Below are 106,500 nucleotides of genomic sequence, written 5' to 3' on the forward strand. Positions count from 1 at the left end.
ATCACCAAAGAAAGTCAGGACTGGAACTCAAGCAGGTCAGGAAGCAGGAGCTGATGCAGAGGCCATGGAGGGATGTCACTTACTGGCTTGTTCCCCCTGGCTTGCTCAGCCTGCTTTCTTATAGAACCCAGGTCTACCAGTCCAGGGATGGCACCACCCACAATGGGCTGGGCCCATCCCCTTTGATCACTAGTTGAGAAAATGTCTTACAGTTAGATCTCATGGAGGCATTTCCTCAAGGGAGGTTTTTTTTCCGTGATAGCTCCAGATTCTGTCAAGTTGACATAAAACCAGCCAGTACAGCCTGTCTTCCCTGTCTGTCATGAAGGTACTGACGATATTCAATGGTCACCTACTTACTCCATGAATGGAACAGTGCCACACAAGGTCTTTTGCAGACCGACTGAAAGACAGAAGGAGACATTCTGTGTAGACATGGGTGATTCCTTTTGCTCTGAAAACTGGCACGTTCAGCTTTCTCTTGGCCATCAGCCATAGGAAGCATTGTTGCTTGGGATGTCTTAGGGAACTTTGCTTTCTCTCTCCACCTCTCTGTAGCACCACAGTGCTTATCGATTCCAGCCAGGTTAAAATATCTTTCTTTGATGTCTATATGAAGACAAATGGGGGCATATTCCCTAGATGGCTTTTGATCCTTCGCTAAAAGTCCTTGTCATAGCTAGATAAGAGTGCAAAGGTACAGGCAGGTAATGGTCTTAGAAAAAGGGGGTGGGGGCAGAATTCATTCCTTCTGTAACCATTGACGGCCACCTGGGTGTTTGGAAGAGTGCTCAGGAAGAGGGGGTGGGATCCTACCTAAGGGAGGGTTCATAATCAAGCAAAACAAACAAACACCCAGGAAAGCACCATGACGAGAGCGCAGGTGTTGTTGAACACACGGGCAGGCGAAGGAAACAAGGCTGTCAGTGGTGTCTGAAGCCAGTAAGCGAGATGTCAATGGACAACTTTATAATAGATGTTTCTGTTCTAGTCATCTGAGCCCCTATCAGTCCTAATGTATCAAAAAACATCAAACAACCTGGGGTCATGTGGCCCTGTTCTACTCACAGAGTAAGTTTGCCCTCCTGTGATGGGGGCAGGAATAGGAACATGCAGAAGAAAGTTACAAAACCTAAAAGGATTGAATCTAGTTTTATCATAGGAAGGGGAAGACGAAGGAATGACATCACAAGGAAACAAAGTCAAAAAGAGGGAGATTCTGTAGCACAAAGAGCCTGCTTTCAAGAGATGAATCAAAGCACTAGCAATACCGAAACTCCCGAAGATAAGAAGTAGAGGATGTTAAACATGAGTGGATTGGACTGCCAAGCCAGTTAAGGGTACGGTGTAGATCAGGCTTAGATTTGTCTTCAGACAGACCTGCTGTAAGAAAGATGTATAGGGACAATTGCCAAACTTGCACACAAACAGGATTTTAGATGTATTATCATCTTCTTGTGAATTACTAAAGACTCCTTATTTTAGATAGGAGAGAAAGATACCATACAGAAAATGGCATGATGTTTGGTTTAAGTAAAGTATTCTAGACGTTATCCAGAACTAAGTGGAAGGAAAAACATTAACTATGGGAGGCAGATCTTTCTTATCATTAAATAAATTGGCATACAGAGTGATCCTGTTTACTCTAAGGCTTTGGCACAGAGGGATGTCTGCAGAAACCTAGTGTCAATAATGTAGATTATTGCAAATGGGGTCTTCCTGAGGGGAAAGGAGAACCACACATGATCTAAGATCTTGTGTTAGAAGGCCAGCAACATTGTCACCTCCTGGATTTCATTTTTTTCTTTCTGCATTTTAATAAGTGCAAAAATCTTAGCCCCACATCAGACCCACTAAATCTCAAATTGTATGTTAACAAAACTTTTGGTAATTCACGTGCTCATGAAAGTTTGAGAAACACTACCACAGTCATGTAGGTGTGTTAATAAAGCTGCCTCATTTTCTACTGAAATCTCCCAGTGATCAAATGTAAGATTTCATGCCGGGTCCCCCGAGAGCAGAGCTTCGAGAATTAATCTACGGTAACACCTACACCACCTCCCTTCCTAATGGCCGCTCTACCATCCATTCCTGGACCCCAGCCACGCAACATCCTCCCTGCCATGCTTCCTAATTGGTAATCTGCCACCCATGACCTTGGCCAGATGGTGTACTGCCTTGGGACCCTTGGCCTCATCAGCTGATTCACACTCAGGCAGAACCATGTTACAAAGAGGGGTTAGTGCCTGGAGCATCCATAGAGATGGATGTCCCCCCAAAGATTGTGGCATGCAATTAAAGGGAAAGAACTCTATTAAGAATTTTCACGAGAGGCCAAGGCCCTCTATAGATAGGGGTCACTAGTCCTACCATTAATCTAGTCTTGCTTTGTCTTCCAAATAGAAAATACTTTACATATGAAGAACTATGAGGGTGGGTAAAGGGGCAGCTGCCCAGCGCTTTAGGTCCATTCATATGAGTGGAAGCTTCTGCTTTGCTCTGTCTTCCTATGGCAGAAAGGAAGAAAGGTGTACCTCCATGAATGCCATCCTCCCTTTCGAGCAGAACCAATTTGGGAGCAGCCTCTGGGCCCTCCTCATGATTAACTTTTGTTCATGCATGCGGCTGTAATGAATATTGATTTTGATGATGGCTCTGAGTGAGTCTGAGAAATTTCACACTTAATGTCTCAGTCAAGATGAGACAGGTGGTATCCCTTCGGCTTTCAGGGAGCTGGCGACCACACCGCAGCCTCTTTGGTGGACCGTCCCAGGAGAAAGCGGTTCCATATTCCTCTGCATTTGCCGCCAGCCGCTTGAGAATCCAAAGGGTGGAGCTGAGGAGTCCGGGCCGGAATGGGGCCGTGGTTTCCAGGATGTGCTCTGGGGTCAAATTGCTTGTGTTCATAATTTTTCCAGTCGTGTAGTTTCCGCTGAAATCACCCACTGCGTGCCTAAGTTTTTTTGTACGGAGAGTGAGCGGTAGCTGTGGCAGTAACATATAAAGCACTCAGTATAGCTGGCTGGCACACAGTGGGTGCCCTAATGTCATGGAGCATGGCCTGTCCAGAGAGATACTGTGCTCTGGCACTAATCCTCCAGACAATTGAGTGCCTTGTAATTCAGCTCGGAGGCCACACAGGATAAGGGCAAAGTTCTCTGAGGCTGACTGGGATCCCACAGCCATAACCCCTAACCCCTCTTACTTCCAACACTCGGGACTGTGGTGTTCCCAGGATTTCTGTACTTAAAATCAAGGCAACATTTTGGTTCCATCATTTACTAGAGCAGTTTAAAGAATTCGCTGAAAATGCTAAGCAAATAAAGTCTTGTCATGTTAAATAAAAATTAGAGCTTGCCACCATTTCAGACTGAGCCTCTGCACTAGGCCACCCACAGAGCAGATGAAAAATCACAATGGAGTCACTGATGTTAAAGTTCCATGCTGTGGTTTAGCTGTTTAACTGACCGTTGGGGGATATTAGGGGAAGATGGTAAACAACCAGTTTCAACCAGTGTGATTCTGAAGCTCCCCTTGCTGTAGACTTAGTACAAAATATAACCTAGGCAGACCTGGTGATGCTGGCAAGTAATACTAGCACTTAAAGGGAAGCCAGGAGGATTTTGAATTTAAGACCAACCTGGGTTGTGTACCAAGATCCTACCTCAAAACCAAAACCAATGCCAAATAACACACACACACACACACACACACACACACACACACACAGGTTGACATTTTTGCCTTGGTCTCCTTGCTTACATGGGAAATAATTAAGAGCTGATGATTTTCCTTAGATTCTCTTCCCTACAGCTCTTCTTTGTGTGTGAAATCAACCTCTTTAAGTTGGCCCTGTGAAGTGTTGTTTGGTTCTGAAATTAAAAGTAAAGTCTATTAGATTTCTAAATTGCTGTACATTGGTTCTTTGACAATGACAAAGAGTTTCAATTCCCAAACAGCCAAATGGAAGAATACGGCTCCAGAGAACTCATGGTCCCTCTATCTCCTGGGAGGCGGGGCTGTCAATCTCCAGGTACTTCATTTCCAGCTTCCGGAGTTCTTACCCAGGCTTCATTACATAGCTGTGATTGACTAACTCGTTGGCCATGGGGTTAAATTCCATTTCTGGCACCCCAGTTCTCCTCAGAGGTGAGGATGTAGGGTTGAAAAGTTTTGTGCCTCTGGCTTATTCTTTCCTCCCTTGAAGTCATCTACAATTCCATCTCAAGCCATCTCATTAGAATAAACTTGGGAGTGATCTTAGGATATCAGGCTTTTATGGAAACAAAAGGCACTACTAACTACTTGGAAAAGTCCATGTGGTTTTACAATCTGTGCTGGTGTGGGGGTAAGGGTAAGGTACTGGAAAGATTGTTTAGCAGTTACAGACGTTCAGAGTTCAGTTCTCAGTGCCCACACAGAACCACTCACAACTATCTGTGATCTCTGCAGGTAGTGTACTCACATGTACAAAGCCACAACACACACACACACACACACACATACACACACACACACACGTCTCAGTCAGGGTTTCTATTGCTGTGATAAAACACCATGACCAAGAGCAACTTGGAATGGACACAGTTTATTCTGCTGACACTTTCACATGACAGTCTGTTATCAAAGAGAGTCAGGGCAGGAACTTAAAGCAGGAACTTGGGAGGCAGAAACTGGAGCAGAGGCCATGGAGGCATGCTGCTTTCTCTCCATGGCTCCCTCAATCAGCTTTCTTATCTACCTCAGGATCACCAGCCCAGGGATAGCCCCACCCACAATGGGCTGGGTTGTCCCACATCAATCATTTTAATTAAGAAAATGCCCCACAGGCCAATCTGAATGGACATTTTCTCAATTGAGGTTCCTTTTCTCAAATGACTTCAGCTTGTGTTAAATTGACAGAAAGCTAACCAACACACACACACACACACACACACACACACAGAGAGAGAGAGAGAGAGAGAGAGAGAGAGAGAGAGAGAGAGAGAAGAGAGAAAGAGAGAAAGAGAGAGAGAGAGATATCATAAAACAAAACAAATCAGCTTCTGCCAAGTACCAGGGGCAAAGAGCTGTTGCCTTATTCTTGACAAATATTTCACGCCTTTATTTTGAGTCGGGTCCCATCTCAGGCAGCGGAGATGTAAGAGAAAAATTATCTTTTCACTGGTTTTCTTTAAACTCTCATTCCAGGAGGAGCCCAGCTTCACTCCCAGGAGATCTGCCATGAGATAACTCCCACTGGGTTATACCCAATCACATTTCCCCACAGCTGGCCATTTTTTATAGATCCTAAGATAAAAATAGAGTTTTCCTGGGCCTGTTGGTCTTCAGTTTGAAGTCTCGTTTTGTAAAACTGTGAGCCAAGACATTTGCTACACTTTCTGTTAACCTGCCTTCTGTGACAGCTGTGTTGGCCCTTCTGGCTTTGTGAGGAGGCGGCGGCGAGCCCCTCGGTGTGCAGTGCTATCTTTAGAGTTCAGCTGTTCTTGAGTCTGACTGCTCTCCACACCTCACACACACCTCACCCTCGGCGAGGCAGTGTGTGACACTTTTGTTTAACAATGAGGGTTCATGGAAAACTAATTCTGTGAGCTCACAAATTCCTTTTGTAGCCGAGAATTCAGGAACGCATCTCTTTTGGAAAGCCAGTGAATTGGAATTCCCACTTTCCTTCAGGGACAAAGGAGGGCAGCAGAGCGGGCAGATCAATTCAGCTCTGGGTGATTATGCTGGGATCACATCCCCTGTGCACCAGCAGGGTGTGGTTCTCATTCTGGGCCAACACAACCTGGGTACCTGGGGAATAAGAGCGCATTTTAAAATTAGCCCATGCAAAAACAAATAATGAGGGAAGAAAATGAGGAGTTCAAAAACAAAAACAAAAACAACTGGTGATGTCATTCAGTGGTAAAGCTTTACCTGTGCAAGACCCTGGGCTTGTTCTCAATTCAGACACACACACACACACACACACACACACACACACACATACACAAGAGGGAAACAAGGAGACACAGAGATAGAAACTGAGAGACAGAGAGACAGAAAGAGGCAGAGCAATAGAAACTGAGAAACAGAGATAGAGGCAGAGATAGATAGACGACAGAGGCAGAGAGACACAGACAGAGCTAGAGAGACAATGAGAGAAAGACAGAGACAGAGAATGTGGAAGCAGATGTGGAAGGCCTTTTGTTAGTCCCCTCTGTGACTGGCCCATCTCTGCTTTTCCTTGTGTGCATGATTGATTGCTGACAAGACAATGAACTTGACCTTTTCTGAGAAAGCATTCTACCAAGACGGTCTAGCTGTGCTTTACTGAATTTCCAAAATTCCTTTGTCAGTTCTGAGTTCTCCCCTTTTCAGAGACCACACAGTCCCTGTTTCCCGAGCTGTCTTGCTGCATTAGCTGCTGATGGCTCCTCTTCCAGGGTCACGAATGTATTTCCTTTACAAAGCGTCCTTGGTTGATGCCAGTTCCTAGGAGATGCAATACTAATCCTCCTTTAAAACTTGGATTAGTGTTGAGTGTAGGAGCGCTTGCCTGCATGCGTACATCTGTGTGCCACATTTGGGCCTGGTGACTGCAGAGGCAGAAGAAGCTTTCAGGTCCTTAAGAGTGAAAGTCAGAGGTTTGTTAACTGCTACATAGGTGCTGGGTATGAAACCCCAGTCCCTGGAAGAGCAGCCAGTGCTCTTAACCTCTGAGCCATCTCTCCAGCCTCATGACAACGTTTCTTCACTCTTTAAAGAGTATCTAAAACTCTTCTCAAAAATAAGTTCTTCCCTTTCCTAAATATGTAGAAACCTGTCTTAGTGTTTCACTGCTGTGAACAGACACCATGACCAAGGCAACTCTTATAAGGACAACATTTAATTGGGACAGGCTTATAGGTTCAGAGGTTCAGTCCATTGTCATCAAGGCAGGAGTGTGGCAGTGGCCAGGCAGGCGTGGTGCAGGAAGAGCTGAGAGTTCTACATCTTCATCTGAAGGCTGCTAGCAGAATACTTCCAGACAGCTAGGGTGAGGATCTTAAAGCCCATGCCCACAGTGACACATGTACTCCAACAGAGCCACACCTTCTAACAGTGCCACTTTCTGGGCTAAGCACATACAAACCATCACTAAACCTAAATAGCTTAACTTCACAACAATCTCCATTCAGGAGTCTCTTGTCCTAAGAGTGCAGCCATCAGTGTTAACTCTAGAGAAAACGGAATCTGTTATACACTTTCCAAGAAAGAGAAAAAGACAACTCTGCAGGTATATGACCGTGACACAGCTGTGGGGACAACCAATGTCAGACCGAAAAACAGACAAACAGAAAAGATGCCAGATGATTACTTTCCATCTTGGTGAGAGGACCTAGTGGGAACCTCAGTGAACTTCTCCGGGAAGCCGTTCTGGTTCTGGCCATCCGGGGTCCTGGCAGCCCTTTTGCAGCATTGACTGGAAGAAACACTTTCTTGTCCCCTGGAAAAACTGCAGTGATTTCTGAGACTCTGCTTAGCAAGTAAAGGAAGGGCTTCCTTCAGCTCCCTGTTGTTGCAGCGTGAGTCAGCTGCATTTGAATTTTGTGCAAAGTAAGTGAAATTAGCCTTGTACAGCAGCCCACACAGGTGGGTTACTCTGTACATTTCATTACAAAATGCTTTTTTCTTACCCTTTTTATATGTTCTTTTTCCAATCTAGACTTATAAATGTAGTCATTGGAAGGGGAAAAAAAAAAACCTAAGCCTTTGGGCCTAATGTAGGGTTTTTTTTATTTTGTTTTGTTTTGTTTTTAATTTGAATTTTTTTAAAAAATTAAAAAATGACATTGTCCTGACTTCTTTTGTCTGAATAAAAGCTTAGGCTCTGGGTAAAAGGGCTGCATGTGCTGAAATGTTGCCCAAGGATATATGTTATTATTCCTCCCCCCTTGACCAGCAGGGTCTCCCTCTCTTTCCCTTTCAGCCCTTTGTTTGAACAGATGGGGTTGGGGAAGCTGGGGAAAGAAAGGCATTCTGTCCTCATTAACTCTCCCCATACACAAACACAACCTGGGCTTCGGGGACTCAGAAAAGGGACAGCTCCCACTCCATTGCCATTGAGACCCCAAGTAGGAGATACAAAGAAAGCCCTGCTGAGGACAGACATCACCATATTAATGCAACTGCTAACCAGAGAGACTGCATTTATGGATGGTTTTAGAAATCCACTCAAAACAAAACAAAATAAAACAAACAAACAAAAGAAACCCACCCATGTCTCTACCTAACACCGGACACAGGCAATCACTGTTTGAAGACAATACAGCAATCTGAAACATGCACTTTACTTCCATGCATTCCATTCTTTCATTGTGTGCAGTGATCTCTTTGGAGTGTAGTAATGGATGTGTGGAGACCGATAACGGTCCTCTATGAAGTACTGGTTATCTCATTCCGTATGCAATAGAGTTGAAAACCTCAGAGATGAAGAACCGGAGTAGTGCAAACTCTTTCATGTCTACATTACAATGTGACGTAGTAAAAATTATGATTAAAGTTTTCTGTGTGAATGATCTTGCCTATTGGGGTATTCCTGACCAAGGAAACAAAGCCATAAAAAAATTAAAAATATGATCTAAATTGCAAAAATCCTTTTGCAATCCTTCTGAAAGTCTAAGAATTCCCTGATGTTTTGAAGAAAAGAGTAAGGTTTCAGAGAATGAAGTGAGATTGTCTGTCCTGGTGAGTTAAGTCACAAGCAGGCTCTCTTCCCTCCAGTTTCTGGGTTCCAGAGTTGTTGGTCTTCTTGATTTTCTGTCTCTGCTTGTTCTCCCTACTGGGAGGAGAGCACTTGGGGGTGGGGGATGCTTCTCATGGCCTGGGGCACATGAGCTTCTAATATCACAAGCCTGTCTTCAGGAAAGCAAGGAGGAAGAGAGCCCTGCCCAGGAAAGATGCATTTATGCTTCTAGTACCTTCTAACATCAGAACACATGCTGAGAAATGAGGTGTTTTCCAGGGTTTCAGAACAGTGAAAAACACCCCCTTCCTAATACACCCAAAATGAACTGCTTGGCCTCTTTTTATTTTAGTTTTAAAATTGTATGTTTCTGTGTATTTATTTATTTGTTTGTTTATTATTTCATATGTGTGTGTGAAAGAGACAGAATATGTCTGTGTGCATGCATGCATGTGTATGTGGCAGAGGAAGTGTGCATGCCAATGTGTATATATCTTTGTGCATGTGTGTGTTTGAGAAAGGCTGGGAGTCTGTGTGTTTATGTGTGTGTGTGAGATCGAAAGAGAGAAGGAGTGTATATGTCTGTGTATCTGTGTGTCTATGTGCATACACGTGTGCACAAGTGTGTGTGTGCTTGCATGTGAGTGCATGTGTGTGTGTGTGTGTGTGTGTGTGTGTGTGTGTGTGTGTGTGTGTGTATACATGCACTAAACAAAGCTGGACATGAGAGCCCAGCTTTCTGGAGCAGCATCTCTCTACTCTAGAAGTTCCAGAGACAGCTCTGGCTGTCAGACTTGTACAGCAGGCATTTTACTCTCTGAGACATCTCTCTGGCTTTGCCTGGCCTCTTTATTGTTGGGTCTTCAAACAGGATTGGGATATATGTCTCAAATGACAAAGCTTTTCCAGAGGATAATCAATCCTTTGGAGTTGCATCAAACATATCTAGGTGTTTTCTTTATTATTCAGGTCAGGTTACTTTACTGACATAATAAGTCCCCAGCTTGACTTTGTGATCAAAAGGAGACGGAGGACAATCTTTACCCTTTGCCAGCAATTGTTAAACCATGAACTCAAGGCTCCAAGTGGCCTGTTAGAAATGAAATGGTCAGCTTCCCAGATGACCTCAAGTAGTGTTGCTACTCAGTGCAAGCTGCGCAGGCTTTACCTGTATTGCTTTCTGCTGGGGGAAAAAAAAAAAAAGACGTAGATTCGGACTTCTGCTCGGCAGACTGGGAGCAGGCTCATGACACTTTCCGATTAGCCAGCTGAGGGCAGACTATAAATTGGACAAACAACTGCATGGAAGAAAGGCCAGTGATTAAGAGGCAGCTCATCTCAAGGGGAGGCGTCTGGCAGGGTACAGCAGGGTCAGAGTGGGACCTGGTCCTGTTTAATACTTTTATCACCTATCTGACGGGGGAAGGGAAGGCACGTAAAGACGACTCTGCAGATGGCTACCCACTGTAGAGGAGCTGCAGATGGGGAGGAGCAGAAAGGGGATTATAAGGTTCCACAGCTAGGAAGGGTGGCTAGAAAGGCCTGAAAGCCCAGGGGTGGAGACTCCCACAGAGATCAATGCCTTCAGTGTATTAGGGTGAAGTGTTGCAGCAAGGATTTGAAAGTGCCCCTGGTCTTTAGCACAGGCAAACTCTGGGGTCTGCTTGCTAGGAGATATGTATTGTATTAGGTGTTTGGATAGCAAGGGACTGTCTTTGTCTATTTTTGTACCTGGGAGTGTGAGACCGTATTGGCTGGATTTTTGTCAATTTGACCAGACCTAAACATTTCTGGGAATCTTAACCTAGGGAGACGCCTCCATCAGATAGGTCTGTAGGCAAGTGTGTGGGAGCTTTCTCCTCGTTTAATGTCTGTGAGAGGATGTAACCCATTGTGGTAGTTTTACTCATAGATACGTGGCCCCACATGATGTAAGATAGCAGGCTGAACAAGCTAAGGTGAGCAAGTTAGCAAGAACTGCTCCAGAGCCTTTATTTCTGCCTCTAGGTTTATTGTCCCTTGAGTCCCATTTTTGACTTCTCTCAATGGTGGAGCTAAGCTGAGAGCTGTAAGTTGAAACCCTCTCCTTCTCAAGTTGTGTTTGGCTACTATGGTGCTTTAACGCAGTAATGGAAACCCTAAGACACTGTCATCATTAGACCACTGAATATTGCTGTTAAAACACAAGGAATGGGGCTGGAAAGATGGTTCAGCAGTTAGAAGCACTTGCTGCTTTTGCAGAGGACCCTAGTTCAGTTCCAAGCACCCATGCTGTGGTTACAACTGTCTGTAACTCTAGTTCCAGGGCATCTGATGCCCTCTTTTGACCTCCTTGTGTACCAGGTGTAAATTTGGTACACATGTATCCATGTAGGCAAAACACTCACACACATAAAAATTTAACTTAAAATTTATCTTAAAAGACAAAGGTGATTTAAGTTATGATTTCTGAGTTCATGAAGGTATTCAGTGAATGGTGGTTGGGAAGATTAGTGAATATTTGGGTCTAGAGGGCCCCTCTGGGGAGATTCTGTCAAACAAGGAACTGGATAAGAACACATGGACATTAGTAGGGGCTGCTTATTAATAGATAAGGTCAAGGTCAGAGCAAAAAAAAAAAGTTCAGTAGCTCAAATGCAATGCTGTCCAAAGAATGGGATCTTATATGTCACAATATGTCTTTTGAGGTCATCTGCCAAACATGGGATTTCTTGATCATGCTTTGTCTTTTATATGTAGTTCTACATACAACTTCATGCATTACATGTCTCTTTAGCATCTTGAATTTTCACCCAGAAGAATGTGCTTTTTTATGAGTCACGGGTCACCTTCGGACACAGACTTGTCTGCACTGCACCAGTCAGTTCTCCTAGCCTGGGCAAAGAGGGAAGTGAGCTGTAGGGAATGGGGGGTAACGGGATCGGAGGAAAGTTCCAGTCTTTCTCTTTGCCAACCAAATTCTTCTCATCTGTCAACTATACCGCCTTTGTGTAATGTCTTCTGGAGCTTACCTGGATCTCTTTTGCAGTATTCTCCTATTGAAAGCACAAGGAAGACTAGAAGGTCTTAGCTCTGGGCTATGGAGATCTGCAAAAGGACATTTGAGACAGCCTTTTGTCTCCAGAGTCTGGCACTCAGGATGGCTTGGTTCCTTCCATGTGTAGTTTGCTCAAGTCCTCTCCGAAGGAACTGTGACTCAGCAGCCTGCTCTTTCTAGGACTTCAGATTCCCAATGTTCCATATCTGACTACCACTGCCCTGCACTGAAAGAGTTTCTTCTTTATCTGTTCGCCTAAAAGAGGTTTTCAGCGACACATTAGACTCCCCTGTGCTCATTGCCCCATGCAACTCCCCACTCATAACTCAGGATCCTGTCCCTCAAACAACAGATTGTTCCTTAAATGGTTTGATCTGCTGTAAAGCAGACTACTCACCAAGATCCACCCATTTGCTGTCGGCGTTCTCTTTAGTTACCATACGATAATGACAAAAGTCACAGCTGTCTCCTCATGTTGCTTTAGAGGAAGTAGACACACCCCAGTGTCCATGGCAGCATAGCAGGAGATAGCCCAGAACTGCCACCTGTAACCTCAAGAGTCCCCCTTAGTCTTTTAAGGACCTTAGCTTAGGTAAAGCCAGATTGTTGCCAGAGAAGAGAATTTTGAGAGGAGCCAACATGAAGTAGGGTCAGACTTATTGAAAGACATTTTAACACAGCTCTTAAATGCAGGAGTTAGTAGATGTGCTCAGGGAGGAAAGTGAGTGTGATCTTAAGCTTGGGGGTGGGATTATCAAAGGAGAGTCTCGCCTGTCACAGTGATGACTGGATGCAGGATTTTGGTAGCTTTGGCGGTTTCATGGTCCAACCCATGGGTTTCTAAAGGACTCCCCCTGCCTCTACCTCTGTTACCATTTGACTGATGAGATTATAAGGTGGTTCCAAAGGTGCCTTAGATTACAACCAGATAATATAAAACCAGGCACCACTAGGGGGCTAGGATATGTCCTGTTACTGTAAATAGGGTTTCTGGTGGGTTGGAGAGTTAAGGTTTACAGCTTGCAGGAGAGAAAAAAAAAAGCACTGAGTGAACTTTAATACTGTGTTGAAGTTCTTGATTCTTATTAGGACACTGGCTTCAAGCGGACTTTAGGGGCCCCATGGTTTTCTCTGCCTCCCCCCCCCCCCTGCACTACAAGCCCTTCCCCAAGTGTCCGGGCACACAGGGAGAGCTTAGTGGGTGTCTGCACAGCTTTCCTGTTGATGCAGACTTACAGCCACACCCTGATAGCACTTTCTGAAAGGGGTTTTAGAGTACTCTCCTTTGGCAATGTGACTTAAGCTCCAGGGAAAATATCTGTCCCAGAGAAGGGGTGTTTTCCTATAGAAGCCCCATGAGCCTTTTCACCTTCAGACAGTGTTGACACATACAACCCCATTACCTCCCTGTGAACTGGCTCGTTCCATAACATCCCTGGGCCTCCAGTCTCAGCCCAGCCTGTCCTTCCACTCTGCTGACTCCAAGCCTTCACAGGGAGCCTGTGGGCACATGATCACCTGCCATTTTCCCAGCACCCAGGGCGGTTCACTGTTCCCACCTCACTGCATTGGGCTCTGTGCCTCCTTGGCTTATCCCATTGTGCATAATAAAGACACATGGCAGGAACTTCTGTAAAGCCTTTCAAAGTCACCCCCTTCCCACTTGAGTCCCCACTGAGAGAATGCCCCTTTATCTGTCTGTCTCTATTTTGAGAGCTCCTGGCTATAGTGGTACTATCAGTTTGTTGAAGATGTTTTAATTTTTATGTATGTGTATGTGTGTGCACCTATGTGTGGGTATGCACAGGAGCACACAGTGATGAATCTCAGGGGCAGAAGGGTGTGGGATTTCCTGGAGTGAGTTACAGGCAGTTGTGAACTGCCAAACGTGGGTGCTGGGAATCAAACGCAGTCCTCTGCAATAGCAGTGAGAGGTCTTCACTGCTCTGTGATCACTCCAGCACCTGCTTTTGTGTTCTGTTTTTTATTCCCCCCATAATGTCTCCTGTAACCCAGGTTAACTTCAAATTTGCTCTTCCGCTGAGGATGACCTTGAACTTCTGATCTTTCAGTTTCTGCTTTTTGAATGCCAAGATTGTAGACATTCACCACCATGCCTAGCTTGTTACCAAAATTTTTAATTCAAAAGCTTGGGTACCAGCAACCACCACAGACTACACTCGCTGGTCTATCCTTGACTTGTCAATTAAAGAGACGGGCAACAGTAAGAAATAGAGGGGATTTGTTCAATATGGACACTTAGGAAATATGAATTATAGGATCCAGTGTGCCCAAGTCTGCCTTTAGGGGGTTCTCCCGGGGGTTTGGGTTTAAATAGAGGACAGGAGGTGTGTATAATTATGCAGACCTGGTCAAGGTGTGGCCCCACCCATCACCGACCCTCCTGGCTCAGCTCCAGTATTTTAGGTTTTTCAAAGTGGTCAGAAGTTAGACAGCTAAGTTATTAATTGCTGAGGCAGCAGACTTGCCTTCATGGATATGTGGGCCAAGTTTGGTGAAGTGAGAGGGATCCTGAGAGGCTTCATCTTCCTGTTCTTCAAGATGACTCAAGGGGCAAGGTGACAGGGGTTTGGAGACTTAGCTAAGCAGTGCAGTGCTGGCTTAGGATCCCGAGGTCAACTCTGAAAATAAGTAAGTCCTCAGAGGCCAATAGGAAAGGCTAAGGGCATCAGATTATTTCTGTGATGTCAGCCTAAATACAGGTATGAAATGAAGGCAGAGATACCAGGATTCTAGTTGCCCTGTACGCCTGAATGGAGTCAGAGCTTTTTTTTTTTTTTTTTTTTTTTTTTGCAAAAACAGCATCCTCGTGTGTCTGCTCCAAGACATCTGAGTTACCCAAAGTTCCAAACCTAACACTTCTCTCATGGAAGCCCCTCAGAAGTGTCCGCTGAGAGTTCTAGCTAGATTTGTTAAACTCTTGAACAGAGGAGGAGACAGCCTATAGAAATCCAAGGATCCCCTTAAGAAAGGGTAGATCAGAGGTCTGGAAACAGAATCTGGTTTGCGCACTCCACCCCCTGTTGGAGAGAGAAAGAGCCGCAAGCAGGGAACGGGACTTTAATCAGGGAACTTGGGATGCTGGCTGCTTAAGTGAATTGAATGGCAGCTAGCCCAGCCTAGGAGGGGTGCTGGAAGGAGGCTCCGAAGTGTACGTACTGGACCTCCGCTCTGCCTCCTGCACAGTAGGTCCACATCTGTCCTGGGACAGGCACACAGACTGTGTAATCAGGCTCAGCTGGTAATCAGGGAACTGCTGAACAGACGCTAGACTAAATTATCTCCCTGTCCCAGACAAAGTGGCCTTGCAGATGAGGGTTAAAACCAGACATGGTAGAAAAAAACAAAGAAAGAGGTGGCAGCTGCTAAGGAACACCTGGCTGGTGGCCGGCTCCCAACTGTCTGTATTCACCCACAGAGCCTCTGAAGCCAGGATAGGTTACCAAGGGAAGGGGGGGGTGGCTTCAGACCAATGGCATTTGGTGCCAGAATCATTGTTACAGGAGGAATAACCTACACCCACAGTTTCAAGGGAGGAGAGCAGACTCCATTTTCTGCAAATGACCAGCTGGGTAAATGTGCATGACAACAGGCCTTGCTTCCTTTTATTCACTTCAAGATACAGAAGGCAACAGCTTTTCCTCCTCCCCTTTCCCAGGATAAGAGTCCACTTCTATGCCTGCACTTGTGACATTGAGGTCTGAAGAAGGGACTTTGCAAGTGTTGCTAGAAGCCTCCGACTTCATAAACTGTGGGGTCAGGGGTGGAGAGGGGACTTAGGAACTATAGATGTGTGGAAGAGAGGCAGCTCTGATACTTGGAGGGAGACATGTCTGGCCTATTCAGTAAGTGACTGGGCACATGGTGTTGAGCCAAGGTGAGCTGAGCATGCTGATGTCCTCACAAAGCTTCCCGTCATTGGAGGATGGGGCGGGGACCAAAGAACATTGAGCAAATGCTCACACAATGTAAAGCTGCGCCCCTTCAGTACTAGGAAGAAGGGATGGGTGTGTATCTGGAGTGGACTTGATTCTGAAGGAGAAGACAGGTGAGCTAGCCAGTCCTGGAGAGAGGAGAACTGAAGTGTACCAGCTTCTAGCTGCAGGTAATTGGGGCTCCACTATGTGTGAATGTGTGGTTCAGCCCTAGCCACATTACACTGTCTCCCTTAGTTTATAAACTCCGGCTTGAGGCAACTGAATACAGGATTGAAAACAAAAAGCCAGCAATGAAAGATTTCTGAATACACAGTGATCAAAATCAGACTCAAAAGCAGGCTCATCGCGAATCTGGTGTGTCTGATGGTGCGTGCCCCTGTTGCACTGTGACGTGGCTGCAGCCCTGATTCTGAACCAGACTTTCCAATATGCATGCCATTAAGCCACATGAGGCCAGCGCAGTTAGTCTGCCTGAAACAGCTCTGCTCAGATTCCAATCGGCTGTGTGCTACAGATTGTGATCGCTTTGCTTTATGGACAATGTTTTCTGCCCTCCAGGAAACATGATGTAATTATGAGAGCAGACTTTGGGTATTTTCTTACTATGGTTCCTCAGCTTGCAAGTATCCAATGAGGTTATGTTTGGAATGTATTGTGTTAGAGTATTTAATTAAAGAAAACTATTTCAGTTACTGACTTCAGTTTTACTTAAGAAAAATCATTGAGTTTTGGCTTTGGGTTAGGACAGAAATTCCAACAACTTCTGAAATGAGTCTAAACATACTTCTGCCATTTTGTTACTGAATAGTATAAAATAAAATCACAGGTCAACTCTGACAAATGTCGAAGGCGCGCTATGTCTGGCAGTGTCAAAGGTTCATCTAATATTTAATTCTTTAATTTAAAAAGGCACATCTTATCACTATGCAGATAGATATTTGTCTTTATATATGACAAAATTATATGTATGGCGATTGTTTAAAAATATGTCTCTTTATGATTTGTTATCAGTAAATGTTTGATGTATATTCCTATTTTATATACTTGCATAATTTGAGCCATGGAAAAATATCTGAGGCAAAAGGAGATTAAAAGTGTCAAAGCTTAAGGGCCTAATTACACCATAATGTAGTGTTTACATCCAGAAGGTAGGGGCCAGAGGCAGGCTTGCCACATCAGTGGGACTACTGGGTACCATCAGCCACGTGGTAAAGCCAGCTACAGTGGCTGCTGAGTGCTGGGTGACTTGTTTCTTAGAATTATGATAGCAGGTGCTGACAGATTCCGTTGGCACGACACCATGGGATAAGTCCTGCCCACACTGCTCTGGTGCTGACCCAGGTCACTTCTACCTGGTTCTAACTGGCTAGACAGCTCAGTGAAACCCTCTGCTGAAGGAGAAGTTTGCCGTCCTATTCAGGAATAAAAAGCCCAGTGTTCTCGCCATCAATAGTAGGAAGATAGTATGGTGTACTCAGGGTTCGTTAAGCTGTTCTCCACTTGCCATCCCCTTTGCTAACTTTTACTGATAACAGATTCTAAAGACATTTATTTTAAACAATTGGTTGCCGACCATGCAATTTTATCCTTCATTAGGGACGCAAGCAAATTTGCGTGGTGATGAGATGGGTGAGCTTGTTCTTACATAAAGAATGAAATCATGGTTAACATGCTGGAGGACATAGCAGAGTGTGGGTCAGCAGCTGGCGATCCTGGCTCAGCTTGCCTCGGGTCTTTTCCAAGTGTCATGTCTAGGCCTGGCTGCAGGCAACTGTGAGCAAAACTAGCTCCACTCAAGACAGGTCACTGGGCACAAAGTCAAGCCTGACAAATAGAAAATTCTGTTTACATTATGTCCACTAATATTCCATGGAGTCACCCATGGGTCAGGAAGTGAATATTCCACCTTCAGTGGGAAGGGGCCGGAGATGAGTATTTGCTGCACAATAACCCCAATGGTCACACCATCCCTTTGAGCAGCACAGTCTGAGACAGGTATTTGAACTGCCCACCATTTCCCTTTTGTTCTCTCTAAGCTTTCAGTTCAATTCTCCCTGGAAATGTGAGGTTTCCTCAGTTTTACTGTGAAAGATGAAGGGAACACGTTTGTCTACCATTGAGCCGGAGCATTAAGTGGAAGTGAGTGTGTCCGAGTCCCGAGTGGGAGATGAAACCCAGGGAACCATTTTCTAAGAATTCCTGTTGGAGAGCCATATTCCTCAGGGCTTTTCTTTCCAGTGCTCCTCCCGGTTGGCTCTGGGGATGTGTACAGAGTTCAATTTCAGAAGAAATCAGTTTCCTTGAAGTGTGTGTGATGAGTCAGATGACAGTATATGTCAATATGATGTGCAGTCTACCAGGATGACAGCCTGGGTGCCCAGCAGCAGCTGGGTGAGCATCACCAAAGCAGGGAGCATGGGATATCCCTGACTACGCCTTACCTCTCCTGAGGGACATGACTGCAAAAGCCAACAACTCCAAAAACTCAACTTGTGAATTCTAAGGAACCTCTGGCCCAAATGATCTCCCGGATTTCTGTTCAATGTAAGACCCGACCCTCGGTCAGTGGTTCTTACTTTGAGGTACCCCTGAGTAAGACACAGAGACGCAGATCGTTCCAAAAGAAAAAGGCTTATTTTCCTACGTGTAGGGGCCGACCCTCAATCAGTCCCACAAGGCAAGTGACTAGAAGGAGACCTTGAATGGCTATAACAAGTCATTTTTATACTTTTCATGGGTACAGGTTACATCAGCAAGGTTAGAGTTCAAACTTATTGGCTAAGCATATTGACCTTTAAATCTATTGGCTAGCAAGCATCAGTCTATGCATTCTGAGAATTTCCTACTCAAGAATGTTCCTAGGGGTGGAGAGTGGAACCTGGCCTAACCTTGACCTGAGGCAGAAAACTGGTACTTGGCCTAGTCTTGATTTGAGGCAGTGGGTGTTAGGCTGGCGAAAGCCCCTAGGATCCTTCAGTAAGAATCAGCCATCACTTCACTCAAAACCATGTCACCCTCAGAAGAAAGACTGGGTCTATACTTTCCCCGAATCAGGACAACTGGATGCATAAGGCTTGGGTTCATCCCTCTTTGTGTTGTTTTTACACACAAATTCAGATTTGTAGGAGGTGTGGCAGTATAGGTAATATCTGAATATATCTTAAGTTCTGGAACATTGAATTTGGTCACAAATCTTCGGTGGCGTGGGACATGACAAAATGATCTTGCTTGAGAAGATACAAAGAAGAAAGAGAAAAGAAGGAGAGAGGGAGGGAGAGGGGGAAAGAGGGAAGAAGTGAGGGAAGAAAGAAATAAGGGAAGAAGGGAGGGAGAGAATGTAAGAACTTGGTTCACATATTCAACTCCAGGAAGGGAAGAGAGGGCTTGCTTGCCTAGAGGTGCTTGCAACAAGACTTTAATTTCCCTTTCTCTCTCTTTCTACTGAGTGTGGGTCCTACGAAGTCCCCTGAGGTGGCTAGTGTCTGCTCTAGATTGTTGGTCATTAAGAAGCCAAAGAGAGTTTCCTCTGATTTACAACCTCTACTTAAAACATCAAAAAGTTACACAGTGAAAAAGTCATCTTTTATTTTATAAACCACCTTAGCAACATTAACAGCCAATTAATCTTCCTCTCATCTGCTTGCTCATTCATTCATTCATTCATTCATTCATTCATTTTGCAGTCCATGGTAGGCAAGGAGCTTGCCATTGAATTATATCTGCAGCAGTCAACTATTCAGATATTTGTGTGACTCAGTCTTTCAGTTTGTTACATTGATGGATAGTTCTAGGTGAATATAATTCTTCATGAATACAGCTTTTTATAGTGCCTTGAGATCAAGGTAGACAACTCCTTAAGAAAGAATAATTTTAAATTATTCTTAGCCATTCATATTTCCATACAAATCTTAAAACCAACTTGACAGTTTGTATCAAAATGACTCCTGAAATTTTCATCAGCATTAAGTTGAATCTACAGCTTAATTGGTTATTTGTTTATTTTGTGTGTCAGTGTGTGGGTAGGTGTGTGGGCTCCAGTGGAAGTCAGAGAACAACTTGTAGAAGTCTGTTCTCTCTTTCTACCATGAGTGTTCGGGAGCAGAAAAACAAAAACAACTTGAAGTCAATCATGGAGTACAAGTTGAAGCCTTGTGTTCTGTTTGAGACAGCTTTCCCTGGAGATCACCAAACAGCTCATCCAAAGAACCCAGCTGGTACAGACCAAAGCCCACTCTTTTATTTACATTTCAATTCAGTCATTTACTCCAGGTTCCCTTTTGATTATCCCACGAATCTGCATTCTTGACTCCAGCCAGTTGATTCTTAAAAAAAAAAGATAGCAAGCACATTTTTTTTTTTTAACATTGCAAATCAATTAGAGTTTCTGGCAGGTAACTGCTGAGGTTACTTTTTTTTCTATATAGACAATCACATCACCTAAAAACAGGGACAATTTTGTTGTACCTTTAAATTAATATATGGTGTATTTCCTTTTCTTGCCATATCACACCAGAAAAACCTCCAGTATGATGTTCAATAAAAGTAGTGAATGCAGCAGATTCCCTTACACTTACTGTCTGAGAATTGCAATGTAAGAATTAGCAAGTTCTCTTCCTTCTCACCTCTGCCACCTGCTCTACAACCACCACCACATGTGAGGGCATCTGGGAGCTTACTGCCTGGAACATGGCACCTAGCCTTGTGACAAGATGCCAAGTACTGAGACCTTCAGAGGAAGAGGTGACTCCTTCAATACCTTTTCAGTGAGACAGGTGCTGGCTACATGTGCCCAGGGCAGTGTTCATAGATCAGAAACCCACAATCGTTGGTGAAGTTCACACTGGTACCTATTGCCAGCTCGACCACCTTGAATCACAGGCAAGGAAGATGCTGCCAACAACTACCTGTTGGCTCCCACGCCACTGGCTTGCAAAGTTTCTGGCTAGAAGCACTTTTACATTTGTCCCTTTACACATCATCTTCTCTGGTGTCTTTGCTGTTTCTTATTATCAACTCTTTCCAGGGGGTTACTGTTGGCCTTACCTATTTTTTTCTTCCCCTTTCTGTGGTAAGGTTTGTTAAACTGCTTGGGTCTGTGGACTCATGGTTTCAATCAAACCTGGAAATTGTTTAGCCATTTATCTTCTTAAACATTGTATCTGATCTTCCTCTTTCTCTACTCCTTCAGAGACTCTGATTATAATGTCCCAGGCTACTTGATAAATGTCTCATAGACTAACAGCTTGATCTATCTGTCTGTCCTTTCCCTCCCTTCCCTCCATTCCTGTCCCTTTCCCCCACTCTGTCTTTCTTTTTTCTTTCTTTCTCCTCCTTTTCTTCTTTTCCTTTTCTTTCCTTCTTTCTTCTGTCTTCCTTCCTCCTTTCCTCCCCTTTGCCTTCCCTCTCTCCCTTTCTTTCTTTGTCCTTTCTTACTTTTCTATTTTCCCCTTTCTCCTTATTCCCTGTCTCCTCCCACCCTTCCTTTCTTTTTCCATTTTAGACATGTTTTTTATTGTTCTTCTTGTGTATTTTGTTCTCCACCAATGTCAGATCTGCCTTTATTTCCAGGTATTGTATTTGTTGCATTTAGAAGTCCATTTTTCTTTGCTAGTGAGGGCATATTACTTACTACTTCAACATTTAATTTTACTCACTCCAGTAACACCTCCACCAACTCCCCTTCTTAGTTAAGACAATCAACAGTATTTACAGACATGGCCAATGCATTTTAGTCACCTAGCTTTGTCACCTTAGGAAAGTCACTTAACTTGTGAGTTTATAGATTCCCATCTAGAATTGGTAGTGTAAAAACAAGATTAGCTAGCTATGTAGGAATTTGCCGAATTCACAAACAGGTGAAGAAAGTATATGGGACCCATAGTCTCTTTTGCAAGCTCTCCAACCTCACCACTTTGGAAGCTTGCTTTAGTTGTGAGTCAGAAGGAAGATTAGCAGTCCCCTTGCCTTCAGAAGGAGGGGCTGAGGAATGTTTCTGGATACTGTGAACCCAGGCAACACGTTGCAAGATACAGTGGCTATTCTTGGAACTTTGCTGAGATGATGAGTTGGGGATATTAAGAGCCCACAGGTGTCAGAGGCCATGTCCTATGTCCCAGAACACCAGAAAGGCTTGCCTCATGCCTCACTGGATTATGTGCCCACGTGTCCTTATATAGATGGAACTAAACCACAGAACAGTCTCTCCAAGAAGCTTGATCACCTTCTCTCTAGCAGCCTGGCTGTCTATCAAGTATAATAACCAGGGAATTCTCAGACCACGATGGACATTTGCTATCACGGGAAAGCAGAAATAGGAATCGAGGACCACACTAGAGTATAACTCAGGGAAGATGAAAGGAGGAGGCATACCCTCAGAAATAGCTAAGGACAGTGTTCTTCCCAATCTATACTTAACCCACAGCCTATCAGACAAGAAGACAGCGCTATAAAGAGCAAGTGACTACATAACTGGGGTAGAGTTTCAGGCTCCTGCACACGGGTGAAGTGTGCTGCTTATCCAGGCTGTGTGAGCAGCGGGGGGGGGGGGGCAGTCCTGCTACTCAAGTATCTACCAGAAGCCTGGTTGTGTCCACAGCGAATAAGCCTCAGTGGACTATGAGCTGCTTCGGTCTTGCCTAGAACATCTCCAGTGACACTTTGGGACTGGATACTTTCTTCTTTGCCTTGTAAAATGTTTACTGCACCCTCTACATTGAACTACTCCAGTAGCACCTACACCAACTTCCCTCCAGAGTTAAGACCTTCTTACAGACATTGCCAAAGGTCTCCAGGGGAAGCACGAGCAGAATTGTTCCCGACTGAGAAACACTGATAGAGCCTTCTGGTTTTAAATCCAAAAGTGGTAGCATTTGTAGTGATTGCCAGGCCTAGAGCTTGGTGTGAAATGTCGAGAGATCTATAGTTTAAACATTAATTAATTAATGTATGTATGTGTATGTAAATGTATGTCCAATCTTTACACTAATTTGTTTATGTCTGTGAAGCCACAAGGCATTATTTCTATGTCCCCCACCCCACGCACTTAGCAGAGACATACAGTGTGGTTCATTACACATGCTTGAGTCATGCTTGAGTTAGAGTCCCAGCCGCTCAGGCCCCAGCTTCATCTGTTATTTACATGACATTAATCCAAGGAGTCCTGTCTCTGCAGCTCCCAGTCTTGGCCCATAATGTAGATGACAGCAGTCGCTACCTCACCGCACATCTGTCGGACATCCCGCTCATCCATGGATATGGAGGGCACAGCACCACCCTGGCCAATTCCAGCACTTCTCAGCTGAAGTGGGGAGATGAACGTGTTCTAAGTGTGCATGTGAGCAGCACAAAGCTTCCTTCTTCTATTTCAAAAATGAGTACCCCATATAATAACGGAACTGTCCTGCCACCCAAAATAAAAACTGCCAAGCACTTTTAATTTTCTAGGCGCCCATGTGGTCCTTAGGGTTATCCCCTGGGCAGCTCCTGGATCAGGCACCCTGACCACCACTTAGCCACCGCCGACGCTTTGACCATTGCAGAATTTTCATTTATCATTATTCTTGGTATCTCCAGGCTAACCTGTGACTATGACCACTATCATAAAAGACAAGAACTACAGGGAGTGTCAAGGCTGAAGTACAAATTCAGAAGAAGCACACTAACACCGTTAATCTGGGCGAGGACTGGTTTCTAGAGTCTGGTTAATTTTGTTCATCATACTCAAATTCAAATTTGCATATCTAGATCTCTTTAAAATATCTCATTAGAGTTAAGAAATAGTATCATTATTATAATGAGGTTGGCCTTTTGTGTTTTAGGAATGAACAGACAGTTCATATCTACGTTGTTATTTGTCTGAAGTGTTTACGATTAGCACAAAGCCAACCTAGTCCAGCATTGAGATCGCTTTCTGTGACAGTAATTTGGGCTGATGAATTGATAGGATTTAGAATCAACCCAAAGACACGCCTGTAATTGTGTCTATAAAAGACTTTTCAGGGAAGTTTAACTGAGGGGACAAGACCCACCCTGAATTTGGGGGTAGCTATCTTATGAGCTTAGCATAGTTCTAAGCTTTTAGAACTATAAAAAATGCATTTCTGCTGCTTATGAATATCTTATGGACTGAATAAAGAGGAGAAGGTGAGTAGTGCCCCAGCATCCATCTCTCTCTGGTTCCAGACTGAAGATGACATGTTAACTGTTGTCCAAGCTTCTGCCACCACGCCTTCTTCCCTGCCATAAGGCACTCTCAAACTGTTAGCGAAAATACCACACCAGCTGGGAAACCCCATCTGCTCAATCTTATGGAGAAAACTTCTGGCTAACACCACACACACACACACACACACACACACACACACACATACACACACACATGGGGGGGGATACAGACAGAGACACAGAGACACAGAGAGTGGACCTATTATACACTTTTCCTCCCTGAGTAGCTTTTGTCAAGCATGGAGATATAGCAATGAGAAAAGTCACTGACACACTTTTCTACATTCCTGACCTTTTGGCAGTGATGAGTAGTTCAAGGCTGTGGAAGGATTCACCCCAGCAGTATCTGAAGAATTCAGGATGAGACCATTGCCTGGGCTAGAGCTTTTAGAGGCATATGCCTCAGATTTAGTTTATGAGATTGGAGAAGATATTGCTGTAGAGTCTAGGAAGAAAAATCACTAGTTTCTTATAGATGATAGAATTTAATAAAGAGCCCAGAAGTTGTTCACTGTTCAACAAGCAGACAGTCAATTGTATGAGATTAAGACAGCAGAAAGAACAGGGAGGAATGGTTGGTGGTGTTGAGAAGAATCATAGCATAGTGGTTTGGGTGAGCAATGTTCCCTATAGGCTCAGGTATTTGAACATTGATATCCGGTTGGTGGCACTGTTTGGTGAGGCTTAGGAGGAGCAGCCTTGATGTAGGAAGAATGACACTCTTGGTGATCTTTGAGTGTTGATTGTCTTTTTCTTCCTGTTCACTTTCTGCTTCATGCCCACCACTGTGGTTGAGAGGTGAGCTCTCTCAGCTTCCTGTCCCTGACATCATGCCTGCTGCTTGCTGCCTCCCTCTCTGCCACCATGGACTCTTATCCTGTTAGAGCTATAGCCAAATAAGCCCTTCCTCCTGTAAGTTGCCTTGGTCTTGGTGTTTATCATAGCAACAGAAAAGTAACTAAGACACAGCAACCCAAAGCTGCCATCTCCGTTTAATCAGAACTACATCGCACTAGGGTTTTGCTATTTGGTTCTTAACATAATATTATTTAAATATCTCTAGTTTTTATTGTTGCTTAAGAATAGCCCTCAGTACAAACAAACAAACAAATACCCCTAATCTAAACTACTTTAAATAACTGTAACCAGCCAGAATGATGGTATGCTACACTCCTGACCCTCATCAGTGTTGTAAGGTTAGTGGCAAGGTTTTGAGGAGCCAGTTAGGTCTTGAAGGCATCAAGGTATCAATTAGGTATAGCCTTCATGAACCAGATTATTGTTCTTATAAAAGGGGCTGCAGGAAGCTCCCCCAGCCTTTCTATCATGTGTGATGCAAGTAGAAGGCATCTTCTATGAAACATGAGGTAAGACCTCAACAGCTACTAAGTCGGCTGGCACCTTGATTTGGGAACTCTAAGCTTTTAGGACTATGAAAAATGAATTTCTACTGCTTATAAACCATCTTTTTATAGTACTATCTTATAGCTGAGACTGAATTCCTATTTTCTGACACTCCTGCTTTTAGCCCAAATAGAGCAACAGGAACAAATGTGTCTTTCTATTTTTCCCACTCCCACCAAGAAAAACAAACCAACAAACAAACAAACAAAGCACCTGTTACAACACATGTAGAGCACCATCCATCTAGGCTGGGGAGGTGACTTAGAGGAAAAGGGTTACTGGAGCTATTTGACCTGTGACAAAGTTCCTCATCTAAGGACTCTAAGACTTAATATTTCATGAATAAATGCCCAGGCCAAAATCTCTGGCTTGTTTCTTGACGACTCATAACTTAATTACCATTTATTCTATCCTAAGTCCTGCTGTGTGGTTAGTAACTGCTCTTCAGGTTCACACATCTGTGTCTATCAGTGTTTGGGTGAATTCCTCACACCTCTTTCCCAGAATCCTAACTCTCTTCTCTGAATGTCCCATCTTCTAGCCTTGCCTCAGCTCATTGGCCATATGCTTTTTTTTTGGACAGGTGGTACTTCATTCATGCAGAGATTCTCTCTACATAAGAACACTTGCTGCTAAACCCAAGGACATGGCTTTTATCTCCAGGATCCACATAGAGGAAGGAGAGAACAGACTCCAGTAAGCTGGTCTCTGATACCCACATTTTCCTGAAGAGCGTGGGAGTCAGATGACGGGTAGAGTTCCTATGCTGTGATAGAGCAGAGGGTCCTCTTGCAGAGGATCCAGTTCCCAGCACTCATACAGCTCACGAGCATCTGTAACTCCCGTTCCAGGGGATCCAAGGCCTTCTTTTGACTCTCGCCAGGTACCAAGGCAGGCATATATATGGTGGCATAGAGAAACATGTAAGAAAAATACACAAATAAATTAAAAATTAAAAGTCTAAAACATTAATTTAAAAAAGACTATAAGATTGCTACCTGAGACACTCTTGATGATGTGCTGAGGAACCGCCCCAACCCCACCCCCAAACATAGAGTCAAGTACTTGAGCCTATGTGCTTATTTTAAAGGAAATTATTTAAGATAAAGGAAGAATGATCTAACGGGCAGACAGGAGGGGCCATCAAGCAGAGCGCACACAGAGCCAGTCAGGGGCTTAGACTCTTAGAGCTGGAAGCCATAATGCCCAAGGTTAAAAATGCACTTGCTGGTGATAACAACAAATTTGGTGAAGGGAAAAGATCAGGGAACAACCTGGAGACTCAGAAAGAGCACAGCAAAAAAACTGAGTTCCAGCATTCCCTGGCTTACCCAGACAAGGTTTTCCAGCGACAACAGAAAAACAAAAGTACAGTAATAGATAGTAATGGGCAGCAGAGAGGGCTCAGTGGTTAGGGATACCTTCTGCTCTTGCAGTGGACTAGAGTCTAGTTCCCAGCACTCACAGTGCGTGACTCACAAGCACCACCCCTAAGTCAGCTCTAAAAGATGTGATGCTTCTGGCATTCCCAGGCACCTGCACTCCCATGCCCATACCCTACCACAGAATTAAAATACTAAGAATAATAAAAAAGAAATAAATGAAAATCCTGAAAATAAAGAAGCAGAACAGAAATTCAAACAAGTAGCCAAGGCATGTGAAGTGTTGTCAGATGCTAAAACGTGTGACATCTACGACAAATACGGCAAAGAAGGACTAAATGGTGATGGTGGTGGCGGAGGAGGAAGAGGAGGAAGAGAAGGAGGAGGAAGAGGAGGAAGAGAAGGAGGAGGAGGAGGAGGAAGAGGAAGAGAAGGAGGATGAGGACGAGGAAGTCATTTTGACAGTTCATTTGAATTTGGCTTCACATTCCAGAGCCCAGACAATATTCAGGGAGTTTTTTTGGTGAAAAGACCCATTTTTATTTGACTTCTTTGAAGACCAATTTGATGACATCTTCAGAAACCAAAGGGGTCCTCAAGGAAGTAGAAGCCAAGGTGCCAGATCCTTTTTCTCTGCCTTCAGTGGATTTCCATCTTTTGGAGGTGGATTTTTTGCTGTTGATATAGGCTTCACTCCATTCGGGTCACTAGGTCATGGGGGTCTCACTTTACTCTCTGCAACATCATTTGGGGACAGTGGAATGGGCAACTTCAAACTGATACCAACTTCAGCTAAGATTGTTAATGGTAAAAGTCACTGAGAAGAAACTTGTGGAGAACGGCAATGAACAGTAGAAGCTGAAGACGGACAGTTAAAGTCCTTGATGATGAATGGTCAGGAGAACCTGCTGTGCTTGGACCACAAAGTAATTCAATGCATACATTTCACAGAAATGTCAAACCATAAAAGCACCATTTAGGGAATAGCAGAAACTTTTCTTTGGAAGATTCCAAATGAAATCAACTTTCTGTATAACTACTTAATCCACTTAATGCACTTACAAAACAGCTCATTGGAGCCCCTTGTTGTCACAGACTTTTGAGTTTGTTATTGGGACCACACAACAGGACTTTGTCTTTAAAGTTGTAATCTCTGTATGCACTTTGCTTTAAACAGACAAAATGTCATCTAGGTGATCCCTGTGACTCTTGAGTAGTGCTTGGACCAGACTGTTTTCAGAAGCAGCATGGAGCTGCTTCCCAGTGCATTGAAATGTGAGCGAGTAGTGTCAGCCTGTTGAGAAGAACATTGCCAGATGGATCTTCTACAGAAATATCTCAACTTTACTCTCAGTATTTGGTGATGAAAGCTATTACTGCATCAATGGTAATATATTTCTGGTTTAGTAAATGTTAGGGACGTTTCCTAGTTGTGCACGGATGCTAGCAACCTTGAAAGCTTGACTATTGTTAAAATATGTAATGGTAAGCTTAGGTTTAAAAAAAGAGTTGGGAATTTGGGTTTTTGTCACTTACTTTAGAAAAAGAAAGAAAAAGTGAATGTGTTTGGTGCATTCTTTCATGGGAAAGAAAAGTAAAAGTGTCACTAATGAACCTGTAGCACAGGAAGTGAAAGTTCTGCTCTGAGAGGATAGTAATATTATGGCCACTGAAAATATTACAAACCAGTGTAGTTCTAGGACAAATGGGTAAAAGATTAGTGAATAGGATAAAAAAAACTAGAGCTGTAGAAATTTAAGGTTTATCTACCTTCTAAAAATCAGTTTGTTAACTAAGCAAATCAACAAGCTAGACGAAAGACATTTGGAATATCTCAGTAGATTAAAAAAGTATTGGACAAAATTTAATACTTATTTCTGATCGAAAACTCTAGCCATAGGGAGAAGAATGAACTCAAGCTAATGAAAAGCATCTTTTATTAGAACAAAATCTACAGCTATCACTATACTTAACAGAATAGACCGAACTTCTCTAAAGATGAGGACAAAGCTGGGCTGCCTAATGTCCTGTGTCTCCTCGGCATCGACCTGGGGACCCTAGTCAGTGTTAAAACTAAAGATGTCACAAATCTCCCAGAAGGAAACTAGAGGCTCCCTATGTACAAATGTTATGACTATTTATGGACAAAACTCAGTGGAGTCCAAACAGAATTTCTAGAACAAGTGAATTTAGCAAGTTGAGGGAACGTGTAATTGATAACTAAACATCAATTGTATTTCTGTATACTACCAAAAAAATATGGGAATGGAGTTTTTACAAGCGTATTGTTTTAATAGGACTGAAAAATATTAAATACATCTGGATACATGTGACAGGAGAGGAAAGGCTGTACAGTAGAAACCACAAAACATTGCTGAACGTAAAGATGTCTGTGGCCAGCACAACCCCTTCTCATCCTTCTGAGGACTCATTCACTGTGCATATGCTGAGTCTCTGCAAACTCACTGATTTGGCACAAGGCCATCAAAAGATGCAGCAGAAGTCTACTTAGATATTGCCTGGACTCCATGAAACTAGCAACATGTGCAGGACAGTCTGCAGCAAACATGCTTGGGAGAGGTGGGTTGTGAGCCTGTCCTATCAAGGGCCCGGGACTCTGGCCACCCACCTGCTCTTCCCCACTCACTACCCAACATGCTTTCCTGTCTTAACAAACCATCTCTGTTTCTCTTTTTTAAATGGCAAAGAATGATTTTGTTAATAACCACTGTTTGGTCTCATATCCAAAGCTTTTCCAATGTGTTTTTAAGAAGAATTATTTTATGATTATGGGTGTTTTGGTTGAGTGCATGCCTGTAAATCATATACATGTCCTGTCCCTCTGGAGGTCAGAAGAGAGTGTTTGGACCCTTAAACTGTTTCTAGCCATCATGTTGGTGCTGAGAACCCAACCTCTGAAAGAATAAATGCTCTCGACCACGGAACATTTAGCCCCTCAAGTTCTTTTTCTTCTTTTTACCTTTCCTTCCTACCTTCCTTCCTTCCTTCCTTCCTTCCTTCCCTCCCTCCCTCTTTCTTTCTTTCTTTCTTTCTTTCTTTCTTTCTTTCTTTCTTTCTTTCTTTCTTTCTTTCGTCCTTGTTCTTTTTTTTCTTTTGACATGATTTCTCTGGGTATGTAGCCCTGGTTGTCCCAACACTCACTATGCAGACCAGGCTGGCCTCAAATTCAGAGATCCTCCTGCCTGTTCCTCCTGAACACTGGGCTTATAGGCCCACCTTATTCACTGCCACACCCAGCCCCCTCTCTCCAGTTCTTCTAACAAAGAAACAAAAACTAGGCTTTATTGTTTTTAAGTTCATAAGTTAATTTTGAAGTTCACAAGAAAGTGCAAAACAACAAACAAACAAACAAACAAACAAAACCCCCAAAACAGAAAATAAACAAAGCAAAATGCCCCGAAAAAAAAGTTGGGGGCAATTGCACCTGCATTGAAGGCTTTCAAAGCTATGGTTTTAAATCTGCACTATCAACATTTAAGGAGATATATTGATCCAAGCAACAAATAGAGAACCAGGCCTGTGATGCACAGAGCATTGACAAAGGAGCAAACCAGTGCAGTAGAGAAGCTGTCACACCCAGAGGTGGCACAGAGCCTAATGGAGCCACAAGCAAATAATAATAATAAAATCGTGTCGATCTAACAGGGATCACAGGTCCGAGCAGGATGCTCTTAGTAGCTCCGTGTAAGAAAAAGAATTCTCAAATTTCTGCTGCAGGAACAGATTAAAAATGACTGCTTATGTTGACATCACACAATTTTAGTTAGCAATAAAAATAATGAGTGATTAGTGTGTGCAGCCGCATGACTGAATCTCAAAATAATTACATGGAAGAGAAAAAAAATGCCAACCAGAAAAATAAAGAAGACCAAAGTGTGTCCTCCTTTACAGGAAATTGCACCAAATGTGAGCTAGCTTATAGTCACATCACCAAAAGGACAAGGAGAAGAAAGCGGAGGAGGGCAGAGTGTAGAAGTCTCAGCCTGTGGGTGGACGTGCGTAGCCACTGTCTTGACTGTGATGATGGCTTTGTGGATGGAGGCAGGCCACAATGCCTCAAATTCCTTATTTCATTACATTTGTTTACTTATGTGTGTGTTGATGTGTGTGGATTCATGTGTGTCACAGCACCAAGGTGGAGGTCATCTCAACTCGTGGAACTTGGATCTCTTTTTCAACCACTTAAGCTCCAAGGTTTGAACTCAGGTCGTGAAGTTTGGTGGCAGGTGCTTTTATCTGCTGAGCCATCTCCCTTGCCTGTCAAATTTTATACTTTAGTTATTCGAAATTTTCTGTGGTGCCTTAGTTACTTTTCTATTGCTGTGAGGAGGCGTCATGACAGAAGCAAACTATAAAAGAAAGGATTTAACGTGGGGCTTGTTTACAGTTCAAAGGTGAGTCTGTGACCGACACGGGGAAAGAATGGTAGTGGCAGTCAGGCATGTCATTGGAGTAGTGGCTAGGAGCTCATGGCTTATCCATGGGCACCAGGCAGTGGGAGACAGGAGAGAGACAGAGAAAGAGATACAGAGAGACAGAGACAGAGAGAGACAGAAAGAGATACAGAGACAGACAGAGACACAGAGTCAGACAGAGACAGAGGCAGAGAGAGAGAGACAGAGAGACTGAGACTGACATGAGCTTTTGGAACCTCAAATCCTACCCCTAAAGATACTCTTCCTCCAACAATGCCACTTCTCCAATCCTTTCTAAAACAGTTCCGCCTCAGGGGACCTAGCATTCAAACATATGGGGCCCGTTCTAATCCAGACACCACATACAGGATATAATTTTTAAAAGAAAAAAATTCTTTATATCTGATGTGTGTTTGCTTAGCTAATGTGCCATGTAAGCATTTGTTGGCAGAGCCACCTAAACAGAATCAATGATTTGGAAACCAGTAAATTGAAGCTCATCTGTAATCTGTTTGCAGAGATTATGAATGATATGAAAATAAACGTAAGAGGGCTGGACTGGTCAGAAGTCAGAAAACCTCTTGCAGCCAAACCTGATGACCTAAGTTCAACCCTCTTGGTAGAAGGAGGAAACCTAATTCTCAAGTTTTCCTCTGACCTCCACATGTGTTCTGTGGCTCAGGCCACTTACAAATACCACACACACACACACACACACAAATACATACACACGTACACACACATACATATACACACATACATATATACACAAACACACATATATACACGCACATACATACACACACATACATACACACACATACACACATACATACACACATACATACACACACATACACACATACATACACACATACACACATACATATACACACATACATATATACACAAACACACATATATACACGCACATACATACACACACATACATACACACACATACACACATACATACACACACATACACACATACATACACACACATACACACATACATACACACATACACACATACATATACACACATACATATATACACAAACACACATATATACACGCACATACATACACACACATACATACACACACATACACACATACATACACACACATACACACATACATACACACACATACACACATACATACACACATACACACATATACACACATACATATATACACAAACACACACATATATACACACACATACATACACATACATACACACATGCATATACACACAAACACATACACACATACATACACACACATATACACACATACATATACATACCACACACACAGTACATAAAAATTTAAAAAGTAATTATAACAGAGTCTGGAATAATGACTTCATCTAAAACAGTTTGATACTCCTTTCTAAATGTGTTATGCAAGACTAGCTAGCTTGCCAGGCAATGGTGGCACAAACCTTTAACCTCAGCACCCAGGAAGCAGAGGCTGGAGGATCTCTGTGAGTTTTAGGCTGTGGGCAGTGGCCGTGCTGCCAGACAGAAGACCTGGTAATGTCGAGCAGATTCAGGAACCCAGCAATTCTCATAATTGTGAATGGTAGGCATTTAAATCTACTCCCGACCAGGTTCCTGTCCTGGAACATGTGACCATGACACTTCACTGAGAGGACTGTGACGATCAGTCATGTAGGGACAGCACCTGAAGTCCTTTCACATCTCAGACCAAGCCACTAGAAAGCACCTGCCTCTAGATCCAACCCACCCACAAACATTTATAAGGCCCTATGCACACAGAATAAACTGCACGAGTTATTTCACCAAAGATCGTCCGAGAGCGGCTGTCTTATTGAGCTATAACACTCCAGGGAATAGCTTTTTCTCCTTAAGCTGGACCTTGACCCAGACCAACCAGCCAGGTTCATAAGCTTGTGTGCAGCCACTTCCTGCTCAGTGGCCCTGACTTTTTAGTCCACTGCGTCTAGGGGGCCTGCCACCGATGGACTCTGGGGCAGAGGCAGCCACAGAAGAGGCCCGGAAACCTGCCTTGTTCCCGATTGCCCTTGGAGAACTGTAACATCTTGGTCATTCTGTCCATGCCTGAAACCCTGGGAGACCTTTCTCTGCTGCAATGAAAACGGTTCCCTGGCCAGCCACACCCTGGTATGCAAACCTATGTAGGCACCAGGCCAGCCTGGCCTAAAAATCCAAGACAGTCAGGACTACACAAAGAGTCCTAGTCTCACAAAAAAAAAAGGGGGCAGCTTTTCTCTTACATTCCTAAGGAGATATGTAGAGGAAAGTCTAAAAGTCAAGGTGATGTGGCGGTAAGGGGGAGTATCTGGCCAGAGAAACATGCATCTTACTTCCATCCAGAACGGAGACCAAGATGATCATGAATGAACAAGAGCCTGCTCAGCTACTCTGTGCTCCGTTAAACTGGCCGCTTGTGCCTGGACCAGGCAGTGGGGCTAGGTAAAGATGCCCTTATGCTTACGAACAGCTGAGGTTTGGATATGCCAGCCTTTCTCACTGGAGGAGCAGAGCTTCACTGTCCTGCCCTCTGCATCCGTTCCCCGTGACAACTGCAGCACATCCCCACATACGTAATGATTAAGACAGCACATACACATAATCTTAGTTACCAGGTTACTAAAAGTCCAAAACGGCTCACCAGGGTGGGATTCCTTCTGGAGGCTTTGGACGAGCCTTGACTTGCTTTCTGCAGCTCTTAGAGAGGTCTCAGTCCTGTGGTTTCTCATTATCCCAACTCTGTTCCTGTCCTCACATCTTTTCTGTGCTGACCCACCTGACTCTCTTTCATAAAAAAACCCCTCCTAGTGACATGGGCCACCAGGGCTCTTCAACTGGGGTTCAGTCTCCTTATCTCCCCCTTATCTACTCACCCATATCTTCGAAGTCTCTTTGGCCCTATGTAGTGTCTGCCCTGGTTCCCTCTGTTAGACAGTTTCACTTTCCCAAGCCATCAACCCCCTGTGGCTAGCCTGCAGAAACTGCTGTCTCTTAGTCTAATCCCCTTTGCCCTGTAAAATGGTAACTCCAGAGACTTGTAATAATCAACCAGATTTTTAACAGTATCTTCAACCCCAGAATGCCCACACAAAGAACACAAAACTCAATTGATATTGGTACAAGTTGCACACCGAGATTGGACAAACGTGCAAGCCATGAGGAGCAAGCAAGTAAGCAGCACTCTTCCATGGCCTTTGCATCAGTTCCTCCCTCTCGGTTCCTGTCCTGTTTGAGTTCCTGCTCTGACTGACATTAATAATGGACTCCACTAAGGAAGAGTCACTGAAACAAACCCACCCTCCCTAAGTTGTTTTTGGTCATGATGTTCCCGCGCTCTCAACAATGAGAGAGTTTATTTGGTTGAGTATGAAAGACCAGAGTCATGGAGCAGTTTCCATACGGGCAGCCAGTTATAGCCCTGTGGCAATTCTAGGCTTGCGTGAGAACCTCAGAGAAAGCTGGTGGAGGACAGGCAAAAGAGGTTCCCAGCTGGGTTCAAACCCCAGCTCTGCCAGTGCTAGGTCTATGGCCTCGGACAATATACTTGATTTTTCTATCCCTAGGCTTGCCCATCTGTCAACTGAGTGGAGTAAAATTATCAGCTTCATAGAGTTGCTAAAAAGGATAAATTTGCAGTGCTTTTGAAAAGACCAGACACAAAGTAGCTCCACGGTGCTACTTAATATATTGTTACTGAGCTCTGCTCCGGGCCCAGGCTAGTGAAAGCTGGTAACAGATGGTTTCCTGATCCAGTAACCTTCAGGCCTATCTAAGAGGATAGGAACCTCAGTGGGAGGCATGTTTCCAAGGAGAAGTGCCACGTATCAGGAAGTGAATGGCAGCCCAGTCTAGACTGACACCCTCTCCCCAAGGACGTAACATTTGTTAAAAGCAGGGTTCAGATCACGCTAGTGGGGCCTTGGGGCTTGTCAGCCTAACGTTGCTTGCTCTCTCTGTATTAAATTCCATTTGGAAGTTTCCAGATGCTGGGGAACTGGAAAGGCTCCTAAGGGGCAGCTGACATTCAGAGCTCCAAGGAAAGAAAGGTTTCAGGCAGCTACCACACTTGTGCTGGGCTAGTCATGCTGCTCGGGGATCTGGAAACCAGTATCTGCTCTCCCCTAGGCCAGGGCAGAACAGGGGGTTCCAAGGCTTACACAGAGAAAGATGCCATATTCTCTGTGTCCACTGGGTGGAGTATTTAGTCAAAGAAGAGTGCCTGGTGCCTTGGAGGCAGTCACTGTAGGGACTGTTTGCCCCTCAAACAGGGAATGCCTGCCACACTTCCTCAAATCCAGCCCAGCCGGGGAGAGGTCCCAGGCCTGTCCTCTGAGGAACTTAGAACCAATTAGAAAACTTGAGAACCAGAAAGATCTAAAATCTGACTCTATTTTTTCACATGGAAATCTAAGAGCCAAGGATGGGTCAGGAGAGCGGACCTATGGCTCTGCGCATAGGTGCGAACTTTTAAGTGTAGATGAGAGTGTGTGTTTAAAAGAACAACACCATAGAAAAGTAAAGTTGGGGGAGGGGCAGCGGAGACCTTCTGGCCTGCATCTTCCTAGAGCTGGAGAGAGTATGGCCAGTCCCTGGGCTCTCCCTGCCTCTTCTCTGACTTTGGCCTAATCCTTCCCTTCTATACATCATCTCTGATGGTGTCTATTCTGAGTATGGAACTGTCCTTGCAGGAAGGAAGTCTAGAGAGACACCTTGTCCCTCCATCCTTTGGCTACCAGACCACTGAAACAATGGACCTGAAGAAACTGGAATTTTCATGGCAATGAATTGCTAGGGGTTGGGAGCGGGAAGGTGTCTGAGGGGAGACTTGTCTTCCAGGAGGGGCTCACAGCATTCTGACAATGTGTCAGGTCTTTTCTCAGTAGAGACTGGAAACAGACAATAGAGACCAGAGTCAGACAGGGATCTCTCCACCTTGACCAGGACTTAGTCATTCACAGCTCTTGGGAAGCATGAGACAATTCCTGCACCCACTAATTTGCTTCTCTTCTGGTGTGGCCATATTGAATAAATCGCCTTTCTCTGCTTTATACTGTTGTCTCTTTAATTGGCCTATTGAAGACAAGTGACCATACATCATGCTTTCTTCCTCCTCCTCCTCCTCCTCTTCCTCCTCTTCCTCCTCTTCCTCCTCTTCCTCTACTTCTTTGAGAAAGGGTCTTGATGGTCTAGAATTCATCCTATAGACCAGGTTGGTCTTGATGCTGCAATGATTCTCCTGCCTCTGTGTCCCTTAACTTCTTTCTTGCATCAACTAACCAGTGTCTGTCATTTTCCTTTTGTCTTTCTCGACTTTTCTTGAGAGCATATTTCCATGTGACATACTGCATGATGTTCTCCCCACAACCCCCAAGATATGCATCCATGAATCCAGGTTTACAGTGTGTCTACTCCCTACACCCAAAAGGTGGCCAGTAGAAGATGTTCCAGAAAAAAAATCTGTGTAATTGGCCAGTAAAGCAAACGCCATGGCTGTGAGTCCCAGTTTACCCGTGAAGTGGATGATAGTGACGATCCACCCGATTCGTATTCTTGAAATCATCTGGCCACCTTTCAAGACAGAAGAGATGCAGTTGGAGGATTCTAGGTGTGCCCATTCACAGAGATAAGAAATAGAAATCGTCAGAAAGCCACGATTTGTATTACAGTGTGGCAATGAACATATATCTGCATTTGTTTGTTTATCTATTTTTTTTTCCTTGTTCAAAATCAAACAGAAGAAAACTGAAAATTTCCATTGAATGCACACATAACCAACCCTACAGGCTTCATCTGACCCACACAGACCTACTGTGTGCTACAAACCAGTTTGGGCAGTGTCGATGGGAACTGAAAGCTGGTTTGAGGCATGCTGGTTTGAGGCATGCAGGTTGATCTAGACATAGATGCAGCGTCCATGTTTAAAAACTACGTAAGGCTGGTGAAGAATAAAGCCAGAAGATGCACCAGGAAAACAAAGGAGGGAAGGCCGCTACGGTGGGGGTCAGGCAGGAAAATACCCGCTCTTCTCCCTACAGGGTGGACACAGGTTCGCCCTCCCAACTTTTACCCACTAGTGGGTGCCCATGGACCCTCCACACTGTGGGTGTTTCAGAGAATGGGTTTACAGAGCTCCCCACTGACAGGCACTTCTCACTGGAGAAGTCAGACATCAACAGAAGCCAGACTTGAATGATCGATCAATTTAAAAGGACGGCTCCCCCTCTGCCCTTGCAGTCCTGAAGGTTGAGTCTGTAGGAAGCTGGGCAGAAAGGAAAACATTCTAGAGACTCGTTTTTCTCCCAGTCTCTGAAACAATAGGCCCCAAAGACATGGGAACTTACCTAGAAATCTCGGACTAGGAGAAAGGAAGGACAGCAGCCGGAGAGGGAACTTGTCTCCCACGGAAGTCTATGCAGAATTCTAACACTTGCTAGACCACCTTACAGGATGAGCTCAAAGCCCAGACAATGAAAGGCCAGTGATGGGTGGGACCAAACAGGAAGGGCTTCAGTACCCAGCCCCACATGACTTTTCTTGTTTTATCTTTTCAAACACATACACTGTCACCTACACTTAGAGGCCACACCCTCATGGCAAAGGGTGCCCTACTTAGGTGGTGTATCCTTGGCCCCTATTTAAGTTTCAATCCCACTTCAGACCCGGAAGATGGACTTGAAGGGGTTGCTATCTCTTTGTTCTGCTTCCCACTGTATCGACTAAACCTGTTTTCTGCTCCCAACTTTTAATTTGACTCTTTTAATTGGTTTTTTGAGAACAGGTGCTGGATCTAACTTGGGGCACAGATTATGATGCCCGAGTTTGATAGCAGGTGAATATGAAATGCAAAGACCCTGGCATTAAAGGTTTTAAAGAGGTAGGGGGTGGGGGTGGGGAGAAATGGAACAGAAAGGGAAAAAGAGACAGTTATATATTGAAAAAGTAGAGCGACTTCTAAATAAAGGTAACCCAGTGAGATTCAGACAACTGGGAACAGTTCGAAAAGCTGACCTCAAAAAGACTAGACATCCACACCCCACCCCACCCACCTCACCCTACCCCACCACCACCACACCACACTATACCCACCACACCACCCCCACCCTGCCTCCACCCCCCACCTATGTAGTCAGTCTAAGGAAGGAAGAATCTTGCAGGCTTAGCAAGGACTATTGCTCAGGACTCTTCATTTAGACAGCCCCTGGAAGGACAGTGCCCCTGGGAGGACTGGGCTCCGTGGGCGTCATCAGTGCTGGATTCACCAGGGCCCTACTTATCTGCACATAAAACTGAAGGGTGACCAGAAATTTCATAGCAGTAGAGAGCCTCAACAGACAGGGCACTGGGATTAGCCTTCTCCTCCAGCCCGAGGGAAAGGTGCTAGTGACGGGCTTTTTTTGCACAAAGAAGATAAACCTTGGCCAGATCCCTAAGCGCCACTATCTCCTCTGAAGAGCATGCAGACAGAACCATTATCTGACCAGAAGAAAGTACCAAAGAGCCACCTGTGGGGTATACAAAGGAGATCTGAAGGATGAGAAGCCACACGGCCCAGAGCAACGGGTGTGTGTGGGGGGAGGGGGGCTTTGAGAACGATGATCCCCAGACACACCCAAGGCACAGCATCCCACTCAGTCAGCTCATATGCTTAGTGCACAGGAATCAGGCCTACACAGTGGCTGGCTGAGCTCATAGAGAGTGGGCAGGCCAAGCCTCACACACAGTATTAGAAATGGACAAATTATCATAACCCATGTCCCACCTACCCCAGTGAGGAGTCACATAGAACAACTACTGTTTCCGGGGACTTGCTTTGTGCCAGGCTCTTTCCTCTTGTGTGTTCTAAACACCAGGGTTTACCGTCTTCCCCCACGTTAAACGGTGGGCGTCTGGGACTCAGAGAAGCTCCATGGTCCTCCCAAGTCAGCCAGCCACTGAGAAGGCAGAGTGGAGATTGCAACTCTGGTCTGTCCCAGCTTGGAAAAACTGCCTATCGCTCTGTTGCTAATGAAAAAACCAGTATCTTGTCTTAAGAGTTAATGAGGATGTGGGGTGAGAGAGGATGTTGGCAGAGACCCCAAGGATGTTCCTGTGGTGACCTGTAAAACTTCTTTTAAAAGGTGACTTTAAAATGTATCAGCAGCTCTTCTGCAGCCCTCAGCTAGGAGAACTGAAAAGGAAAGTGGGCCGGAAGTGCTCCGAGACCTTTGTATGTTAGTAGGAGAGCGTGTCTCTGTGTCCCTGCCGGGCAAGGACATGTGGACATGGTGCTGCCAGCACTGGCCTTCCAAGAGGACCTAGAAAGGTGTGTGGAGAGTGTGCCTGCCCTGGTGGGACAGTGAGTGCAGCAGAAAGAGGCTGCGTGGTTCTCCTGAGACTGAGCAACGCCATGTCTACCTGGGATTTCTGATGCTCTAAGAGTCCCACGTTCTGATTGGCACCATCACCACCTCTTGCTCTCCCTTCTCACTCACACCCATGGGCTTCCTTCTTTTCTTAGACCTTTGGTGCTTCTTTTATTTCACTCGCATACGGTCCCTCCACTCCCCTCCGGCCCACCGCCCATCCACCGCTGACACGCTGTGTGGACAAATCCCTCAACGGTGTCATATCTGACTCTAAAAAAATTATTATTCATTGCATGATTTATTTTTAGCCCGAAACAACTGCATCCTAAAAATGGAGTTCTTAATGAGACAGAGGCTGGGAGAGCTATGCAAGGTATCTAGGGCTTGGCCTCCCAGCCGCTGCCTGGCTCTTGCTCTGTGCGCATGTGTGCATTAAGCCTCCAGTTTGTTCTGAGCTCACTACTACACAGCTGCGGGACCAAGGAGGTGAGGTCAGCCTCTTTGTTCCCCAACCAAGCTTAGCAACGCCTCCAAGAACCTTCCACTCTGTCTTCCATGATCTCTATTCTGGGGACTGAGAAACAAGACTTTTCCCAAATGAAGAGGATTTACCTGCTCGTGGTGGGGGCTTATCTGCTGTCCTTTAGCAGGGCAGAAGAGGGGCTGAACTTCCCCACGTACGATGGGAAGGACCGAGTGGTCAGCCTTTCTGAGAAGAACTTCAAGCAGATGTTGAAGAGATATGATTTGCTCTGTCTCTACTACCACGAACCTGTGTCTTCAGACAAGGTCGCACAAAAACAGTTCCAACTGAAGGAGATTGTATTGGAGGTAAGTGGGGATGGGGGGGGCAGCATCCACCTGTCCGAGTGAGCATCGGTACCAGTGTGGCATTTAACAGGAATGAGGGAACAAGGGCATGGAGAATATGTGCAGAGTTCCCATGTGTTGTAGTCTCACATAAACAGAACTTTTGTTTTCATTTTCTGCAGAAGTGGACCATGGGGGCAAACTCTTAAGATGGAAGGGAGTCAAGAGGTTGCACATTGACCCTTCTTTATCCAGGGAATGGGACAATCATTGCTCAGGACAAATAGCTGAGGCTCAGCCATGCAGAATCAGTGGGAGGCAGAATGGGAGGCCCAGCAGCCAAGCTCCAAACAATTGATCTTTCTCCACATGTCCTGATTTTTCAGGGGTTCTTGTCCCACCTACCCCTTTTCTAGAATGTTCCAACTATCATTAAAACCACTGGCCTAAAGGAAACTGAGGGATTTCCTGTGAGTCCCTTCAGCGCTAACTCCCCACATTCTTCTCACGCTCTCCCTTGGACCCTGGAGAAGAAACCAGGGTCCTTTGGCCTTGTCTCTGCTCTTGGTCAGAGGGAGAGTAACCATGTCCTTGACCCAGTCAACTTCACAGTGTGGGTGTGTGCTCTTCTGGGCTGTGTACTCATTAACAAACAGGTTTCTATCCCCACAGAAAGTTCTTGATTCGAGTTTTGAGCCCACACTGAAGTAATTTCTTATTTTATCTGTATTACATGAGCTGTTGGTCATCTGGCACTGAGGGTGGGGGCATTTCTAATCCTTTGCAAGCGCCACAGAAAGACTCTCTGCATCTCCTCCTGGACAGCTGAAGGCCACTGACACTTCAAGAATACCCATGCTGCTGAGAGTCTCCCCCAGTCCCCACAGCTGGCACAGCACACAGCTACAGGACAGGGTGATCAGGCTAATCAAATGACGCGATTAGCAAACCCGCCATATAAAAACCAGTGAGATTTAAAGTTTCAAGAAAAATGACTATAATAAAATCCAGCCAACCACCTGAATATATCTAAGTCACATTAAAAGAGGGAAAAAGCGTTTCATAATTTAAAGTACCCCCTAATCAGCGGAGAGTGCTCGTGTTTAAAAATATCTCCACAGCTACCATGTTCTTCCTGGGCTCTATCTACCCTGGGGAGAGGGGAGCAATTTTGTCCCTTCTGTGGGCAGTAGATGGAAGGAAAGTGGGTCCTAAAGCTATTGATATGGGGAAAGCAACTGGCTGAGAGAAGAACATGGCCCGAGCACACCTGCTGCAAAGTCCATGAAATGGACACTTATCTCTGTTGCCAACCACCTTTCTCGGTTACTGAGATCTGTCTTATGAAATATGTAGCTGAAACCATAGAGATTTTATTTGGTAATCGCATCATGGACTCGTTAAACCAGACTCAAAAGGACTCTTCCATGGCCAGGGCACAATGACAACTCTTATTAAATAGTACATGTGCACACGTTACTGCAAGTTGATGTGGGCCCCCTAAGTTTCCTCCTTAGTCAAAATCACCATCTGTGCTAGGTTTTTCTCCTGTACTTCAAACCTGGATTTATAAGGAGGTCTTTCTAGCCCCAGGGCTGTGACTATTCACTGTAGATAGGACAGTACAGTGTCAGCCATGACTCTGGAAAGCTCTAGGGAGCCCAGATTCCTACCCATCTAGTGGCTTAGGAACATAGTTTCCCACGAGTCTTATTGTGTTAATCCTGCTCGACCTAGATCACACAGACATTTATAGCAACTAAACACAGGCTTCACATGCTGATACTACTACTTGGGGGATACTTGGATTTCTTAAGGAACCGATTTCCATTTTCAGACTGTTCTCGTAGTTTAAAAGCCGAGCCTGTCCTATGAAACACCTCACCTTCCCACTTTCAGGTACAAACAGCTGCAGAATACAACTCAAGGACAGGAGTGGGGAGCTCTTAGCTTATCACATGAGGGCCAACATATTCTGTTAAAACCCCACATTCGTGTGGGCCTACATGTATATCTTACCTGTTGCTCTTAGGGAAGCCACAAAAGGCCCAGAAAAAGCCCCACTCGGGACACAGCCTGGAGAGGGGCCTTGGAGTAATAATTACTTCATGCTGTGGATACAGAGAAAAGGAGACACTCAGGTGGCTCACAGGTTCCTCAAAAGGTCACTGTGACAACTGAGGGGCAAGTAGTCATCTGCCCTCATCTCTGAAGATACGTCCCAGGGCCCCCAGTGGAAGCCTGTGTTCAGTTTAAGGCTGTGCATTGCTTATTTCTGGCTATTTGCAAGCAGTGTGGCTCTCAGCTAGCTTAGAGAAAATTGCAAATAAAAGGGGAGGGAGGTTGCTGTGTAAGGTTTTCTGGGCATGCCCAGTAAGAGGAATTTTGTGTGGGTACATGGATGGTTTGACAGGGGAATACTGGGTCATGAAGCAGGAATTTCCCTGTGAAACAATTGGGGGTGGGGCAGAGAGAGGAAGAGTCTGCCACTCTTAAATAGCTTCTGTGAGCTTTCCCTTAAAGTTTATCCTTGGAGTCCTGACTGCTTTAGAATAAGGCTGCTATTATTATTGTTTTCGTTGTTGTTGTTTCTTCTTGGTGAAGTCCCTTCGGGTAACAGCATCCATACAGGCATCAGCAGCATTCAGCAGAGCAGAGTCTGAACTCTGGAGAGAAGGAAGTTTTGATAGGAGAAGACACAGTGAAGCCATGAAAGGCTCAGTAGGAAAAGGACAAGTAAAAGGCGTTTGAGTTTTGCTTTCCATCCAGTCTGACTCCCCAAGCTTTGGGTCAGTGCACACACAGTGCATAGTTCTGCATGGGTGTCCTGTGCATGCTTGTTGAATGGAGGAAATGCTAGAACTCAAAGGGAATCTTAGATTGTTCTGCACAGCTCATTTCAGGGATGCAGCTGTTACTGGAGTTCTTCAATCAGACAGAGCCTTGGCCCTGAGAGCAGTAACAACCTATGCTCAACTCTTACCTGTCATAATTAGTACAATTAAAGAGACAGGTAAACATGGGAAAGAGAAAAGGGAGGCTTATCCAGCATGGCCAGACTAGGGAAAGGAACAAAGGGATTCAGTGACTCCAGAGCTCATCCTTGGGATCCTCGAAGGAGGGTTAGGTTTGAATAGAAGGCGGGAAGTTAAGCAGTCCTGGTCAAGGTGTGGTCTCTCCCATCATCACTGACCGAGATCTAGCCTGTCCAGCAAGAGGGTGTGGGAGTTGTCAGAACCATGTGAAATCTCTTCCAGGACGAGGATCCTCCTCTGGCTGGCACCAGACTTCAGTGGGATTTTTTGTTTTGTTTTTTGGCTTTTTTTTTTTTTGTTTGTGTTTTTGATTTTTTTTTTCTTGACATCCATTCTTGGAAAAATGCCAGGTTTTGGGGTCTTTTGTTTCAGTTGTCTAAGAGTCAAAGGGAAGAACATTCTTGGGTCCTTTCAGAACATCTTCTCTCCCAGGAGAATGAATACATGCCCTTCACTGAAATAGATGGTAAGCTTATTTCCTGGCTGGGTTCTTCATAGCCATGTAGCACAGGCTTCTTTAGAAATTCAAAATACATTAAAAAAAATAAGTAGATGAAGGATGCCATAAAACTTCTTATGGCCAAGAGGGCATGGCCAGGATTCTAACAAGTGTTTCCAACGCTGTCGCTTCGCCCAAACGTGCAATTCCAGTCAGGACTACAGCATCCACAGTGCTTTGTTTCCGGCCTTATTGTACATCACTAAGAAGTTTCGTGTTTGTAAACATGTCAGCATCAGAATAGTGTTTCATTGTATGGCTGTACACGTTTCACAAGGTCTTTTTCCTATTTTATAGGGTCTGGCACAATTTTCAGAGCATTTTTAAAAATTAGTCTGTTTAGATTTTTAAAGTTTTAATGAACATTTTTGGGTTTTGTTTGTTTGTTTTTGATTTTTTTGAGACAGGGTCTCACTTTACAACTCTGGCAGTCCTGGAACTAACTGTGTAGACCAGGCTGGCCCAGAACTCAAAGAGATATGCCTGCTTCTACCACCTGAGTTCTGGAGTTAAAGACGTGTGCTGCCACACCTGGCTTGGAAATTATTTGCCATTCATGTATTTTTTTTCTTCCATAAATGATGTGTCTGTGCCATCTTCCCATTTTCTAAATTAAGGAAGGAGTTGCAGCTTTGTGTGCTGTGTCTTGGGGAGGTCGGAAGGTGAGAAAAACAGTAGACCAACCTACAACTCAGTTGTTAGATGGTAGTCTCGGGGATCTCATGGGCAAATTGATGCTTTAGAACATGAAAATGTTCTATTCATCCTTATTTAGTGCTCTCAGAAGACATAGTAATCTTAGTGTGTCAAAGTGAACATGGGGTGGGGGATGGGTGATAAAAGACCAATGTTTTCCTTATTGTAGGCAGAACTGGTCCATTTGTTTGGGGTGAACTGTGTCCCTTAGGGCTAACAGGCCACCTAGAATTTTGGCACAGACACCAGTTACTTTGGTGCCTTCAAACAGGCTATATCTGAGGCCAAAGATTTGGGGTTTCTCTTTAGTATTCCCTCTGAGAATGCACCTGTACTTACTGCTTATGACGATCACCTTGTGAAAAGCTGTGTTTGCTATCCCATAGTATCTGCAAGGCATCCCTTGAAACAGTAAATGAACATTAAATGGCTCACAGCCTATAACTTTTGGAAATGGCCTATTGTAAAGCAAGAAATCTGTTCTGATAACTGATTTTCCAGCACTACAACATAGGCCACTCTACAACACGGCCTGAATACTACAGTTTGTATGTGGAAACTCTAGCACAATTCCCCACAAGACCTTGTGGGGAAGTGGGAGGCTGGTTCTATGATCCATGGGTGAAAACAGAATTGTGAATCCCAGGGTTCTGCAGCTCTTCGCTGAGTCTCCTAGGTCACTTCACTTAGACTTCAGTATCCCTCACAGTTGAGTTCCCTCAAAGGTATGTGTGTGTTGGTCCCTGTGATGGTTTGTATATGCTCAGCCCAGGGAAAGGCACTATTTGGGGCTGCGGCTTGTTGGAGTAGGTGTGGCCTTGGAGGATGTGTGTCCCTGTGGGCATGGGCTTTAAGATCCTCATCCTAGCTGCCTGGAACCCAGCCTTCTCCTAGCTGCCTTTGGAACAAGAGGTAGGACTCTCAGCTCCTTCAGCCCCATGTCTGCCTGGATGCTGCCTTACTCTTGCCCTGATGACAATGACTGAACCTCTGAACCTGTAAGCCAGCCCAAATTGAATGTTGTCTAAGAGCTGCCTTGGTTATGGTGTCCATAGCAATAAAACCCTACTAAGTCCCCATTTGATCTGTATGCCAGTGGAAAGTCTTTAGCTTAGTGTTACCATAACCCCCTCAAACACAGCAATGGATCTAGCATCACTGATAGGTCTCACATGTTTTGGTGCTTTGAATAAAGACAGCCCCACTCCATGTCTCATATATTTGAATGGTTGGCTCCCAGTTACTGGAACTGTTTGGAAGAATTTAGAAGCATGGCCTTTTTTGGAGGAGGTCCAATATCACTAGGAGTGAGCTTTGAGGTTCAAAAGCCTGTGCCATTCCAGTTCTCCCTCCCTCCCTCCCTCCCTCCCTCCCTCCCTCTCTCTCTCTCTCTCTTTCTTTCATGGTTGTCATCTAGGTATGAAAGCTCTCAGCTACTGCTCCTCTACCATGCCTACCTGGCTGCCTGCTGCCTTGCTTCCGAGGTGATGGCTGCATGCTTTACTCCTCTGGAGTCATAAGCCTTAAGTTAAACACTGTCTTTTGTAAGTTGATTTGGCCCTGGTGTTTTTGTCACAGCAATAGAAACATAGCCAAGCCACATGCATGTGCTCTAAGAACACCATCACCCTTATATGCCCATCCTTGAATGCAATAAGGAAGCCAGAGAGCTTTAACTCTCTCTCTCATTGATTCATTACTCGATCCAGAGCAAAGATTTACTCCCTCACACCACATCTGTAAGATCAACCATATAACCTTAAACACATTGAATTAAAAGAACCAAGTGAAAGCAAACTTGTAAGAATTTTGTGTACTATAGAAGGTGCACAGGAATTGGTGTCTTATTTTGTTATGCTGGTTGCAGAGGGAGAAATTCATCCCTGTGGGATACAGCTGTTTTCACCCAAAATGGACCCTTCATTCTGCCTCTGGAATTTCCAGCATCATCTTAGCCTGTCTCCGTAGTTCTCAGCTAACACCTACGGGGCTTTAAAAATGTTTATATTTCATGCCCCTGTTTTAATTGGGATAGGTAAGGATGTCGAAACATTACACATTGCTTCACATGTATTTCTTTACTTGTGTCTGGGCACACCGTGGAGTGTGAGAAGTCAGAAGACAAAATCTGGGAGTTAGTTCTCTCCTTGGCAGCATGTGCCTTTACATGTCGAGCCCTCTCAGCAGCTCCCTGGGTTTATTTTTTATTCTTAAAAGTAGCTTCTTTTCAAACATTGTTTTTAAGTTTAAAGGCTTATTATATTTATGTGTATATGTGTATGTATGTGTGTATGTTTGTGTATATGTGTGTATTTATGTGTGTGTGTGTGTGTGTGTGTGTGTGTGCCTAAAGAAGCCAAAAGACAGTTTCTGTTCTCTAAGAGCTAGAGTTGTAGTTGATTTTGATCCACACAACGTGGGTACTGGGAAATGAACTTTCTTTCTTAGGAAGAATAGCAAGAGCCTTTAAATGCTCATCCACCTTTCAATTCCCTTAGTGTTTGTTTGTTTTCTTATTTATTGTGTGGGCATGGCCCACATTAGACAGTGAACATGTGGTGGTCATAAGACAAAGTGTGTAAGTGAGTTCTCTCCTACTGTTATATGGACTCCAGGGATAGAACTCAGGTCCTTAGGCTTTGTAGCAAAGGTTTGACACTGTGCTATCTGCCCAGCCAGACACCACAACTTCTGAGCATGCTCAGTCATCCTTATATGTCCGACTGCAAGTGAGGTAAAGAGTTCTCCGCATGATGCTAACGTACAGCCAAGTCTGAGGATTGCCTAAGCCTTGGTACTAAACCCATAGACCCAATGGCACTGCATTTCTCAAGGGTGTGCTGGAAACGGAGGCTTTCACGGCCCATCCTAGAATCAGAATATACATTACATGGGATCCCTAGAAGATCTGTAGGCACACTGAGGTTTGCAAAGCACTGAGCTGGCTCAGAGCAGACTAGAAAGTGTTCTGTGGGGTGAAGCTAAGTTGTCCTTTCATCTCTACCATAAAGTCGTCATCTCACCTGCAGCAGGTGACATGGCCTCTGACGTCTATCAGGTTCCTCTTTTGGAAATGATAAGGAGCAATTTCCTTTAGATCTATGTTTAAGAGTCTCTGTCTTAGTCAGTGTCCCATTGCTGTGAAGACACACCACGGCCATGGCAGCTCTTACAAATGACAGCATGTAGTTGGGGCTGGTTTACAGCCCATCATCATCATGGCAGGAAGCACGAGAGCACGTAGGCAGACATGGTGCTGGAGAAGGAGCCGAGAGTTCTACATACTTATGTGCAGGTAGCAGGAAGAGAGAGACTGGGTTTGGAATAGACTTTCTGGAACCTCAAAGCCCACTTCCAATGACACACTTCCTCCAACAAGGCCACACCTTCTAATCCCTCTCAAGCAATATCATTCCCTGATGACCAATCATTCAAATATGTGAACTTATGGGGGATATTTTTATTCAAACCACCCAGAGTACCTTATCAAAAGAGTCACCTCCCTGCTCATGTATATAAACCACATTCTCCAAGATGCTTCCTCCTCCCCCTTCCTCTCCTTCTCCTCCCCTTCCTCTCCTTCTCCTCCTCCTTCCTTTCCTTCTCTTTCCTCTTCCTCTCCTCCTCCTTCCCCTTCCTCTCCCCCTCCCCCTTCTCCTCTACCCTTCTTATTTTTTTCCACAGTGCGTGGGGTGATATCTTGCACTCAGTGTAGTGCCTTCTATTGAAAGTGAAATCTACAAAGTTCAGAATGTTTTCCTAGTCACCAGCCCCAGCATCTGGATCATGGTCTGACACAGTGGGTATCTGCAATTTTTTTTTTGAACAAATACTGAAGGAAAGGAGAAGGGGAACAGAAGGCATTGAGTATGTTTTTGAGCCAGGCCCCTGGCAGAGGCCTTGCATATACTAGCTTAGGTAATTCAGATATTCCCACATTATATTATAGAGAGGTCAGAGCCCAGTAAAAGCTGCCCAAAGCACAAAGCAATGAAATAGAAATCTAGCATGAAGCAGGGTTCTGCTAGCACATGGAGGCGTGTTCCTTCCACTACCCCCACAGAACAGCCGAATGGGATAGTTTCAGGTTTGTAAGTAGTACAAAGTCTGTGTCTGATACTTTGGACTTTCACCCACACTTAGTGATACTACGCTGTCCTGGTCTCTGTGCGATTCCTTTGTGGTTACTTAGTGTAAATGGGCAAAAGCTTAACTCCCAGCTAGATTTTAATGAATGAATGCTGATGGATGGATGAATGAATGTGTGGAGAAGAGATGGAGAAAAAGAGGGATTTATACACACATGTGTAATTGGAAATATATTTTTTCTTGATTTCTTTTTAAAATTAAATTATTTGTTTGGTGGGTGTATATCATGGTGCATGGGCCAGAGGACAACTTTTGAGCTGTCTCTCCAGCTCGAGCTTTTGGGTTTCTTTCTTTCTTTCTTTCTTTCTTTCTTTCTTTCTTTCTTTCTTTCTTTCTTTCAGTACAAAGTAGAAAGGGAGTTGAATTCATTAGACCCAGGAGCCGTGTGTTCCCCTTTGCTTCCTCCCACTAAAATGTTTTGTTTGTATATTTGTTTGTTTTCCCAAACCTTGGGACTCTCTGTCCAGCATGTATCTGTGCGCATGGGCAGAGGGCCCCGAGCTGTTTAAGGCTGACCCTGAATTCTGAGCCTATTTAGCACTGGCACATGTCCCAGCCGTTGCTCCTCCAAACCCCAGGGCAGAATGAAGTTGCTGGAGTCAAGTTGATCTACAGATGGAATGATGTGGGAATACTGGGCAGAGAAGAGCAATGCATGCAGGACTCGGGGACGATTTCCAATTGCTCCCTGCCCAAAGACAGCCTTCTTCAGTCTCACACCTGCTCCACTCCAAACAAAATCAGATGAGTTCAGGCTTATTTTGGTTTGGCTCTGAGAAAGAATCCTTGCAGAGAGCCTGTGCTATTTATCCTAGGAGACTCCCTCTCCCTCACCACCACCACCCCCAGCTCATGTGACACTCCGGTGCTGTGGGACTAGAGAATGCACCTTTGGTGAGCACTTTATATAGTGTAGGTCATCTTGGGGGAGTATGGACTCAGATGACTATAGTTAAGCCTTCCCTCTATAGAATTAATGAAGAAATAAAGATTTTACAAATGGAGGGCTGGCAAGATTGCTCAGTGGTTAAGGCTGATTACCACATAAGCCTAATAGTCTGAGCTCGAACCCTGGAACCCATGTAGGAGTGAAAGGAGAGAAAGTTGTCCTCTGACCTCTACATACATGATGTGACACATGAACCCCATGGCACACGTGTCCCCACATGCATTTGTGCACATGCTAATAAAAACAAACGGGAACCACTCTGAACTGATCCGCTGTTTAGATATTGGGAATCTCTTTACTGCTCCCATCTCACAAAGCCCTCAGTGACACTCAGGCCTAAGCCAGACACATAAATCCTGCTCTGTTGATCAGAATCACAGTTCATCTCGAAGCTTCTCCATTCAGGAACGCAGTCTTGTGTTCTTGGGGGAAGACACCCCACCACAGTCATACAATTTTAAATGGGGTCATTTCCAGCATCACAGAAATATGGTATGAACTCTTATATAACAAAGCAGTCAAAGAAGGCGGGGCAGGGTCTACTGGGAAAAATGGAAGACCCTTCATCCTCATCACCAGTCCTGCTGTCTTGCAAGTTCTGCCTTGCAGGTTGGCATGACGTGCTGTGTGACCATCAGTCCCAGCACGCACCTAAGATGACTCGCTCTCCCTAGAAAGCCGGTTCAGCCTGACGTGCTGGCATGCTTGAAGAAACCTCAGAAGCTCCCATGGTTTCTAAGCTACATGCAGCAGGCCTGAATTATCCATGCAAGCTGTCTCTGCTTGGACAGCCCCTCAGGAAGGCATCCAGCATGCCATCTTGCGATGTAGTGGGCTGGCAAGACATCGGAGTGTCCAAGGTGCCTGGTTCCAAGAGCTCCCTCCTGCTGCCAGGTACCCAAGCCAGGCAGCCTTTCCTCTCCATCTGCTGTGCGCTGGGCTGCCCCTACCAGGCTCATCTGTCTCAGCCTCACCCTTCCCCACAGCCGTCCCAGCTCAGGGGATCAAGCTATTGGTTGATCCCACCCCACCCCCAATTTACCTGTGAAGCAAATGACTTTGAATCTGTGAGTTAACCGGGTGGCTGTAAGCAGGACAGGATTCTCCAAGACCGGGTGCTTGCTTCGTAAAATATCCCAGTGGTCACAAAATGGCCACTTATAAGGGTAAAACAGATACAAGACACGTGTAAAGTGACTCACACACGTTTGGTACGAGGCTAAAGACTGCTTTTGAATTGGCCTTGGATGTGGCATCCCATGAAATCTCTCTCCACACAAGCTAGCTTTTCATGGTATCTGCTATCATTAGTAGATGCTATCGGAATATTCTAGTCAGAATTTGTTGTTGCTGTTGTTTTGTTCCTTTGATTTTGGAGACAGGGTTTGCATATGTCACTCAGACTGACCTTGAACTTGTGATCCAGACCCATCAGCCTCAGCCTCCTTAGTGCAGGGATCCGGTGAAACTCGACATTTCATAGATTCAGCCAAGCTGGAGCAGACTCCTGCTTTTCAGTGTCCACAGAAGACAGAGTTGAAGTCCTTCGTTTATGTATAGGAGGTCTTTTCACAGGTGGGCGCCTGCTCCTCCACTTTCTCATGAAGGATGATATAAACCAAGAGAAAGTGAATTTAGATAGAAGGCTTCTCTTTCTGCTCCCAGAAAGTCTCTGGACACTGCGTGTGTGTGTGTGTGTGTGTGTGTGTGTGTGTGTGTGTGTGTGTGTGTGTGTGTGCTTTACTGGGAATCAACCCATTGTTTTTCTTATTCCATGAAAGGCTCTTGTTAGTATAAAATGGATAAACACAAGCACTGACCTGCAGGGAAAGCCTCCCTCATTCTGTCATAATGGATATCACCTAAGGCTGTGCAGCGAGAGGCTATGTTCATATGCTAGAAGCTGTGTGGAGCAAAGGTTCTCACCGTATGTGGGCTCAGGGCTCTGCATGGGATCTGGTCAGAAATGTTTGTTCCAGGGTTCCATCCCAGACATGCTGAGTTAGAAGCTCTGGGTGGGCTCCATGAGTTGTGTTAGCATCAGCTGTCCCTGCAAGTGATGCTGATGTGTGCTTGTGGTCAGGGTAAGGCTTAGAATAGAGCTTTCTCTGTAATAGTTTTACAGGGAAGAAGCCTTCAGGAAGCACTTGCATACAAGTTCTGCCAGCAACTGTTGGCTCTTGTTTCCTTTTAGAATAGAAACGTGAAGATCAAGAAAGCTAAAACTTGCTCAGGGGACAGCTGGTCATCAGTAGAGCCAGGGCATGGGCTCAGGGCCCTCTGGTTCCCTCTGCAGAAGTAAGTTGCATTGGAGGAGTGTATAGGTTAAGTCTGGTTCTTCCTCCCAGAAGAAGACTTAGTCTCAAAATATATTTACAAATTCCTTGGCCATATAGTTAGGTTCTTTTCTGACTAGATCATAACTTAAAATAACCCATTTATTCTCATCTGTGCTTTATCACGTGGCTGGGTACCTGTGCTCAGGCACCATGCATCTGTCTGGTCACATCTGCCTAGGCAAATCTCCTAGCCTGGAACAATCCAAGAATCCTTTCTGCCTCCCTGATGTTCCACCTCCTATTTTCTGCCTAAGCTATAGGCCATCAGATTTATTATTGACTGGTGTTACATCCACACAGACACAAGATATTTTCTTTACAGAGGAGAGCTGCGATTCTGGAACAGTATCAGGTCTGGGCTTTTAGTGAAGTTGCTTAAAAACTCTGGACAAGTGGGTTAGCCTCTCTGTTTCCCCATTTCGCCATCTGCAAAGCTTTATCTTGGGAGATTTTCACAATTCTAAAAGATAGTTCACTTAAGGTAGTTGGTGCTGTAGTTGGCATAGTGAACACCGATTTAGGGCTATCTGTCTTTTTTAAACATTAATTATCTGTTCGTATGCATGTGTATACAAGAGAGGGAGAGAGAGGGAGAGAGAGAGAGAGAGAGAGAGAGAGAGAGAGAGAGAGAGAGAGAGAGAGAGAGAGAGAGAGTTTGTGTGCATTCATGTCATGGTACATACATGGAGGCCAGAGGACAATTCTGTGGAGTCATTTGTCCCTTTCTACCATGGGAGTACTGAGGATCAATTCAGGTTGTCCAGTTTAGTGACAAGTGCCTTTGCCTCTGAGCCATTCCACTGTTCCCAGAATTGCTGTTTTGCTGTAGTTGCTTCATGAACTTTCAGCCTGGAGAGGGGACAATGAATACAGCCCAAAGTGCCAACTGAGCAAACCAGTAGCCCCTCTCTCTTCCCCCTCAGCACTTCCAAGAGCTGTCCAACATCAGCCTCACAGGCTTCAGTGCATGCTTGGTTCTCAGAAATAGCTGTCCCCTTCCACAGCCAGCCTCCGTGGTGGACATAATGTGTGCCAACTGCCAGGCTATACATAGCTCGGGCCTTGCTTGAGAGTGGCCAAAAGCGAGAGGAGATTACCGGAGATAAACGTGGGCTCTCGTGTTTCGGGGGACAGGGTTTTAAATAGTTTGGCATGTGGCCAGATGTGCTGGGGAGAACAGCCTTCCCCAGCTGGCAGCTTCCTTGGAAAGGACATCAGTGCGGCCAGTATATTTTTAATGGCTGGCCTGAGAGACATTCAGAGCAGAGATCTGCATAATCCCAGGACTCCTTATTTTGATGTTTGTGGATTCTTGAGACTGCAGAAAATCACAGCAGCCTCCCTCCAAGTCACTCTCTCCAGTGTCTCCACCCTTCATATTCCCCCCAACTAGGAAGGACATTCCTGTTTCTGACAATGAAGACAGTTCATGGGATGTGTCTTCATCTCTGCCCCCGTGTTAGAGCTGATAAATTCTATAAAGGGACTTGGGATGCACACACAGACCTACTGGATGCCCTGTCCTCTGAGGCCCAGGGTCAGGCAGCAGGGGGGACCTGTCCCATCTCACAGCATTGAGCACTGACTTCCTTTCATGGACAAACTTCTGGAACAAGCAAGCCACACCTGCTGCAGCCTGTCCTCACCACCCACTCGACTGTCCTGTTCCCTGCTCTGGCTTCTGTCCCGGCTTTTCTTTACAAGGTCATCCATGACTTTCCAGCCCAGAAGGAAGATCCGATGGGAGTCCTGCCCCTCCTGGACTTTCAGAGATGCCATGCCTTAGTGACTTGGAGTCAGGGTGCCACAATGGTTCTTTCATGCCTCCTTGCCCAGGATGGGTACTTCTTCAGGCACATGCCTCTAACAGGACCCACACTGGCCTACAGCTTTCTCCTGCACCAGCCCCAAGAATGCCCCCTCCTCTAGATCCTTTGTATATCTTGAACTCCTTCTGAGATCATAAATTCACTGCAGCTCTATCTGTTCTGAGAAGCTGGCCCTAGTTCTGGAACATTCTCTTGCTATTACTGTTTGTCATTATTCTGTTTTCTGGGTGGAGAGCCTGACCCTCCTTGTGGCCCCTCTTCTTTGTCCTCTCTCTCCAATCTCTGTCAATAGAAAAGGAAAGGCTTCTGAGTAGGTATCAGCTCACATGACTCAGCACACAGGCAGTTGCTTCTCCATGGTTCCAGCCCTTTGTCCCATGGTTCCCGCTTTCTCCCAGAGCCACCTCTGTGTGAGAGAGACCACAGTATCTGCCAGCCACCTGAATGCCTGCTCCTTCTTCTATCTGGTCTGGGCCCTCAGATCTATCTCCTCTGAACTCAGATCTGCTCACTTCTACTTAGCTCCAAATTATAACTTCCAACCACAATATCCAAAGTCCTTTTTTTCCCTACACATCGTAAACACAGGATTTTATTTTATTTGTTCTTTGAAACAGGTTTTTCTGTGTGGCCTTGGCTGTCCTAGAACTCACTTTGTAGACCAGGCTGGCCTCAAAATCAGATATCCACCTGCCTCTGCCTCCCAAGTGCTGGGGGATTAAAGGCATTTGCCACCATGCCTGGCATTACACAGAACTCTTTTTAGCTTTCTCAAACACAATCTAAGTTAGCTTGTTCAGGTCCAACCCTTGACACACACCTTCAAACCTAAGCTGACACTATTTTTATCCCTTGATGTACACACTCCTTCTGCCTGTCCTGTCCAGTGTCTCACTGGCCTCCACTCTCTCAAGCAATCTCCTTTTTAATTTGTCCATCTACTTAAGGCTGTAATTTGGGGATCAGTCCATCTGCTCTCCTGAGAACTAGATGTAGCCCGGGGAGGAAGGCACACATAGACACGGGGCCTGCAGGAGCAAATGCCAACAGTAGAGAGACAATAATCATAGAAAAGCCAAGGGACAGTTGCAAAAAAAAAAAACTGGGGGCACCCGAATAAGCATTGAATTGGGAGTACGTGTCGGGGGACCCCTTCTGGGGAGCTAACATGTCTGAATACACTACAAAGGTAGCAGAGTTGGCGAATGGTGGGAGGAGTCTTCCAGATGTCCCAAAGGGCACATACCGATGCAAGGAATGTTTTTGTGTTCTTGTGTTACACAAGATACGGAGTGTTCCTGGGGAGGCCAAAGGGGCAGAAGACCATACCATACAGGACTGTGCTGCTATATAGGGATGTTTAGACACACCCAAAGTGTGTGGAACCACACCCACAGCACTCATCATGGCCTGCTGGGCTCTGTATGGTTTTCCACCCCACTCCCCACCCCTGCCCACAAACTCTCTCTTATGAGACTTCATAACTTTGCTCTACTATTTCAGCTGCCCCCCTTCACCCTTACTAACTCATCCTTGGCTAATGATTCTTACTTCTCTTTCCATTCTGATAATCTAGGCCTTGGCATTTGGAGATCAGTAATGACCCAGAACCCTATCCAAGTATCATACTACTAGGAAGGAAGTTTAATATTTATTAAGCACCTACCGCGTGTGAAGAACCATGTCAAGCCCTCATAATGCACTGTCTCAGTTAATCTTCAAAAGAATCCTGTGGCACAGTATTATTGCCTCCTCTGTGCAGTGAAGTCACAGCATAGGCTGGTGACAAAATCAGCAATAAGTCCCATGCTCTTCCTTACTAGGGTCTAGCAAGCATAGGTCACCCGCTCATTTAAACATGGCACACACATGGTCTCATCATTCAGGCAGCAAGAGTGGTATAGACAATCTATAGAATATAACACCTGAAAGAGAAACACATGCCAGAAACATCCATTTATCAGTTTTACATTATTTATTCCTCATGTCATGTATGATATTCTTTACATGGAACTTTGTTAGAAGTCCATTTGGGTTCAAAGAATCAGCAAATGTCTATCCAAATCCTAGTGTTTCTGAGAGAGTGAGCAATGCTTTCATTCTGGAAGCTTCACATAACCAGCCAATGGATGGGCCTAGTCCCAAAGATGGACTCTCAAGGGAGTCTATGGCTAACCCATCAATCTGCCCCCAGAGAAAGGCAGAAAGGGAACAGGAGAAAGCCAGTCGTGTATAGAGTATTCCAGTTTTATGGGCACTTAGGAAGTGTGGAGGTGACCTTTCATCTCACACAGGACTCACAGTATTTGGTGATAATTGCCTCTTGCTTCTCTGGCTTACAAGCTCTTTGAACTCGTGAAGTACTCATACCAGTTCACCCTCGGACCCACGAAGGTGCTGACTGTCTCTGAGGAACTGCACAGAACACATAAGGTGCTTGCCTCTCTCCTTGCTGAGGAAGGGGTATCAGTACAGAAACAGAACACCGCAGGTTAAACACTGGGTGTCCCAGTTCACTCCTGGGGCTGGACCACTAGAATTCTAGAAAGGAGAATGGAGTGGAAGAATGGAGTTGGGGCTGCTGTTGTCATCCAAGTTTGGTAAGGTGTACAGTGACGTGGGGGGTTGGGTGTGATGAAGGAGTGTGGGCTGGAGGAAACCAAGCCATAGGCAAGTGACTTGTTTGCCTACTCTGGCCTCCCCATTCACAACTGGTCCTTAGGGACCCAGTCACATAAAAAGTTAGCTCAGAGGCCCCAAGTCTCCGCCACAGCTACCTTCCCTATTGAGTCTCACCCTTAGGTGTCTGTGACCCTGGCTACCATTGGTTTAAGCTTGTTAGCGGTGCATGCAAGATCTGATAAGCAGGCTTTGGGTCTAGTGAAGTTGGTAATAATTCAGGCGCTGCAGGGATTTCTAGTCAGGATGCTGAAGAGGAGGGTAAACAGGGAGGAGGAAAGTAGATCTCAGGTAATGGGCTTTCTGGCCCATCTATGACAGTTTGTTCTGTCTATTAATCTATGGCATAGGACAGAGATAGGTACTTACTGCTCAAGTATGCAGAAGTTCCATGTAGATAGGAAAGAGTGTGCTTTAAATGCCCAGGAGAGGAACACATTTGTGCTTACCTAAAGTTCTAATTTTTTTTTCACTGTGTGTGTGTATGTGTGTGTGTGTGTGTGTGTGTGTGTGAGAGAGAGAGAGAGAGAGAGAGAGAGAGAGAGAGAGAGAGAGCAAGTGCTTTCAGTGGCCGATGAGTCATCCCAATGGCCTCTCCCTCTTTTTAAAACTATTGTTAATATTCATCTCCTACACTAAATGGAGAGAGATTAAAGCAGCCAACCTGAGTTGGAACAGTGCTGCGTAGCTTTCAGAAGGGACAGCATTAATAACTGTGCTTTCCAGAGCTGAGGTATCACTACCGCTGTGCGGCTGTGCGGTTGAAGAGAAGGTGCATTCCTGAGCCCTACCCCAGCCTTGTCTTCTATGCTCTGGAGAGAAGGAGCAAGAAGCCCCGTTTTCACAGAGCCCCAGGTTATTCTTGTGCATACTGAAGTTTAAGAGCTGCTCTCAGAGAGGCTCATGCTGGAGAAGAGGGACTTTACTGTACTGAGAGCTGGATCTTGTGACTTGGAATGATTGACAGGGGAGCATTCACTCAAGATTTTGATTTCAGTAAATAGGACAGTGTGGCTGGCAATAAAAAAGAGGGTATTTATTAGGAAAACAAAACACAACATGGTCTGATGGATTGCGTGCAATAGCCTATACCCAAGGGGTCTTGCAGAAAGACTGGCTTGGCCACCTCAGGAAAGTGCACGGTGAGTCACACTAGTGGTGATGTTGAGTTGTCAGCCTTCCTAGTTCCAAACAAAATCCAAGGAAAGAGAAAGCTCTGAGACAGGCAGGGTGTCATCTGTTCCCTGCTCCTGGGGTCCACCCCACACACCCAGGCACTCCTGGAGCAGAGCTCAGGTGATATTCTGTTCAGGATCCTTAGTCTTAAAAGGAAGGGGAGTTGTCTGGAGTCAGAGGAAAAGAGAGAAACTAAGAACAAGGAAGCATCGATACACCAAAGCCGACCTTAGGAAGTCTGACTCGGGAGTCGAAGGAAGGAGACACGTTACAACCAGGGAAGACACAGGAATAGAAGAGGGTAGCGCGACTTAGAGAGCCCCCTCAGAGCCAAATAGTTCCAGGTTACTCAGTGGAGATGAGAAACCCCAAAAGGATCATAGAATACACAGAGTCAGACTGCAAAATATGTAACAGAACTGGAAGGACGGAAAGGGAAGAGAGATGTATCAGTAGGACAGATGCAAATAATTAAAACGGGACAAGAATAAACAAAACACCAAGTAAGAAGCAAGGTACTGTCTTCAAAACAGGAGAGCTCTCATTGGTTGAGTTCGGAAGCATAAAGAAATGAAATGTTGGAAGAATGAGAAAGGGATAAAGTTTCTGCATAATTATCTACACAGAAAGTTTACAAGAGTTCCAAAGAAAGATTTCTTAGAAAGAATCAATGAGTTCAAGGTAACAAGCTATAAGATAAACATAAAAATGCAATGATATATTCTGTACAAAAAAAGTACAGGTTCAAAAACTAAAAATATGCTACTAGGTGCAAAAGACTTCCAATATTTAGATGTAAATTTAGCAAAACTTGCACTGGTTCTGCACGCTGAAGTGAGTGTGGTGGTGCGTGCCAACAGTCCCAAGCGCTTGGGAGTCGAGGACAGGAAGATCAGAAGTTAAGGCCAGCCTGGGCTACATGAGACCCTTCGTCAAAAACTAAAACAAGCAAAAAGGTTTATGTGCTCAGAGTAGAGATGCTGTTGGGAAGGTCCTGAAATAAATGGAGAACTATAGCATCTTCCCACATTGACAGACAGCACTCTCAGTACAGACTCTTCAACTTAATAAGAGAGTTAATACAGTTACACCTTACTTACATACATCTATGTGTACATACAACACACCAGAACACAATATAATATAATGATAGCATAATTGTTCAAACCCTAAGAGGATTCCTTTTTGTGTGTAAATAAGATTATTCTGAAGCTTCAGTATAAGAGAAAAATTAGCAGTTAAAGCAACCCACAAAAAGAATTGATTGGAAACACAACTCTTGTTTCACTTCACAGAGGCTACAGCCTAGACTGTATGGTATGTCTATAAAGAAAGACAGACAGACTGGAGACAGTAGAGCACACACACACACACAAACACAGATGTGTCAGCCGAGTCTTGATAAAGGCATGAGCTAAGTGCAGGGGACAGACACCTATCTACAAATGGTGCTGGGGTCAACTAGCACAAAAGGACAAAAGGTGCCCAACCTGTCTCACAGCTTCTCCAGAATTTCATCAAAATGGTCTGTGTTCCATAGAACAAAAAGTAAAGCTGTAAGACTTTTGGAGAAAAGAAAGTACAGTTCAGAATTTCGCACTTGTCCTTAACATTAAAACTCCCATCTATAGCCAGGCACAGTGACACATACCTTTAATCCCAGCATGTAGAAGGCAGCGTCAGAGAGATCTCTGTGAGTTCGAGGACAGCCTGTTACACAGCTACATAATGAGACCCTGTCCCAGGGGAAAAAAAGCAACAATAACAAAATCTCATTTATAATTGAAAAATTGCTAAATTAGACTTTATGGAAATTAAATTCTCCTTTTGTGTGTTGGAGGTGGTGTGCATGTTTTCATGTGTGCATGACTGCTTCAAATGCTCTCTGCATTAGTGTGTGTGTGTGTGTGTGTGTGTGTGTGAGAGAGAGAGAGAGAGAGAGAGAGAGAGAGAGAGAGAGAGAAGGTCTCTTACTGAACCTGGGGTTCAATGACTCACAGACTAGCTACACAGGAACCCTCAGGGATCCACTTGCCTCTGCATCCCCAGAGCTGGGGGTGTAGACACACATCACTATGGCCAACTTTTATTAGGACTCTGGGGATCCAAAAAGGAGAAAATGAGTAGTTAATATGCACGATAAAAACAGGCAAACAACACAAAGAGACATTTCACAGAAGCAGACATACATAAATACAGCACATGTTCAAATAAATGGTCACAAAGCACAAATTAAAACCAGTAGGAAACATTGCTGCACTTCTAGGAGAAATGACTAAAATGTAAAATGATGATGTACCATGGAGTACCAAGGTTATAGGAAACTCACACATATTCATGAGAATGTGCAACAGTCCAGTCTGCCCAGAGAACAGGTTGGAGTTTTCAGTGAGAACTAAGCCTGAAACTCCCACATGAGTCACAATTTATTCTTCTAGTCATTTATTCCCAAGATTAAAACTAACATTAGGGCTGGAGAGATGGCTCAGCGGTTAAGAACACTGACTGGTCTTCCAGAGGTCCTGAGTTCAATTCCCAGCAACCACCAGGTGGCTCACAACCATCTGTAATGGGATCTGATGTCCTCTTCTGGTGTGTCTGAAGACAGCAGCAGTGTGCTCACATACATGTGATACATAAATAAATAAATAAATAAATAAATAAATAAATAAATAAATTTCTTTTTAAAGACTAATGCTTAACTCAAAGTCCCACATAGCAACTCTGTTCAAAAGAGCCAATGGCTGCAAACAACTCAGATATCATTTGGTAGGTGAATGATTAAGCAAACTGTGGTACGTCTACGCCATAGACATCTACACAGCAGTGAAAAGGGGCATACCTGGTGATATAGTCAGCAAGACAACAGACCCTCCAGATGGATCATTATGCGAAGCGTATCTTATCAACATACCTGCTACATGATTCCAAGATTCTGCATTTAGACAACTTCATATGATTGACAGCAGATGGGGGAATTCCTGGTTTCAGGAGCAAAGGTGGCATGGGGTGTAATAGCTCATGGTGGCTGTGACTATGAAGGGCAACAACGGGTCCCTTGTGGTGATGGGCAATGCTCTGTATTTAACTATTGTTGGCACCATCTGCATTGTGACATTGTACCTCAGTTTCACACGTGTGTTAAAGAGATCCCACTTTTGCATTTCCTACAACTGCATATGAGCACAGACCTTTGAAAAGTAGTGTTAGGGCTCAAAGTGTAGCACAATGCTTCAGCTAGTAATGGGCCAGCCTTTGTAAGATCCCAGGGTTAGTCCTCAGACAGCTCACATTTTATGATTTCCCCATTTCTGTCCAGCCTTTTTGTTGAGATGGCAAGATGACAGAGAGATGGCACTCGATGAATTTAGAGACCTCGTTTGTTCATATCTGAGTCTCGGGAAGCTTAGCTGGATGCCAGTCTTACACGTAGTATCATCTTCTATGTTGCTGTCTACTCAGTGTGGTTTTCAGCTGACTCTCCATCCAAGGCTCCGCTGCATCCTCTAGGGTCAGTGGTACCTTCATCCTCAGACACTCCTTATAGATCTTTCTCCCTGTGGGTCATAGGAAGTCTCTGGATGCCAGTGGGCACCTGCATCACAGCAGCTAAGGAGCAGGAAGCTTTCAGTCCTCAGGACTCCTTTAATAGGAGGTGTGTTCATTTGGCAACCACGAAAGATCTCACAGCTTCACATCAGGTTCCCACTAGGTGTTTGAGCTCCCTCAGTTCCTTTCAGATTCTCTGTGCCCCCATTTTATTTTCTAAAATGCAGAAAGGGCTCTCGGCCATGGATGTGTTTTTCCAGGGCTTTCTTCTTGGCCTCTTGGATTCTCAGCACTCTCCCTGTTCATCTGCGGTCAGAGAGGCATGGAACTGACCCTTGTGATGGTGTCTGCCTTCTCTCTTCCCTTAATCTATTCTCCCTACCTATTTGTCTTTTCAGCTTGTGGCCCAGGTCCTGGAACATAAAAACATAGGCTTTGTGATGGTGGATTCAAGGAAAGAGGCCAAACTTGCCAAGAGGCTGGGTAAGTGTGAAATTTTAAATCTGCTAGAAAGAAACAAATCTATCTCATAAAAAGTAAAGTTATATTTATCTTTACACATAGTAAAAGATAGTATATGCACCATTCTGGGTCAAAGTTGAGCTCATTATAAGAAAACCTAGACCTCCATCTAATGGTTTGGCAGGAATCATTTCATTTATCCTTGCAGTAGTATCGGACAGAGAGAACTTGCAGGAGAAACTAATGTGAGGCACTTGAGCCGTACCGACAGCTCCCGGCAGCTAGAAGCCCAGCTTCTCCATCTCAATGCCTCAGTGGCTTCAATGGGCCTGTCTGAGAACATTCCAGCAGCATCCATTTAATGCTGCATTTGCAGAGCCTGTGGAGGTCTCAGCGTTAAGACTGAACCCCAGCTGGGAACCTTCAGCCTGGGTGGATTTAGGTGAGGGATGGTATGAGAGACAATATGCTGGGAGCTGTAATCTCCCATGTCAATATGTCACCACCAAGTGCCCTTTACGATTCCTACTCCATAATCCCAACAAGAAAGGGCACAGGGAACCCCTCTGGTTTCCAAATACCACCCCCCAATGGTGTCTATTTAGGTTTTTTCTGCATGACCAGTGGAGAATGGCTATTAAAAATAGCAGGAGGTTTTGAAACAGTACCTTTGAAGAAAGGTTAATTGAGAGTGGAGTAGTAAACACAAAGAGAAAAAAATCTTAGTGGTGGTTCAGTGGATATTTTCGGGTACATGCAGATGCATGCAGGTGCATTGTCCCAGGTGCATGCAGGTGCATCGTCCCAGGTGCATGCAGGTGCATTGTCCCAGGTGCATGCAGGTGCATGCAGGTGCATGCAGGTGCATTATGCTAGCAAATTAAAAACAACGTTTTCCTATTTTATTTTCTAGGAGACCAGACATTTTTAAAGATAAGATTTACATTACAGAAAACTACTTAAGTTAGACACATTCGTGCCTGTAAAATGGTGACTTACTGGCATTTTTCTCTCCCTTGAGACATAATAAGAATACCTTCTCTGCCCAGAGCACGGAAGTAAAACACATTCAACTCTTCCTGGAGTCAAAACCAATCTAATGAGTTCTGCCTCTTTCCCCAGCAGCTCACTGATTCTTAGCCTCTCCCACGAACCACTACTGTTTTAATGAGTAGCTGCTATTTGGGAGCATCTTTAGTACACTTTAAATAAAAATGCCAGTGTTCTAGAAATATTCAAACTTAGGAAGCATGGGATGAGCAAGAACTCACAAGAGCAGACAGGCCAAGTGCATGGTGGGCTTGCTATGTCTATATACATGTCCTCTCAGCTTGCCTTTGAGGGTGAAGCAGCTGCCCTCCAGATATTGGATCTTAAAGATTTGGTTGTGTTCTGTGAACCCGCCTTTATCCTATACCCTCTTCTTGTTGTCTTACTTTGGCTATGGCTAAAGCTGCAGATGGAGCTCTGACCCTGTCTCATTTGGGACAAACTCCTAAGCAGGACCCTGACTGATGCTTCCTGGAACAAAGATTTTAAGATCAGAAATCACGAGAGTGGAGCATACTCTGTCCAGCGCTGGAATGTGCCAGGGTTTCCTTAGTTGGACGGTCAGGCAGCAGGCAGTGCCCGGGCCTCCTGCTCTTGAGTGTGTTTTGTGACTCATTAGGAGAAAGCATTTCCGAGGTAACAGAGTCTGAAAACAAGTAATCCGAAGAATTAAAGATGGTGGGGAGTTGCCACATCAACCTTGGCTATTAAATATTCAGCTGAAAGGATACCATGTTTCAGAAAGGGTTGGTTCGAGTACACTGCACAGCACTGGGTGCTGGGGCAAAGCGAAGCTGTGGTCTGCCCTCCCAGAACCTGCCGGTGACCTCAGTGAAGAGGTGTGTGACTCAGAGGGGCTGTCTATCTGCATGTCCAGGTTCTGAGCAAGAGGCTGGGATTTGGAGAAGACAACACCCTTACTGTTAGAGATTGTCCTATTAAAGCAAGTACCAGCAAGCAATGGGAGCAGGACGGAGACCTTGCATGAAAACGAGCTTAAAGCCAGAACATGAAGGAGTCACTAAGATGGAGTCGGGGATGGAGGTCACTCTGAGTTTAGAAAAAAGAAAAAAGGGAGTAAAGCCCTGCTCTGTGCCTCTTGCTAGACACATCCTTTCAAATCAGCAAGCGGTTCAGAAGCAAAAAGAGTGTCTCAGAGATGCGGCTCCCTGGTCCAGCCAAGGTGGATGGAGAGGTGGGGCTGGCATTAGCGGATTGAGGGCCTTGAAGCCAGGGCAAGATGACAGGTAGACAGACGGTGATGTTACAGGTATCCACAAGGAGAATGGCAAGGTTCAGCATTTGTGGAAACCTAGGCAGCAATGAAATGGAGGACAGCTTTTGAATTCAGTGCCGATCCTTGTGGGGCTGTGGGCTGTGAAAGGTATCCAGATTCCGGGTCGAGATAGGTCAAAGCCCACCCCACCCCCCACCCCCCCACCCCCGCACCCTAAGGGATGATAGGAAGCTTCCTAATCTCCTAGGAGATCAGGTCCCTCTCAAGTAGCTAAAACCCCCCACAGCCCTCTGTAGAGAGGTCTGAGTCAAGAAGGTCAACGCCTCAAGTCCCTTCTACACAGGTGAGGATGTGACCACAGGTCACAGAGGTTCAAGACAGACCAGTCATGTAGAGGCAGGACCAGGCCCCCAAATATGTAGATGAGATGTTCCCAAGCTCTCAGGCCAAGCCAATAGAAAGTACCAGTTGTCACCCTGACCCATCCCAAAGCTGTATATAAGAATCTTATCCAGAAATGTTAAAGGTGTGGAGTAATCCATCGTCTGAGAGCTTCTGTCATAAGAGCTGAAACACCACCGCTTAGGGAAGAGATCTGCTCTCCTGAAATCACCGCCAGAAGCTCCCCTGCACCCCTCTTCTGCTGGTGGAAATGGAGGTGGGGTAATACCAGCAGGGGAGGCTGCAGAAGCCTTTTCCCATCCTTGCCCGAGCTCTCTCCCCTTCGCCTGAACCCACGCACCTAGACAGGCCAGAGATCTCCGTGGAGGGCTTCCAGCACACAGGCACACAGACCCTGACAGACTGACCTGTCAGTTCCCTGGATCCTGAATCCTGACCTAACCGCCACTCAGAGTCGAAGTTAAGGTTTTTCTGCACCTGCCTGACTTTGGCCCCCTGTTCCTTTCAGGCTTCAGTGAAGAAGGAAGCCTGTATGTTCTGAAGGGTGATCGTACGATTGAGTTTGATGGGGAGTTTGCAGCGGATGTCTTGGTGGAGTTTCTCTTGGATGTAAGTATTAACGGGGGTTTGTGTGCAGCTGTCCCATATAGAAGCAGATACAGCTCTGGTGCAGAACTAGAGGAGCCAGAGAGCCTGGCGTGACCTCAGGCAGTTACTGGGCTTCCCAGACAGTGAGGACATATAAACAGTACTTGGGTTATAGTGGAACCTTTTCTAGAGAGCAGGTCCTTGAGTCACCATAGAAATTGTAGTGTGTGTGTTTGTGTGTGTGTGTGTGTGTGTGTGTGTGTGTGTGTGTGTGTGTGTGTGTGTTAGAAGTGACATGGTATTCTCTTACCAGTTACACCCTGATACCCGCTGATAGTCCCTTGACATTAGTACAGTGACACAGAGAAAGCCCAGAAAAGGCAGCAAAGAGGGGCATGACAGTCACCAGAGATGGAGGTAGGGACCCACAGGTTCAGTCTCCCTGAGTCATCTTCTGAGCCGACAGTGAGCCCATTGGGGTGGAAGGAGAGAGCCAACTCTCGAAAGTTGTTTTCTAACACGCTCCACTCCCCATCAAAGCTTCCAGCCCCCACCCCCATCACTGCCATACACACATGTGCACACACACACACACACACACACACACACACACACACACACACTCCTACACACAAAATAAGCAAATGTTTAAAAACAAACAGACAGAGCTAAGACACACCGCCTGGGTCACTCTAGCACCACCACAAAAATGTCAGTTTCAGTCATGGAGATGCCACATTCTCAAATCCACAAGTTCTAACTGAGGAAAAAAAAAAACATTATAAAATATTTTGGCCACACATAAAGTCACATTCCTGATCATAGCTATGAGGCTAATGGCCTTGGAACCCATTCTCTTCACAGATTAAAAAACCCAATCCTGCCAAGAGTGATGATCATGCTACCCTGGTATTGGGGAGGCTGAGGCAGGAGGATTGTATATGAGAGTCTAGTCTAGGTTCTGTGAGGCAGCCTGGACTCTGTGAAGTGACTCTGTCCCTAAAATAAACAGCAACAATAACACCAAGAACTCACAGCTGACCACGCACATCAGTTCTCCAGCAGACACTAAGGAAGTTGATCTCTCTGCACGCTCAAAAGCCAGTGAGGGCAGAAAGAGACTGCCAAATATAGGGTATGCTTGGCTATCTCATTGACCCCCCCCCCAGAAGTCCTAGGGAATAGTCAAGAGAAAAAACACTGTAGTTGAGGCCAGCTTGGCACTGTTTTAAACTTACGAGATGAGAGAGAGAGAGAGAGAGAGAGAGAGAGAGAGAGAGAGAGAGAGAGAGAGAGAGAGAGAGAGGGAGGGAGAGAGAGAGGGAGAGACAGCTCCTAGAAGCAAGACTCTAAATGCTTTATACAATAAACTGTGTGACTGACCCACAGAAGTAGCAATTCAGAGTTAGGGACAGTGTTTAGACTTGCCTTCAGGTTTCATCTCTGCAAACCACTGATAATTCTGTTCTCAGTGTGTAGTCTGTCTTAGGGTTATTACAGCTGCAATGAAACTTCATGACCAAAAGCAACTTGGGAGAAGAGAGTTGATTTGGTTATATCATAGTTCCTGGATGTAAGGCAGGAACTGAAGCAGGTAGGAACCTGGAAGCAGGAACCAATGGAGGGGTGCTATTTACTGGCTTGCTCCTCATGGCTTGCTCAGTCTGCTTTCATATAGAGCCCAGGACCTCCAGCCCAGGGATGGCATGGGCCACAATGGGCATCCTCTTTCCCCCATCAATCATTAATTAAGGAAATGCTTAATAAGTTTGCTTGCAGCCTGATTTTATGGAGGCTTGTGGTTCCTTCCTCTCAGATAACTATAGCTTGGCCAGGTTGACACAGAACTAGCTAGCATGTGGCCTTTGACTTCAAGGTGGGTGCTGCAAGGTTGGTGATGGGATGAGCCATAGAAGGACCCCACTTATCACACATCCTTATTCATGTCCACGAAGAGAAGATAACCTTCCCCATTGTTTTCTTAAGAATAAAGGATCGTTTGCTCAAGGCCTTTAGCAAACTGAGCCAGAAGAAGGCCACTTTCCCATTCCTGAATCTAGTGTCAAGAGATGCTATGGGATTATGAACTCAACTGATGAAAAAACTGTTTTGTTCCTAAGACACAAGGGAAGACAATGGAGAGCATTAGGCTACTGAGTTTGGGCACATACTGTACATTGATCACTGTGACAAACATCTGGGAGAAACATATTTTTTTAAGAAAAGAGGCTCTTAGTTTTGGAGGTTTCAGCCCAAAGTCTGCTGAATTCATTGCATTGGGTCTGAGAAAAAGCAGAAATCCGGTTGGCAGGGGCACAGGTCTGAGGCTGCTCACCTCCTGCTGACCAGAAAGCAGAAAGAGTGGGAAAGAGAGAGAAACACGCAGAGAGAGAGAGAGAGAGAGAGAGAGAGAGAGAGAGAGAGAGAGAGAGAGAGAGAGAGAGAGAGAGAAGAGGGAGGGAGACAGGGACACAAAGACATGGAGAGACAGAGAGAAACACACAGAGAGAAAGAAACAGAGGGGGGGGTTCTGGGGACCAAATTCAGCCTTTAGGACAGGCACATCCTCATGACCTACTTTCTTCCCTCCTAATTCTCACCACGACCCAACAGCATCTACAGAGTTTAGCTTCATCAGTCATCAGAGGCTTTATGCTCTAACCACACCTCTGCGAGTAAAGCCCAAGGTGTGGACCCAGCCTTCAACACTCGAGTCTTGTGGGAGACACATCATATTCAAAGCACAGGGTATGCTTCTACTTACATGTAGAACCTAAAATAATTGAATGTCTTTTTAAAAGAAACAGAAGATCCAGTTATTTCACTTCTGGGCATATACCACAAACATACAATAAGGACACATGTTCCACCATGTTCATAGCAGCCTTATTTATAATAGCCAGAAGCTGGAAAGAACCCAGATGTCCTTCAGTAAATGAATGGATACAAATATTGTGGTATATTTACACAATGGAGTACTACTGGGCTACTAGAAACAATGACTTTATGAAATTCCTAGGAAAATGAATGTATCTAGAGAATATCATCCTGAGTGAGGTAACCCAGTCACAAAAGAACAGATATAATATGCAGTCACTGATAATTGGATACTAGCACCAGAAAGCTCTGATTACCCCAGAAACAACTCATAGATCATATGAAGCTCAATAAAAGAAAGGCCAAAAGGTGGAAGCCTCAGTCCTTCTTAGAAACAACAACAAGTGTATAGCACCTTGTTATAACAGAGTGAGGTACACCTAGACCTTAAATCATTAATAACACAAGAGCTAATAAGATAGTCTTGTGGCAATTTTTGGTATTTAAAAATCATTATGTTTAATCTATACACACCAAGAAAACTTTGACTATTTCCGTGTTATGCTCTGTTCTACATGTACTTTATGCTTATGGTAACCAGTAAGATTTCAATGCATATTATCAAACCTTTAAAAAAAATCAAGTACTGACAAAAATATTCATATTTGAGGTAATGAGTGTTAATTGGCTTCATCTAATCATTTAACAATTTATTCATAATTCCTAGCACTTTGTGTTCCAGGAATACAAACAGTTATGGGCTGGGGAGATGACCTGGGTTTGAATGTCCAAAACCCACGTAAAAAACCTGCCATGTCTTCTTGTACCTGAAACCCAGCACTAGAAAAAGTTGACAGTCAGTCCTGAGAGATGTCTGGCCAGTAGCCTAGCCAGAAAGGCATCTCCCAGTTCAGTGAGACAGCCTGTCTCTAGGCAAGAGAGTGAGAGAGACACCAATAAGTGCTCTCCATATTTCAACACATGGGTCCCACACACTCACACATGTGCACTACAATCTCTCTTATTCTATCTCTCTTGTACACACATTCTGTGTATGTGTGTGTGTGTGTGTGTGTGTATGTATGTATGTATGCATAGCTATAATTGTCACTTTAAAACTTAAGATATAATCTTAAAAAAATGTAACTGTCAAGAGGAATGGAATAGCCCCCAGGACAACCATCCAAAGGTAAAACCAAGTCTTCCTGGGAGCACTGTAGTAGGCTGGGATGGGTGTTCTCAAGACCTTAATCTTTGTGTCTGCATACACAACCACATATACACAATCACACACACAACCACACACACACATACACACACATATACACAATCACACACACTAGGATAGATACAGACCATGGCCTGACTTCAATGTCTGCCTATCTTTCACAATTTCTGTACGCGTGTCTCTTCCCTCCAGAGTGCTCTGTCTCCCACTGGAGATCTCTCTTAAACGTCTTTGTCTCTTTGTGTGTGTATGATTCCAGCTCATTGAAGACCCAGTGGAGATCGTGAATAACAAGCTGGAAGTCCAAGCCTTTGAGCGCATCGAGGACCAGATCAAGCTCCTTGGCTTTTTCAAGAATGAGGACTCAGAATGTAAGTTGTCTGTCAACACTGGCCTGTGGGTCGGAAGGCTCGCTCTTTACTGGGTGTGCTAGGCTATCCTAGTAGAGAGTATGGCTTTGCTATCTCTTTTGCTGAGAGCAGTAGACACTGGATTTCTTCCAGATGCCTGTGCAAAGGGACATATGTGCAGAAATCATGCAAATAGGCAGAGAGGAGGAAAGACCATTAAGGTTAGGCTGTGTTCTCTAACCCTAAAGCTCTGTGAGTGTGTGTGTGTGTGTGTGTGTGTGTGTGTATGAGTGTATGTGTGTTATTACATGTGCTGGTGTGTATAAGCATGCGTGTGTTATTATGTGTATGTATCCTACCGACTGAATAAATGCCTTCTGCCTTCCTCCACTCTCCCACCTGTCTATCTCCCCATTAGGCTCCTCTGTAAATTGGACACACAGTGACCAGCTCTTATGCTGGCAGTTCCTGTGGTCACCAGCTGGAGAACTTCCCTGTTAGCTGCAGAGGATTAGATGAATTTTGAGTGGGAATGGGCTCAGTAGTTGCTAGAGACTGGACTATAGCTGGTCAAGCTCAGAGCTGGTCAACGGTCTATGCCTATGATGCCACCTGTATTGTGATTCTCTGTGTGTGTACATGTGTGGTATATTTCTATGCATGTGTGCACAGATAAATGTGCATATGCAGGTGTGCATGTGTGTGTTCATGTAGGTATGGGTGCTTGTGTACATTGTGTGTACATGTATGTGTATGTGTATGAGAGAGTGTGTGCTTATGTGATGTGGGTGCAGCAGAGAACAGATATTATTTTTTTTAATTTTTTAAAGAGATATGATATTCAATGAAATTGAAGAAGTCAGTCTACAGAAAAGTAAACATAGGCTCAGAATTGCAGGGTTATAGAACTCTCTTCCCGGAGAGGAAGGCCTGACTCCACATTTCATGCTGTGTAGTAAGCAAGGCATTCTCATATGGGTGTGGTTTCTTCCTTCCGTGACAAATTTGGATACATGTTTGAAACCAGAGTCAAGTACAGGCTTGGTTTAATTAAAATAACCTTCTCAGAGGATCAGGATTTAAACGTAACCCGTTTTTCAGTGTTTGAAACGTTCATACATGTACACAACGGTACTTTGATCATACTCATCCCTCACTGCATCCTGAATTCCTGCATGACCCCCACATTATATCTCATGTTATCAAACTGCCTTCTAAATACTTACATTTACAGATCATGGGGGCACAGTATTTAATCTCATCCTCAGATGCAGAGACAGGTGGATCTCTATGAGTTTGAGGCCAGTCTGGTCTACAGAGTGAGTTCCAGGACAACTCAAGTACTCATAGTGAGACCCTGAGAATAAGACTGTGAGTGTTCAGTGTAGACAGTGTTCAGTGTAGACAGGGCACCTCTATGAGTTTTCGGTGTAGATGAGACATCTCGATCAACCTCTGTCCCCTAGTGCTGGTCTGTGTAGGTCTGTGTGCTGGGGTGCAGCTGGAATCTAGGAGCCAAAGTTGGGGCCACTGAGCAGGAAGTGGCCGCAGGCAAGTGCAAGCACCAGGCTGGTTGGTCTGGGCCGAGGTCCAGCTTAAGGAGAGGAAACTCTCCCCTGGAGTGTCACAGCTCAACAAGACAGCCACTCTCCGATGATCTTTGATGAAATAACTCGTGCAGTTTATTCCTCGTGCATAGGGCCTTATAAACGTTTGTGGGTGGGTTGGGATCTAGAGGCAGGTGCTTTCAAGTGGCTTGGTGGGAGATGTTAGGGATGCCTCATCTGCATATGCAAAGACTTCAAGGTGTCATTATAAACTGATTGTCACAGTCCCCTCAGTAAGGTGTCCTGGTCACATGTTCCAGGACAGGAACCTGGTCAGGAGCAGAGTAAAACACCTGCCATTCTCAATATGAGAGTAGCTGGGTTTCCTGGCTCTGCTGGCCCTTACCAGTTTTCTGTCTGGTGGCAGTCTACTGCCTCATACCCCAGGGCTTGGTAACATGGTGGGAAAGGGGGCAGACAGAAGGTATTAGTTGGAGGATAGAGAGGAGGGCAATGCTGAAAAACTAAACTGCTTTTTAAAAAAAAAGGAAAAGCAAACATAGAAAAACTAGAAAAAAATAAGCAAGCATAAGAAAACTAGGAGCCCTCCTTTGGAGAAGCTTAAAGTACTATATGGGGCAGTGTTTTTCTCTTAATTGTAAACACAGTGTGGTGAGTTTTCCTTCTACTTGGGGGTTCATCTATGCAGAAACTGACTTCAGCAGGTGCAGTTTTAACTTCATGCATTTGGATGAAAGAAGGTGTGTGGGGGTGGGTGGGGGAGTCTATTGTTTTTTTTTTTTTTTTCTTTTTCTTCAGTTTCCCGTATGTCCTGCTTTCTGTCCACAAACCTGTGGTAGAAGAAGGCTCTTCTTCGGTCACTGAACACTCAATTTCAACGCCAACTATTTGTTTAAAATGGTGTTAAATAGCTGTCTAACAGCATTCTTTCCAAGTGTGCAGTTTGCTTCTTGCAAACATTTCTCTCTTCCCTCCTAGATTACAAAGCGTTCCAAGAGGCAGCTGAACACTTCCAGCCTTACATCAAGTTCTTTGCCACCTTTGACAAGGGGGTAAGTACCTATGAAAACCCGATTTAAACACATTCGACAACTCGGACAATCAAGGTTTGAACTCTCCACCATCCTTCTTTGCCTCTTTGTCCAGAAGTGTTAGAAGATGCTGGGAAACTACTTTTGAAAATATGGTCCTTGTCTTCCAGTCCAAAGTCCAAAAGGAAGAGCTAGCTAATGATTCCAATAATCTAAAGTCAAAGAAAGCTTGCCCTAATTGGTTGAGGTTTAGAATTGATAGCAAGGGCTGGAGAGATGACTCAGCAATTAAGAGCACTGACTGTTCTTCCAGAGGTCCTGAGTTCAATTCCCAGTAACCACATGGTGGTTCACAACCATCTGTAATGGGGATCCTTGCCCTTTTCTGGTGTGTCTGAAGACAGGGACAGTGTATGCATATATATGAAATAAATAAATATTTTTATAAAAGAATTGATAGCAAGATGTTGTTAATGATCATCTCTCAAGTACTTACTGTGGGGCAGGACCACCCTCTTGAAGGCCCATCAAAGGGGGCCAAGTGTTCTTAGTGCATAGAGGGAATAATCAAAGCAAGGAGTGACAGGTGCATTCAACTGAGTCACATAGTCAGCGACTGGTAAGACTGGATGTATTCTGGGTCCTGACTGACATGAAAGACACTCTTCTACACAGCTGTGCTCAGAAGGAAGCTGCAGGTGGGGCGTGTGGCCTGAATTTGGCCATGCAGTAGATGTTATCTAGCCATAAGAACTGCTATCAATAAAAAGACATCTAGACTCAGGAGGAGGGGTCTAGACAGGATGCGTGTAGAAGTCCGAGTTGGATTCATCATGGTCTCTGGGTTTGCTGAGCCAGGGGTGACTATGAGATTGTAGGTTACGAGCTCTGAGGGCCGGGGAAGTTGCTCAGTTGGTATAGCACTCGCCCAACGTGAACCAAGCCCTAGGTTTGATCTTCAACACTGCATAGGCAGCACACTGAAGGTTATCCTTGGCTACATAAGGAGTTCAAGGCCACTCTTGTCACTTGAGACCCTGTTAGAAAGAAAAGAACTAGCCTAATAGAATCAGCCCAGGTATTAATAAACAGAGAAGCAGTTAAAGAAAATGTGGGCTGGAGAGATGGTCCAGCAGTTAAAGAGCACTGACCAATCTTCCAAAGGACCCAGGTTCAAGTCCTTGTAACCATAAAGTAGATCACAATTATCTGTAACTCCAGGTCCAGGGGTGTCCAATACCATGTTCTGGCCTTTCCAGGAAACAAGCTCAGAAGTAATGTACAAACTATCTAGACACATAAAATTTACATGCATATGAATACAATGACATTTACGTACACACAACGGACTTTTTCAGTCATAAAGAAGAGTGAAGTTAAGTTCTTTGCCGGAAAATGGGATACAATTGGAGATCACCACATGGAATGAATGGGGTCAGTCTAAGGAATAGGGTTATCATGATTTTTTTCTAATACACGAGTTCTATATTTTATGTAGATACATAGAACCCTGTAGTACACATGACATTAAATTAGAGGCTGAAGACAGAAGGGAATGAAGGGAGAGGGCATTGAAAGGCGCGGGCAGTGGGGTATGGAGAGATATGCAGTTTCATGACAGTGGTCTGATGCAGCCCAGTGTAATGTTTAAAAATGTAAAAGGAGGGTTCATCTGTAGGGATAAGGCAAGAACGCTGGCCAGGTGGGCTTAGCTAGTCACCAGGGCCCTAGTCTTCTGAGTGCCATGCTGTTCCGAGTTCGGGGTAGTGTTTGTCTGTAGAAGTAACTTCCAATCTACCCAGAGTGTGACTATGTCCGTGGCCATGATGAAGGGGAGGCCAAGAAACCCCCACAACTGCTTTACTAACAAAATAGCATTGGAAGCGTGCCTGCGAATATGGCTTTGTGCAGTTTACACCCTTTAAAGGAGAAAGGTCATCTCTGTACCTCCCCATGGAACAGAGTGCGGACCAGCCTAATACCACCTGAGACTTGCATCCGTCCCAGTGGGAGATGGTGGGATTCAGAAGGTACGGCTGCAGTCTCGGCAATGTCCAGCAGGGGGCGAGAGAGCTGAAGAGTAGGAAAAGGTAATAAAGCCGGAGAAGCAGAAGATAGTCCTGTTTGCAGCAAGGCATTTGGCCGCAGATCAAGGAGAGAAAAATCCTCAAATAATTGGAGACTGCAAACCTAAGCTTTAAAGGGAAAAAGAAAGTCTTTAATCTATTGAGGACATTAAAAGGCCTGGGAAGAAGCCACTGTTAGAAACAGAGTTTGGGTCCAGTTTTTCACACGTTAAGAAAATATTCAACACCGTGGTTTTTCTTTCTTTTTTTCATGGATTCAACGAATTCATCTATTCATTTAACAAGTATTTACTGAGTGAATTATTGACTCCCAAAACACAACAGCATCAAGCAAGACATATATTTGGCCTTGTAGACGTTAGAGTTTAATGTGAGAGAAAAAGTAAAAGAGCAGAAAACTAGTAAAAAGCAGTGACAGATCAAGAGGTGAATTGTAAAGAGGGAGGGAGGACATGGTTGCTGGTATAGATTTGAAAGTCAGTGGGTCTCAACTGAAGTCAACCGAACTAATAACTTTTAAAAGTCTTAGTGTGGGCCAGTGAGATGGCTCAGCTGTAAAGGTGCTTGCTGTCAAGACTGAGAACCTGGAATCAATTCTGGGGACCCCAAAGTGGACAGAAGAACTCTCATAAGTTGTCCTCTGACCTCCATATATACCCATTTGGCAAATGCACACACACATGCATACCCAAATGCACATGTGCGTGTGTGTGTGTGTGTGCACGTGTGTGCGCACACACACACACACACACACACACACACACACAAATAAATATGATTTAAAAAGTAAAAGAAAAAAATCAATCTATGGAATTAGTCCAGGAAATTTGTTTTTTTTGTTTTGTGTTTGTTTGTTTAGAGTTGTGACAGGACACCATTTTTAAATTTTTTAGTGTGTGTGTGTGTGTGTGTGTGTGTGTGTGTGTGTGTGTGTGTGTGTAAGAAAGAGAGAAAGGAAGAGAGAGAGGGAACAGAAACCCACAGACATCAGCAGCATCAAATCCCCTTGAACCTGGAGTTACAGGCAGCTTGGAGCCTGCTAACATAGGAACAGATCCAGCCCTCTGCAGGAGCAGAAAATGCACCGCTGAGCCATCTTTTTAGCTCTAGGGATGGAAAGTTTAAAGCAAATCCAAACTCTTCCCAGAAAGCTTTGCAGGACACACAGGTTGGGCACTATCACAAATCCCTGTGGTATAGACCAGACTACTCTAAAGCTCAGCCCCTTTGAGGAGGTGGTGGGAGCAAGAGGCTGGAATCCACCTTTGCAGCAGCCTGAGACTCTAACTGTCACACGCCACCCAGACCCCACGCCTGCTTCTGCCTGAGGAGCAGTGACATGAAATCTTAATCAGTTCTGAATCACACCGGGGCCCAAAGGAGCTGTCGGAGAGGACTGATGTGGAGAAAGCCCAAGTTTCTGCTCAGCTGATTCTTCATGGCCGACCATAGGCCTGTTAAACCGCAGTGAAGTCATCAAAATCCCTGCGTACGCAAATGTCAGGAAAACGCTCGCTGTCCTCCGTAGCTTGCTTGAATCTGGGAGCACAGAAGACCCCAACTAAAAATGGACCAGCCAACAGAACTAATAAATTCCCCTGCAATTACATACGGCGGGAAGAAAACGAAGACTAAGGAAAGGGCATCCCATGGAGGGGGAGAGAGGGAAGACCCAAGAGACTGTTGGAGCCTTTACTTAGGCTCTTTCAGACTGCAACATAAGGCCTCAACCACCCAATTTTACACTCATAGGCTTAGCATGGCAGACCCAGGCAGTGGCATCCAGGGACCAGAGACTCTGCACACAGGCACATGTGCACACACAGGCATACACATGCTATCAGGCATGTAGTTCTGAAGATCTCTCACCCTCAGGAGGTCACAGTTACTTTCCCGGATGTGAGATGGATCATTGAGAACAAATGGTAGAAAGACAAACATCTCTTCAGAATGTCTGCCACCAATGCAGTGTTTACGGAAGATCTGCAGGCATATTTGCATGATCAAGGAGAAGGGAATTCTCAAAAGAAGAAGGATGTTGGAACAGGAGAAACTAGAGAGCGGTCCTGACCGTCTCTCTGTATATGATCCTGAAGAACCACTCACCCAAGTTCTTCATCATATGTAAAACAGAGGAGAGTGAAAGCCCTGAGCACGATCAATCCAAGAGAGCAGCTCATAGCGTAAGCAACCTAAATCACTTTACAGCCGTGGCCAGCACATAGCAGGCAGGCCACGTGCTTGACAGCGTTACAGTTTCTGTTCATATGAGTCACTTCTTGTTCCCTGGAACTCTGTTCTTAGAACAGAGAAGGAGGGAGCGAGGGAACACAGACAGCAGCTCCCTCCCTCCCTCCCTCCCTTCCTCCCTCCATCCCTCTCTCTGCATCCTGGAGACTGAACCTCATGCATGCCAGATGAAACATCATCCTCAGCCCACTTTTCAACTTTGTATCTTGAGACGCGATCTCCAAAAATGAAACTAGCCTTGAACTCGTGTCAATTTAATCTGATGTCAAATTTGTGATCTTCCTGCCTCAGCCCCCGTCATGCTGGGGTTATGGGCTTCCACCAAGGCCCAGCCCGACCGTAGCTGCGTTTGCTTTAACTAAACATAGGATGTTGGAATTAAAATGTGTCTTTTGGAAAATAGTGACCTGGAATTAACAGCAAGCAATGGTACTTGCAGATGTGAGTGTTTTCAGAGTAGACCTCCTTGTATAAGAGCTTATGTAATACTCATGCCTCCTTTACTAGTCCCACACTAGTTACTGGGTCACCACACTGTGGTTGTCACCACAGGGTGTCAGCTCCTAGGCAATGCTGTGCAGTTTAAAGGGAACTATTGTTCCATCCTGTGCTTTCTTGGACCATGGCTCTGAGCTAGAGAAAAGCATTTGGCTTCCCATTGAGCCCTTCACATTCCAGACCTCTCAAAGCATGTCACAAGGAGAGGTCCTGAGCTCAGCAACTTTGCGGGCAAACAAACACAGCAGCCATTCTGCCCTGACAACGCATTGGTGTGTGGCATCTTTAACCAAGAGAGACAATCTGTCAGGCTTTGAGGTTAGTTATAGAGTGAGCCATTCACTGGAAACAATCCAGTGTTTAGAACTAAAAGTCCTATGTCCCAAGAAGCCTTTCTTTCCTACACTAAGCAGGATGATTATTTCTCTTTTGCCTGGGCCATCCTTAGGACGCGGAAAAACACCTAGCAAGCTTGGTACAGAAGACCCTAGTAGGTTCCACCCTTTGGCTTAACTAGCAGGAAGAGGATAAGTGAATGGATTGGCTTTTAATTCTGTGTGCTCTAATGGTTTTCATCAATTGTCTTTTCCATCCAAATTAGCTCCGCTAAAGCTACCCAGTGGGCATGTTCTCTTACTGTCTGCTCGCTCCTCCAGCCCTGGCAAACCAGCAGAGAGAACATAACCATTCACTGACCTTTCCCACTTTTTATTCCAACTACTTTTTGACACACTTTTAGGTCCTCATTCTCCAGAAAAGTCTTTTTCTATTGAGCTTTTTTTGATTGAAGATAAGTCTAACCCAGACCACAAAGAATATGAGTCCCCGCTACTTCAACATATAAGTTAAAAGTGCCCATAATCTCACATGTAGTTAAAAAACCACACAAGCAACCTCTCTTGAGTAGATAGGTCACTGCCATTCTAAGCCAGCATTTGAATGAATGTTCATCTGATTTCTGTTTATCACAGGTGGCAAAGAAGTTATCCTTAAAGATGAATGAAGTTGGCTTCTATGAGCCATTTATGGATGAGCCCAATGTCATCCCTAACAAACCTTACACAGAAGAGGAGCTTGTGGAGTTTGTGAAGGAACATCAAAGGTACCTAAGATGACATGTGGAGGATGGGGAGGGTGTGTGGTAGGTCCAGGTAATGGGTAAGAGCTTCTCAGTGGTGACAATCCAGAGCCATGAAGAGCAACAACCTAGAGTAAGGCACCCAGTAGAACAAAACTGGCCAATGTGGCTTTGTCAATCATTGACCAGTATCAAGGATGTTACCACTTCTAAATAAGGCTCTACACTTGTAGGTATGGTTAAACTACCTCCTTCTATTGCACACCCCTACCCCCAGCCCAGGCCAGAGAAAGATGCAGGTGAAACTCTATATTTTCAGCGACAACTTCCCTGGTGCTTTATGGAAGCCACTTTGGCTAATCTCCAACCTTTTGGAGTTGTCATTCTCCCAGTATCACAGCTGTGAGATAGGTCTGAGTAATTAAGTCATAGCCAGAGACAACTCCACACATTCAACAGACAACCCCTAGGATAGGAATGTTCACCAACACTCAGAGCATCTCTAGCAGGGATGCACATACTTTTTCAACTGAAGAACCACACAGTAAATATTTACACAGTTCTGGGGGCAAATAGCCTTTGTTGCAGCTATTCAGCTCTGAGCTTGGATCACAGAAGCAGTCTTGTTCATGTGTAAACAGATGGGTGTGGCAAGGTCCAGCTACACAAACAGGAGGCCTTGGCCTGGGCTGGCCCACCAGCTGGAGTCCTCTTCCTCTGCTCTGGAGGGAAGAGCTATTTGGGAATATGGGACATGGTAGCAGGCCCACTGTGTCACCTCTTTTCCCTCCCTATCGTGGGCAACTCTGTTTACTGGACCTGAAGCAGCACAGTCCCTACACCCGGACATTCTTTGTCCCTGAAGAGAGTGAGCCCTGGAAGGGTAAACATGACCTCTATTGTGTTTTTGATGGATGATCCTGATGACAAAAACTGGCATTCTCTATTTGAATAATTGTTGTCTGTCCCATTTCCTTATTCTCAGTTGGCTCTGGACTTTCAGGAGTGGTCTCTATGAGAAGAGGACACTAGGAAGGCACTGTCTTTATTCCCTCTGAACATCCCCATACCCTTGGTATACCTTGACTCTAACTAGGCTGTGACTGGGCTGAATGGGTTTGGGCCTCCATCTCTCCTGACAGAGCAGGTAGAAAAGCTCTGCTTCCTCGTGGGCAGAGATGAAGTCAGGGCTCCTCAGGCACAAGCAGAGGGTCCGAGGCTTAGTTTCTGCTGTGGCAATCCTTACTCAAGAGCACACTCCTCTGTTTTTCAGACCTACCCTACGTCGCTTGCGCCCAGAGGACATGTTTGAAACATGGGTAAGAAAATGGCAGTCTTGTGGCATGTATTGTTCAAGAGGAGTGTCTTTCTGAGGGTTCCTAGCCTCCGTAGCCTGTGCAACACTTGCCTTAACTACCTTAGCCAGTCCTCCTGCCCTGAGGTGTTATGCTTTGAGACTGTTTCTTCTCTTCAACCCTTAGTATTTAAAGCTGGAAAGGCAGCCTTCACTTTGCCAACTCTCTTCTTAACACAGTGCAACCGGTTCTTACTAACGTACCTGCTCTCAACTCCAAAGAGCCTAAGTCTATACAACTCTTACTCACCGAAAAGTGGAAAATATAGCGATACCAAGAAGGAATTAGTGTTACCAACTACTTATCAGCTGTGTTACCACTGCCCCTATTTTATTCTATCTCCTTCCCCTCAATTGAAATTCCTCAGACCGAATGAACAGGTATAAAGAACCCAAGATATAGCTCCTTTATGCAATGGCATTGCCTTGGGGCTACTAGTAGAAGACCCTTTCGTCCTGTCTTATAAGGTAGTTAAGGCAAGTGTTGCACAGGCTGCGGAGGATAGGAACCCCCAGAACCCACATAAAAGTGGGAGGAGAGAACTGACTCCACAAGGTTGTTCTCTGACCTTCACATGCATGCTGCGGCATGCTCCCTTTCCCACATCATAATCACACAATAATAATAATAATAATAACAACAACAACAACAATATAAAAACCCACAGCCCCAAGCTAGGACATTCATTGTAAGGCAGGAGCATATAAAAAGCTGAAGAATCTGCAGGAGAGCATAGTGGGTCCCACAGCGCCTGCTTTGGAGTCTGGTGCATGGCCACTGCACATATATACATGTGTGTGTGTGTGTGTGTGTGTGTGTGTGTGTGTGTGTGTGTGTGTGCATGCTCATTTTAACTTCTTTATTCACATTCGCAGAGTACAGCATCATTGAGCCTTTTCAAACAGTGCCATTTACTGTTGGTATCAGGGACTATGTCTCACCCAAATTTCATGGTTTGAAAACATGATGCCAAGTGTGGGGACTTTGGAAGTTCATTGGCCACCATGACAGAGACATCATAATTAGGGTTGCCCTTATGAAAGAAGTCCCAAGTTGGGCGTGTTGAATCATGCATGCACTTGCAGCAGGAGGCTAATAAGTTTGAGGCCAGCCTGGGCTACATAGTGAATCTGGGGCCATCTGGTAGGGAGTTGCTATTTAAAAAACAAGTAAACAGGAAACAAAGAAAGAGAGAAAGAAAGAAAGAAAGAAAGAAAGAAAGAAAGAAAGAAAGAAAGAAAGAAAGAGAAGGCTAAAAAAGATTCAAAAAAAAAAAAAAAAAGCAAGCCATCATCTGACACTGAACCCTGGTGAGGAGGGCTCCCTGGGCGTCCCACCCACAGACCAGTGATACACAAGCCTCCTGGATTCCTGTTGTTAATAAGATACCCAGTCTATGATGCTTTCTTATAACACACAGGATGGACCAGCAGAGGGCTTTGGGCTAGACAGAACCAGCCAGTCACACTTAGGTCTCTGCTTACTCTGTGGCTTTGGTAAATCACTGGGATTCTTTAGGTACTGACTAGGAACACGATGTGTATTTGCAGTTCAGAGTTCAGGGATTCCCAAAGAACGGATTCCCCTTCCACTCAGGTGGTGCACAGACGTGCATGCAGATCCTACCAGGTCTTCCGTGGCTGGTGGGAGATATTGCTGCCGCTTTGATGACTGCTATTTTAAGGCATAGAGCCTTCTGCCAGGGAGTTTATCATGTGACCAAGAAGGGAGGATTCCTCCAACTCAAAAGAGAACTTCCAGCTTCAAGTGTTGACGACATACCCCAGCACTCAGAAGTAGAGTCGAACTGGCCAGCCTGGTCTACATACGGGGTTCTAGGTCAGCCAGAGCAGCATGGTGAGACCCTGTCTCAAATAAAATAAAATACAAAATGTGAAATGCACAAAAGAGAATTTCTATGACACATTGAAACTCGTTGCTTTGTAAGCTAACTTAAATTTAATAGGAAGAAAGAAAAAAGAAAAGGAAGGAGAAAAGGAGAAGAGAAGAGAAAAGAAGGGGGAAAAAAGATTCAAGACAACACTGTCAAATGGCCAGCTGGGTGACCCACAGAGCCCAGGCGCCTATACTCAGAGAAAGCCCGGCCCTTGGCACCCGTTCTTCCTGTGTACACTGATTCTCAGTATGTAACTCACTCATGGGCTTGCACGCGGATAATTGCATCATGGGTTTATTGAGGAAAACTCGCAGCACCAAGCACAGTCCCTGCATCTCCACAGGCGTCCAATACAGGCTCATGCTCCTCATCCCTGAGATGCTCGCAGAGAGCCCCTCTGTTACCTCTGTTACAATGCTCTACCTAGGACCCATCTCAGCTCACAGAAGTGACAGGCATACTTGGAACAGCCTGTCAGAAAATGAATATGGATTCTTAATTCTAAAACCAATTTCCAAGTGCACTCTGGAAGGGCAGGCAGAAATGAAGCCTGCTTCACAGAGTTATGGGTGCTCAATTCCAACCGATGGCAGGCGACAGAGACATGGGACCACCTAATGAGACCTGATCGGGACAGTCTGTCTGGCGATAATAGCAAATGTACAACAGTGAACCTCAGACTCTCTTTCTGGTCACTGCTGGGTTTTCCTAATAACCTGGTGCGCACACATATATGTCTGTAACATTCAATTCCCCGGGGGAATCTGGCCAACGCAGAGCCCACTCTTGTTTTTAATAATAATATTTTCTATTTAATCTATCTTGGAATTTTTGGAGGTTTTGTTCATCCCAAACTCAAAGGGGGAAAAATTAGCATTTAGATAGGATTGCAGCAGCATTAAAATCAATCGAAATGAAAATAGGGTTGGAGGGGGTTGGGTCCCCACCCCCATAGGATGGCTTTGCTATGACACTAGGCTTCTCAGTGAATACCTTTCTCTTGGCAGCTGCCATCAGTGTATACTTGGCTTTGTTGCTCCATCTCATAGTATGGAGTCTCAAGAGGGTCATTCTTCCTTCTCCAGTCATTATTAACATGAAGGCGGTCTCGTCCCAGATGTGCAAATATGAAATGTTCTTTGCTATCTGATGCGCTCCCTCGTTTGCTTTCCTTGCTCTGGCACATTGCCCCCCTCAAACCATCATAGTCCTAAATTCCAACCTCTCCTTGGAGCTCCCCACATTCGTAGAAATGTTCCTGTTGGGGGCTGAGAAGATGGCTCAGTGGTTAAGAACACTTGCTGTTCTGGTAGAGAACCTGGCTTCTGTTCCCAACACTCAGATCAGGCCACACACAGCTACCTGTATGTATCTCTAGCTTCAGGGGTTCTAACACCCTCTTCTGGCTTCTTTGGATACCATTCATTTATATGGTGCACAGACATACATCTAGGCAAATACTCACAAACATTAAAAAAACGTAACAAAATATGTTTTAAAGAATCCCTATGGATCCAGAGTTGAGAAATGAATGGCCTCCATGGAGGTGATCCAAATCTCAGTGTCAGCAAATCAGGAGGTAGGCCGGATTTGCTCCAAGGGCTCGACTTCTCCAAACAGTCATTGGTTGCATCTTCGTTTCTTGTGTGGATACCAGTGACCCAAATTCTAGTTGAGCTGAGGGCTCTTTACTGCTCTCAGAGGGTTTAGGATCTGCCATCCGTGCTGAGAAGTCCCTGTTCCTGGTCCATCCCTGATAATAACTCCTGGTGGGGAGCCTCAAAACTCACCTTTGCAGAAGTATCTTGAAATTGTCACATTCGATAGAGCTGTTTCCAGAGTTTTTGTTGCTCCTGGAGCTTCTAATAAGCAAGACTCATGCTCTTCCCAATTTTCCCTTTGCCGCTGCTCTCGGGACTCACCAGACTACAGGAGTGAGAAACACTTGTTGTTAACTCTGTGTCTGTTGTCCTGTCTACAAACCCATTGATCTGAGTTTCTCAAACCACCCATCAGCGTCTGTTTCCTTTCCTGCTCATCTGTGTCTGGGTTCCCAACCCCTGACCCTGCTCCCCTGCACATCCCCTGTCTCCTTTCCCCTGCCAGCTTCCGTGTTGTTGCCCCTGACACACATTGTGTCTCTCTCCTCCCATGAGGAAACTCTGATTCTCTTCTCTTTCAGGAAGATGACTTGAATGGGATCCACATTGTGGCCTTTGCAGAGAAGAGTGACCCAGGTAGGGCACCTTCCCCACCCCCACCCCACCCCCACCCCAGCCCATTCCCACTCTGCACCAAATCTGCTTAACCACTGGCAAGAACTTCTCACCCTTCCAAGCCCTCACAGTTCCAGTCCAATTGCAAGATAGTGATCACCTGGCAAGTAGGAGTGTGTCTTCCATGGTAAAGTCAGCTCGGGGAATGTAGAACTTCAAAGAAAGCCACACAACTGGGTATGCCGTCCCAGCTTTGGCGAGGGGATGGGAATATTGTCAGTTCAAGGCCATCTGGGGCAATGTGAGACCATTGTGTTCAGATACACAGATTGGGAATGAACACATAGTGAACACATGGTCTTACAGAGGGAGTGTGTGTGTGTGTGTGTGTGTGTGTGTGTGTGTGTCTATCTGTCTATGTTGTTTCTCTTCACATTAAATTTTTTTGGCAGTTTATTATATAAATCAACCTATTTTAACATAATGACAAATGTATGTGTTCCTTTGTAAAACAGCATCTGTGTGTAGGATCAGCCCAAAGACATCTGCCAAAAAGTAAGGACAGGGTAGAGCAAGCAGCCTGCTTTTAGAGTGCCAGTGACTCCCCAGTGGAAGGGGGATGCTGATGTTCTTACATGGACCACTTCCCCTGGTTTCCCTCCTATGGTCGCCATGGAGAGAGAAGGGAGAGAACAATGAACTATGAAGGAGGCAAAAAGCTGGTTCCTGTGTCATCCACCAGGGGGAAGGTGAGCGTGCACACAGGAGGAATGTGTGGGAGGCCTGGAACCATCCAGAATGCAGTCAGGGTGATCTAGCTGCCAGGCTCTGGTCACGAACCAGGGTTTCAGAATCTGACAGGTGTGAGCTATGACAACAAAGCCACCTTGGGCTAGCTCAAACAATACCTCAGGATCCGTGCTTTCTTGAGCTCTCCTCTGGGGTAACTCACAGTGGAACATCAGGCCTGGAGACCTCCAGGAACTGTAGAATTACTTGGTGTTTTTCAGAAACTTCAGCTATTGCTGTAGGGCAGTATCAGGAGAAGAGTTCCAACAGAGATTCAGGACAGGACTGGCCATGCTGGCCTGGCATGCATGAAGCACTGGCTCCATGCTCAGCAGTGCAAAACCTGGGTGTGGTAGTTTAGACCTGTAACCTCAGTAGAGGTAGAAGGATCAGAAATTTGTGGTCATCCTGACCTATGCATCAAATCCAAGACTACCCTAGGCTACATGAAGCCCTGTCTCAACACAAACAAACAAGCAAACCAAAACAAAATCAAAAACAAAACAAAAAAACCATCAAAACCCAAAACCAGCCAGCTTAAGCAACAACAACAACAAAAAGATCTTAGTTTGAGACCAAGAAACTGAGATCTGGAGAGGTTTAACTAAGCCAAAAAGAATACAAGGATACTGTGAAGAAGGGACCTATTGTCTCATCCATCAGTATAAGCCTGATTGCTCACAGTGACTTGACAGGGCAGGCACCAAGTGAATGTTTGTGGAGCAAGTACTTAGCCAGTACTTTAAATGATTTTTTTTTAAGTCAAGACAATCCACACACCATAAGAGTCACTCTTTAAACATAACATCTGAGTGGGTTTTAAACTCACAAGACTGTGCAGATATCGGCACCACCTTACGTTCAGACCTTTACCAATAACACCCAGGGAGTCACTCCCATTGTTGATCTGCTCCATGGATGACAAGCACTAATTGTTACCAGTCTAACTGTCTGTTCAAATATTTCATATAAATTTAGTCATATAGAGTATAGAATTTTGTATCTGGCATTTTTTTCTTTAGCATAATAATATATATGGTATATATCTCACATATATGTATATGTTATAGACACATACTCACTATATAATATCTATTATAATATCTATCAGTACTTGGTTGTTTTTGAGATTGAGTAATATTCTATTGCACCAAAACCAAATTATCTGAGAGCTAGTCTTTTAAATGTCCATGGATGTGCCAGGCTTTCCGTCGTAGACTTGCAGAGCTGGGAGTGTTTCTCAAGGGGGATTTAGGTTTTTAGGTTTGGTTTTGACTTTCCTGTCAGCTGCTTTTTACAGATCTGGCACCCTCAGTTTCCCCAGGTTTACAGGCCTTAATCAGACTGAATTGGATCCTTGGTGTGGTGTGATCAGAGTTGCTGCTGGCAGCTGCCTGCTGGCCAGACTCCAGGGGGCTTCCTTCCCATCCTACTGCCCCCTTCCAGGGCTACAGGGAGGCCTGTCTGGCTGTCTGGAACAATAGAACAAAGAGGTCTCCCTGAACTGCAGAAACCTGTTTGACAGAGATTGCTGCAGTAATGAATCAAGCTTCTGAAACTGCTTCCACCTCCTCCCTGCGCAAACACCCCTGGGCCCAGGAGCTCACTCTGCCTTTTCTCCAAATCCCAAGCTGAGGCTTGTCCCTGAGGAGCTGAGTAATGCTGGAAGAGGGGGAGGTCAGGAACAGGGTCTTTCTGCAGCAGGGGGTACCTTTATATTCAGGGCTCCAGATGAAAGTTCTTCTGATGAAAGTCCAGCCCCTCGACTTTGTGGTCAGGCAACATTTACCTGCTGGGCAGTGGTGTGCACACTGGGGCCCCAGAGGCTGGGTTGTAGTCCTGGAGAGTGCATTCCAGTAAACAGCTACTGAGATTCCTTTCCTCTTGCTAATAGGTCACCCACAACCTTAGGGCCCAACCAGACTGCACCCATTTTCTGAAACAGGAAAGTGGCAAGTCCGGGATAGCAGAAGCTTCTTAGAGAACTTCCACGTGGAGGAGCTGTGAGGAGAAGACCATGTTAATCCTGTGGCCACTCTGCTATATGTGGGTGGTGATTATATTTTTTATTCTGGTGTTGCATGAGAAAAATTAGTCTTAAATACTAATTGGACCACACTGCTCAGTGTCTCTAAGCCAAGGTTGACATTGCAGCCAGCCCCTATGACATCCACAGGCACCAGGAGTATTGGCGGAGGTGACATTGATGACCACTACTGTCACAACAACTGAACAAGGAAGGTCTCAGTTTTAGTCTTATTTTACAGTTGAGGATGCTGAGGCTGAGGGAGGTCACCTGGCTGGGGAGCACTGGAATGGAGTGTGGGCTGTTTGGCCTTCTACACACTTAACCACACGGCAGGCAGCCTCTGTACCTCTTCAGACAACATCAAACAGCCAGGTGACCATTCTGTGCGACTCTCTTTTTCTGTGCTGCCCTTCAACAACTGAACCACAGAGAGGATGGTTCAGTGGTGTGCACAAGATCACAGGGCTAGGGGCGTGGTAGGAAAGCCAGTTGATGTTCGCTGAGGGCTCCCCTTGGCTGTGGTCCTCTCTCTGATACCAGTTCCCAGCAGTGACCCAGCTGACGGCAGGCTCCAAGCTTGTGTGGTGCTGCTGCAGGGCTGGGTGGGGGGCAGGCGCGAGGGCTGGTAGATCAGAAGAGCATGCCAAGGAACTGAGACCCAAACTGAGCCACTTGGCAGCTTGAGTGTCCCACTCATGTCATCCTTGGGCCCACTGGTGTTTCTAGATGCAGGCTGTGGAATGAGAATGCGACGGCAGCACCTCTCTATTCAGTGACCTGGCCCCCAAGAACTCTGCCTCACAGCTTGGACCTCTTCAGCCAGAGTTTGTGTTCCCCCTTGGCAGAAGGCCAAGAATCCACTTCTGCTCTCTGGGCCCTGCAGCATGACCTGTAGGCTCCTCTTGCTGTGAGCTTTCATCTCTGTGCCTATAGTCAGGCCTGGCTGGGAAGGACATTAGGACACTCCCAGGCCTTCCATTCTTGCCGGCTGCCTGTTGCATGCACCTTTGATTAGGCTGCTTGTACTCAGAGCAGAGTTCTGTGACAGGTTTGAAAATGAAAGGTTCTTCCTGTCTGCTCCCAGATGTGTCTGCATTGGGCTGACATCTTCTTTGCAATATTTGATGAAAGGTTTGCCATGCAGCATTTCTACATGAGCGCGTGCTGGATGGAAACCCTCCAAGGGCACTGGGAATATTCACACTAACAAGCCAGACACATGAGGATGGCTGCTGTCTGCAAGCGCTGAACAGATTTAGTTAGCAACAGGCCCTGGAAAGATGCTTCAAGCCCTGCTGCACCTGAGCCTTTTTCTGCTCTGGGATTCTTGCAAAAATGAATCAGAGACCGATTGTCTCAAATAGGAGCACTAAGTGCTTTCCAAAGCTTCATAAATTTAAATTTGATATATTAACCCTATTATTTGATTATTGCTGGGTGCTGAATGGTACTTACACACCCAGAAAATACCAACCCTGCAGATCTGGACAGTTATTCCGTATTCCCCCTTATACAGAGGACAGAGCATGCATACGGTGAAGGTATAAACATCACCCCTGTCCCCACCGCCCTCATGAACAGGAAGTAGGAACAGTACGACTCCAGCCCAGAGGTCCATTCCTCTTACTATCTCCAAGTGCCTCTGTATAATGAAAATGTATCCTTTGGCTTTTTTTTTTTTTTTTTCATACCAATTCTCGGGTCCAAAGAGCAGGAGAAAGCAAAACAGAGAGGGAACTCTAGGTAAGGGGTAGCAGGACCTGTCGTAACTCTGCTTCAAAGCCACCAAATCCCACTGTGGCTTTTATTCTGAGCAGCCATCTTGCTGCAGAAGAAGTTCTTTGAAATGGGGAGCTCCCAGCCTTGTGTCTTCCTCCCACTCCAAGGCCAAATCTACAAAAATCTGCTTTGGGGGAATTGCACACAACAAAAGACCAGTGGGCTTCCAGAGAGAGGGCCCCAGGGTCGTGCTTTATTTGCCTGTGTCTCAACCTGGCTGTGGTCTGTAGCCCAGAGGCAGTCCAAACACATCTATGAGATGAACAGGTCCTTGACAACCGCTAAGGTGGGTAAAACTGGCCTCCAGCCCACCTTGCTTCCCACCAGTCACATGGGCGACAGGATCCCACAGTAGGACCACAGACAGAGACCCTTCAGTTCCCAGCTGCCCATGTGTGGAGTCAGGAAGGGCATCTTTCAGTCTGTGTGGATTGAACAGAGATAGCAACAGAGGAGGGTGGGAAGAAAGGGCAGAGTAACAGGCGTGTGTGCTCCTGGGCCATGGCTTGGTCTGAGACACAATCACCTTTGCAAAAGGGACCATTCCCTAGGAGGCCACGAGTGACCTAGAACTGGTCCCCTAGGGCCCAATGCAGGCTCATTCCCACCAGCCTCTGCCAGAGAAGCAGGAAAGGATAATGACCGGGTTCTCTTCCCACAAGGATGTGATTCCCAGAAGCCACTTGTTTGCCATGGGAAACCTGGCTAGAGACACACAGGCCTCAACCCTGGATCCTAATTTACAGACCTGCATTAGGGCCTGGGAGGGAACTGTGGTTCTCACAGTCTTCTTCTTTATTTAGGCCATCTTGGTGATTTCAGATTTCCTTAAAACGTTACTGCATTGACCAACTCCCACCACACCCCACCCCAACCCCTCACTCCACCCTGGCAGGGCACAGCTCAGGAGCCTGTTCAGGATAAGGGTAGGGACTTTCCTCTAATTTCTCTGTCAGAAGATCAGCGACAGCCCCCAATCCCCTCAGCCCTACCCCATCCCAGCATCAAGGTCACACTGGCCATTTCCTCCCTCGCCTAGCCTGGGCCTCTCTGAGGACAAAGTTTCACAGAGGGCTTGGGAGTCTCAGGTACGGGAAGGGAGTTGGCAGCCATGTGGTAGGAAGTTGGAGACCTGAGTTAGGTTCCTGGCTCCATTGCCTACTCATGGATGACAGCAGCAAGTTACCTCCTTCCAGCTCTCTGGAAAGTGAAGGCAATAAAATCTTCCATGCAGACAAACGCAAAGATGAAACACAAACATCCCACTCCAGAAGAGCTCTGTAAAAATGCTGGGCTGAGTGGCACGTGGCAGACTCTGTCCATCAAAGAGGATGGAAAGTGAGATTTGTGGTTTTTAGGATTAACAGCTCTGGGGCCAGACTTTGGGAGGGGCAGGGGGACCTACTCTGGAAATAAAAGGGCAGGAGAGAGAGAGAGAGAGAGAGAGAGAGAGAGAGAGAGAGAGAGAGAGAGAGAGAGGGAGGGAGGGAGAGGGAGACCGAGAGACAGAGAGAGGTGGCTTTTTACCAGCTTGAAGCTCTTTGAGGTTCTCCACCAGCTTGGTTACTGGAGACACTGAGTCCCCTCTGGCCTTGGGGACCTCTTTGGGTGTACCTCTACTGCCAATGCAACTTCAAGCCTCAAAGTCTTCAGCTAGCACCCTCCTCTCTACCTACTTGTTTCCGATGATGGGCTGTTGCTTCCGAAAGGCAGAGGGTCGCACTCTGAGAAGGTCTCCAATCTTGATCAGTGATACAGGAGCCATATTCATATCAAGTGAATATGAAACAATCCTCTTGCTACTGCCCCTGGTGAGAGAGGGAGATCTGTGGTGACTTTGCCATTGTTCAGGCCTTGTTCACTGTTTCGTGCTTTTTATTTTATGTGTCGGTGTTCTGCCTCATGTCTATACACATGTCTGCCTGGTGCTCTAGACACCAGAAGAAAGGGCCATATCCCCCTGGAACTGGAGTTACAGATAGTTGAGACCTGACATGTGGGTGCTGGGAATCAAACTTCTTAAACTCAGTGCTCTTAAACACTGAGCCATCTCTCCATCCCCCAGATGAATAAGGAGCCATTGAATTGGATCCACTCAAGGTGGAGGAATAAAGAAAGTGGAGGCCAGCAAGCCTGACTTGGAAGTGCCGAGCAGGCTAATGCTTTACAAGTAGTTAAACCAGGCTTCCACCAGTCACCGAGGCAGTGTTCTCAGCTCTGCAGCAGCTGCTGTCAAGGAACAAGCAGCAGGAGCCAGATGTTCCTGATGCTCTACCACCTCCTGATCCTTTTCTTATGGAGTAGTTTTCTGGGAGCATCTAAGACTGTATCTAACCTTCTCCTGGAATCCAGGTGACCCCTGAATGGCTGGACTTAATGGAGGTGTTGAGCTGCTCCCTTGCATTCATATATAAGACACACAGATCCCCGAGGGAAACTCCAGACTGAGTCTTTCTGTGGCAGACTCTCAGTCTTTCAGAGACATTCATTTAATGTACAACTATCCTATGAAATCACTACTACTGGGGTAGACGAGATGGCTCAGTGAGCAAAGGCTCCAAGTTCAAACCTTAAGACCCATGCTACAGAAGCAGAGGACTGAGACACCAGGTTAGCCTCTGGTGTCCTCACACACAATGACAACGTAGCATACGTATGACACTATCCTATGTGGACCACACATATGCACATGCACAGGAGACAGTCAAGTAAAAGTAAAAGCAAATTTTCAAACAAGTATCTATTATTATCATCAATTCATTTACTCACAAGGAAAGGTGATCTTAGATATTGCCTTAAGTGACAGTCTAAGTGTTTGGGACTGAGGTCACTTGGTCCCAAGAGTCATGTGTGTGACAAAAGAGTGAACGAAACCCCCCAGAGCCACAGGTAGGTGTACACACAGCGTTTTGTAGCCTTTACACTCTAAGGTTGTCCTTGGATTTCAGTGCAGCTTCTATTGGCATTAATGTCGACTATTCATTTTTTCTGGGAATAGATAGTATTTGAGTTTGCCCTACTCTCCCTATAACATGAAAAATAGTCTTTTCACACACAACACACACACACACACACACACACACACACACTCCTTTTACAATCTCAAACATGGAAATTAAGCCACTTACGAATTCTTTTGTTTAACACAGATTTGAATGCACTTTTTTTTTTTTTTTGCAGAACTCAAATTTTGCTCCTTTTTTTTATCTCACTATGTCTGAACCTGCTCTAGGATGGAGACTAGAGCTGCAGCATACTCTTGTATGTAATATTCCTTTAAAGAAATAAAGCAATATTTCACATGAGCTGAACAGAACATGCTGGTGCCATGGTGTGTGCTCAGCTGTAGCTTTGGTCACAGGCGGGACCCACTGTAACCTTGGCGTGGGGAGTCTCTGGATGGGATCATTACCATCTGCACACATTGGCATCTGTTGAGAAGTCTGTTGTTCTGCTGGCTCTTCGGTCCTTGTTCCAAGCAGGTCACCCCAGCCTCCTCCTCTTACTTGTAAGACATCATCAGATCTGCCACCTCAGTCACATCTCTGCTCATGTTCTAAGATGTACTGGCTGTCAGTGGCTCAAGCACAACTTTCTTTCATGAGTGCTAGAGGCTTGTTAAGGGCTTCCTTGATTTTTCTATTTTCCTTAATTGAATTGCTTAACGAAGTATGAGTTGTCTTCTGGATTCCCTGAACTTCTAGAGATTCTTCATGCAGATATGTAAATACATGACTTTGCTCTTCACATGTATGCAAACATACACACACAAACATATATATACATACACACATACATAAACACACACACACACACACACACACACACACACACACACACACACACACACAAACACATACTCACAGCGTGTTTATTGCCAGGGACCTACCAGGATCAAAAATGTTTCTGCTCTAGTTGGGTATGAGAGTGTGTTCAGGGTTTACAGTATCACTTACTGAATGTTCTTTCAAAAATTTTGCTTATGGAAAAAAGCCGTATGCTGCAGGGCTTAGGCTCAGTGTGGAGGGCTTGTCTCTGCTTTTCCTATGATTCAGCTCTCTTCTCTGGGGCAGAGAGAGCTGCTGACAGAAGACATGGAAAGCTTTGTGTACCAAAACGTTTGCGAGAGTAATGAAGAAGCAAGAAGGATGCTGACCCTATTTGAAAGTGTTGAGAATTCCTGGTTGCTCTTGGTTTATAGAGCAGATGCTGTAGGAAATCCAGGGGTGACACATGCTCAGAAAACAGAGGATCATTGGGGACAGGCAGACAGTTTCAACTGCTCTGGGACTGGCTTTTATCACCAGAGCTACTCAGTTTTCATCTCCTGATGAACAAATGAAGGTGACCCTTCATTTAGAATGGGGTCTTTCTTTGTGACCTTTCCATCTCTTTGTTTAAAGTTGCCATTGTTTTCTGTGTTGAAGCTCCTTTGTGTCTGCGGAGCTTCATCTGACTCATTTTCTAGACTCACTCTGTAATTGAGGGTATGTACCAGATGGCCAAGAAAGTCTTGTGGAAAAACCATGCTCTCTGGCTCCTCATGAAGAGCAGTGTGCATGCTGGGTGACTCAACTTTCTTGAACCCTATTCAGATGGCTATGAGTTCCTGGAGATCCTGAAACAGGTTGCCCGAGACAACACCGACAACCCTGACTTGAGCATCTTGTGGATTGACCCAGATGACTTTCCTCTGGTGAGTGGCACAGGCCAAGGCCCCCAAAACCATCAGGGCCTTCATCACACGTATTTGTGTTTAGCACAAGCCTTTAGCACTGTCCTCATTTCTGAGATACCAAGAGGTGACTCCTCTTGGCCCACCTAGGGGGCCCAGAAACATTCCTTCTTTAAGCAACAATATGGCCCCTTTGTGTCTCCACCTACTTCTCCCTGAGACTCTAGGAGGAACCTAAATTATTGGGGAATAATCACAGAATTTAGAACTTGAAGTAAAAGAGCAAACTGAGGACAGAAACCATGCCTGGCTTGTTTGTGTCACAAAGTCTGTGGAAGGCACAAGGATTTTACTGCCATGGTGCTAGTCTGTGTTGATGAGCAGTAAGTAGCAAGACAGCTTTGTTAATTGCTAATTTTGGACAAAGTACATGGAATTCATGCCATTCATGAACACAGCAATAAAAGTGGAGGGAGCCACACCCTCTGCTATTGCAAATGTTTTCTACTAGCCAAGGTCAATGCTGCACCAAGAGTTAGGATCCCCAGCACTATGTGAGGTAGAACCTGGGTCTCTTCGAGTGCTTTGAAGACTAACACATAGGTACTGAAATACAGTTATTTTTGAAGATGTCCTAACAGCTCATTCTCTCAACACCCCTAAAAAGAGGTATCATTATAATACCTACCTCATGGAGAAAGGGCAACACCAGGTGATGGTAAACCAAGCAGATGTAGAAGCCCCCACTGTGACTCATAGTGAAGCTTGGTCTATTGATTGCTTCTTGTAAGGCTAACTACTGGTGATTATACAAGTTTGACTCTTCTCTGGGTATGGGATACATAGCTCATGACTTGTGAAACTGATTGGACACAGAGGGCAGACATCTAATCCTACACACATAGGGATTGGGTGAACCAAAGGCAGAGACCTCTGTGGTAATTGAGGCCAATGGCATAATTCTGGGTTAGCCTAAGAAAGTCGTGGCCATATAAGCATACAGGGTTAATCTGTTGATTTCCTTTCTACTGGATATGTCCAGGGAATCTGGATGGCTTCATTGTGCCAACTCTTAAGTAACCAGCCATTCTTTTGGGCAGTTCTACCTTGGTTCTTACAAAGCAGTTTCCAGGTGATTCTAATTTTCAAATTCACCAACATCCCAGTCTGTCTTAGGCCCCACATTTACCAGGGAGACCCCAGCCCCTGAACATCTCCATCTTCTTAGCTTTATGGACTCCATTAGTTCAGTTAGCCTGCCCCAGCCAGAGATTTGTCCAGATGGAGCTCATGCTGGGCTGAGGAAATTTGGCTCGTGTTTGCAGTTCATGCCAAGTTACAGCATATCGGAGTTTTCCCAGCCATCTCATGTGGCAGGGAGGCACCAGATAAGGGCTTTTAAGAATGGAACACTGAAACGAGGGGGAGAGAAATGGTTCTTTCATTACGCACAAACTATCAACGATGGAGTCATAAATCGGGGATTGACATTAGCCATCTCTGTGATAGTCTCCCCAAGAGCCATGGAAGCATTTATGGTCTATGTTGTTGCAGCTAGTGCTATAGGATCTTTCACTTAATGCTTTAAAGTGCTTTATTGCTGGAACTAGCCTTCCATTTTCTAAGTGTCCACAGCTGTTTCAAAGGCATTCGACCAGTTGCTGTCTGGCTACTGTGGTAGGCCGGCAGGTGGATCTAGCCACAGGGAGAGCCCTCCAACCTCTGTCTAACTTGGAGTTTTTGTTGCTGCAGCTCATTGCTTACTGGGAGAAGACTTTCAAGATTGACCTGTTCAAGCCACAGATTGGGGTGGTGAATGTAACAGACGTGAGTATCCTTACCAAGGGCTGCTCAGATGGTGTCCGCCACCCTGTTGGCTGCTGTGCCAACCCGAGTGCAAAATCACTCAGGAGTCTACAGCAGCAAGATGAACTCTTGGGTCCTTTTCCAAAATCTTGCAATATGTCCCAAGACTAGACTCAAGCCAGTCTCAATCTTCTCTAGGAGTACATTTCCTTGCTTAAGGAGCTTGCCCAACCCGACTCATTGACCTGGGACTTTCCACCCAAGAACATTCTCTTGTATCCCCTTCCCAAGCTAAAGAACAAGGCCTTCTTACACAGGCAACTCATGCCTAGAGCAACCATTACCTCAGGGGGATAAAGAGATTGACATCCGGAAGTCTATGCTAGCAGCCACACACTGCAGTCAGGTGACCCTGATAACAGAAGGGAAGCCTCCTGACAGAAGTTTAAGTACTCATGAACTGAGGACAGGAAGGCTAGTGAGGGGACCTGACAGACTGGGAAGAAATTAGACTCAGTCTAGACATCGGCTATGCAACAAGACAGAAGTGGGGCAGATTCAATGAGGCAGACAGTGGGGAGAAGGAGCTGTAATGAGGGCCCACCGAAGCTATAGTGCAGGCAGATTCTTTTGTAAATAGAACCAATTAGCAATGTCTTTTCAGCTCATCAGAAGTAATCTAGCAGTCTATATGCCTCTAGACTTTTGTGAACCACTTTTGAAATTTGAATGAAAATGAATTAATGATTCATTGTGTGTGTTTGTGTGTGTGCACATATGTATAATCTTGGATAGTCGAATGCAGATTTCTTTTACTGTTATTGAAACAGAATGTGGCAGAAGACCGTTCTGCAACTTGGCATTTCCATTTGTCTATCTGTATGTGTTCCTGAAAGGCGTGAGAGATGTAGAGGCCCATTCAACACAGATTCTCAGCAAATGCTGCTCTGCCTCAGCTTCTACCCATTTGCTCATTGGCTCCTTCTGTCCCTCCTTGCAGGCCGACAGTGTCTGGATGGAGATCCCAGATGATGATGACCTGCCCACAGCCGAGGAGCTGGAAGACTGGATTGAAGATGTGCTTTCTGGGAAGATCAATACTGAAGATGATGACAATGAAGATGAAGATGATGATGGTGATAATGACGATGGTGACGATGATGACGATGAAGACGATGATAATTCTGATGAGGATAACAACGACAGCGATGACGACGATGATGACGATGAATAACTCCAGCCCCGGGTGATGCTGATGAAAGTGACATCACAACCACCCCATACCGTACAGACAGCCCAAGGGGGCAGCAAGCAGTGGTGCCCATGCCTACTCAGCTCTTTCCCTTTCTCCAGCATCTTTTTCTAGTCCGTTCTAGGCAGGAGCGGTACATTTCAGTGAATGCCTTTCCAAACCCAGAAGTCCCACTCTGCAGGGACCCAAGGGGAGTGGTTCCCATGCTGACTTCTTTTAACCATTGAGGAACAGACGGCTCTTGTTCTTGGCTAGGCAATTAGGGGTCATGGAATTCTGGGAGCCTGGGGACAGTATCTCCTGACACCTCTACTCAAGTTTACTTTCTGTCTTTGATTCAGGTGGTGACAGAAGTGACAGCTTGCTCTTAGTTCACATGCAGGGAGTGGCCTCCTAATCAGAGCCCAGGGAGGCCACACGGTTATCTAACTCAGCTCCCAAACCTAGAGCCTCTATGAACTCAGACCCAAGTCTTTGGATGGCTACTAGGAATGCCTTGGCGTGCCTGGGTATTGCCATCGTTTCTGGAACATTAAGATGCAGTGTGTGGGTCAGTTAGGTCTATAAACATCCCATTAATTGCCAAGCCTCCTATATTCACCGGCAGAGAGAGAGGCTGAAGGATAAAAGGCTTTTTCTTTTTCTGATGGAGACTGTTCATAGGTCTACTGGCTGCCCAGAGTGAGCTGGGAACTGAATGCACCCTCTCTGTCCCACTCTGAGTTATAACTGCTTTATCCAATGGTCAATTATCTCTCCCCATTCATCAGCACTCCCACGGCTGGCCAGGGCAGCGATAATTTAGAGTTCACGATGCCCTGAGGCACTGAGAAAAAAAAAAAGAAAGAAAGAAAGAAAAAAACCCCAAGTGCCTTTTGAATTGTCGGAAAGTAACATTGTGCTTGTTAGTTTTAGCTGCTAAGTGTTCTAATTTTTTTTTTTTTTTTTTTTGAAATCTGTTAATGTGTGGAAGACTCTGTGCAGTGTTGTTTTTGAAATTGGGGCAGTCCTTTTATAGAGCAGTAATAAATGAATGGACGTTAAACTCGTGTTTTGAAAAGATCCAGCTATCTTGATGATCCCACTCTGGTCTTTTGGAGTTTGTTTGGTTTTTCCCGGCTCCAGTTCTCCATCTCTGCTCCCTGTCTGCCCTTCTATGTTAGCGTTTCACTGTGTCTTTCAGGCATCAGCATCCACACCAATCAGCCACTACCTGTGTGCTAATGACCTCCACTGTGGGTCTCTACCCTTGATCTTTAGACTTTGACCTTGGCGTTTGATCCACGTGAATTCTAGCTGAAAATTTGAAATTTAACACAACGGAGCCTGCACCCAATCCTTTTCCCCTCTAAGCCTGTCCTTTTCATGAAGTCCCAGCATGGATGAATGCTATTACTATCTATGCCACTGTCTAGGTGCCCGGAAGTGGCTTGTTCACCTTTGCTCCCAAGGCACTGAGTACACAGCTCTGATCACAACATTTGTCCTTAACTGATAATGCATTGCATAGCCTCCCTTTCACTAAATGTGGCTGTAAGACACAAGACATTTACTTACCTCTGTATTCCGAGCACCTGGACTTTGCTTGTCACAGAGCAGAGCTTATTTATTGAGTCTTTGCCTAGCTGTGTTGGGCAGCGGAGCTTACAGGTGCTAAGGTGCCTCACACTGTATCAGGTAGCTCCTGTTGCTATAACAAAATACTTGAGGAAAACAACTTCAAAGAGTGGATTTTACTTCTGCTTACAATATCATTGGTTTCAGTCTAAGATCTGATGCTTCCATGGCCTGAGCTGGAAGGATAGAGGGAGGGACACCTTGGGAGCAGCATCTTAGAACAGGCAGCTGCTTGCCTCATTGCAATCAGGAATCTCAGAGAAAGAGGGAGGGACCAGGATTCCAAACTATCCCCTAGTGTTCCTCTCTTCAATGACCTACTTTCCAGCCTCCCAATAGTCCACACAGTTATAAACTCATCAATGAGCCAAGATGAGGTTAGTCCTCTCGTGATCTGGTCACCTCTAAAGCCCCACCTCTAAATATAGCTGCATGAGGAATCGAGTTTTCAATACACAAGCCTTTGAAGATATTCAGATGAATACCACAACAGAATAGTCTGGGTGGTTTACACAGCAAAAATTCTGCCTTCCACAGCTTAGTCCAATGTCAAGTTGCCAATTGTGCTGGTTCCTGCTGAGGGCTCTTTTTGTGGCTTTTCATTCCATTTGCACATGGCAGACAGACAGACAATAGAAATAGATGATGATGAAGATGGATATAGTAGTAGATACATAATTCTCTTCTAGAACTATGCCCATCTGTCAAATTAAGGTCTTGCTACTGTGGCTTCATTTAATTTTAATTATCACCTGAAAGGCCCTTGTCTTCAAATGCATGAGTTTGGAGATGCTCAATTCAGCCTGTAATTCATGGCCTCAATATAATTTTCTCCCCTCCCAAAACTAAGCAGGCTGTGCTATATTCTGCCCACTCCGGCCCAGCCACAGCTCAAGCAAACTCATAGGGAAGATTGTCCCACAAGGTTTCAATGCTAAAACTTTCAAGTAGCCAAGGAGTTGAGTGTGTGTTGGGGGAGGTCTGTTGCAAAAGTGGGGGTTCTCAGCCCAGGGAGATCTGGTGTTCTTAGAGGCCGGGAAATATGTGTGGAGCTGAAACTATGCTCTGATATTCCTGTATTAGGAGCTCTGGGAGCCCATCTGGTTCTGCTTGGATGGCGCCGGGTAGTAAGTACTGAAGCCTCTAAGCTGATATGGATTGAGCACTTGCTTTCGTGCCCACAGTACAATGCTAAATGCCTTACATGTTACCATGGCTAATCCTTACAGCAGCTCAGAAGATTCATCTGGTTACTGTCCTTAATAAGGAGAGACATAGAGGACTCAAGAAACTTCTCAGGATTACACAAACACTCTGAAGGGTCATAGATAACACTTCATTTTATGCTTAGAAAGATTTGCATTAAGGACCAAAACGCTGCATTCTTTTTCCCTCAGAGCATGTCTGAAGACAGGTTCAAGTGAATTCCCAATAACTCTTTTTATTGCTTGAACCCATTTATCTTCCCATTCTGAGTTCATAATCAACTCAAACAAAACTAGAAATGTGAGCTAATTAAAAACACCAGATCTGCTATACTGTTAAAAAGAAGAGTAAGATTAAGTGTGTTATCTGGAACAAAGAATCCCTTTCAGTGTATGTTGAGGAAACACTATCTCAGAACGTGAAAAGACCCTGTCTTTTCTAGAATAGATTGTGACCCCTCGGGTCCTCGGGTCTTCGTGTTTGTGGCCCTGTGAGGAGTCATCATTGTGTCTTGTGCAGACTACATGTAACCTCATTTCAGTGGTACATGTTCCTCACCTATAGGTCTGAGAGCAACCTTAGGGAAAAGATTGTTTTACTCACTTCTACTCTGTCCAAATTTTGGTAGGCAAGCAAAGTATCTTGTGACAACTTTGAAAGCATGATACAACTTGACCTTCATGGCTATTATCACTATGAAAAATGTACAAATTAAACCCAGTGATCATTGGAAGTGAGTATTAACCAAAAGCTTTGGGCAGCATGGTATCGGCTGCTTGGATTAGCCTAGGATAGCAGACTGCTGCAGTAACCGGATCAGAGAACCTCCGCAGCTGGAGAGGATGTTTGCCATGTGGGATGAACGTTTTCCTCAAGTGAGAAAAATCATCCAGAAACGCAGACCCCCTTTCTGAGGGAAAGAACAGCCTAGGAACCAGTATGGAAATGTCATGTCACGTGGAAACGGAATAACCACAGACACCTAGCAGACCGAAATATTTGCGAGATGGATTAAGAGGAGTCTTTGGAATCAATGTATTATCTTAATAATCTGAACTCTTTATCAATAACTACAAGTCAGAATAATAACCCTGAGACCGCCATCAGCCCTGACACTTCTCCTATGTAATCACTTGCGATAGTTTGTAGTCGGTTCTTTGACGTTGAGTGTACTTCATGTTCTCATCCATCCACTCACCCATTAACACTTAGTCTTTTAAATAGTCTATAGACCAATAGACTCCTAAACTTTGTTGCCTATAGATTAGGGGAGGCAAAAACCAGCAGGCTGTAAATGAGGCAGCTGAGCAGAGAAACAAGAGAGAAAAAACTGTTGGAAATACCCAGCTTTAGTTCTGAAAAAAATACACCTTCATATTTCCTGAACTATTATGAGGTCTTAGATCACAGAAACACATTTGGACATTGACCCAGAAAGCAGAGCCAAAAGTCATCGCTAAGTTTGGAACATGAGCCTGTGTAACTAGAGGATGCTCTCCTATGGCACACTGCCACTGATGGTGAGTAGCCTCCTGTCTCCTACAGCTGAGATCCTGTCTGTGCACTCGACTGCCAGAAGGCCCTGCCTCTTGCTCTGGGATTTCCCACTGCAGCCCTGATGTCTTCACCCCACATATTTAATATGATAGTTTATCATCTGAGAGTCTCAAAATTCCCCCACATTCTACGGTTACAAACCCGGGAAAGGACTGAAAGAGGAAAGGGCCTTTGGCTCCTGTCTGCATGTGGCTTTAATTTTTTTCCAGCAGGTTTTGCTGGTGAACTTATGAACTGTGAGCATCTGGGCTGATGGCCCAAGGAAATAGCTTATCATTAATCTGTACGACAAGTATCTTCGAGTCAATTGCTTTCTATGATCCCAGTCCATGCAACTGGCAAGAATTTGTGTGCTATCAACATCCCGTGCAAAGGAAGGGGAGCCGAGTGTAGAGGCAGAAAGCAGTAACATTTCTTCATCAACTAATCTGGTTCCCTCATCTAAAGTAAGTCAATAGTTTAAAATCAATTACCAAGGTAAAATTACCGAACACAGCTGTCTGTACCTCTCACACCTCTATCCAGAGTAGGACAGGTTTCTCCCACTTTCCTCATCTCAAATGGTTTTTTTTTTTTTTGTCATTATTTTGAATTATTTATTTTATGTATGTAAGTACATTTACCAGAAGAAGAAATTGAATCTAATTACAGCCGGTTGTGAGCCACCATGTGGTTGCTGGGATTTGATCTCAGGACGTCAGGAAGAGCAGTCAGTGCTCTTAACCACTGAGCCATCCCTTCAACCCATTATTCTGTTGTTTTTGTTTGTTTGTTTGTTTTGTTTTGTTTTGTTAACTCCCAAGGTTGGCTTCCTTTCCAGGTTTTAGAGCCTAAGGATTTCATCGTTGACCACATATTCACTTATATTTTCCTCCCCATGAAATGACCGGCAACTGTTCGTTTCCATTACTCTGATCACTGCCCTTCACTGGCCTCCTTTTCTATCACAGGTCCCTTGATTGTCGTGGGAATGTGTGAGATCACCAGGAAATCAAATCCAGATCAAAGCTCTGTTTCCTGAGAAGTAAACAGAGCTTTAAACTAAGATATTCACATTAGAAAGGGAGATGGTATACAACATGAGATCTCAATTTTTTTCTACGCTTATGCATATTTAATATGTAAAATGTCTTACAGTTCATTTGGAAGGGGATGGAGGCACCCATAGAGGACCAAAAGAAACCCATTAACGATGGGTACCAGGTACGGTGTGTATATGATAGACACCAGCCTCTCACCAACATTATGCCGAGAGTCCATTTCACACAGCAAACCTTAGTAACACAAAACAACTCGTGCACATGGTGATGATCCAGGTAATTCTGTCATTTATATGTTCAATAATGTCCAGTTAGAGTGCAGCATACATCCAGGCATTGTCACATATGCATGGCACCTGCAGACTGAAAGTACATGCTAAGCCAAAACTGCCCCTCTTGGTTACAAAGCACAACACTAAAGTAAATTCAAGAGTAATATGGTCTCTGGCTCCCTATTTTGTGTTGTTGACTATACCAGGTAAGGATAGACGCTGGGTTCACAATTCAGAGATTAAAATCCTATCTAACAAAAGCACCTGTTGGGTAACCACTCTCCCAAGGCGTGGCCCAGGCATTGCTGGTCTGGCCCTCATCAGAGTTCAATTCATACCCTGGGTGGGACGGTGTGTACCATTGCTGCAACCTCGCTGGGTCCTGCACTCTGGGAAATACTTGTTCTAATTGATGACCCCTTAGAAATTAACTTTGGTTAAGCAGGTCATAATTTTGGGCTTCCAGAGGAGCTGGAAATGTAAAGCACGGAGTAACCTTCATACAAAGAAGATATTAACAGTGTTTTGTGGCCCCATTTTAGGAACAGTGATCATACTAAATGACTATTCCTTTATGTCTATAACTGAGAGGCAACAACACCCAAAAGCACCAGCTACATCTCCTTTCCTGGCTCCCGGGTACGTGGCATAATTCCAGATACAGTACTTATAGTCAAGTTGAATTAAACTTGTCTCTGTGGGTCAGGTGTCTCAGTGCTATAACTAATTCTCTAGGCAAAGTCTGTTATTTGATGCTTTTGTAGGCTGGCAGTGCAGTTTGACAATGCCTACATCAGCAGTTCATGATGTGGGCCATGACTCTTTTCGGGGGTGGATTAAATGACCCATTCTCAGGGATCTCCTAAAACCATTGGAAATACAGATAGTTTCATTATAATTCATAACAGATCAAAATTATGGTTACAAAGTAGCCACAAAAGTAAATTTATGGTTGGCGATCATCACAGCAATTAGGGATTGTGATAAAGGGTCACAGCATTAGGAAGGTTGGGAACCACTGTCCTACTGAATGAATTCCCCAGGGAAAGCACCTGGCTATGCCTGAATGCTCAGAGAAACTGAAAGACCGGCAAAGCCAGACGATTTGCATGCTCAAATGCTTTTATCCAAATGTTGTTTCAGGGTCAAAGGAATCAGAGACTCAAGATAAAAGCTTGGGAGGTTGTTACATTTGTCCCCAGGAGTTAATACAAAAGTGTCTTTATTTTATAGAATGAATCGGTGAACTTTGCTGAGAAAACCACCTCCCCTTCGCTGCCTCAGGCTTCAGGAATTTCTCTATGGTGCTGGGAAACTTGATTCCAGAATGATCCACCAGAAAAGCACGTTTCGTAGATGAAGCAGGTTAGGTAGAAACGGGACAGGATGGAGTAAAGGGAACCAGTGTCCTAAGCTCTCTCTCCACTCTTTCCTCTGTGTCCACCCTTGGAATCTCATCTTAATGCCCAATGCAGTGACCATGTAAGCACCATCCCTCCATCTCTGTCCATCTTCCGCTCAAACTGCACAACCGAAGTGTAACTTACAGATGGTGGGGCAGAGGAAAAGCAGGTCTTTCTTTCCCTTTGACCCTTGGGTTCTATTTTATGTGTTCTCTGCCTGCAGTCCAAAGGGTGGGTGGGTATGGGGAAGCAAAGAGAAGCTCAGAACAGAGTCAAGGAGCCAGACCAAAGGCCCCAGGCCCCATCAGCTGCAGCCAATCTCATATCCCACCTCAGCTGGGCTAACTTAGCTCTCCCACCTAAAAAAAAAAAAAAAAAAAAAAAAAAGCTCAGGTCTCTGTACCCAAAGGCAAAGTAAGCCTCTTGGCCTGATCAGGACCAGCAGAGAGAGGCAGAGGTTCAAGGCAAATGGCCGAGGTTGCTGGCAGCTCAGCTGTAGCCACCCAGGCCTGCCAGGTTAGGGTTTTCATGAAAGGAGGGCTCCTAATAGGTCAGCCTGGTGGAGAGGCTTCCCACAGGAACAGGTGGTATAAACCCAAAGGGAAAGAAATGGTCTTTCTCCCAAGGAATTCCCAGGTTCCCATTCATGATTGGTGTCTCCAGATCCCTCCTCCACACCCAGAAATTCCAAACCACTTAGATCATGCTTCTGGGGAGAGTGGGCAGATGGGATGGGCTCTAAGCACTTGCTGAAATCCCATTTACCAACCAGGCAAGTTTCTTCTTCCCACTTTCTTTTTCACCTGCAAATGAAAGGATTCCTAATTAAGACACTGTGGGGAGGCACAAGCTGTACTGGAGCAGGTCAGCACCCTTCCCTTTTCTACGACCAAAATACAATGTTTTGTCAAAATGGGGACTCTTTCCATTTTCATTAGAATAATACTAAAATGAAATCCATCACTTTATACACTAACCCAAAACAGTTCATCACAAAATGTGGTCCCCAGTTGGATTTTTTTTTTTTTTTTTTTTTTTGCACCCATTCAATTAAAAGTGGTTTCAATGGAGCCGAACTGGTGTCAACTCATTACTCTGTGCCGTGGAAGGACTGCACTATGGGTTTAAAAACGAGGCATGTTTTATTTATAATGGGATATGATAAAGTTACATATTAGTAAGTTCACAGTAGTGATTTATTTGTTTGTTTTTCTGATGTAACGAGATCCATAAAGAGCAAACATTATGTAATGCTGCGTTATAATCTCGGGTCTCTGCCACAGGACTCCCTTCAAATGATCATACAGACATCCCTGTCGATTTCAGTAACAATCACTGGTTCTTCTTAAAGTTACATTAAATAAATGCACAGGAGGCTTCCAGAGTGAAGTTTGAGCAGCAAACACCCCTCCCCCTCATAGAGTTAGCCCTTTTTTGGTCTTGTTTCTTTCTGTAGAGGTTCTGATGCAATAATAATAATAATAATAATAATAATAATAATAATAATAATAATAATGGACATGCCTGCAAGGTGACAACAGGCTCCCACAGACAGCTCCTCATGGAGAACTTTATAAGAAATAAAGGAGAGAACAGACAAGGAGTTAGCGCTGAGGAACTGTCTTGAACAGAGACGTAGAGAGTTACAGGCTCAGCCATACACCCTCATACAAACTCGACACACAGTGACCTGTCAGTGGTCACATGGATGTTAGGACTGCCAGCATGTGAACATGGCCACATACACTCAGAAATTCAGCTTTGGAATGAGTCCTCCCTTCCCCGATTCGTATCCACCCATAGGGAGTCTTGCACAGCAGGGTCAGGGCTGAAGAGGGCAAACCAGGGTCTCCACTTTGTTGGTTCATTGGGTCAACGATTGGTAGTGGGAAGGCTGGGTAGTAAGATTCCATGAGTCCAGTATGTTGGGAGCAGCTCACAGATAGAACTCTGTGCTGGCCATGTCAATGTGACCCAACCTGGAGTCAGATAGGAGGAAGCACCAATTAAGAAAAATGCCTTCATAAGCTCGGTCTGTAGGTAAGCTTGTAAGACACCTTCTTAATTAGTAATCCATGGAGGGGGTCCCAGCCCACTGTGGGTTGGACCCCCTCACTGGGCTTTTGGTTCTGGAAGCTATAAGGAAGCAGGCTGAGTAAACCTCGAGAAGCAAGCCAGTAGGCAGCACTCTTCCATGTTCCTACCTTTAGGTTCCTTCCCTGTTTGGGTTCCTGTCCTGGCTTTCTTGATGATGAACTATGATGTGGAAGCATAAGCCAAATAAACCCTTTCCTCGAGAGTTGCTTTGGTCATGGTGCTTCATCACAGCAATGGTATCTCTGACTGAGATGAATTACTACATTTAATACATGCACTCCAGATGACATCGAAACTGGAACAGGTCACCACCACCTCTGACTCAAGGGATGGCAAAAGTGAGCACCCTAAGCCTTCCTAAGACTCGCCCACGTGGTCAGTCTCTCCAACATTAGAAAGCCCTACACTCCTAGTAATGAATTGTGATGAGGCAAACCCAGGCCACCGACTTCACACTCTCTGCTGTCAAGAATCTGTCTCCTTGCAGATCTCAAAGGGAGAGTTAGAAGAAAGGGGGTAATAAATGACAAATGATGGTTAAGCATTTTCTCTGGGGCTTACTTTGTGAACTTTAGCCAAAACATTTCTGACCCCATGAACAAACCTAAGGACGGGTGAGCCTTGTAACCTTAAAATCTGTTCTAATTCCTGTGGTGCAGACTTCATGAACATTCAATTCGAGGACTATTAAAGACCTTTTTTTTTTTTTTTAAAGCACACATACTTCTGAACAAAAGTTGTCTGTCTACTTTTGTAGATAATGAAAATCAGCAGGGGGAAGACAGCAACCTCAGACCTACACTCTTCACTGAGTTCTTTCACAGTTAATGCTAGAATCTTAATAAGTTAGGTTGAAAGTTATAGGGGGAAAATCTATAAACATTTAAGGTAATGGAATCCCGGGTATTCTAATAGAATCATGCATCCGGCTGGCCTTGGGGAGCAATTTACATCCTTTAGAAAGAGTAGGCTGTGAGGGTTCAAGAAATAAAATAAAAATGTATTGCCTTCAATTGTGTGATGTAGCTTTCTGCCACTTCACATTTCTTTTTCAAACTATCCTCCACACAGTTACCACTTCAACTCGGGCTGGTAAAATGCTGGGAGCGCAAAGACTTTAAGGGATCGTGCCTTTGAATTTTGTTGTGCTTTCAGAAATTGATCCTGCAAAAGTAAGTGTTTTGGCAAAAAAAATAAAAAAGTTGGTATTTAATTTACAACTCAAACAATAACTTCAGGAAGTCTGAAGTTCTATGCAAAGTAGACAAAGAGGGGTCAGGAGGGAAAATAAATTAATTCCTTAATTTAGACCTTTCTTTGCCCTGCTGGGGATGCACACACCAGCACATGACTCCAACTTAACCCCTTTAAGACCCATAATTTAAGACAGGGTTGGAAGCACAGTATTTTAAGATGCTGACGAGTAGTGTTACCTTTAACTCTACATTATTTACATTTATGGCACTTAACAACCACATGGTATCCGTGGCGAAGCAGCTGTGTATGCTGTGACATTACCCTCCGCACACAGTCAGTCTCTCACAGACTGCCCACCCCTCACCTTACCTCCTAAAATATTTCCTGAGAAAGACATCCTGAGGAACTTCCAGCAGAAGGGATCTAAAGGGA

At 45.0% G+C, this 106,500-nt stretch overlaps 1 protein-coding gene and 1 pseudogene across 2 annotated transcripts; both read left to right on the forward strand.

Annotated features, from left to right (window-relative positions):
* Positions 1–21,986: 21,986 nt before the first annotated feature.
* On the forward strand, positions 21,987–27,695 carry LOC308420056 (dnaJ homolog subfamily B member 6-like; annotated as a pseudogene). Its single transcript has 3 exons — positions 21,987–22,040; positions 22,878–23,039; positions 26,915–27,695. The product of its transcript is annotated as a dnaJ homolog subfamily B member 6-like (transcript).
* Positions 27,696–39,996: 12,301 nt separating this feature from the next.
* CASQ2 (calsequestrin 2) lies at positions 39,997–96,712 on the forward strand. The gene is made up of 11 exons (XM_080915503.1): positions 39,997–40,356; positions 61,634–61,718; positions 64,895–64,995; positions 69,279–69,390; positions 71,916–71,989; positions 77,775–77,905; positions 79,155–79,200; positions 83,316–83,370; positions 92,542–92,642; positions 94,374–94,448; positions 95,428–96,712. The coding sequence occupies exons 1-11, from the start codon at positions 40,081–40,083 to the stop codon at positions 95,659–95,661; spliced, it is 1,290 nt and encodes a 429-aa protein (XP_080771629.1). The 5' UTR covers positions 39,997–40,080; the 3' UTR covers positions 95,662–96,712.
* Positions 96,713–106,500: the final 9,788 nt, after the last annotated feature.

This window comes from Micromys minutus (genome assembly GCF_963924665.1).
Source record: "Micromys minutus genome assembly, chromosome: 4".
Lineage (NCBI taxonomy): Eukaryota > Metazoa > Chordata > Mammalia > Rodentia > Muridae > Micromys > Micromys minutus.

Excerpts from the sequence above, each read along its gene's own strand:
- CASQ2 (XM_080915503.1), top strand. The coding sequence starts at position 40,081 with ATGATCTCTATTCTGGGGACTGAGAAACAAGACTTTTCCCAAATGAAG. Across the intron at positions 61,719-64,894 it reads CAAACTTGCCAAGAGGCTGG|GCTTCAGTGAAGAAGGAAGC; the intron begins GTAAGTGTGAAA and ends TGTTCCTTTCAG. Across the intron at positions 77,906-79,154 it reads TTTGTGAAGGAACATCAAAG|ACCTACCCTACGTCGCTTGC; the intron begins GTACCTAAGATG and ends TCTGTTTTTCAG.